This window comes from Aotus nancymaae, unplaced genomic scaffold (assembly GCF_030222135.1).
Source record: "Aotus nancymaae isolate 86718 unplaced genomic scaffold, 86718_ANA_hifiasm-v0.15.2.pri h1tg000039l, whole genome shotgun sequence".
Classification (NCBI taxonomy): Eukaryota; Metazoa; Chordata; class Mammalia; order Primates; family Aotidae; genus Aotus; species Aotus nancymaae.
In genome coordinates, this window is record NW_026988453.1 from 6,984,307 (window position 1) to 7,127,875 (window position 143,569).

The 143,569-nt window shown below is 41.2% G+C and overlaps 6 protein-coding genes, 2 non-coding genes and 2 pseudogenes across 10 annotated transcripts; 6 read left to right on the forward strand and 4 right to left on the reverse strand.

Moving 5' to 3' along the window:
• Positions 1 to 2,488: 2,488 nt before the first annotated feature.
• On the forward strand, positions 2,489 to 7,011 carry ZBED6 (zinc finger BED-type containing 6). The gene has a single exon (XM_012459401.3). It carries the CDS (start codon positions 3,399 to 3,401, stop codon positions 6,333 to 6,335), a length of 2,937 nt encoding a protein of 978 aa, XP_012314824.1. The 5' UTR covers positions 2,489 to 3,398; the 3' UTR covers positions 6,336 to 7,011.
• A 989-nt stretch (positions 7,012 to 8,000) lies between these two features.
• LOC135268217 (uncharacterized) lies at positions 8,001 to 8,099 on the forward strand. Its single transcript, XM_064360262.1, has one exon. The coding sequence runs from the start codon at positions 8,001 to 8,003 to the stop codon at positions 8,097 to 8,099; it is 99 nt and encodes a 32-aa protein (XP_064216332.1).
• A 9,438-nt stretch (positions 8,100 to 17,537) lies between these two features.
• ZC3H11A (zinc finger CCCH-type containing 11A) lies at positions 17,538 to 55,277 on the forward strand. Of its 2 annotated transcripts, XM_064360259.1 has the most exons (16): positions 17,538 to 17,627; positions 19,362 to 19,481; positions 27,383 to 27,506; positions 28,691 to 28,894; positions 29,020 to 29,136; positions 29,389 to 29,469; positions 30,612 to 30,722; positions 33,324 to 33,386; positions 38,319 to 38,417; positions 41,799 to 41,867; positions 47,065 to 47,568; positions 48,217 to 48,293; positions 50,375 to 50,687; positions 51,160 to 51,326; positions 51,703 to 51,770; positions 53,297 to 55,277. In XM_064360259.1, exons 1-16 carry the CDS (start codon positions 17,574 to 17,576, stop codon positions 53,553 to 53,555), a joined length of 2,430 nt encoding a protein of 809 aa, XP_064216329.1. In that variant the 5' UTR covers positions 17,538 to 17,573; the 3' UTR covers positions 53,556 to 55,277. The 2 variants fall into 2 exon arrangements, with proteins under 2 accessions (XP_064216329.1, XP_064216330.1); XM_064360260.1 differs by lacking the exon at positions 51,160 to 51,326 and having other exon boundaries at positions 53,297 to 53,383.
• Positions 27,195 to 27,301, forward strand: LOC135268241 (U6 spliceosomal RNA). The gene has a single exon (XR_010336516.1). It is a non-coding gene; the product is annotated as a U6 spliceosomal RNA (small nuclear RNA).
• On the forward strand, positions 32,216 to 32,348 carry LOC135268253 (small nucleolar RNA SNORA1). Its single transcript, XR_010336525.1, has one exon. It is a non-coding gene; the product is annotated as a small nucleolar RNA SNORA1 (small nucleolar RNA).
• LOC105722149 (small ribosomal subunit protein eS7-like) lies at positions 34,028 to 34,676 on the reverse strand. The gene has a single exon (XM_064360261.1). It carries the CDS (start codon positions 34,647 to 34,649, stop codon positions 34,065 to 34,067), a length of 585 nt encoding a protein of 194 aa, XP_064216331.1. The 5' UTR covers positions 34,650 to 34,676; the 3' UTR covers positions 34,028 to 34,064.
• Positions 35,757 to 38,144, reverse strand: LOC105722152 (large ribosomal subunit protein eL33-like; annotated as a pseudogene).
• On the reverse strand, positions 52,667 to 53,110 carry LOC105722151 (ubiquitin-like; annotated as a pseudogene).
• Positions 55,278 to 62,906: 7,629 nt separating the features above from the next.
• Positions 62,907 to 72,523, forward strand: SNRPE (small nuclear ribonucleoprotein polypeptide E). 2 transcript variants are annotated; one of them, XM_064360263.1, is made up of 5 exons: positions 62,907 to 63,016; positions 63,488 to 63,520; positions 64,977 to 65,039; positions 66,588 to 66,666; positions 72,301 to 72,523. In XM_064360263.1, the coding sequence occupies exons 1-5, from the start codon at positions 62,963 to 62,965 to the stop codon at positions 72,354 to 72,356; spliced, it is 285 nt and encodes a 94-aa protein (XP_064216333.1). In that variant the 5' UTR covers positions 62,907 to 62,962; the 3' UTR covers positions 72,357 to 72,523. The 2 variants fall into 2 exon arrangements, with proteins under 2 accessions (XP_064216333.1, XP_012314823.1); XM_012459400.2 differs by having other exon boundaries at positions 63,494 to 63,520.
• An 8,750-nt stretch (positions 72,524 to 81,273) lies between these two features.
• Positions 81,274 to 119,550, reverse strand: LOC135268206 (metallothionein-1L-like). The gene is made up of 3 exons (XM_064360201.1): positions 119,535 to 119,550; positions 119,033 to 119,146; positions 81,274 to 81,476 (listed from the first exon to the last, which is right to left on the reverse strand). Exons 1-3 carry the CDS (start codon positions 119,548 to 119,550, stop codon positions 81,274 to 81,276), a joined length of 333 nt encoding a protein of 110 aa, XP_064216271.1.
• Between the last annotated feature and the right edge of the window lie 24,019 nt (positions 119,551 to 143,569).

The following is a 143,569-nucleotide window of genomic DNA, read 5'->3' on the forward strand; positions in this document are numbered from 1 at the left end:
AGAGAGAGGCTCTGTCTCAAAAAAAAAAGAAAAAAAAGAAAACGAAAGGAAAAGAAGAAATTGGCTACGAGGAACTTGCTTATTAGTTCTGTTGACATGGTAATCACAGAGCATTGTCATAGAAGGCAGAAACTGGAGCTAAGATTCTAGAGCTAAGATTCTAAAACTTTGAAAGGAGATAAAAGCCCAGATAGGAGGAGACTCTGGACCCCTCTGCTCTGATAAATTTCGTCTTGCGCTGTGTGTTGCCTGGGACTCACACCACCAAGCTGGCAGCTGGAAGAAGAAGCACAAGAGGAAATACAAGGTGCCTGGAGTCCCACCTGCTTTATTAACAAGTGTTTCCTTTCTTAGTAGCAGAACTATATCCTTTACCCAAGTTAGGTAAAATGTTTGCCACCTAATTAGAGTTCTGCTGAGTCGCTACCCCAGGGAGACCTTGGGCTCCTATTACATGTGTAATATATTTAAGTATGTTTGCATTGTAAAAGCCAGAAAGAATATAAACTGAGTTAACGAGAGCTATTTCTCAGGAATGAGATTAATAGGGATTTTAACTTTCTATTCTACTTTATATATTCTGTGTTATTTAAGTTTCTAAAAAACCACTTCCATGTATTTTTTTGTTTTGTTTTGTTTTTTGAGACAGAGTCTCGCTTTGTCGCCAGGCTGGTGTGCAGTGGTGTGGTCTCGGCTCATTGCAACCTCCGCTTCCAGGGTTCAAGAGATTCTCCTGCCTCAGCCTCCCACGTAGCTGGGACTACAGGCTCAAGCCACCACGCCCAGCAAATTTTTGTATTTTTAGTAGAGATGGGGTTTCACCAGGTTGGCCAGCGTGGTCTCGATCTGTTGACCTTGTGATCCGCCCGCCTCGGCCTCCCAAAGTGCTGGGATTGCAGGAGTGGGCCACCACGCCCGGCCAAATGTATTACTTTTATAACCTGAGGGAAAAGGTAAAAACATTCCAAAGGGAAAGTGAGGGATAATGTTAATAATGACAGGGAGGAGACTGCTGATTGCGACCTCCAAGCAACCCTCCCGAATTTTGTCATGGGCATGAATTATTTTCCAATACACAAATTTACTTCAAGAAATCAAAGAAACGCCCCTAAAGCCCAATTTCACTTCTTCAAGTAAAAAACTACATTGCGTGCTTAGGAAAAGTAGAGTATTTCTAAATTAAATGTATACATGGTTTGGGAGATTTACTCATTAACCAAATGCTTTGGTAAGAATAAACTGGGCGCTTACTGAATAGTAGACTCGGCTCCGGCGGCCCTCCCGCTTATTACCGCATTTGATTTAAAAACAAAAACAAAACGTTGTGAAAGCCGGCTTCCAGGCATTCCCTGGAGGGGAAGGGACTCCCCTACCCAGCGCCTCCCCTCTCACGTGACCCTGTGACCCGGAGCAGCCATCTTAGGCATTGCCTCATAGAGGAACTACGTCTCCCAGAACCCTCGCGCCCTGCGTCGTGCTGGCACTTTTACCGGCCGGGCCTTAGGACGGAGCCTGTAGCCGGGCGCCATCTTTGACGCTGGCAGTGTTGGTTTTTTGCTGGTGCTGCTCTGCTGGGAGGACGACGGACGGCAGTGGCCAAGCAAGAAGAAAGACGTGGCAGCAAGCAGGAGTGAGGGATAGTGTCATCGGTTCGGTAAAGTTTCTGTTCTCTGGTAACTAGACCCGTTTTTTGATTCCCGGGTAGTTTGGGGCCGGGGAGGTGGGGGAGAGGGCGAGGGGAGTGGCAGCGGCCTCCCCTCGCCCCTCGGTCGAGGCCTATCCCGGGAAGTCAGAGCGGATCCTTCAGCCTCGCCGTAACAACCCCTCCCCCCACCTCCCGGCCGCGGCCCTCGCCGGGGCGGGCTGGGAGCCCCAGTCTCCCGCTCACTTTTCCCATCCTCCCCGCCTCCACCCCTCTTCACCCCACCCCCACGGCGCCTGCTCCTTTCCCAGCCAACCTTCCTCCCCTCCCCCACATCCGGTTTTGCTAATCTGGGGGAGCCCGGAGGAGCCCCCGAAAGCCGACAGTTCCCCCGAATCCCGGAGAGAGAACTGACACTAGATTGCTTTCTTCCGGGCAACAGTTTCTCTAGTTTAGAGGACCCTCACTGCCTAAATCAGACTGAGTGCCGGGCGCTGAATTTACCAACTCTCATTCCTCTCCAGGGTCCCACTACTTTGGAGCTTGTCTCAAACTCCACATACAGAAAGCCACCGACCTTATTCCGGTATCCTACACCCATTCCCCACCCTCATTACACTCCCACCCCCGGCCCTCAGCGTCGGAGTCAAGAGCAACAGGGACACTTCCGTTCTCCTTGTAGGATTGGTGAAACCGTAATGAAGAACACCCCCTAAACTCCCATAATCGGTGCGGATTCCTATGGGGAAGGCCTATATTGTTGACATCTTCGAGGCCTTGGTTCTGGACCTTGAGAAGGAGGCTGTGGAACTAGAGATAGCGATGCTTTTTAGGGTAAATGTATGTAGGTATTGGGGGAAGGGGAGGGATCACTCGAAAAGAAATGAAAGTGGTTTAAAGTTCATATTTCACTTTTTGCTGTCCATATAGCGTCCAACTTGTGAGTTACTTACGGGCTGTAAAAGCTTCTCCAGTCTAAAAATATCTGAAAACGAAACTTGGATTAACTCTTGATACAAACAGTGCTTTGAAAATGCAGCATTTAATTTTGTTTTAAAAGTTTATTCTCAAAGTATTTTTTTCCAGCCACTCACATTTTAAAACGTCGTATTACCTTTAGTTAGAACTGAAAGGGCTCAACTAGCATTTGCTGTGACCAGTATGCGGAGTCTGTGTTAGCTTTCCAGATTTGACTTTTTGGGTTGTATTGGCAAATCACAGTCTTAAATGATGAATGTTGAATGGTGCACTATGTTTTTGTTTAAATGAAATTTCCTGAAAATAGTTAATTTCAGAATTCAGGGAAATTTATGTCGCTATCATGAGGCATCATAAAAATATATATTTTAAAAGTTGAAAGCATTTCAAGCAGATACAGTTTTTGATGAAGCAGAAAGAACATGGATCTGAGATTTGGAAGACCTGGCTTCTAGCTGCTGCTAACCAACTCTGTGACTCTGGGAAAAGGGGACTCAGTTCACTTCTCTAACATGAGGACACTGGACTATTTGAATTCAGAACTTAGAAAATTGGAAGGAACTTTAAAACCCTCTAAGAAAGAGTTTGGGAATGTTCTCCATTGCTGTCACTTTTCTTCCAAAAATAACCTGGCTTGGAAGTTATTGGTCCAATGGGAATTTGATTCCCTGTAGAAATTGGAGAAAAGGTAATGCAAGTAGAGAAGAACAGCTGTGTTTCTGCTTGAGTAATAAATCCACTAACAGATTCTGGTACTAATTGTGGAGACATAAAGAGAATGAGTGTATGTACTTTAAGTGTACCAGTTTCCTCACTCTCTCCTGGCAGAAGATGCAGCACTTTTAGTGGTTCTGGGATTCTGGGATGTGTTCCTATTAATTCTAACACAGATGAAGATGTGGTAGAGGAAAAGATGGTAGCAGAAGGAGTGAATAAAGAGGCAAAACAGCCTGCTAAAAAGAAAAGAAAGAGGGGTTTGCGAATTAAGGGGAAAAGGCGTCGGAAAAAACTGATTCTTGCCAAAAAGTTTAGTAAGGATTTGGGATCTGGGAGGCCTGTTGCAGATGCCCCGGCTTTGTTAGCTTCCAATGACTCTGAGCAGGATGAAGAAAGTCTTTTTGAGAGCAACATAGAAAAACAGATCTATCTACCTAGTACTAGAGCCAAGACCTCCATCGTGTGGCACTTCTTTCATGTTGACCCCCAGTACACCTGGCGGGCTATTTGTAACCTCTGTGAGAAAAGTGTCAGCAGGGGTAAACCAGGTAGCCATCTTGGTACATCTACTCTTCAGCGACATCTGCAAGCAAGGCATTCACCTCATTGGACCAGGGCCAACAAGTTTGGAGTCACTAGTGGAGAGGAGGACTTTACCTTGGATGTGTCTTTATCTCCCTCTTCTGGAAGCAATGGAAGCTTTGAATATATTCCTACTGATCCATTAGATGATAATAGAATGGGTAAGAAACGTGATAAGTCAGCATCTGATGCCCTAAGGGCAGAAAGAGGGAGATTTCTCATCAAAAGTAACATTGTCAAGCATGCTTTAATTCCTGGAACTAGAGCCAAGACATCTGCAGTTTGGAATTTTTTTTATACTGATCCTCAGCACATCTCAAGAGCTGTGTGTAATATATGTAAAAGAAGTGTGAGCCGGGGTAGGCCAGGGTCCCACTTAGGGACTTCAACACTTCAACGACACCTGCAAGCCACACATCCTATCCATTGGGCTGTTGCCAACAAAGACAGTGGTGCTGTTGCAGATGGACTAGATGAAGCTGAGACCGAGAGAAGTGATCTCTTGAGTGATACCTTGCATGGAGAAAAGTCTACAGGCAGCCAAGATTTAACAGCTGAGGACCTTAGTGACTCTGATTCAGATGAACCTCCTTTGTTAGAGGTTGAAAATAGATCTGAAAGTCCTATTCCTGTTGCAGAGCAAGGCACTCTGATGCATGCGCAGGAGAGAGAAACAACATGTTGTGGAAATCCAGTCTCAAGTCAAATAAGTCAGGCAATTATCCAAATGATTGTGGAGGATATGCATCCTTACAACTACTTCTCAACCCCAGCCTTTCAGAGGTTCATGCAGATTGTGGCCCCTGATTATAGGTTGCCATCAGAGACTTACTTTTTCACTAAGGCTGTACCTCAGTTATATGATTGTGTCAGAGAAAAAATTTTCTTAACTTTAGAGAATGTTCAAAGCCAAAAGATCCATCTGACCGTTGACATATGGACCCATGACCCATCCACTGACTATTTTATTGTGACTGTACACTGGGTCTCTTTGGAAACTTCATCTTTTCTCAATAATGGCAGGATCCCCAATTTTAGAAAGTGGGCAGTGCTTTGTGTTACAGGTTTGGCTAAAGACTGTTTGATAACCAATATTTTACAAGAATTAAATGACCAGATTGGTCTGTGGCTTTCTCCAAATTTCCTTATCCCTAGCTTCATTGTTTCTGACAATTCCTCTAATGTGGTACATGCAGTCAAAGATGGTGGTTTTACTCATGTGCCATGTTTCCTGCACTGTTTAAATGTGGTCATTCAGGACTTTTTTTGTGAGCACAAAAGCATTGAGAATATGTTAGTGGCTGCTAGGAAAACCTGTCATCATTTTAGTCATTCGGTCAAGGCCCGTCAGATACTGCAAGAGTTTCAAAATGATCACCAACTTCCCTGGAAGAATTTGAAGCAGGATGAAACTGGCCATTGGATTTCTACCTTTTATATGTTAAAATGGCTCTTGGAGCATTGCTACTCAGTTCACCATAGTCTTGGTAGAGCCAGTGGAGTTGTGCTCACCTCCCTTCAGTGGACTCTAATGACTTACGTTTGTGATATTCTTAAGCCATTTGAGGAGGCTACCCAGAAAGTGAGTGTGAAGACCGCAGGATTGAATCAGGTGCTACCCCTAATCCATCATCTTCTCCTTTCCCTGCAGAAACTCAGAGAAGATTTTCAAGTCAGAGGTATTACTCAGGCCCTCAATCTGGTGGATAGTTTATCTCTGAAACTTGAAACGGATACCCTACTAAGTGCCATGCTTAAGTCCAAGCCCTGTATCTTGGCTACTTTATTAGATCCTTGCTTTAAAAACAGTTTGGAAGACTTTTTTCCTGAAGGTGCTGATTTAGAAACTTATAAGCAGATCCTTGCAGAAGAGGTTTGTAATTATATGGAATCTTCACCAGAGATCTGCCAAATTCCAACTTCAGAAGCTTCTTGTCCCTCAGTTACAGTAGGAGCTGATTCATTTACCTCATCTCTAAAAGAAGGCACCTCCAATTCAGTTTCCGTTGATAGCTCAGCTGTAGACAGTGTTGCCCTTGGAAGCAAAAGCTTAATGTTCCCTTCTGCTATAGCAGTTGTGGATGAGTACTTCAAAGAGAAGTATTCAGAGCTCTCAGAAGGTGATGACCCTTTAATTTACTGGCAGAGGAAGATAAGCATATGGCCAGCTTTGACCCAGGTTGCCATCCAGTATCTAAGTTGCCCCATGTGTAGTTGGCAGTCTGAATGTATCTTTACTAAAAATAGCCACTTTCATCCAAAACAGATCATGAGTCTGGACTTTGACAATATAGAACAGCTGATGTTTCTGAAAATGAACTTGAAAAATGTTAACTATGATTATTCTACGTTGGTTCTGAGCTGGGATCCTGAGAATGAAGTTGTTCAAAGCAATGAAAAAGAAATACTATCTTAATTTCTTTTTCTCCATTTAAAATAGGCAACTTTTTGCTGTGTTACTATATCTTAATAGCTATAGTTGTTAAATATAATCATTACTGTTCATAAACAAACACATCTGGGGAAACCTGAAATCACAAAAGGGCTGAAAATTCCTCAGAGGCAATATAATTTTGATAAAATGAAGATTAAATTTAAAGATTTCATAGCTATAATTCAATGTACTAGCACTTGAAAATTTTGCATATACCAATGAAAGATAAAAGATTTTTTAGTTTAAGAAAATATAGTGCAGCATTGAAAGGCCTTAGGCTTTCTGCCTGGTAGACTGAACTAGTAATTGGTTTTAAGTAAAATTTCCCCCACCATGGGAAATTGTATTGCTCAGAAATCAGTGAAATGAGAATAAAAGTACACTAAGCTGGCATTCCTCCTGCCCCTGTTTTTCTGTTTCCTTAAAAGCCCTGATGCTTAATTACAACTTGGCAAAAAGAAAACCCGTGAAATTGTTTTATATTTGGAAATTTCTAATTGCTCCTCATACTGGTCAGCTTTATAATTTCAAATTGTTGAGTGTGATAGTGTTACCCTTTATATTTAGAATTGGATCTTATATAAAAGGGAAATATTAGAAAACAATTAGGAAAATATACTTTTAGACTTTGAAATGCCTGTTTTAAACCTTTATAAAATAATATAAAAATAACAAAGATTATGTAGATACTTTAAAATAATTTATGGGTAAAAACATACTAAAACATTTGCAAGAATTGGAAAGGATTGAATGAGAATTGTAATGAAAGCCCTTTGAACATACTTGGAAAAATCCAGTAGACATTTCCCAAAGATCGTTTCTGTAATTTTAGGTAATCGATTTTAAAACATACTTAATGACCCATAATACCGTATCAACTATGCAGTTGTTTTGGCCATTGAATTCTCAATGAAAACTAGCAGTCAATATTTTTATGTGTTAGGAATCATTGGTGAGATGAGTTAATTGATCTCATTATCTTTAAAATCCCTTTCTACTCTGAAAGTATGTTTCTGTGATTGAGTAGGAGGCCAGAAAATGATGACTTTTAGTAAAAGTCTATTAAAAGTTTCAGACTGAATAACTAATGTAAGATCCCAATTTTTCCTTTTTTTCATTTTAGATTTGGGGATATTCCCTGCCCAAAAAATTCGTGGAAAATTGACTAGTATTAAGTGTGAGTAAAAGGTGTCCACTTTTTTTTAAGTTTTGATTTTAGTTTTGTCTTGGATAGTATTTGGCAAGATTTAGCCTAGAAATTATGTAGTATTTATTACATAAGAATCAAAATTGCTTTGTTACTGGGCTGGTTTCAGAGTTTAGAACTCATTTCTGTGTATCAAAATAGGATTTTTTTGTTTTTGTTTTTGATTTTTTTTTTTTTGAAATTCTTAAATGGTAAATATGCCATTGTGAAATGAAATCTCAACTCCAAAAGTTTACCCTTTTACTAACTGGAGTACATATATAATTATAAAGTCTTTAGCTGTAGCCATTAGTAGAAAAGAATTTGGACCTAGGCTGTATAAGCAAGCCTCTCCAGGGCGAATATTTAATGGCAAACCAGTGACACTGGTGTTGATATAAAATAAGAAATAAATTTTCCCTTAGATAAAGCTTTCTGTGTTTTGATAGTGCCAATTTAGAATGGCTATAATGCTGCTCTGCCTTCTACAGCTTGCTGCACCACTCTGTAGTTACTCTATTACCATACGCTTCTATCTTTTTTGGTTAAACACTCCCTGATGATGATGATGATGATATATATACATACATCCATAGTATACATATTGATAATATGTGTAAGGATTTACCTTCGTCTTTATTTTGTGGGCTGGGAAAAATTTAGTGTAACAATAACTTCATGATACTTTGGTATAAGATTAAGTTCTTTATTTTTATAATGAACCCAAATCTAAAGTCTTTTATAGTGTATTTTAAAAGGGGAAACTTATCCAAATGTTTTATTTCTACACATTTGTGTATATGTGTGTGTGTGTGTATAAGCCAGTTAGTATATATCTGTATGTATATTATATACATAAAACACTATATTTTTACATACAAGTATGCTTTTATTATACAGATAATAAAGATGGGGGAAGGTTTCTGTTTTTTTCTTAATAGGTGAAGAAATCTTGAAGACCAGAGATTGGATCTTACTGAATTTTGGTGGTTTTTTTTTTTTTTTTTTTAATTGTTCAGCTATGGAAGATGGATTTTCTTTTTTCATAATCCTTTGACTCTGAAGTTCATCTTTAAATGAACTGTTTTTTTGTTTTTTGTTTTTGAGAAGATAGCTAACCTTAGCTGTCTCCAATCTGACAAAGGTTATTTGAATGGACTTAATCTTCCAGTAGTTGGGAGATGTTTTAAAAACACATGCTGTGTTTGAATTGTGGCTGAGAGGTTTTCTTGGCAATGTGAGGAGGAAAATTTTTTCTGCCTCATTATTATTAATTCACGGATTGAGTGTTGGTTCGACCTACAGGAGTAATAAGATTGGAACTCAGTGAAGACACAGACGTTCCTGTTGAGAGCAACCAGCTAATGTAAGTGGGGAAACAGGCATGTTTCTTATGAAAGGAGTGAACATTATTGTCATTTAAGGGATAATTTTCATGGATCAGTAAGAAATTAAAAGGACATTGTCTAGACATTTTTGCTTTTGCAAAATTGTTTACAAACTTACAGTTTTGGGATGGAAACATATTTTTTCTTCCTTTCCTTTCCTTTCTTTTCTTTCCTCCCCTCCCCTCCCCTTCTTTCTTATCCCCCAGGCTGGAGTGCAATGGTGCAATCTTGGCTTACTGCAACCTCTTCCTCCTCAAGCAATTCTCCTGCCTCAGCCTCCCGAGTAGCTGGGATTACACGTGTGCGCCACCACGCCTGGCTAATTTTTGTATTATTAGTATAGAGTTTCACCCTGTTGACCAGGCTGGTCTGGAACTCCTGACCTAAGGTGATCCATCCGCCTCGGTCTCCCAAAGTGCTGGGATTACAGGCATGAGCCACTGTGCCTGGCCCATATTTTTTCTTTGTTTTGATAATATATGTACATTGTAAAAAAGGTGAAAACAATATAAGCAAACTTAAACCCTCCTGTAATTCCATCTCCTTGGAGAAAAGCACTGGATTATTTTGTTTTGTTTTGAAAACAGGGTCTTATGCTCCGTCACCCAGGCTGGAGTGCAGTGGCGTGATCGTAGCTCACTGCAACATCAAACTCCAGAGCTCAAGAGATTGTACTGCCGAAACCTCCTGAGTAGCTGGGACTACAGGCATACACCACTGTACCTAGCTACTTTTTAAAACTTTTTGTAGAGATGGGGTCTTCTTGTGTTGCCCAGGCTGGTCTCAAACTCCTGAGTTCAAGCAGTCTTCCTGCCTCCGCCAGCCAAAGCGTTGGGATTACAGGCATGAGCCACTACGCTTGGCCTCCCATTCCTTTTTAAATAACGATCCTAGATGATTTTATAATCAAGTTCCAGTAATAAACTCATTGGGATTTTGACTTGAATTATATTCGATATGTGCATTATTTTGGGGAGAAGTAACTTACTTAATCCTCTATTCCATTTATTCATCATCCAGGTCTTGTGTGCCTTAGTAGTTTCATAGTTTTCCGGTTTTATTTTTAATTTAATGTGGATCTTGCATACTTCTTCATTTTCTTCCTGCATGTATTTTGTGTGTGTGTGTGTGAATGGTACTCTGCCATCATCTGAATAATTGCTGCTGGCATGAAGGAAATTTACTACTTCTTGTAGATTTATTTCATATATATATATATATATATTTTTTTTTTTTTTTTAAGATGGGGTTTCACTATGTTGGTCAGGCTGGTCTTGAACTCCGGACCTCAGGTGATCTGCCCGCCTTGGCCTCCAAAGTGCTTGGATTACAGGCGTGAGCCACTATGCCCAGCCAGATTTTGTATTTTTATTATTTTCAATTTGTTTTAGTTGATTTTCTTTTTCCTTTTTTTTTTTTTTTTTTTTTTGAGATGGAGTTTCACTCTTGTTGCCCAGGCTGGAGTGCAGTGGCGCAGTCTCAGCTCACTGCAACCTTTGCCTCCCGGGTCTAAGTGATGCTCCTGTCTCAGCCTCCTGAATAGCTAGGATTACAGCTGTGTGCCACCGCGCCTGACTAATTTTGTTTTTTTAGTAGAGATGGAGTTTCATCGTATTGGTCAGGCTTGTCTCAAACTCCTGACCTCAGGTGATCCGCCTGCCTCAGCCTCCCAAAGTACTGGGATTACAGGCATGAGCCACTGTGCCTGACCTGTCTCATCTTTTTAAATATATGTTTGTAATTTGTGCCTTTTTTTCTTTTGAAAAAATTGAGTAAATGTCCTATTCATTGAATATCAAGAAATATTCGTTATTGATTATAAGATGTGGTATTGAGGAAATCACAGAATCAAAATATGATATAGTAGAGATTTTTTTTTTTTTTTTTTTTTGAGATGGAGTCTTGCTCTGTCACCCAGGCTGGAGTGCAGTGGCGTGATCTTGGCTCACCACAACCTCTGCCTCCCAGATTCAAGTGATTCTCCTGTCTCAGCCTCCTGAGTAGCTGGGATTGCAGGCATGTGCCACCACACCTAGCTAATTTTGTATTTTTAGTAGAGATGGGGTATCTCCATGTTGGTCAGGCTGGTGTTGATCTCCCGACCGTGAGCCACCCACCTCAGCCTCCCAAAGTGCTGGGATTACAGTCATGTGCCTACCTTCTTTTCTTCACTTTTTAACCATTTTTTCTTTTTTGAAATCTTTCTTTACCCCTTTTACGCTATTAAATATAATGAGTTTCCTAATGTTAACTCATTCCTAGTTCTAGAATAAACCTTTTTGATTATGTAGTGTTTCTTTTATTTGTTTATTTATTTATTTATTTTTTGAGATGGAGTCTCACTGTCACCCAGGCTGTAGTGCAGTGGTGTGGTCTCAGCTCACTGCAACCTCCACTTCCCAGGTTCAAGCGGTTCTCCTGCCTCACCCTCCCGGGTAGCTGGGGCTACAGGCACGTCCCGTCACACCCGGCTAATTTTTATATTTTGAGTAGGGACGTGATTTCACTATGTTGGCCAGGCTGATCTCAAACTCCTGACCTTGTAATACACTTGCCCTGGCCTCCCAAAGTGCTGGGATTACAGGCGTGAGCTATCACGCCTGACCTTTTTATTTATTTTTAATTTTTATTTAGAGATGGGGTCTCACTGTGTTGCCCAGGCTGCTCTCAAACTCCTTGCCTCAGTTAGTGATCCTGCCAAAGCTCTGGGATTACAAGCATGAGCTACCATACCTGACCATGTTACTATTTTAATATATAGCTGGTTCAATTCGCTAATGATTTTATTTAGGATTTTTTTTATCTGTATTGTAAATCAGGTGTCCAAAGTAGTTGTTTTAAGCATTTTTAAAATTTTTATTTTTTTATTTAGAGAGAGTGTCTTGCTCTGTTGCCCAGGCTGGAATACAGTGATGTGGTCAAAGCTCAGTGTAGCCTCAATTATTCCTGGGCTCAAGTCTTCCTCCAGCCTCATCCCCCTGAGTAGCTGGGATTACAAATGTGACTCACTATGCCTGGCTTTTGGTAAAAATATTATGACTGTTTTTTGAGTTTGTAATATATGTGGCACAAAGTTTTGTTTTAGACATAGAGTCACGCTCTGCCTCCCAGGCTGGAGTGCGATGTGATCATAGTACACTGCAATCTCAAACTCCTAGGCTCAAGTGATTCTTCCAGCACAACCTCCTGAGTAGCTAGGACCACAGATGCATGGACCATGCCCAGCTAATTTTTTTTTTAATCTTTTTTTAGGAGGGAGACATGGTCTCACTATGTTGTCCAGGCTTACTTACTTATTTATTTTTTTGAAAGTGGGTTTTGCTGTTGCCCAGATCACAGTGCAGTGGTGTAGTCACGGCTCACTGCAGCCTCAACCTCTTGGGCTCAAGCAATCCTTCTGCCTCAGCCTCCTACTCCTTTATTTCTTTACTGGAAATAAAGGCATGTGCCACCATACCCAGCTAATTATTTAAATTATTGTAGAGACGGGGGTCTCACTCTGTTACCCATGCTGGTCTCGAATTCCCGGGCTCAAGCAATCCTCCTGCCTCAGCCTGGCAAAGTGCTAGGATTACAGGTGGCTCACATGCCTGGCCTATTTTGTTCTTTTTCCACTTTTTTTTTTTTTTGAGACAGAGTTTTGCTCTTGTTGCCCAGGTGGGAGTACAATGGCATGATCTTGGCTCACTGCAGCCTTTGCCTCCCGAATTCTAGAGATTCTCCTGCCTCAGCCTTCTGAGTAGCTGGGATTACAAGCATGCGCCACCATGCCCAGCTAATTTTTTGTATTTTTAGTAGAGACAGGGTTTCTCCATATTGGTCAGACTGGTCTTGGACTCCTGACCTCAGGTGATTTGCCCACCTCGGCCTCCCAAAGTGCTGGGATTACGGGCGTAGCCACTGTGCCTGGCCTCTTTTTCTACTTTTATTGAGTGTTTTTTTGTAAATTCTTTTTCTGAAGTTAGACTACTTTGAATATTTTTCAAAAGTACAAGTATATAGGTGGTGTACTTTTTGAGAATTTTTGTGTCTAAAAACTTCTAAATTCTGAGCTATCCATGAAATGTAATTTGAAATTCTAAATCTAAGGTCATAATTTTTAAATTCTGGATGAATAGCATTTGTCTTTTGCCATTTAGAATTTCAGGTGAAAAGTCTAATAATGTCAGGTGTGATTTTCTTTCCTTTGTTGTCAGTCCTATTTTTCCTGGAAGTTTGTTTATTTTGTCTTTTCTATTGGTCTTCAAAAATGTCACCATGTCTGTATATAGTAGAGATGCCTTTAAAGAAAAGTTCTGCCTGGCATTTGATGAGCCCCTTTAAAGACTCGAGTCCATCAAATTTAGGGAAATGTTCTTATATTATTTCTTTCATAATCTCTACAAATTCCATTCCTTTTTAGAATTTCTATTTATAGAAATTGAGTTTTGTGGAATTACTTTCATTTCATATGCAATTTCCCTCATAGTGACATGTGTTGGCATTTTTGCTTTGGATTTTTGGAGATGTCCTGTCAGTGATAGCTTGTAATTCAGTTGTTATGTTTTTCATTGGTGTTTATTCTGCTCTTTGCTCTGCTGAAATCTGTTTTTGAGGGTAGGGGCTGGAAATTTGAGTTTTTTTCTTTTTTTTAAGATGGGATTTCACCATATTCGTCAGGCTGATCTTGAACTCCCAACCTCAGGTGATCCACCCGCCTTAGCCTCCAGAGTGCTTAGCTTACAGGCATGAGCCACCATGCCCAGCCTTTTTTTTTTTTTTTTTGAGATGGCGTTTTGCTTTTGTTCCCCAGGCTGGAGTGCAATGGCGCGATCTTGGCTCACTGCAACGTCTGTCTCCCGAGTTCAAGCAATTCTCCTGCCTCCGCCTCCTGAGTAGCTGGGACTACAGGCATGCACCACCACGTCCATCTAATTCCTTCTTAGTTTTTGAGCCGGTATTTGCTCTTGTTGCCCAGACTGGAGTGCAATGGCACGATCTTGGCTCACTGCAACCTCTGCTTCCTGGGTTCAAGCAATTCTCCTCTCCCTAGTAGCTAGGATTACAGGCACATGCCACCGTGCCAGCTACTTTTGTATTTTTAGTAGAGATGGGGTTTTACCATGTTGGTCAGGCTGGTCTTGAGCTCTTAACCTCAGCCTCGGCCTCCCAAAATGCTGGGATTACAGTCATGGGCCACCACACCCAGCCCAAGTTTTCTTATTTTTTAAGCTTTGTTTTCTTCCCATTCGTTTTTTCATAGTGGCATGTTATTTGTAGCAATGCTATATCCTTTAAAACTTGCTGAAAGCATGAAGATTTAAAAATAATGTCTCCTTTTTCCTACATTAACTTCTAGAATGTGGGTTGAGAAAGGTCCAATTATTTTTCTTGGCTTCATATTTTCAGTTATTTCTGTTGAAAAGTAACCAGATTGACCGGGTGCGGTGGCTCATACCTGTAATTCCAGCACTTTGGGAGGCTGAGACCAGTGGATCACTTGTGGTCAGGAGTTTGAGACCAAGCGGGCCAACATGGTGAAACTCTGTCCCTACTAAAAATACAAAAATTATTTTGAAGCCACTTCAAGTGCTAAAGGAGCAAAGAAAAAAGAAAAATTAAAAAAAGAAAAGAAAAGAAAAAAAAATTAGCCAGCGTGGTGCCAGGCGCCTGCAGTCCCAACTACTCGGGAGACTGAGGCAGGAGAATCGCTTGAACCTGGTAGGCAGAGGTTGCAGTGAGCCGAGATCATGCCACTGCACTCCAGCCTGGCTGACAGAACAAGACTCCATCTCAAAAAAAAAAAGGGTAAACTTTCCTCCAGTTACCAATAACGATCGTCATTTCTGACTGAGACCTCACCATAAGTACCTTAAGTACCTTTAAATGTTCGTATGACTTAGCAGCAGTTTCTTCCATTCTTCCAGGCCTTTTCTATCAAGCATGTCAAAGCTCTTCCAGCCTCCACCCATAACCCAATACCAAAACTACTTACATATTTTTAGAATTTTTTTGGTTTATGTTTTTGTTTTTGTTTTTACAGCAGCAGTCACTTTCTGGTATGAAACTGTAATGGCTGTATATTGTCACATTATATGAATATACCATTATTTTTATTATTTATTTATTTTTGAGACAGAGTCTTAACTGTCGCCCAGGCTGGAGTGCAGTGTGTGATCTCGGCTCACTCAGCAATTTCCATCTCCCGGGTTCAAGCAGTTTCCCTGCCTCAGCCTCCCGAGTAGCTGGGACTACAGATGTGTACCACCATACCTGGCTAATTTTTGTATTTTTGGTTGAGATGGGGTTTCGTTGTGTTTCCCAGGCTGGTCTTGAACTCCTGACCTCAAGTGATCCACCAGCCTCCACCTCCCAAAGTACTGAGATTACAGGTAAGCCACTGTGCCTGGCCATATATCATAATTTTTAAAAAATAATCGCCCTGGCTCAGTGGCTCGTACCTGTAATCCCAGCACTTTGGGAGGCCGAGGCAGGTGGGTCACCTGAGGTCAAGAGTTCAAGACTGGCCTGACCAAAATGGTGAAACTCTGTCTCTACTAAAAATACAAAAATTAATCGGGCATGGTGGCAGATGCCTGTAATCCAAGCTACTTGTTAGGCTGAGGCAGGAGAATTGCTTGAACCCAGGAGACAAACGTTACAGTGAGCCGAGATCACACCATTGCACTGCAGCCTGGGCGACAGAGCGAGATTCTATCTGAAAAAAAAAAAAAAAAAAAAAAAAAAGGTCTCCACTTTTTGAACATTTAGGTTTCTATATGTTATTTCATTATTTTTTTCCTTTTTTTTTTTTTGAGACAGAGTCTCTGTTGCCCAGGCTAGAGTGCAATGGCACAATCTCAGCTCACTGCAACCTCTGCCTCCTGGGTTCAAGTGATTTTTGTGCCTCAGCTCCCCCTTCTAGCTGGGATCAAAGGTGTGCCCTACCACGCCCAGCTAATTTTTCTGTTTTGTTTTTTTTTTTTAGAGATGGGGTTTTGCCATGTTGGCCAGGCTTGTCTTGAACTCCTGGACTCAAGTGATCTGCCTGCCTCAGCCTTCCAGAGTGCTGGGATTATAGGCATGAGCCACTGCACCCAGCCTATTTCATTAATAAAACAAGATTGTGATGACATTTCTTGTGCATTGTTACCTTTAATACTTTTATCTTATAATAAATTCTGGAAATGGAATTGTTTGTCGAAGGGTATGTAAACTTTAAAGACGTGGGTACATGTTTAGTGTCAGACTCTAAACTCCTAATCTAGTTTGCTAACATCAAGGTGACTTTTCATCATGGTATGCCATTCTTGCATTAGGAATTATTAGTGGGAGATATGATTGAATTTGACTTAATTTCAAGTTGTAGATCCCTGTTTCTGAAACCTGATCTTCTGGTGTATAAGTTTGTGGAAAGCCCTTCCATATTCTCTTATGTGCTCTTGTTATATGCTATTTCTTTTGTAGAAACTTGCTTGGACATTTTAGTGTGGGGACCAGGGTATGCCATGGACTAGGGGAGAAAATATTTGTTGTTGTTGTGGAATGACTATTTTATGGAAAACCCTGAAGACTTAGTTTGCTTCTTGTTTATAATTGGTGTACAGCTCTAGTCATCTTCATTAATGTAAGCTAGATCCATAGATATTTTCAGAAGTAATTGTTTCATCAGTTATTCTTATATCTAAACAGAGTTTTCTCACCTAGTTATGATTATATACTTTTGAAATAACAAAAATGCTTGTGAAAATATTTTCATTTCGTTGAAGCATTCTACTTTATCAGATTCTGTTAGCGAGCATCTTGTATTAATCTAAGTTCCATTAATAATCTAAAATGTATGTAGAGTCCTGAGACTCAAATTGGTAGGCAAATACACACACACACACACACACACACACACACACACACACACACAGATAGTGTAGATGAGGCTAGGCGAGATGGCTCACACCTGTTCCCAGCATTTTGGGAGGCCAAGGGAGGAGGATTGCTTGAGGCAGGAGTTCAAGACCAGACTGAACAACATAACAAGATCCTGTCTTTACAAAAAAATTTTTTTAAAAATTAGCTGGGCATAGTGGGATGTTCTTAAAGTCCTAACTACATGGAGGAGGCTGAGGTGAGAGAATCACTTGAGCCCAGGAGATCATTGTTGCAGTGAGTTGTGATCACATCATTGCACTCCAGCCTGGGCAGCAGAGTGAGACACTGTCTCTAAAAATAATTAAAAATAAAATGTAGATCTTTAGTTAACAATGCTTATTTAATTTACAATGCTGAAACCATGTAAAAAGCATCATAGAGAATGTAAAAGAAAGAAGGGCATGGCCTTTCTAGCCAAAATTTTACATTGTAGATGGGAAAGTATAGTATTCACAATCAGTGTGTTTGCAAGGCTCTGTATAAGCAAGTTTGTATTAATAAAATTTGATTTTAACAGTATGATCTCATTAGCCATGGTGATTTGAAGAAGGAAGAATTTACCTGAAATATTTTAATTCATTGTCTCCTCACTTTAGGATTACAGTTGAAAGACAATTTCTGTGATTGAGTTGTCATTTGGAAGATTAAACCCATTTCACAAGGACTTGGAGCCTGGTCTTTGCGTTGAGGAAGCAGTGGCTTGTTACCAAAAGCCACTTCTGATCTAAGACTCTACCCGGCATGTCTAATCAAGGAGAAGACTGCTATTTCTTTTTCTATTCTACATGTACCAAAGTAAGAATTGACATCTTTAAATCACTTCTTTCTACAACTTAACTTAATAGAATTGGATATTAAGTTGTTTTTATTATATATTTTGTTTTGCCCAAGTGTTTATTATTGGCTGTCAGTTTTTAAATAAAGAATAATGTATTTAGAAGAATTCATTATTTTTTTCTCTTCATTTTATATATAACTAATTTTTCCATGTTCTACAAAAGTGAAAAGATATGTGACATGTAGGCATCATTCAGTGCTCAGAATTCATCTGTGGAAAATGGGGGCACTTTGACGTATGCCTTACAAACTTTGATTTTATATACTTCATATTAAATGAGTGAGTGGATTGTATTGTACTTCCAGAAACTGTCATGGGTTGAATTTGACTTCTTTCTTTTCCCAGATTTCCTGCTGAGTACTACGAATATGGAGCCATCGTTCTAAATATGCTTCTGCAGTTTTTTTGCTTTATCTTTGTCCGAACTTCTGTTTTTCTGCTGGATTCTTTGGCAGCTCTATTTGCATATACCTACTGCTTTCTGTAACTTTATGACTAATTCTATAAATGTATATGTTGTTAGAAAAACTTGCTCTTCAGTCATCTTGATATTGTGGGTTTTTTTTTTTTTTTGAGACGATGTCTTGGTCTGTCACCCAGGCTGGAGTGCAGTGATGCGATCTTGGCTCACTGCAGCCTCCGCTTCTGGGTTCAAATGATTCTCCTGTCTCAACCTCCTGAATAGCTGAGATTACAGGCATGTGCCACCATGCCCAGCTAATTTTTGTATTTTCAGTAGAGACAGGGTTTTGCCATATTGATCAGGCTGGTCTCAAACTCCTAACCTCGTGATCTGCCCGCCTCGGCCTTCCAAAGTACTGAGATTACAGGTGGGAGCCACCATGCCTGGCAATATTCTGTTTTAAATGATGAGTTTTGAGCAAAGCAATGATAATTTTATCTTACCTATAGCAGTTTGCACAACAGTGTCATTTTATTTCAGATATTACCATTGCATAAAGTATGCAGTGAAGCACAGTATGTTAATTATATTTAAATTCTATTTACTTTTTGATTTTCCATCAAAAAAGCTGAAGTTACAGAAGTCAAGATGTCAGTTTTGAAGATGAACTGTAAAATATGTATTTTTTTGTTTTGTTTTGTTTTGTTTTCTGAGACAGAATCTCACTCTGTTGCCCAGGCTGGAATGCAGTGATGCAGTCTTGGCTCACTGCAACCTCTGCCTCCTGGGTTCAAGCAATTCTCCTGCCTCAGCCTTCCAAGTAGCTGGGACTACAGGTATATCACCACGCCCAGCCAATTTTTGTATTTTCAGTAAAGACGGGGTTTCCTCATGTTGGCCATGATGATCTCAATCTCCTGACCTCGTGATCTGCCTGCCTCAGCCTCCCAAAGTGCTCAGATCACAGGCGTGATCTACAGCCCCTGGCCTAAAATATATTTTTAAAGAATACCTAACACTCCTACTTGTCTTTTTCAACCCTTTCTCTCAGCTTGTGTCACTCATGTCAGATCAAATGAAGGATGCTGTCTAGAAATAGGTTATAGGAAATAATACATTCGTTGCTCTCAGTTTGTTCCTGTCATTCCATCTCCGTTGTTGTCTACCATACCTTTCTTTTCTTACTCATTTGTGCTTGTCTAAATTCCAGGAGTTCTTGTTATGGATATTTTACCTGGGATGTATTTCGATGCTACAGTTCTTTTCTGTGTTCTGTTTTTGTTTACAGGGTGACAGCTGCCCATTCCGTCACTGTGAAGCTGCATTAGGAAATGAAACTGTTTGCACGTTATGGCAAGAAGGGCGCTGTTTTCGACAGGTGTGCAGGTTTCGCCACATGGAGATTGATGTAAGTTTTTTATTTCTGTTATCATAATAAGTAGCTTAGGGTCATGGTGGACCAATAAAAAATATAGGTACAAAAGTGACTTTAAAAAAAATATATTAGGCCAGGCGTGGTGGCTCATGCCTGTAATCCCATCACTTTGGGAGGCCAAGGTAGGCAAATTATGAGGTCAGGAGTTCGAGACCAGCCTGACCAACATGGTGAAACCCCTTCTCTACTAAAAATACAAGAATTAGCCAGGCGTGGTCGTGTGTGCCTGTAATCCCAGCTACTCAGGAGGCTGAGGCAGGAGAATCGCTTGAACGTGGAGGTGGAGGTTGCATATATACAGCAGTGAGCTATAATCCCAGCCTCCCAAAGTGCTGGGATTACAGATGTGAGCCGCCGTGCCCGGCAAATGGTATTTTAGTTGTGTATGATCCTGTGGCACATAGTTTTAATTTTCTCTTTACTGGTCGTGTTAGCTTTGATCACTTGATTAAGATGGTATCTGCCAGATTCTCATTATAAAGGTTTTCTTTTTATAATTAATAAACATTTTGTGGAGAGGTACTTTTAGATCCTTTACTCCACTTTTCATCAAGCTCCAGCTTCTTCTTAGTTATTGATGTGAATTATTGCAAACTTGTGGTGATGTGGTTTGGCTCTGCACCCCACCCCAACCTCATCTCCATTGTAACCCCCACGTGTTAAGGGAGGGACCTGGTGGGACGTGAGCGGATCGTGGGAGCAGTTTCCCCCATGCTGTTCTTGTGATAGTGAATTCTCCCAAGATCTGATGGTTTAAAAGTGTGGCAGTCCCTTTGCTTGTGCTCTCCTGCTGCCGTGTAAGACTTGTTTGTGCCTTGCATCCTCTGATAGTAAGTTTCCTGAGGCCTCCCCAGCCATGCAGAACTGTGAGTTACTATAACCTTTTTTCTTTATAAATTATTCAGTCTCAGGTAGTTCTTCATAGCAGTGTGAAAATAGACTAATATATGTGGTTTTCTATTTTAATCAGTGTGTCATACTCTGTTACTATCATTACTGATTTTTTATGCTCAAGTTGACCCAGATTTGGCTAGTAGGAGCCTTTCAAGCTGATTTTTGTGTCCTTTTGATGTTTTACATCATTCTTTGAGCATCTCTGCTTTTTAGCCTGACAAGATTCTCCAGTCTCATCCAGTACCTTTCTTACTTCAGCCTTGGATTCAGCCATTGATCCAAGATACCCTGGTTTCTTTTAGTGAAGAATGGCATATAGAGGTTAAGATTTGGGTTGCTCCTGGAGTGTCATCATTTTCAGGTCCTCTCAGTGGAAGGAGCTAAGGAATATATAAATGTATACACTTACAGACATTTACATTATTATGTATTTAACAATAGATACATAGTGTTAGAAATTATGGGTTCATATAGATGCTTCCAGTTCATCAATACCACAGGACTTAGTCTAGACTTCTCCTTTTCCATACCTGTAACTCTTCTCCAGAAGTGAGAAACTTGGTTTCCATTTTCATAATAGTTTTATTTATTTAATCAATCTCCTAGTATAAAAACTAATATTGTGTCACAGACTCTTCCTTCCTCTCAGGCTCTGACATGACACACGAAGCTTCACCACAGGAACACCTTTCTCACCATGTTTCAGCTCTAGTACCCTGTGCTAAGCCTCCCTGCTTGCTTAACCATAGGAACCTCTTCCTCACCCTTCTTGGACTCCAGCATCCTACTTTTGACCCCCAACCCTATCCCTATAATGGATACTGTTTTCACATCCTTGGGCTGTGATACTTTGTGCTGGGCAGCCCTCCCACGTGAGATGCTGTCTTGATCCTGCTCATATACTCCAACTCTGTACCAGTTTTCCTTGGGAGTACCCTACCTTCCTCACCCCGCTTTGGCTTTGATGCCCATTCTAGGCTGACCCTACGTAAATTTATCTTCTTCATCCTACATTGGGATCTCTTATGCACAAAACATTGCTAACCCTTCTGAGGCTCAGCACTTGTCAGGGTACCCTCTCACGCACATGTCCTCTATCCTCCATGGGTTCCAACACCCTATGCCAGTTCTACACGGTCATGTGGTTGCCTTCCTCATCTCCGTCAGGCTCCAATTCCCTGCTCTGGGCCACCATGTCCTTTCCTCCTCCCATGTGAATGCCTGCCTCCCTCAACACCATCTAATGACTTTGGACTGAATTGTTAGGGCAAGACTAAATATGCAGTTCATATGCCTGGGGTCAGCTACTCCAATCTGGCTTCAGATTTCTTGTCTCTTAACTACATTCTAAGCTACCTATCTTGCAAATAGCAGCAAATATCAAATAAATTGATAAAAGAGTACTCTGCAACTTTTATGTTTTATGTTATAACATGAAAAATCATGTTATAACATTGTTAGTGGAGTGTATATTGGCAAAACTCCCATGAAAAGTATGTCAGTGTCTCCAGGAGCACCTCTTCATTTAGAGATTCTCTAGCATGTACTCAGAGTTGAGATGTATTACGGCAATAGAGTAAGGATTCACTGTCAGTTCATAAAATAAAAAGATACAGGAAGAGTCTGGAAGAATCCATGTGCCTGTTTTTTTATGCTCACTCCCTTTAGGGGTGACACAGAGCACACACTTCTCCCAGTGATGAAAATGCAACAGTGCATATATGGTGTTTCTGCCCAGGGAAGTCCATTAGAGTTTCAGCATTCAGGATTTTCATTGGTGCTGGCCATGTAGGCACCCTTTACCAAACATGTACCCAAATTCTAGACTCCTAGAAGGAAGGCAGATGTTCAACATTAACCATAGCGTTTGCACAAATAGTCTAGGCATACTGAGCCTTTTCCCTCCTCCACTTCTGATTAACTTACTGGGAGTGTTCTAAAAGCCAGTTCCCAGAGGCTAGCCAAGAGCAAGCCTTGCAAGCAGGTGTTTCTAAGCATAGTAGTCTCAGAGCTACTATGTTAGCTCTTTTTTGCACAGAGGCTTATTGGCTGTATTGCTTGAAAGAACTAAATGCTTATATTTTTTACACATATGTATTCACCTGCAAAATAAGATGCATGCAGAATTACTTATTGTAATTTGTAATAGTAAAATATTGGAAATAACCTGTCCTTCATTTAAAATAAAGTTTTAATACATTCATACAGTGTAGTGCTGGGCAGCTGTTAATAAAAATTTTAAAGGGGAAACTAATTTATTGATATGGAAATAATCAGGGTATATTGCCAAGTGAAAAATGTAAAGTGAAGAGCAAGGTGTGTTAAAAAAGGAGAGACAAGCTGGGCACAGTGGCTCACTTCTGTAATCCCAATACTTTGGGAGGCTGAGGCAGGTGGATCACCTGAGGTCAGGAGTTTGAGACCAACTGGCCAGCACAGTGAAACCCTGTCTCTACTAAAAATACAAAAATTAGCCAGGCATGGTGGGGCCCACCTGAAGTCCCAGCCACTTGGGAGGCTGAGGCAAGAGAATCACTTGAACCCTGGAGGCAGAGATGGCAGTAAGCTGAGATTGCACCACTGCACTCCAGCCTGGGTGACACAATGAGACTCCCATCTCAAAATTAAAAAAAAAAAGGAGAGGGAAAATAATTTGTATTTGTTTTTCACTTGCATATTAATTTTTATTATTATTATTATTGAGATGGAGTCTCACCCAGGCTGGAGTGCAGTGGATGCGATCTTGGCTTGCTGTAACCTCGGCCTGTTTCAAGCCATTCTCCTGCCTTGGCCTCCCAAGTAGCTGGGATTACAGGCGCCAGCCATCACGCCCGGCTAATTTTTGTATTTTTAGCAGAGATGAGGTTTCACCATGTGGGCCAGGCTTGTCTCGAACTGACCTCGTGATCTGTCCGCCTCGGCCTCCCAAAGTGCTGGGATTACAGGTGTGAGCCACCGTGCCTGGCCTGCATATGAATTTTTTAAATCTCTGAAAGTATAAAGATGAATTTCCTTTTTTTTTTTTTTGAGACAGAGTCTCGCTCTGTTGCCCAGGCTGGAGTGCAATGGCACGATCTCAGCTCACTGCAACCTCTGCCTCCTGGGTTCAAGCAATTCTCCCTCAGCCTCACAAGTAGTTGGGATTACAGGCGCCCGCCACTTCGCCCAGTTAATTTTTGTATTTTTAGTAGAGATGGGGTTTCGAACTTCTGATCTCAGTTGATCCACTCACCTCGGCCTCCCAAAGTGCCAGGATTACAGGTGTGAGCCACTGAGTCCAGCTAAAGATGAAACTTAACAACAGTAGCTGTGGGAAAGTGACAGGGATGAGAAGGAGTCTTATTACTGTGTACCCCTTCTGTTGCAGTTCATTTTCATTATTCATGGGTTCCATATTTGTGAATTTGCCTGCTTACTAAAATTTATAACCCCCAAATCAGTACCCGGTCATTCGCAGACATGTTCAGAGCAGCAAAAAATTTGAGTCGTCTTATGTGTCACGTTGATTCACAAATAGAGTCACATTTCCAGGCAGGGTAGAACAGAACTCTCTGCCTTCTTGTTTCACATCTGATACTGTAAGCAAGTATCCTTTTCATGGTCTGTTTATTGCTACGTTTTTTCCATTTTTGTGCTTTTGGTTGGTGGCGGTGCTGCTAAAATGGCTCCCGCATGTATTGCTGAAATACTTTAGAGTATTCCTGAGTAGAAGAAGGCTGTGATGTGTCTTATAGAGAAAAGAGATTGTTGGATAAGCCTTGTTCAGGTGTGAGTTGCAGTGTTGTTGGTCTTGAGTTTCATATTAACAAATTAACGATATCAGACACACCCAAAACCAAAGTTGTGTATTGATTAGTTGATGAAAATGTGACCAGAGGCTCACTGCAACCCAACTCTATTTCCCTTAGGGAAAATGGTTTAGTATTTACTAACTCAGTGTTCCCAGTGACTTTATAGAACATAACTACTGTAAACAATGAAAATCAGCTGTTTTATCTTTGGATCATGTGCTGTATTACTATTAAAAATGTCAAGACATAATTACGTAGGAGAAATATTACTGTGGAGGATTTTTTTTTTTTTTTTGAGACGGAGTCTTACTCTGTTGCCCAGGCTGGAGTGCAGTGGTGCAATCTTGGCTCACTGAAACCTCTGCCTTCTGGGTTCAGGTGATTCTCCTATCTCAGCCTCTTGGGTAACTGGGACTACAGGTGCCCGCCACTACAACCAGCTAATTTTTGTAATTTTTAGTAGAGATGGGGTTTTACCATATTGGTCAGGCTGGTCTTGAACTCCTGACCTCAGGTGATCCATGCACCTCAGCCTGCCAAAGTGCTGGGATTACAGGCATGAGCCACTGTGCTCGGCCTGCAGAGGATGTTACTTAGGAAAAATGTACAGAATTATATGGAATATGTTTCTTCTTAGTATGGATATAGTCAATTGTGATTTTTTTTTTTACAAGTAAAAAGAATTCATACCAAAATAAGTGATTCTCTTTGAGTAATAGCATAATTAGCATTTATTTCCATTTTCCAAGTTGTCTTCATTACACATATATCACTTTTCAATTAGAAACAAAATCCAGTAAATGTATTAAACAGATCAAATAAATTTCATGTGACTTCTATATATAGAAGATGCTATTACAGAAATCATTCAGCAATTTGAAAATTGCTTCCAGGAAAGATGTAGAAATTTAAGCAAAGGCGGGCTTAGCAACAAGGAAGATTAGCATTAGGTTCTGCCTTGAGAAAGGATGAATTGAATAATTGTTGTTATTCCTGTCTAAAAAACAGTGATAACTATTATATCTACCTTTTGGGTATGACACAGGACTAATAATTTCTGTGTAGTTCTTTGAAAGGTAACAATATTTGGCATTTGCTGTACTTTTGTTTTTACTTACTTAATTTATATATTTATCTTTGATGCTCCTTGTGGAGCAGGGCTACTCTATAGACAGTGTTCCCAGAGTAGCCTATACTTTTAAAAAATATTAATAGGTAATCATGCATATGACATAAACTTAGAACATACTTTTAACAAATTGTTTTTGCCAAATCACCTTTAGAGATGTGAAGCTAATTTTTATTTCTATGATGTGTTTGAGACTGATTGTTCCACATTCCTAAAAACAGTGTATAATTGAATTTTATCAGTCTCTCAATGTAGTAGATTTTGGCCTTTGATACATTTGATACATTTAAGCATCTTTTTGTAATGGTTATTGTTTGTTTTTCTCTTCTCCATGTTCTAAAATTTCTAAAGTAATGCTGGTGTTTTTTCCTGGAATTTTAAACCTTACGCTGTGTATTATGATTAGAGATTCGACATAATGAAGTTCATCAGAGGTTACTTTTCAGAAGTGCTTCTCATATATTTTCTCCCTTTTTTGAACTATTAAAATGCATACAGAGAAGTGCACAAATCATAATCTTACAACCTGAAGAATTTTCACAAAGTAAATATGCTTATTTGATCAGTACCTAGTTCAAGAAATAGAGTATTAGCAGTAATCTAACTTCCCCTTCATCCCCTCGTTAGTAACCACGTCCCCAAAGCTGATCACCATCCCAATTACTCTACCATGGAGAAGTTTCGACTGTTTTGATCTTTTCATAAACAGAATCACATGGTATGCACTCTTGTGTCTGGCTTCTTCATTCTACATCTGCGGCATTGAGTTTAGCAGTGATTTATTCCTTCTCATTACTAGATGACATTCTGTTGTATGAGTACTGTATGGTTTCTTTTCTTTTTCTTTTTTTTTTTTTTTCCTGTCACTTAGGCCTGAGTGCAGTGGCACAATCTTGGCGCACTGCAACCTCTGTCTCCTGGGTTCAGACGATTCTCATGACTCAGCCTCCCTAGTAGCTGGAATTACAGATGCCCGCCACCATACCTGGCTAATTTTTGTGTTTTTAGTAGAGACAGGGTTTCACCATGTTGGCCAGGCTGGTCTTGAACTCTTGACCTTAGGTGATCCACCCACCTCAGCCTCCCAAAGTGCTGGGATTACAGGCGTGAGCCACTGCACCCAGCACTTAGTTTCTTTATCTGTTCTAGTATTGATGTACATGTGGGTTTGCAAAGTTATAGAGCTATTGAAAATAATATTGTTGTGAATATTGCTTATACACATCTTTTGGAGAACTAATGTGTATGTTTTCTTGGACATATATCTTATGATGCAGCAGTTTATTCTAGATGCACAGGTATTCTTTTTTCCTCCCAATTTTCCTTTATAAGAGTGAGGTGACTTGGGAAGGATACGTCACATCCTCACTATGTTGTTATATGTGCCTTACTTTGAGAATTCATGAATGGGAAAAATTTTCTCAAAGCCTTGAACTCTCAACTTCAAGTGGTAACTGCGGTGTATTGAGTTTGGCCTATGTGCTTAGTGCTTTATATATATTATTTTTACATAATCTTCATAAGAAACCAATTATTCCCGTTTTATCACTAAGGAAAGTGAGGCTTAGAGGCATAAATTGTCCAAGGCCACCTGGCCAATAAGTAGCATAATAGGGATTCAAACCGTGTTATTTTTGATTTTATAAACTGCTATATCATCCTGCTTCTCTAAATTAACTGTAGACATTTTAGGGGTTCCGGGATGAGGGTAACAAAGGGAAGATAACACATAAACTACTCTACTGCTCCTTTCATCTCTCCATCATGCCTCCAGTTATGTTATTTTCAGCAACCTCTCTTCCTTCTAAAAATCATCTCACATGCCTCGGATTTTTGAACCCTGTGTGAACTTTGTCTAGAAAACAATTTACCTTGCTCGCTTCGGCAGCACATATACTAAAATTGGAACGATACAGAGAAGATTAGCATGGCCCCTGCGCAAGGATGACACGCAAATTCTTAAAGCGTTCCATATTTTATATATATAAAAAAAAGAAATTACCACATTAACAAATGTATCACTTTTTTATTTGAAAGTAATGTGTTTTTCCCTCTTACAGAAAAAACGCAGTGAAATTCCTTGTTATTGGGAAAATCAGCCAACAGGATGTCAAAAATTGAACTGCGCTTTTCATCACAATAGAGGACGATATGTTGATGGCCTTTTCCTACCTCCGAGCAAAAGTGAGATCAGTTTTTAATTTTAAAAGAACACTATCAAATAGATACTTCTTATGCACACTGTACAACAGTACTTTTTAGACATTGGCTTCTTTCAGTCTTGTGAGACAGCAGAATTATTTCCACTTTACAGATGAGTGAACTGAATCTTATTACGGCTAAATGATTTATTCATGACTGTAGAACCAGTATATCTTGGCATGCTATTTAAGTTACTATGCTTACTTCATTTCTCATGTTCTTATCAGACCCATAAACATTTTCAAAATAAATTTGATTTTCTAGGCCAAAGATTGGCAAAACTGGTCCTCTGCCTGTTTTGTAGAATAAAGTTTTATTGGAACGCAGCCTTGCCCGTTCATTTACATATTTTCTATTACCAGTTTTGTCTAGTGCTGTGGAACTGAGTATTTGAGACAGAAACCATATGGCCCACAAAGCCTAAAATATTAACTGTCTGGCTCTTTACAGAAAATATTTGCCAACCCTACTCTGTAGACTATAATCTAAAATAAAACTATAAAGCTAGTAGTTATTCCCAAAGTCCCTTTTAAAGTAATTTAAAGTGGAATTAGCCATTTAAAAGCCCCATTTGCTATGCGATTAAAATTTGATGGCTACATCTTTTCGCCTCAGTTTAAGGGAAAAAAGTAGACATATTTCTTTCTGGTTTGGTTCAAATAAGTGTGAGTGCTTTGTCTTATAAGCTACTTCTTTGCTGAGCAAAGAGCCTAGAATTGCACTATTAAAGGTTTAGAGTTTGCGAACAGGTACTATGTTTCTAGTCTTCTGTTTATTCTGTTGTGAGTGCCCGCTTTGTGTTTATATACAGTGGAGAGTTAATTAGCTAAATGCACATTTTTTTTCCCCCTCCCTGGGACTTTAGATCTTAAATGAGGAAATTAGGTTAAAAAACAGAAATGTGGCCAGGCTCAGTGGCTCATGCCTGTGATCCTAGCACTTTGGGAAGCAGAGGCGGGTGGATCACCTGAGGTCAGGAGTTTGAGACCAGCCTGATCAACATGGTGAAACCCTGTCTCTTAAATAAAAAAAATAAAAAAATAAAAAAAAAAGACATAAATGCTCATAGGGAAAATGCACCATACTTTTCATAGGTGGTCAGGAATTTTTGGTAAATTGGGGTTGTATCTTCTGTTTTTAATTTATGACTGATTTTGTGTGTTTAGCTGTGTTGCCCACTGTGCCTGAGTCACCAGAAGAGGAAGTGAAGGCTAACCAACTTTCAGTTCAGCAGAACAAATTGTCTGTACAGTCCAATCCTTCCCCTCAGCTGCGGAGTGTTATGAAAGTAGAAAGCTCGGAAAACGTTCCTAGCCCCACGCATCCACCAGTTGTAATTAATGCTGCAGATGATGATGAAGATGATGATGGTAAGTTCTGTCTGGCTCCTCCTTTAAGGCAAATAAATAGGGTCACATCGTGAATTGGACAGAATCAAGATTAAAGATGTAGGCTTATTTTTAATTGTGAATTTGCCTTAAATATTGACACATAGATCAGTTTTCTGAGGAAGGTGATGAAACCAAAACACCTACCCTGCAACCGACTCCTGAAGTTCACAATGGATTACGAGTGACTTCTGCCCGGAAACCTGCAGTCAATTTAAAGCAAGGTAAGAAAAGGCTATATTTGTGCCAAATCTTAAGCACTTTTGAATGTGTCCAAACTTTAAAAACTGCCTTGAAAATTTAGTTCACAATCATTGACCTCCCTCTTCTTTTTCCCATGCTACACACATACATACCTATACTTAGTTTCTGTTGATCATTTATTCAAAAAATAAATGCCTGCTACATACAGATAAAATACAAAGATGAAAATAAATGCTCTAGTTTCTCATATAATTTCTATTTGGATTTTTCAGGTGAATGTTTGAATTTTGGAATAAAAACTCTTGAGGAAATTAAGTCAAAGAAAATGAAGGAAAAATCTAAGAAGCAAGGTGGTAAGTCATCACAAGTTTTGCCATGAATAGTTGTATGTTGCTAGGGAAGAATACTAAAGACACCTCTAGAAGCAGCAGCCAAAATGAACAAATAAATTTTTATTTCCATGGCCTGTTTGAAGTAAAACACAGACTTATTTAAATTGTGGCTGTTTTTAATTCACTACAGCTATCTTTCAGTCCCTAACTCTTCAGAGCTGAGTACATAAAGAATGAAAGAACCTGTATATCTTGAACAATAAAGCTCTAAAGAACGTCATATAAGAACTATATTCATTCTGTGAGTTCTTAAGTGATAATAGAAATTATATTAAGCGAGGAAAAACTTCATTTTCTAGTAGAAGAGTTCTTCCTCAAGAGCTGCTAGGATTTTCTTTTGGAGCTTATCTCAGCCTGATTGATCTGTGTTTCCAACCCTAAACTTTTTTTTTTTTTTGAGATGGGAGTTTTGCTCTTGTTGTCCAGGCTGGAGTGCAATGGTGCCATCTTGGCTCACCACAACCTCCACCTTCCAGGTTCTAGTGGTTCTCCTGCCTCAGCCTCCTGAGTAGCTGAGATTACAGGCATGCGCCACATTTTGTATTTTTAGTAGAGACTTTCTCCATGTTGGTCAGGCTGGTCTGGAACTCCTGACCTCAGACGATTCTCCCACCTTGGCCTCCCAAAGTGCTGGGATTACAGGTATGAGCCAGCCTCCAATCCTAAAATTTATAATGTGAAGTATAGTATATATAGAGAGAAATGGTTCTAAAAACACTGTTTTAAGGCTTGCTTTATAGGAACCTTGGAGTTGTGTTTTTCAGGTGATTAAATTTAAATAGAATAGGTTGGATTGATACACCTGATGGCCAATATACCTCCGAAGTTAATTTTAGGATAATATTAGCTTTATTGGTAAACAAAAGCAGATTGGGTACCTAAGCCACTCAAAATAATTTTATATTATGTTTTCACATCATGCCCAAGGCTCCCTTCACCACTACTCTGTTTGACTGTAGACAAACAGATACAGAAAGGCTGATTGGCTTATAGTCATAATAGCAGTCTGTATTGGACTTCACTGGTTACAAAAACAAATTTTTTGACTTGTAGTAGCATTATTTTCCATAAATTATTTGCTTTTCTTGCCTTGCTTTATTTAGAGGGTTCTTCAGGAGTTTCCAGTCTTTTACTTCACCCTGAGCCCATTCCAGGTCCTGAAAAGGAAAATGTTAGGACTGTGGTGAGGACAGTAACTCTCTCCAGTAAACAAGGTAAGGTATAGGTAGGTCTTAAAATTGTCAAGCCTCTACTTTTATATAATAGGGAATGCAAAATTTTTGGGTATCTTTTACCTTTGATGAATTTTCAGGAAGTTGTTAGTATGTTAATAAGATATAAAGATGGGCCGGGCGCGGTGGCTCACGCCTGTAATCCCAGCAGTTTGGGAGGCCGAGGCGGGTGGATCATGAGGTCAACAGATCGAGACCATCCTGGTCAACATGGTGAAACCCCATCTCTACTAAAAATACAAAATATTAGCTGGACATGGTGGCGCACGCCTGTAATCCCAGCTACTCAGGAGGCTGAGGCAGGAGAATTGCCTGAACCCAGGAGGCGGAGGTTGCGGTGAGCCGAGATCGCGCCATTGCACTCCAGCCTGGGTAACAAGAGCGAAACTCTGTCTTAACAAAAAAAAAAAAAATAAAATAAAAAATAAGATATAAAGATGAAAGGTTGGTACATTCAGCTCTAATATTTAAAAGATTGAAATTCTTTTCCAAGCAGCCCTCACATTTATTTTTCCATTTACTGTTTATATCCACTCAATACATTTATTGGCTTCCCATGTGACTAAAGTGACTAAGGAACTGTTATAAAGTTTTTTCATTAAAAAAAATTTTTTTTTAGATGGAATCTTGCTCTGTCTCCCAGGCTGGAATGCAGTGGCGTGATCCCCTCTCACTGCAACCTCCACCTCCTGGGTTTAAGTGATTCTTCTGCTTCAACCTCCCCAGTAGCTGGGATTACAGGCACCCGCCACCAAGCCCAGCTAATTTTTGTATTTTTGATAAAGACAGGGTTTCACCGTGTTGGCCATGCTGGTCTCGAACTGCTGACCTTAAACGGTCCGCCTGCCTCTTTTACAGTGCTAGTATTACAGATGTTAGCCACCGCACCTGGCCTGTAATAAAGTATTTTCACTTTATTTTAAACCTAATAAGGAATTATAGATACAGATACATTTAAATGTGCAATTCAAACAACAAAGTTAGAAGAAAGAGAGCTCACTTCTTCCTGAGGTGACCTTTAAAGAAAGTTATATTGGAGAGTTAGCATTGGAGTAGAGTATGATTTCATTTAATACATTAAAGTGCATAAGCAAAATTATTGTTTCAGTTTTATAACCAATTGGTTATGAATACAATCTGTCTTCTACTTGACTACTATTAATAATTAGTACTATGCTAGGCTGGGTGCAGTGGCTCACATGTATAATCCCAGCACTTTGGGATGCCGAGGCGGGTGGATTGCTTGAGGCCAGGAGTTCAAGACCAGCCTGGCCAATATGGCGAAGCCCCATCTCTACCAAAAATAGAAAAATTAGCCAGGCATGGTGGTGTGCATCTGTAATCCCAGCTACTCAGGAGGCTGAGGCAGTGAAATTGTTTGAACCCAGGAGGCGGAGGTTGCAGGGAGCCGAGATTGCGCCACTTGCACTCAAGTCTGGGTGACAGTGCAAGACTCCATCTCAAAAAAAAAGAAAAGCCTCATTCTAGATGAGAATGGGCATTGTTGATCATGGTATCCAAAAATAGTTAATGTGGCTAAACTGAGACAGGTTATGCTTCCAGCACAGTATGCATATTGCAGTGGTGACAGTGAGACCTGTAATATTTTGCTATGCTTATGAGTAAAATAGACAGGAGAAAAATGTTGACTTTTCAGTATTAGAAATAATAACATTAAAATAATAATTAATTTTCAGCTCTTATCTCATAGGACCACTGTTTGTAGGCTATATATTGACTGAAACGTTGTAATATGGTACATGACTGAGTCTTAGGTCATGTGTCAAAAGATAATTGTACTTTGTACAATTCAGAAAAGAAAATTAGCCAGGGTGGTACTGTGCGCCTGTAATCCCAGCTACTCGGGAGGCTGAGACAGGAGAATTGCTTGAACCCAGGAGGCAGAGGTTGCAGTGAGCTGAGATGGAGCCACTCCACTCCAGCCTGGGTGACAGAGTGAGACTCTGTCTCAAAAAATAACAATAATGATAATTAGGCTGGCATGGTGGCTCACACCTGTAATCCCAGCACTTTGGGAGGCCAGGGCAGGCAGATCACCTGAGGTCGGGAGTTCCAGACCAGCCTGACCAACATGAATAAACCCCGTCTCTTCTAAAAATACAAAATTAGCTGGACGTGGTAATGCATGCTTGTAATTCAGCTACTCAGGAGGCTGAGGCAGGAGAATCACTTGAACCCGAGAGGGCAGAGGTTGCAGTGAGCCAAGATCGCACCATTGCGCTTCAGCCTGGGCAACAAGAGCGAAACTCCGTCTCAAAATAATAATAATAATAATAATAATAATAATAATAATAATAATTAGTAGTAGTAGTAGTACTATGCTGTTGCTTCTATTTGGGCTATATATTTGGCTGTTTATTATTAATAGATTTTGGGGTTTTTCTCTTTTTTTATATGATGGCCTTTCTTAAGAAAGATTTTCAAGAGATTTTAAGACCTGATTTTCAAGAGACTTTCTGGGTGGGTTCATGCTAATATCAGAACATACTTTGTACACATAAGTGGTTACTGAATACAGAAAAATTGATTAAGGATCGAGAAATTCTGCTTTTGCCATTGCAGGAGAAGAACCCTTGGTTAGATTGAGTCTTACTGAGAGACTGGGGAAACGAAAATTTTCAGCAGGTAAGAAAAGTTTTATGCATAGCTCTTCTTTTCTGGTTGTTTGTGCATTAACATGGTAGCGTCTCCAAACCGTCTTTATACAGATCTCATCATTATTATCAGTGCCTCTGTATTAGCTGAAAGCACTTAAAAATTTCCTCATGTTTTCATAAGTGCATTATACCTTTCATTGAAGTTACAGAGATTTACAATGTTACAGTTGAATTAGATTATGACCATGACCAACATTTTAGAAGGAACTAGATTTTAAAAATGGTAAAGAACACCTCTATTTCTCTGGACAAACTTAAATGTGAGTTTTTTAGAGGGGAAAAAAATGTTTGGTTAATATAATGTGTGTCTCTCAGAATATAGGAATCCCTAAGAAGAAAGAAGAAAATATAGGTATATGAAATTTGAGTCCCTGAGTCTATTGGTGCTGTTTTGTGTATTTATTTTGAGACAGAGTCTTGTTTTTTGTTCCCCAGGCTGGAGTGCAGTGGTGCAGTCTCAGCCCACTGCAGCCTCCACCTCCTGGGCTCAAGTGATCCTCCCGCCCCAGCCTCCCAAGTAGCTGGGACCATAGGCATACACCACCACACTTGGTTAATTCTTTTATATATATATATATATATATATATATATATAATATATATTTTTTTTTTTACTGTGAATATATTTTTTATTTAGTCATTCTGTTTACAATTGAAACTCTGGGAATTCAAAGTTAACATCCTTGCCCGTGAGCTTCTTATAGACACCAGAAAAAGTTTCAACCTTGTGTTCCACATTGTTCTGCTGTGCTTTGTCCAAATGAACCTTTATGAGCCGGCTGCCATCCAGTTTCACGCGGATTCTCTTGCCCACAATTTCACTTGGGAAGACCAGGTCCTCAAGGATTGCATCGTGCACAGCTGTCAGTGTACGGCTCCTGGGACGCTTTTGTTTATTTTTTGTACGGCTTTTTCGAGTTGGCTTAGGCAGAATTCTCCTCTGAGCGATAAAGACAACATGCTTCCCACTGAACTTTTTCTCCAATTTGCGTACTAGCCGGACTTGGATTTTCTGGAAAGATTTTAGTTGAGGAACGGGAACAAAGATTATGATAGCTTTCTGGCCACCACCAACTTCAATTTCCTTGGCTGCTGTAATATTCAGCTCCCTGAGCTGAGCCTTGAGGTCCGAGTTCATCTCCAGCTCCAGAAGAGCCTGGGAGATGCCGGACTCGAACTCGTCTGGCTTCTCGCCATTGGGCTTCACGATCTTGGCGCTCGAACTGAACATGGCTTTCTCCTTGGTGAGCGCTGACTTAGGAAATTCTTATATTTTTTATAGCGATGGGGTTTCACCACGTTGCCCAGGCTGGTCTCCAACTCCTGGGCTCACGTGGTCTGCTGGCCTTGACCTCCTAAAGTACTGCAATTCCAGGCATGAGCCACCATGCTCTTCTACTATTTTATTTTTAGGGAAGTACTTTACCATATCAGTAAATTGTTATATACCTACCCTAATGTGTCTGACTCCAAAAAATTATTATTTTTTGAAATGGAGTCTCACTCTGTCGCACATACTGGAGTGCGGTGGTGTGATCTCGGCTCACTGCAGCCTCCACCTCCTGAGTTCAAGCAGTTCTCCTGCCTCAGCCTCCCGAGTAGCTGGGAATACAGGTACCACCCCTGGCTAATTTTTGTATTTTTAGTAGAGATGGGGTTTCCGCCAGGTTGGCCAGGCTGGTCTCGAATTCCTGCCCTCAGGTGATCCACCCGCTTGGCCTCACAAAATGCTGAGGTTATAGGTGTGAGCCACTGTGCCTGGCCTCCAAAAAATTATTTTGAAAATTTTTTCTGACTACAGAGTTTTCTTCATACTGTTTTACATGTGCTGAACAGGAAATCTTATCTCTATTTTGTGTTTTCTTTAATGCAGTTCTCACTGCCCTATCTTCAGAACTGTTCTGAACTTAGTAACGTTTAAGTTTTCAGACAGTGAGAAAATGGGAATGTATTATTAAATCAAAAACTTTCAATGGTGACCAGGAATGAAATTAATATTTGTTGTGGTTTTGCTGTGTATCAAAGAGCATTATGTAAATTCTCATTTAATCCTTGGCAACCATGAGCAAACCATGTACCATGCTTGGCACTTGATATCAGTAAATATTTTCTACACTGAGCTCAAACTCAGGAAGGGTCAAATAACTTGCCCAAGGTTAGAGTCAAATGAATATGTTACACGTTACACAGGCATTTACAAAAAGAGCTTAGAAGAGACAGAAATGAGGCAGTCTTTAGAAATCTCTTCTAACTATAAATCAAGAAACAATATGAATTCTAGATTTTAAGAGCAGTATTTTTTTTCATTTATTTATTTTACAAGAGCACAGATCCACTTTTACTGACTTTTCATTAGTTTAAATCCTTGAGGAGTAGGGTACAGTGTCGCTCAGATTCTGTGTCCAGTAGTGTTGGCAGGAAGATTGCTTTGGAATTTGGCACAAACCACACCACTGTTTCCATGGGCCTGAGTTAGCTTTCCCCAGATTACTCTGGTTTTGTTTGGTTTGCCATCAGGAGTCACTGTGTTGTTCTTTGCTTTTTATACATAAGCACATCTCTTGCCCAAATAGAATTCAGTTTCATCTGGGGCATAAAGACCTTCAATTTTAAGAAAAGCTGTGTGCTCCCCTTTTTCCCGGAGACCCCACTTACAGCCAGCAAAAATGGCCTTGGACCACAGCCTTCCAGATACACTTCCTTTAAGAAGTCCTGTTTCCAGAAGGCCTCTGCAGGATTGAAGATGGTACGAAGAGCTAAGAGCAGTGTTTTATTATCTCAGCATGTGTTTAGAGTACAAACCAAACTAGGGTTCCAAAATAATAAGACTTTCAGCTTGAATAAAGCTGATCTAGAAATTTTAGGTAGAAAAAAATAATAATAAGCCAGGTATGGTGGTGTATGCCTGTAGTCCCAGCTACTCGGGCGGCTGAGGTTAGAGGACCACTTGAGTCTGGGAGTTTAAGGTCCAGTCTGTGCAACATAGCAAGACCCTGTCTCTAAAAATAATTAAAAGTTTTTTTTTTTTAAATTGCATTTTAGGTTTTGGGGTACATGTGAAAAACATGCAAGATTGTTGCATAGGTGCATACGTGGCAGTGTGATTTGCTGCCTTCCTCCCCTTCACCTATATGTGGCATTTCTCCCCATGCTATCTCTCCCCGACTCCCTCCCTTTTTTTTATTGCTAAAAGTTTTTAAAATATAGAATTGAGCTGTTTTAACATCAGCATACATATAAACTTTTGTGATTGTTTTATATTTAAATTATAAATGAGGGGAGAGAGACAATCATACTCTGTGTAGGGTCTTTTGAAGTTTTTAATGAGACCTTGCAAGAATGTAACTTCAGACAAGTAATCTAAAAAGCAGTTTTTAAAAACTGTTAAACAACTTGTATTGAACAGTATAATAAAGCTAGAAGGCTGGGCATGGTGGCTCATGCCTGTAATCCCAGCACTTTGGGAGGCCGAGTCGGGCTAATCACTTAAGGTCAGGAGTTGGAGACCAGCCTGGCCAACATGGTGAAACCCTGTCTCTACTAAAAATACAAAAATCAGCTGGGTGTGGTGGCGCGTGCCTATAGTCCCAGCTACTCCGGAAGCTGAGGCAGGAGAATCGCTTGAACCCGGGAGGCAGAGGTTGCAGTGAGCCGAGATCATGCCACTGCACTCCAGCCTGGGCGACAGAGCGAGACTCTGTCTCAAAAAAAAAAAAAAAAGAAAAAGAAAAACCTAGAATTAGGAAACTTGATTTAGGTCTTGGCTGTATCACTAACTTAACTAGCTCATGACTTGGGTAAGATACAGAATCTTTCAGAACCTTAGATTTCTTTTCTAGAATTGAAGATGTCACCCTGAGTCTTCATACTAAAAACTTAAAATTTTATAATTCTTAACCTGTCCTCCGTATCCCAGATGCATTTACTTAATTCAGCAGCTGACCAGTTAAGATATTTTGGGGGGCCTGGCATAGAGGCTCATGACTGTAATCCTAGCCCTTTAGAGGCTGAAGTGGGCAGATCATCTGAGCTCAGGAGTTCAAGAAACAGCTTGGGCAACATGGCAAAACCTTGTCTCTACTAAAAATACAAAAATTAACCAGGCATGGTGTGTGCCTGTAGTCCAGGTGCTTGGGAGGCTAAGGTGGGAGGATCACTTGAGCCCGGGAGGTGAAAGTTGCAGTGAGCCGAGATTGTGCCACTGTACTCCAGCCTGGGTGACGGAGCGAAATCTTGTCTCGGAAAAAAAAAAAAAAAAAAGATTCTTTTGTATATGAAGATTTTTCACATTTCTAATGCTGAACTTTAATCTCAACCAGGGTTTATAATCTTTCATTTGTAGGTTTAATCAGTTTTTTCATTTGGTAAATGTTTGTGCATTCTAATTTTTTTAATTTTTGTTTTTTTCTTACCTCTTTTTTTTTTTCTTGAGAATGAGGCCTCGCTATATCGCCCAGGCTGGAGTGTAGTATTAGGATCATAGCTCACTGTAGCCCTTCTACCTCCTGGGCTCAAGTGATCTTCCTGCTTTAGCCTCCTAAGTAGCTGGGACCACAGGGGTGTGCCATCATGCCTGGGTATTTTTTATTTTTTAGAGATAGGGTCTTGCTGTGTTGCCCAGTCTGGTCTCTAACTGCTGGCCTTAAGTGATCCTCCAGCCTTGACCTCCCAAAGTGCTGGGATTACAGGCCTGAGCCACTGCACCTCACCTTCCTTACTTCTTCATTCTAGCATATTTTTATGTCTCTAACATTGAGCTGTAAGGAAGCTGACGAACAAACACACCATATGTATGCAGAACACTTAATAGAATTGTGCTGTGTTGTCTGTTTTTGTTTGTATTTCTTGACCTTGCTGAAGATTGACTTGAAATCTTAAACTAAGTTCTCCCTCTTTATAGATGGTGACAGTGATCCTCCATTAAAGCGTAGCCTGGCACAGAGGCTAGGGAAGAAAGTTGAAGCTCCAGAAACTAACATTGACAAAACACCAAAGAAAGGTACCTGTGTACTTATATACTTTGTGTATGCCTTTGTGACACTTGTTTCTTCTAATGCCAACAGCTATGGTTTGTCCATCTTTTGTTCAGGTAAATAGATTATCTTGTATCTGTTGTATTATTCACTCAACAAACATCTAATCCTTGCTCTGCTAGATTCTGGATAGACACCATTGAAAAAAACATCATCACACTCCTCAGGAGCTTATATAGTTTAATGGCAAGTAGGAATACTTATAAATGTGATAAATTTTGTAACAGAGAAAAGTACACAGTGTTATGGGAGCACATAGGAGAGGCACCTATTGTTAATCATCTGTTAGGGGAGGGTTCACAGAAGAAGTTATTTTTTTTTTAATTTTTTTTATTTTTTTAAAGGCAGGGTTTCACCATGTTGGCCAGGATGGTCTCAATCTTCTGACCTCATGATCCGCCTGCCTCAGCCTCCCAAAGTGCTGGGATTACAGGCATGAGCCACCATGCCCGGCACAGAAGAAGTTATGTTGAAGTTTAGACTAAGACATGAGTTAGAAATTAGCCAGGTCAAGTTGGAAAGCAAGGGACTGTGTCTCAGGCAGAGAGAATAACTCCTGCAAAGGCACAGAGCTAAGTAAGAGTGGTATGCTCAAGGAACTGCATATGGCTAAAACGTAGAAATGGGCTGAAGAGCGTGGTAACTAGATCGTAATATAGAGTCTTTAAGCCATGAAGGTTTGGGCTTATTCTGAGATAGCAACAACCCATTGAAAAGTTATAAACAGGCTGTGTACAGTGGCTCACACCTGTAATCCCAGCACTTTGGGAGGCTGAGGTGGGTGGATCACAAGGTCAGGAGTTCAAGACCAGCCTGGCCAAGATGGTGAAAGCCCGTCTCTACTAAAAACTACAAAAATTAGCCGAGTGCGGTGGCAGTAGCTTATAATCCCAGCTACTCAGGAGACTGACACAGGATAATTGCTTGAACCCGGGTGGCAGAGGTTGCAGTGAGCTGAGATTTCACCACTGCACTCCAGCCTGGCAACAGAATGAGACATTGTCTGAAAAAAAAAAGATAGTTTATAAACAAGGATCAGAGGCTCAAATGTGCATTTTAGAACCATTACCTTGCCTGCAATATGGAGAAAGATTAGAAGGGGGCAAGGATGCTGGCCCGGAGATGAGTTAGCAGGCTGTTAAAGTAGATTAAGAGGAAGTAGTGGCATAGATTTGGTATTTTGGAAGTTGGGAAGTTGATTTGGAGATATGTGGACTAAATCAAGAGATGTATGGAAGTTAGGTTTTTTTTTTTAAGACAAGATTTCGCTTTTTAAGGGCAAGGTTGCCTAGGCTGGGTTCAAATTTCTGACTCAAGCCATCCTCCTCCTTCAGCCTCCCAAGTAGCTGGGACTATAGGAATGTACCGTTGGACTCCTCAGGGAATTAGAATTCTTTATAGTTGAAGGAGAGAAAGAAGTCAAGGTTGGATTTATTTTGTTTCTTCTTGTATGACTTGCAGTGAAACATTGGCATTAAATTATTAAAGAATAGGTGCTTTTTTCCCTTCTCATTTAACGTTCTTCGAAATAAGAAACTTCTTTTGATTTTTCCCATAGCCCAGTTGGCTTTGATGAGTAGATGTTTCTGTTTGGAGGTTTTCTTGCATTCTTAGAGGAAAAGTTACTCTTTCTTTGCCACATTCCTTTCCTCCTTGTGTATCATATTGAAGATTTTCATAACTAAGGACCATATTTTAAATTTATTTGGAGGAAAAAATCTTTTTTTTTTTTGAGACGGAGTTTTGCTGTCGTTACCCAGGCTGGAGTGCAATGGCGCGATCTCGGCTCACTGCAACCTCCGCCTCCTGGACTCAGGCAATTCTCCTGCCTCAGCCTCCTGGGTAGCTGGGATTACAGGCATGCGCCACCATGCCCAGCTAATTTTTTGTATTAGTAGAGACGGGGTTTCACCATGTTGACCAGGATGGTCTCGATCTCTTGACCTCGTGATCCACCCGCCTCGGCCTCTCAAAGTGCTGGGATTACAGGCTTGAGCCACCGCGCCTGGCCGGAAAAAATCTTTTGATGGCAATAAGGTTTTAGAAGGCTCTCCAGTAACAAAATTATTTACTTTAATTCAGTAGTTTCTGCTTTTCAGATATAAAGTAAGTTTTTCTTTGTTTCTTTTGGTATTTTTGTTTTTTATCTTTTTAAAAGAGATATAGAGACAGGGTTTCACCATGTTGGCCAGGCTGGTCTCAAACTCCTGACCTCAGGTGATCTGCCTGCCTCAGCCTCCCAAAGTGCTGGGATTACAGGCGTGAGCCACTGTGCCCGGCCCCAGGTATTTTTGTTTTTTGAGGCAGAGTCTCGCTCTGTCACCCAGACTGGAGTGCAGTAGAGCGATCTTGGCTCCTGCAACCTCTGCCTCTCAGGTTCAAGTGTTTCTCCTATCTCAGCCTCCAGAGTAGCTGGGATTACAGGCGTGCACCACCATACCAGGCGAATTTTTGTATTTTTAGTAGAGGTGGGGTTTCACCATGTTGGCCAGGGTGGTCTTGAACTCCTGACCTCAGGTGATCCACCCGCCTTGGCCTTTTAAAGTGCTGGGATTATAGGCGTGAGCCACAACCCCTGGCATGTTTTAAGCTTTCCAGAGTACTTTAGGGAATCTGTGATTGACATAAATCTGTTCTATGGAGAAGAAAAATTTAACTTTTTTTTTTTTTTTTTTTTTTTTGAGACAGAGTTTCACTCTTGTTACCCGGGCTGGAGTGCAATGGCGCAATCTCGACTCACCGCAACCTCCGCCTCCTGGGTTCAGGCAATTCTCCTGGCTCAGCCTCCTGAGTAGCTCGGATTACAGGCACACGCCACCATGCCCAGCTAATTTTTTGTATTTTTAGTAGAGATGGGGTTTCACCGTGTTGACCAGGATGGTCTCGATCTCTTGACCTCGTGATCCACCCACCTCGGCCTCCCAAAGTGCTGGGATTACAGGCGTGAGCCACCGTGCCCAGTCCAACATTTTTTTTTTTTTAAAGACAGAGTCTCGCTCTGTGGCCCAGGCTAGAGTGCAGTGGTATGATCTTGGCTCACTGCAACCTCTGCCTACCGGGTTCAAGCAGTTCTCCTGCCTCAGCCTCCCTAGTAGCTGGAATCCCAGCTACTAGGATTACAGGCACATGCCACCACACCCGCCTAATTTTTGTATTTTTAGTAGAGATGGGGTTTCACCATGTTGGCCAGACTGATCTCAAACTCCAAACCTCAAAGTGATCGGCCTGCCTCGGCCTCCCAAAGTTCTGGGATTACAGGTGTGAGCCACCATGCCCAGCAAACCTGTATTTAACCTGTGAAAAGTTTCTGTTCAACTTTTGATTTTTGAAAATCTTTCTTTTCACAGCTCAAGTTTCCAAGTCTCTGAAGGAGCGATTAGGCATGTCAGCCGGTCCAAATAATGAGGAGGCAACAGGTAAGGAAATCCTAAGACCAGATTCTGATTATTTTTTTCTTTGCTATAAGAGTCTTTGCTTTTTCTCAGATTTACCTGTTGCTTGTTAAGAGCTTTTGTTTTTTGTTCTTTTGTAGTTCTGTTTGTTTTTTAAGTAATTGATCAATTCATTTCAAACTCAACTGAGATCAATTCCTTTTTTGTGCTTAGAGATGGCAAAATGATTGTTGATCATAGCATTAATAGCTGGAAATTATTACTTATTTATTTATTATTTATTTTTGAGAGGGAGTTTTGCTCTTGTTGCCCAGGCTGGAATGCAGTGGCGTGTTCTTGGCCCACTGCAACTTCTGCCTCCTGGGTTCAAGCGATCCTCTTGCCTCAGCCTCCCAACTAACTGGGATTACAGGCATGTGCCACCACACCTGGCTAATTTTTGTATTTTTAATAGAGATGGGGGTTTCACCATATTGGTCAGGCTGATGTCAAACTCCTGACCTCAAGTGATCCGCCTGCCTTGGCCTCCCAAAGTTCTGGAAGTACAAGCATGAGCCACTGCGCCTGACCAAATAGTAGGAAATTAGAAACAACCTAAATATACAACGAAAAGGGTTTAGATAAAATTGTGGTAGTTATGTGCTAAAATAATTGCTGTCATGAAAAGTCAAATGCTGAACAACAATGATAGGAAAACTCAAATTGCATCGTTTCAAGTGAAGAAAGATAACAAAAGAGTACATACCACTTTTGACCTGATTTAGGGCAGCATAAGAATCTTTTTTTTTTTTAAATATATATATGTTATTGCACTTTAGGTTCTGGGGTACGTGTGAAGAAAATGCATGATTGTTGCATAGGTACATACATGGCAATGTGGTTTGCTGCATCCATCCCCATCACCTATATCTGGCATTTCTCCCCATGTTATCCCTCCCCAATTCCCTATCCCCCACAGTCCCTCCCCTAGTCCCCCACCACAGACCTCAGTGTGTGATGCTCCTCTCCCTGTGTCCATGTGTTCAAGAATCTTTTTTTTTTTTTTAAGTTTATTTTCTTATTATAGAAACTTTTTCTTAGGGAAAACATCCAGATATATATGAGATTAAATTATTCTAATTTTGTAAAGATATAAACATACGCTTTTAAAAATCCACAAAAATGCACCAGAATATAAGTATAATTGGCATTATCTGGGTTTTTGAGTTTTGTTTATATTCTTCTAGTGTTAAAATTTTTTAATTTTTAAAATAAGTATACGTATGTACAGTTTAAGGAATAATAAAATGAACATCCATGTATTCAACTTCTCATCTTTTTTTTTAATACCTTGCTGGATTCAGTTTGAGGCTTTTAAAAATGTAAAATTTTTACATCTATATTTGTGAATTATGTTAGCCTTCTTAGGTTAATTTTTAATCCCCCATCCTTATCTGATTTGGATGTTAAAGTTACATTAGCATCATAAAAAGGGAGTCCGATGTTGGACATTCTCACTCTGTTGTATACAACCTTATTCAGAGATTTCTAGGCTTTTATCTCTCTCTAGTACACTGCAGGTTCACTGTTACGGATCTAAACATGAATCATTTTTGTTCATTCTGCTAAATCAATATTTATGATAAATACGTAAATACTGATTCAGTGGGCCCTTTGAATCTAACGATTTGTCTTTTTTAGCTCTAGGAAACATTCATTTCTTTTGAGTATAACCTCTCCACATTTCTTTTTGTTTTCTCCTTGTGAAATTTGTACTAGACAGATGTCGGAACTTTGGAATATATGCCAGCATGTCTCTTTATACTTTCTGTTTCTTAGTTTTTGCCTAACCTTCTGTTAGCTTTGTTCAACTTTATTTTTTAGATAAGGAGTTGACAGATTTTTTCTGTAAAGAGTCAGATAGTAAATAACTTTGCAGTCCACAGTATGGCAACTCTGCTATTGTATCGTGAAAGCAGCCGTATGCATATGTATATAATATGTAAATGAATGACTGTGGTTGTGTTCCAGCAAAATTTCAATTACAAAATTAGGTGGTGGCTCAATTTGGCTTATAGGCTATATATAGTTTGCCTGCCTTTTTAGATGGCTGATGATGGCTTTTATTATTCAGTCCTTCACATGAATTTATTTTGGCACTTGTATTTTTATTTTTCAAGAACTTTCTTTGTTCTCTGAATTTTTTTCCTTTATTTTCAGCCTGATTTTAGGCTGCTCTGGGATTTCTTCTTTTTTTTTTTTGAGACTGAGCCTCAGTGGCATGATCTCAGCAGCTCTCTGCAACCTCTGTCTCCTGGGTTAAAGCAATTCTCCTGTCTCAGCCTCCCGAGTAACTGGGATTACAGGTGTTTGCAATCACGCCCAGCTAATTTTTGTATTTTTAGTAGAGATGGGGTTTTACCACGTTGACCAGGCTGGTCTCAAACTCCTGATCTCAGGTGATTAGCCTGCCTGGGCCCCCCGGTGTTGCTTTTGATACTACTTAACCCAAGTTTGGCATTTTCCTCTGACCCTATTTGGAGAACAGATCTCACACCTAAAGTTTTAACTATTCTTTTTCCATTTTTATGTAAATTCAGACATCTGATTTCTGTCTTCAAGGTGTATGCTCTGCCAGTGACATCCTTTTTTCTAATTGTTGGTGTGGATTTTATTTTTAATATTTTACCATTTCGGGCTGGGCGCAGTGCCTCACGCCTGTAATCCCAGCACTTTGGGAGGCCGAGGCGGGTGGATCACGAGGTCAAGAGATCGAGACCATCCTGGTCAACACGGTGAAACCCCATCTCTACTAAAAATACAAAAAATTAGCTGGACATGGTGGCGCGTGCCTGTAATCCCAGCTACTCAGGAGGCTGAGCCAGGAGAATTGCCTGAACCCAGGAGGCGGAGGTTGTGGTGAGCCGAGATCGCGCCATTGCACTCCAGCCTGGGTAGCAAGAGCAAAACTCCGTCTCAAAAAAATATATATATATTTTACCATTTCAGTGAGATTTTGATAGGGGAGGGAAACAGGGCCTCCATGTCACTTCATGTTATACTTTCTTGAAGTGGTAATTTTGGATGTTTGCCACCTTGGATTGAAAGAATCTGTATTTTTTTTTTTTTTTTTGAGACAAAATCTTGCTCTTTTGCCCAGGCTGCAATGGTGCGATCTTGGCTCACTGCAACCTCCACCTCCTAGGTTCAAGCGATTCTCCTGCCTCACCTGGGATTACAGGTGCCCGCCACCATGCCTGGCTAATTTTTATATTTTTGGTAGAGATGGGGTTTCACCATGTTGGCCAGGATGGTCTCAAACTCCCACCCTCAGGCAATCCGCCCACCTCAGCCTCCCAAAGTGCTGGGATTACAGGCGTAAGCCACTGCGCCCAGTAGGTATTTGCAATTTTTATTAAAGAGCTTGAAGAAATATTCAATAAGTGAGTACTTTCTTTGTAATATTGCAGGTAATTCAATTTAGTCATTGTTCTCATGAAGTTTTTAGTGTGGCTGAAGATAGAGGCAATTACAGTACTGAGTATTGAGGGCTGTGATCCAAAAAAGTAATGATGTATTCAGGGCTGTGATCCAAAAATTAATGATGTATTCAGGGCTGTGATCCAAAAAATTAAATCAGGTTCTAAGCTGAACTCAGTTGAAACTAGCCAGGCCCAGGGTGGTGGCTCACGCCTGTAATCCCAGGACTTTGGGAGGCCAAGGCAGGCAAATCTCTTGAGGCCAGGAGTTTGAGACCAGCCTGGCCAATATGGCAAAACTCTGTCTCTACAAAAAATGCAAAAATTAGCCAGTTGTGGTGGTGGGCACCTGTAGGCACAGCTACTCAGGAGGCTGAAGCAGAGAATCACTTGAACCTGGGAGGTGGAGGTTGCAGTGAGTCAGGATGACCACTGTACACTCCAGCCTGGGTGACAGAGCAAGACTGTGTCTCAGAAAAAGGGAAAAAAAAGCCAGGTAGCAAGAGAAAAGAGATCAGCAGTGAATATTCCAAGTAGAGGGATAGCGTGCTCAAGAGTTCAGAAAGTAAGACAGAACATGGTATATTATTTAAGATTTCAGACTAGGTATGGTGGCTCACACCTATAATTCCAGCACTTTGGGAGGCCGGGGCAGAAGGATCACTTCAAGCCAGGAGTTGAGAGACCAGTCTGGGCCACATAGCAAGACCTTGTCTCTACCAAAAAAAAAAAAAAAAAAAAAGATTTATATTTTTTGGGGTGTGGGGGATTTCATTAAAAGCTGTTTTTCAGTGATTACATATATACGTGTATGATCTCCAAATTATCGTTTATTTCATGGCACTATCTCTTTTATCTTTCTTAGCCCTTCAGTAATGAGATTGGTTCTATCTGAAGTGTGACATTTACTCTTCAGTTTAGACAGATACAGAATGATGTTATCATTGAAAACAGCTCTTCAGTGGCATGCCAATTTCTGTGCCTTTTGCATTTTTCTTCTGCTTTGTCAGCTGTTTTACCTTCTTTTTATCCTTTAAGTATCTTTAATAACACTTCCTTGTAGACAAGGATAGGTGTTTCTGCTGTGTCCTTTTATAGCATTATACTTCCCTATCAAAGCAGTTATCATTACTATACTCTGCGATAGCTTGTTTAATTTATCTGTTAGACTGTAAACTGCTTGTGGACAGAGATTGTATTTTTGCTTACCATTGTATCTCTAGCACAGTGGTTATCACATTTATAGCCATAAGTGAATGGAAGAATTTATTGCTATTTCTGTTAAGATTTATAATGACAAATTTATCCAACTATAGTAAATGGCTTTCAGTTTCTGAATAGAAATACAAATCAGTTTTTGCCTGCAAAAGGTTTTCCTTGAGGACCACTGCCTGAAACTTGTAGTAATCTAAAATTGAAGTAGAAACAGTTAGCTGGGTTTGGTGGTGGGTACCTGTAGTCTCAGCTACTTGGGAGGCTCAGGTGAGAGAATCACTTGAACCCTGGGAAGCGGAGATTTCAGTGAGCTGAGATTGTACCACTGCACTTCATTCACCCTGGGTGACAGAGTGAGACTCTGCCCTCTGCCTCAAAAAAAAAAAAAGAAAAAGAAAAAGAAATGAATGTTACCCTTTTGATCCTTTTAATTGCCTGCTTGAATGATAGCTCTCTATTGGACCGTCTTGATCCAAGACTAGAGAGATCATAAGTCAGTAAGAGATGAACTTCAAATATAATGAGATGTTTTTCTCTTACGAAAACAGAGAAAGTTAATAAAGTTGGTGAGATCCATGTGAAGACATTAGAAGAAATTCTTCTTGAAAGAGCCAGTCAGAAACGTGGAGAACTGCAAACTAAACTCAAGACAGAAGGACCTTCAAAAACTGATGATTCTACTTCATGTACAAGAAACTCCTCCACTATCCGTATCAAAACCTTCTCTGAGGTCCTGGCTGAAAAAAAACATCGGCAGCAGGAAGCAGAGAGACAAAAAAGCAAAAAGGATGCAACTTGCATCAAGCTCAAGACTGATAGTGAAATCAAAAAAACAGTAGTTTTCCCACCCATTGTTGCCAGCAAAGGACAATCAGAGGAGCCTGCAGGTAAAACAAAGTCTATGCAGGAGGTGCACATCAAGACGCTGGAGGAAATTAAACTGGAGAAGGCACTGAGGGTGCAGCAGAGCTCTGAGGGCAGCACCAGCTCCCCGTCTCAACATGAGACCACTCCAGGGGCAAGGCGGCTGCTGCGAATCACCAAAAACACAGGTAACAAGAGAACTTGGTCTCTAGTACCACGTCTCCAAATAATATTCCAGAGGAGTGTTCCATGGGGTCTTCGTAGGAGTTCTTGGACAACTTTTCTTTACTCAGATAACATTGAAAACACTGAATTAAATGAAGCTTTTCAGCAGCACTATGTAGACCTTTGCTATTTTGTTTTATTTTATTTTTGAGATAGAGTCTCACTCTTGTCACCCAGGCTAGAGTGCAGTGGCGTGATCTTGGCTCACTGTAGCCTCCACCTCCTGGGTTCAAGCAATTCTCCTGCCTCAGCCTCCCAAGTAGCTGGGACTACAGGCATGCACCACCACACCCGGCAAATTTTTGTATTTTTAGCAGAGATGGAATTTCATTCACCATGTTGGCCAGACTGGTCTTAAGCTCCTGATCTCTAGTGATCTGCTTGATTTGGTCTCCCAAAGTGCTGGGATTACAGGCGTGAGCCACCACAACTGGCCAAATCTTTGTTATTTTAATGTGTATTTTGAGACTTAATTAGCACAAGTGGGTTTTATCTATAATTTTATTTGTCCTGTCTTACTACTTTCATTAAATAAAGTTTTGTTTAACATCTCTCTCATGAAGTTGTAGCTTAAATAAAATAACCTAATGATGTCTTTAATGTGAATACAGGGATAAAAGAAGAGAAGAAATTTCAGGAAGGAAATGAAGTTGATTCTCATAGCAGTATTAGAACAGAAGTTAAAGAGGTAAATTTGTTTAAGATCATTGTATGGTTTTGTTCATGGCAAATGAAGGCTAGATAATTGGTAGTTTTTTACCTTACAGTAAATCAGTAAATTTCTAAATACTTCACTGATATATTAGGTAAACAGTCTTTCTTTTTACTTATAATTTCTTTTTCTTTTTTGAGACAAAGTCTCACTCAGTCACCAGGCTGGAGTGCAGTGGCACTATCTCGGCTCACTGCAACCTCCACCTCCCCGGTTCCAGTGATTCTCCTGCCTCAGCCTCCCAAGTAGCTGGACTACAGGTGCGCACCACCACGCCCAGCTAGTTTTTGTATTTTTAGTAGAGATAGGGTTTCACCATATTGGCCAGGATGGTCTCTATCTCTTGACCTTGTGATCCGCCCACCTTGGCCTTCCGAAGTGCTGGGATTACAGGTGTGAGCCACTGCGCCCAGCCTACTTATAATTTCTTATGAGAATTTCCTATAGTTCTGTGTATATCAGTATTCACTGCCCTTTTAAAGTTTTTTGTTTAATTGGCCATTAATTTTTTTTTTTGAGACGGAGATTTGCTCTTGTTGCCCAGGCTGGAGTGCAATGTCACAATCTCAGCTCACCACAACCTCTACCTCCCGGGTTCAAGTGATTCTCCTTTCTCAGCCTCCCGAGTAGCTAGGATTACAGGCACGCACCACCACGCTTGGCTAATTTTTTTGTATTTTTAGTAGAGACGGGGTTTTACCACATTGGTCAGGTTGGTCTCGAACTCCCGACCTCAGGTGATCTGCCTGCCTCAGCCTCCCACAGTGCTGGGATTACAGGTGTGAGCCACTGTGCCCAGTCTAATTGGCCATTAATATTTTTTAAACTGAGTTTTTCCTAATGCTATCCATCATGCAAAAGTTGGAAATTTTATTTTAAAAAAAAAATGAACAAACCCTAAAAATGTACAACTCAGATGTAACCATCATTATCTTTTTCATGGATTGCTTTGAGCTTTTTCAGTCTTTCTCTGTTGCCCAGGCTGGAGTACAGTGGCACAATATCAGTTCACTGCAACCTTTGCCTCCTAGCTTCAAACTATTCTTATGCCTCAGCCTCCCACGTAGCTGGGATCACAGGCATGCACCACCACACCTGGCTAATTTTTGTATTTTTTCAGTAGAGAGAGGGTTTTGCCATGTTGTTCAGAGTGGTCTCAAACTTCTGGCCTCAAGTGATCCACCTGCCTTGGCCTCCCAAAGTGCTGGGATTACACGTGTGAGCCACCGCACCTGGCCTTCTTCAACCTTTTTGTTCATATATGCATGCATGTGAACTTGTTTAATGTTAAACCCATGTTTAGAACATAATTGAGAACTCTACAGTATATCATCTTACAGCCTGCTTTAACTTTACCGTGTTAATAATTCTTCAAGAAGTTTGTTTTGACTGGGCATGGTGTCTCACACCTGTAATCACAGCACTTTGGGAGGCTGAGGCCAGTGGATCACGAGGTCAGGAGTTCAAGACCAGGCTGACCAATATGGTGAAACTCCATCTCTACTAAAAATACAAAAATTAGCCAGATGTGGTGGTGTGCGTGTGTAGTCCCAGCTACTCAGGAGGCTGAGGCAGGAAAATCGCTTGAACCCAGGAGGCGGAGGTTGCAGTGAGCCAAGATCATGCCACTGCACTTCAGCCTGGGCAATAGAGTGAGAATCCATTTCAAAAAAAAAAAAGAAGTTTGTTTTTACTGGCCATATGATTCTCCATTATATAAATAGAGTCTTTTTCTGGACATTTAGATTTTGTTTTACACAATTATAAATAAAATATCTTTGTATGTAAATCTTTGTGCAAGTATTTGATTATTTAGGAATCATTAGTATTTGACTTAGAGTCATGGTTGTCTAGTCCGTAGAATCTGGGTTTTTTATTATTCCACACATCTCTAATCTTTCCTCTTTAATGTTATTGTCTAGCATCAAATAAAGAGCTTTTCTGTCAGTTTCTAAGTCATGGCAGACTCTGCTTAACTTAGATGTAGTCTGGTGCTTACATCATGCAGGTTATTAGAAGTACCATATTTTAATTCTGTCATTTAAATTTATCTATAGCCTTCAGGTGAGACCGGAGTTGACATTAATAAAATTCAAATCAAGAGATGTGAGACCATGAGAGAGAAACACATACAAAAACAGCAGGAGAGGGAAAAATCCGTCTTGACACCTCTTTGGGGAGATGTAGCCTCTTGCAATACCCAAGTGGCGGAGAAACCAGTGCTCACTGCTGTGCCAGGAGTCACACGGCACCTGACCAAGCGGCTTCCCACAAAATCATCCCAGAAGGTAGAGGTAGAAGCCTCAGGGATTGGAGAGTCAGCATTGAATTTGAAATACACAGCACAGACCTTGGACAAAAGGGGTAAAGGTAAGTATTTGCTGTACTGTATATCGCTGCAGCTTATCAGAATTACCAAATTCAAACCAATGGTTGCCAGGAAGTTAACTGGCAACAATTGGGTTGAATTTTATTTGCCTTATGTCCACAAGTAGATAGTAATATTTCTGATATTATTATACAAAGGCAAAACTAGATGAGTTCCTTTCTCAGAATTTTAAATTGCTGTTTAAAAAGCTTCATGTAAAACTTTGTGTTGCATCTTTCCTCTGGTATTGAAGAAAAACAAGGAATAAAGGAATGGTAACAAATTTAAGAGGCATTCTATCTACATGGTGACCACCGTGGTGACCACAGATTGCCTTAGGATCATTTTCAGTCTCTTTTTTAATAAATTATTTGTGGTATTTCAAGTACTGAAGGAGTTTTTGTATTTTATTCTAAATTATTCTCCATGTAAAAGAGAGTTTAGCTGTTAATCGGGTATTTTCTGCCCTTGTAGCTAAACCCAAAGTGAATGTGAAGCCATCTGTGGTTAAAGTTGTGTCATCCCCCAAATTGGCTCCAAAACGTAAGGCAGTGGAGATGCACCCTGCTGTCATTGCTGCTGTTAAGCCACTGAGCTCTAGCAGTGTCCTACAGGAAATCCCAGCCAAAAAAGCAGCTGTGGTAAGAAGTATATTCACTTCCATGGTGCTTTATTCTATGTGGTAGAAAAGCAGGAAAGACTAACTCTCTACTAACTCTCTATACCTGTGTATATCACTTCCTGGCATTTCCTAGCATTTTAGTAGTTTGGGTTATTACTGTATTTTACACTTAAAGTTGGATGTTCGTAAAGTGGCAGGACAGGATTTTTTGAAAGCCAAGTTTTAGGTGGCAAGATGTTTTGCTTATTTATACACTCAACCTAAGATTATTGATTCTTAGATTCTCAGGCTTAAAGAAGGATAGCCTTGATTCTAAGAGGGCAGCAAAAGAAAATGAATATGCTGAAATGAAAAAGCCTGACTCTCGCTGAGTTACCTGACTCTTCCTTTTGTAGGCTGTTGTCCCACTCATCTCTGAGGACAAATCAGCCACTGTGCCTGAAGCAGAAAATCCTAGAGACAGGTAATACTTTTTAATTCTTTTTAAACAAACTCCAGGCCCCTGTTACAGTTTAGGCTCTCTAGAGAATAACACTGACAAATAACTTTAAACAGTTTAGCAACATCTAAATAAATCTGCTGCACTTAAAATTAATTGCAAAAAAGTATGAAAATACAGGGTTGCTGTTCTTGTTGCCACTGTTTACATTTTGCCTATATTACCTAAAAGATGTTTTTTGTTTGAGACAGGATCTCACTGTGTCACCCAGACCGGAGTGCAGTGACGCAATCTCGGCTCACTGCAACCTCCTCCTCCTGGGTTCACGTGATTCTCCTGCCTCAGCCTCCCAAGTAGCTGGGATTACAGGTGCCTGCCATGAGGCCCTGCTAATTTTTATATTTTTAGTAGTGACAGGGTTTTGCCACGTTGTCCAGGGTGGTCTCAAACTCCTGATCTCAAGTGATCTGCCTTCCTCAGCCTCCCAAAGTGCTGGGATTACAGGCATTAGCTACCATGCCCAGCCCCTAAAAGATTTAACACCTACTTTGAGTTATAAAAATGCTTGGTGCTGGCCTGGCAAGGTGGCTAATGCCTGTAGTCCTAACACTTTGGGAGACTGAGGCTGGAGAATCGCTTGAGCTCAGGAGTTCAGGACCAGCCTGGACAACATAGTGAGATCTTCCCTCTAATAGAAATCCAAAAAGTTAGCCTGGCATGGTGACACACCTGTAGACCCGGCTACTTGGGAGGTTGAGGCGGAACGATCACTTGAGCCCAGGAGGTCAAGGCTGCGGTGAGCCATGATTGTACCACAGCACTCTAGCCTGGGTAACAAAGGGAGACCCTGCCTCAAAAAAAAAAATGCTTGGTCCCAAATCAGTAAAATAACTATTTATATGTTTAACAAAAGGGATACTTTATTGAGGCTCCAGGGCCATGGGTCCTGGGCAGGAGGCTGCCCTTTGAGGAAGGCAGAGGCTTATTTGACCTTCTTGGGGGTGTAGGTTGTTGGTGTGGCCACACTTCTTGCAGCAGTTGACAGCACGGGGGTACAGGTGATCATAGCACTTTTGGCAGATCATCTTGTCACAGTTAAATTTCTGGGCGAGCTGGTGGAGGGAAGGCTCAATAATGCCACCTCCCAGGTGCAGCACCAGGTGCAGGGTGGACTGTTTCTGGATGTTTTAGTCTGAGAGAGTGCGGCCATTCTCCAGCTGTTTGCTAGCACATATCAGATACTGCTGGTCAGGTGGAATACCCTCCTTGTCTTGAACTTTGGCTTTGACATTCTCAACGATGTCACTGGGCTTGACCTCAAGGGTGATAGTCTTGCCTGTGAGGGTCTTCACAAAGATCTGCATCTGCATCTGCCGCACGACTGCTGCCACCAACCAACTCAGCTGCCTTGCTGAAGAAAAAGGGCAAGAATTCTTTATGTATGTTCTTAGAAACAATTTTTTGCTCACTCTTTGTGTCCATGAGACTAGGTGATTCTGCCAACTATTGAAAAAAGGGCAGTTTTCTAATAATCTGTTTTTTTCTTACAGTCTTGTGCGGCCTCCAACCCAGTCCTCTTCAGATCCCTCACCCCCGGAGGTGTCTGGCCCTTCCTCATCGCAAATGAGCATGAAAACTCGCCGACTCAGCTCTGCCTCAACAGGAAAGCCCCCACTCTCTGTGGAGGATGATTTTGAGAAACTAATATGGGAGATTTCAGGAGGCAAATTGGAAGCCGAGATTGACCTGGATCCTGGGAAGGATGAAGATGACCTTCTGCTTGAGCTGTCAGAAATGATTGATAGCTGAAGGTGGTAGTGAGGACAATTAAAAAAAAAAAAATCACCAAAAAACTGGACTTAGTTTCATCTATTATAACATTTACCTGAGATGATCATTTATTTAGTCTAGAATTTGCCCCAAATCAGAAGTATACCTCTGAATTATCTGTATGTGTCCTGGATTCCTTGGGGTCAGATTTTTAAAGTTACTTTATAAACATTTTGTCAGTTTGATGCCATTGTCTATCATCTTTTGAGAAAAAAGTTCTGTCATACCCTTCTCTCCACAAAAAAGAGACTGAGAGGGAGATCCACGTGAAAGGGTACAAGCGAATTTAGTGACTCCTTGAGGTGTTCGTCAGTTTCGGCTTTTTTCTCCTTTGTTGTATTCTTTATGTATTGTCTTGATATACTTAATATTACCTGAGTTTGAAATGGATGAAGACAGCTGCTACCATTAAGGACCAAATTTTATGCTACCACTAAACAAAAATACCCACTCAGTCTGTGTGAAATTGTATGTCTTTTTAAAGGTATTAGAGATTCAGCTAAGCTTTAAAGAGGGCTGAGCAGCTCAGGAAGCCTGTAATCTGGGCATAACTCTTTGGGCCTGATTTTGATGCTTCTGCTGCTCTGTTAGCCTCTGAAGAGCAATATCTAACTTATTATTACTGTAATTTTTTAAAAGGCTTTAAAGTGCCTCAGGGGTCCCCTGAAACTAATTTTCTATTTCTGGGATTCCCTGGATTCATTATATGAGATGGTGACATGATTAGAGGAATTCTTTTTTAGTATTCCTTGTCCCTTCTTAGTACTTGCCTCCTTACTGGCATTGAATTAACACAGGGACAAAATTTGGTTAATTTTTTATTTCTAACTCTCCCAACAAACTGTTGCCCAGTATTTATTTGGTGGCCTTTGACCACCTGAGGGAAAAGACGAGCTTATTCAAGCTGCCAATATTTATCTGTGGGCTGTAGCAGTACACTGAATTGTACTGTGCCAGGGACATTGAGATGCTCTGGGGGTGTATTGTATACCTGCCAGTTTTCTTCATTTCTGAATTGAGTTTTCTTTTCTTGATGTTGGTTTCCTTCTTATCACCTCAAGGTTTAGATTTGTGAAGGAATAAGCATGATGGGAATAATAGTCTTGAAAGGAGATATGTTGTATATAATCAGAAGGAGGAGGAAGGAAGGACTTGTCCGTTTTGATATTTTGCTCTAGGTGGCCAGTTTTGTTTCTCAGAGGGAAATCTGACCCACCTGTCATGTTGGCTCCTAAGGAACTGCTGTTGTAAGCGGCTCATCAAGAGTTGAACTTCATGTAGCCTTGTTGGGAATATGGAAAAGGAAGAAAGCCACAGGACTGCCCATTCAGTCTTGGGAAGATCTGGATGATTCTGCACAGCAAAAAAGACTTGAAATTCATGTATAGACACACCTCTGCCAATCTATCTTCAGCTGACTGAAAGTTGTATGATAGCCCTTCTCCAAAGCAGGAGTAGAATGTTCAGGTTTCACCACAGATTTTCTACTTATTTCATTTTTGGAATCAGCTTACAGATTCCAGGTCCCTTTTGTATATATTCTTTATTCTTTTGCTTTTTAAAAAAAAAAAATTTTGTTTCGTATTTAAAGCACTTGTATTAGTCAGTGTTTCGTGTTCCGCATTATTTGAACCATTTGCCCTTACAGAAAGAGAAATACTTGTTTGTGTTTTAAATAAAACTGATGTAGGAAAGTCTTGATGTTGTGAGCTAAGTCATTGTACATCATCATATCAGCCTAGGATGCACCTGAGACCCCAATCTGAGTGCCGTTGGCCTTTCATGTCAGTGCCCCAATTGCAGTTATTTGGCTTAGAAACCTTTCACCTGGACATACTGCCAAATTTACAAGTGTGCTCAGTTTTAGCTGCGTATGCTTTAGGGAAGAATTCATATTGTTACATGTGAGGATTTTTTTCTGACATATGCTTATCCTTAGTGTTGTAACTCAGGCAATGCCATTAATTTTTTCAAAGGAGGGAGGGTTTAAAAGTGATTTTAGAGAGTCTCTCTGGGCCTACTGTGGCTCAAGAGGCTGATAAAAAATAAATGAATAAACGTGATCTTTAGAGTCAACGATTTAGAATTTTCAAGCATGGAGATGCAGCAGATAAGAAATTTAATTTACGGAAGTCCAGGTTTCTTAATATGTGTGTGAATTTTAAAAATTGTTGTGGGAATACATATCTTTGTTAGCTACCAAAGAACATAGATTTTTCCTATTAGTCTAAAAGTTATCCCAACAAGTTGAGTCAACTTTTCACAAAAAGCCAAAGACTATAGTTTTGAGTGATAGTTTTTCATTTTAACAGTAAGAAAAAGGCCCAAATGTTCCAGTTTGGTTATAGCCAGAAATATGAAGATAGTTTTATGTTTTATATATATAGATAGGTAGGTAGGTAGGTAGATAGATAGATAGATAGATATTTTTTGAGATGCAGTCTTGCTCTGTCGCCCAGGCTGGAGTGCAATGGCACAATCTCGGCTCACTGCAACCTCTGCCTCCAAGGTTCAAACAATTCTCCTGTCTCTACCTCCTGAGTAGCTGGGACTACAGGCATCTGCCACCACACCCAGCTAATATTTGTATTTTTAGTAGAGATGAGGTTTCACCATATTGGTCAGGCTGATCTTGAACTCCTGACCTCAGAAGATCCACCTGCCTTGGCCTTCCAAAGTGCTGGGATTACAGGCATGAGCCACTGCACTTGGCCATATATTTTATCTCAAGATGAATAATTCCTAAAGTTCTGGCCTTAACCCTAAATCTCAGTGGTTCCTCTTATAAAGGCAGAACATAGTGTGTTTTCATCTTGATCAGTATTTGAAAGATAAGACTAATGTTCAATAATTGCATTTGCAAGAACGAAGCTTGATTTATTAGTATATTGATCCAGAGTTCCATGATCCTTTTCTAAAATGATGGCTTTGTTTTGCCAGAATAATTCTGCGGGCTGTTTTTTTGTTCGTTTTTTGTTTGAGAGAGTCTTACTCTTGCCCAGGCTGGAATGCAGTGAATGGCATGATCTCGACTCACTGCAGCCTCCGCCTCCCAGTTTCAAGTGATTATTTTACCTAAGCATCTGCAGTAGTTGGGATTACAGGGGTGCACCACCAAATCTGGCTAATTTATATATATATATATATATATATATAAAATTTTTTTTTATTGAGATGGTCTCACTCTGTTGCCCAGGCTGGAGTGCAGTGATGCAATCAATCTCGGCTCACTGCAACCTCCGCCTCCCGGGTTCAAGCGATTCTCCCACCTCAGCCTCCCAAGTAGGTGGGATTACAGGTGCCTGCCACCATGCCCGGCTCATTTTTTGTATTTTTAGTAGAGACAAGGTTTCACCATGTTGGCCAGGCTGGTCTTGAACTCCTGACCTCAGGTGATCCTCCCCACCTTGACCTCCCAAAGTGCTGGGATTACAAGCGTGAGCCACTGCACCTGGCCTAATTTTTTGTATTTTTAGTAGACAGGATTTCACCATGTTGGCCAGGCTGGTCTAGAACCCATTAACCTCAAACGATCCGCCTGCCTTGGTCCCCCAAAGTGCTGGGATTACAGGTGTGAGCCATCATGCTCAGCCAACAAGTCTGCACTTCTGTAAAGTATCTGATTGCTTTGAATTTGGCTGTAGCAACAGGAAATACCTGGTCTCCAGTTGTAACTGCTTAGTAGGTAACACTTTTAAATTAGCTAACATTTATTGAGTACTTATTGTGTACCTTTAATTCACAGACTCATTTTGACACTAAATTCTGCAGTACATTAAAGATGACTACTTTATCCCCCCACTGTAGTTTCAAGGTCAGTATGTTTATATATTATGCGCCATGGGGCTTGATTAGTAGATCTTTTCAAGAGTTTTTTTTTTTTAATCTGATGTTATGAAGCTGCTCAGTAAATCTTTGAAAATTCCTACAGTCCAGACATTTAACTGTATTTGTAAATCTCCAAACTGCAATTTATTTTGGATTTGCAAAATGATATTAAGGGGCTTGAGCACAATGAAAACCCTTGACTATTCTCTTAACATTGTACAATAAAATGTGCAAAAAAACCCCGTAATGACTCTAAATAAGAACAGCAATCCAGAATTTAATTTTACATTAAAAGTAATTTTGGCTGGGCACAGCGGCTCACACCTGTAAACCCAGCACTTTGGAAAGCTGAGGTGGGTGGATCACCTACCAGCCTGGCCAACATGGCAAAACCCCATCTTTACTAAAAATGCAAAGAATTAGCCAGGCATGGCAGCATGCACCTGTAATCCCAGCTACTTGGGAGGCTGAGGCAGGAGAATCATGTGAACCTGGCAGGTGGAAGTTGCAGTGAGCTGAGATGCCGAGATCACACTACTGCATTCCAGCTTGATCAACAGAGCAAGACTCCATCTCAAAAAATAATAATAATAATTTTGGATTCATATTTACGAAAGTCTGTTACTAAAGTATTTTTTGTATTTTGTACCAAAAGATTTAGAGTTGGTTGGATTTTACTGCTAAAATGTTGCAGAGTCTGAATCTATGGCATGGTAAAGAATCATCACAGCTATTCAGTAAGTTGTGAAGCTTCTGGTTGGGAAGAAAGAAACTTCAAGCTGAGAGGAAGAATGTTCTGAAATATTTGGGATGTTTGGCAGACTCCTTTCTCAGGGGTATGTTTATTTGGGGCAGTGATTCTCAAGCCCAGTTTGCAGATACCTTAGGGGTGTCATGAGTTTTACGAGAACATTATGAGTAGTTGCAATAACAAAAGGAAACAAATGTTTCATCTTACTTTCCCCTATCAGTGTCTCAGGTATTCTTCACGAGACACTTTAGGCATGTAAAAGTGAATCCACTTCCATACAATATCATTAATAAAACACATGACATTCTGAACCCTGCCTTTTTTATTAAAGAAAATATCAAATGTATTTAGAATAAAGTATAATAAACTCCATGTAGTCACCCATCTTCAACAATTACAAATTCATGGCAAATCCTATTTCATCTTGACCATACCAACTATCCATCACCCACTATTCTGACCTTGGCCGGGCCGACGGTGAGGCAAGCAAGGTACTTGGGCACAATTTAAGGAGGCACTCACTTTGAAGGATTGTACTTGAACCTGTGTTTGTGATTCCTAAAATGCTAAATTCTTAGGCTTACCTCATCTGAGGTCTGGCCCTGCTGGCTCCACTGAGTTATTCTGAAGTGAATCTCAAGCATATTACAACTTGCTTTTTTCTCATAATGTATATTCAATATCATTTCATATCGGGACACAAAGACCTTTAATCTTCTTAACATTTGCATAGAATTACACCCTATGAAGATGGAGTAATTTACAATAGCTAGTCCCTACTGATAGACATTTAGGTTGCTTCCCATCTTGGTGTTTTAAACACTGCTGTAATGATTACATTATACCACACATGTAAGTTTATATGGAGGATAAGTACCTAGAAAAAGAGCTTCATGGCCGGGCGTGGTGGCTCATGCCTGTAATCCAAGCACTTTGGAGGCCAAGGCGGGTGGATCACCTGAGGTCGGGAGTTCAAGACCAGCCTGACCAACATGGTGAAACCCCGTCTTAAAAATAAAATAAATAAATAAATAAAATAATTTAAAAAAAGAAAAAGAAAGAAAAAAAAGAAATAGAGCTTCATAATTTACCACTATTTTTTCATCATTGCCAGTCTAATAAGGGACATAGTACTTCAGTATAGTTTGGATTGCCTTTCTCTTTTTTCTTTTATGACAGACATTCTGAATGTAGCCTTTCTCTTACGAGTGAAGCTGGGCGTTTAAAGACCATTCCTCTTTCCTTTGTTACAAACTGATTGTTCACATCATCCATCACCAATTTTAATTTTCGGTCTTTTTTTTTTTGAGATGGTGTTCACTCTGTCGCCCAGGCTGGAGTGCAGTGGTATGATCTCCACTCACTGCAACCTCCGCCTCCCAGGTTCAAGCAATTCTCCTGCCTCAGCCCCTCAAGTAGCTGGGATTATAGGTGCCTGCCACCACGCCCGGCTAGTTTTTGTATTTTTAGTAGAGACGGGGTTTTGCCATGTTGGCCAGGCTGGTCTCAAACTCCTGACCTCAGATGATCTGCCCACCTTGGCCTCCCAAAGTTCTGGGATTACAGGCGTGAGCCACCACGCCCGTCTAGGCTTGGCTTTTAAAAGTGCTAGTAGCTTCAAGCTTGGTTTCCTAGACCCTTAATCCCCCATATAAGAAAGCATACTACCCTCCTAGAGAGACCATGTGGTGAGGGCTGAGGCTACATAGAGATAGTAACCTAGCTGAGGCTAGTCCTCCAAAGATAAACACTAAAGCATTAGATATGTCTTGTGGAGCAGAAGAATCACTCAGCTGAGAACCGGCCCAAATTCCTGACCCATGAAGTCACGAATTAAAATGGTTGTTGTTTTAAGCTACTAAGTTTTGGAATATGTCTTACACATCAGTAGAGAACCAGAATAGCATTCTTTTTTAGGAACTCTTTACATAAAAATTAGTCATTTTTCGGATGAATGCAAAGATATTTTTCCCAGATCCTTTGACTTTTATTATTTTCACTTGTCATGCAAAATTTTATCATTTTTATGTAGTTTCATTTATCATTCTTTTTTTCCCTAAAAACCAGCTAGTGCATACAATTCAGGAAAAGATACAATTTTTAAGAACAAGAGAGATGAAATATCTAGGGTTAAACTTAAGAAATCACAAGGCCTCTATGAAGAAAACCAAAAATTTAGGAAAAAGTCAAAGGAAAGTTTGAACAAGTAAAAAGACATCACGTACTTGGATTTAAAAAAGTAATCCAGGCCAGGTGCAGCTAATGCCTGTAATCCTAGCACTTTGGTAAGCTGAGGCAGGAGGATCACTTGAGGCTGGGAGTTCAAGACCAGCCTGGCCAACATGGCAAAACCTTGTCTCTACTAAAAATACAAAAAACTAGCCAGGCGTGGTGGTGCACACCTGTGGTCCTAGCTATTCAGAAGGCTGAGGTGGGAGAATCGCTTGAGCCCTAGTGGGGAGGTTGCAGTGAGCCAAGATTGGACCACTGCACACTGCACGTCAGCCTGGGCCACAGTAGGAGATCTTGTCTTAAAAAAAGGGGGCGGGATAAATAAACATGCTGTCTTGAAGTCAGACAACATGACACTCTACTGGGTTTGGGAGGGGGAACTTTTTTTTTAAGACTGTGTCTGTGTTTCCCAGGCTGGAGTGCAGTGGCTATTTATAGGTGCCATTACAGCTCATTGTACTCTTGAACTGCTGGGCTCAAGCAGTCCTACCACCTCAGCCTCCCCTAGTACTTGGGACTACAGGCCATGCCACCAAGCCTAACTAGGGAATTTTTTTTTTTTTTTTTGATAGGGTCTGGTTCTGTTGCTCAGGCTGGAGTGCAGTGGCGTGATCTCTGCTCACTGCAACCTCTACCTCCTGGGTTTAAGCGATTCTCCTGCCATAGCCCCCAGAGTAGCTGGGACTACAGGTGGGCACCACTATGCTTGGCTAATTTTAAAATTTTTTTTTTTTAGAGTCAAGGTCTCATCATATTGCTCAGGCTGGTCTTGAACTCCTGGGCTCAAGCAAGCCTCCTGATTGCCTCTCAAAATGCTGGGGTTACAGGCATGAGCCAGCACACCCAGCTGAAATTTTTTAAAGGAAATAGTTAACCCAAGCATTTGCTAGCTTTGTGTAGTTTATTTATTTTTATTTATTTATTTTTGGGAGGGAGTATCACTCTGTTGCCCAGGCTGGAGTGCCACCTCGGCTCACTGCAACCTCTGCCTCCCGGGTTCAAGGGATCCTCCTGTCTCAGCCTCCCGAGTAGCTGGGATTACATTCGCATATGCTACCACACCCGGCTAAGTTTTGTATTTTTAGTAGAGATGGGGTTTCACCATGTTGGCCAGGCTGGTCTTGAACTCCTGACCTCAGGTGATCCACCTGCCTCAGCCTCCCAAAATGCTGGGATTACAGGCGTGAGCCACCGCCCCCGGCTGCTTTGTGTAGTTTAAAAATCACTTTCAACTCAACCCCTTTTTGAGGTTGTTATTACTATTATCTCCATTAAACAGAAGACCTCAGAAAAGCTAATTTTTATTCTGCCATTTGCCCCAATCCGTGTTCCCTTAGGCAAGTCCTTTCAAAACTCCGAACTTAAGTTTCTTCCTCCATAAAATGGGTATGCCAACTAAATGAAATCTCTGCCAGGCCACAAGCCATGACATAATGGGAAGGAGGTGGGCTCTGGGGTCACACACACCTACCAATTCCAGCTCCTCCACTTAGTAGCTGTGTTACCCAGGGAAGGACATGTTCTGACACTGGCTGACGCCTGTGTGCACACATAGACAATTCTTTTGTTGAATCTTGAAGCCCCTGAGGAAAGTACATCTTAATCTTCGTTTTGGAAACTAAGCCAAGACACAGGGAGGCTGAGTAATTTATCCTTGGTCACACAACTCTAAAAGAGCTGGATTTACGCCCAGCATGTGGATTTCAGCGTCTTCATGGTAAATCGCCACCCTCAGTTGCCACCTGAACACCTCTCCACGAAGTGGCTGAGAATTGAATCCGTAACTGGAGTGAACCAGGCGTCTGGCTTTGGAATCCAGACCGCCCCTGGCCGACTGCCAGAAGCGGAAGTCCTGACGTTTGGGCTCCTTGCTGCCCTACGTTTTCACCACAACACTGCTATCAAGCCTAAACTCCAGCAAAACAGGCTTCAGGAAAGGCACGAAATTAACTCATTTTACACACAGAGATACACAGCGGGACGATTTTGGCTCTTTAAGTTAACTCAGAAAATGGAGACACGGGCCAGGCGCGGTGGCTCACGCCGGTTAATACTAGCACTATGGGAGGCCGAGGCGGGCGGATCACGAGGTCAGCAGATCTCCACTAAAAGCACAAAAATTAGCAGGGCATGGTGGCGGGCACGCCTGTAGTCCCAGCTACTTGGGAGGCTGAGGCAGGAGAAACGCTTGAACCCGGGAGTCGGAGGTTGCACGCGCCACTGCTCCAGCCTGGGCGACAGAGCGAGACTCTCAAAAAAAAAAAAAAAAGGAAAGAAAGAAAATGGAGACAAGACAGCACTCCTCCCGCCACGGCCATCCTACAACCGAAGGCGCCTCCTCCCGCCTCCCTCCAGGTGGCGCTGTAGGACCGGCTCATCTTCCACAGCGCAGAAGCCTCAGTTTAGCCTCCCTCGGAGGCTATGCAGTGGAGAAAAGCGACTTCTTGGCTAGTGAGGCATTTCCCAAGAGCCGCCCAGATCGCCACGTGACCTTACGCACTTCCGCTTCCGGTTCTTTATTCCGGAAGTTGCTTTCAGAGGCGGCGTGCGGGTGTGCTCTTTGTGAAATTTCACCATGGCGTACCGTGGCCAGGGCCAGAAAGTGCAGAAGGTTATGGTGCAGCCCATCGTATCCTACGCAGGATGTCAGAACTAGGAGGTTCGGGCCAGAATAGGGGGTGCTAAGGCGCAGACTGAGAGCAGGCCTCGGGGAGCGGGCTACGGACCCACATCCCATGAGCCCCCGGGGCGATCAAGACGGGAAGAAAGCGCGGGTAGTTGAAGAACCGTGATGGTGGGGAGGGGGTCTTGGGTGGACCCCTGCAGTGGGGAATGCAGGAATGGAGGCGGCGAAAGGAGTGAAGACAACTTGAAGTAGGTGCTGAATGAAAACGGGAGTTAATGGTTTCGGGAAACTCCAGGGGAATGAGAGTGGGAGGGATGTTCAAGACCCCTAATGAGTGCCCAGCTGGGCACTTTTTCTTTACGTAAGCACCAGACTTCGCATTCAGTAAAAAAAGGTGAGACCGGAGCACAGTCGTCCAGTTGTTTCAGGAAACAGAGTCTATGCTGCTTTTGTATTTTTTCCTTAATCACTATGGTACAGAACCTCATCTTCAGATACTTACAAAATGTACGTAAGTTGCTTATTAATTGTTTCGTAACTGGTTTTTAAATAAGAGGTGAATTGATTTAGTTTTTTGTGTTAACCCGAGTGATCGCTGTGTTCTAGAGTTTAAAAACAGATGGAACTGGAGATTGGAGAGTAATTGAGGGGAAAGAGTACAGAGAAAGCCCTAATGTGATGAAGTGGTGTTATCCATGCCACTTCCCAGCATGCAAAGAATTGTATCATTACTTTGCAAGATCAAAAGTCCTTTTTATTTCCAAAAAGTATTATTAGCAGACTTGACCATGGTATTTGGGCATCAGTACTTTTGTTAGTAGTGATTATGGCTAGAACATTGGAACCTCTCTCCTTTAGGCTGAAACATTGGAAGAAAAACCCAACTTAAACCATGTCAAGAGATGTGTTTAGTACCTGTGGGAAAACTAAAAGACACGAATAAAGGAAGAGAGAAGGGGTAGAGAGGAGTTTAGTGGCAGCTGCTTTCATTTCTGGGAATTTTTAGCAACTTAAATTTTATAGTGTGACAACACAACCGAAAAACATTAATTTCAAGTGATTATAATTTTTAACCGCCTGAATTGAGGGCTCCTATCCTGGTTGTTAGGTGTGTGATATAGGAAAGCTTTGTTTTGGAGCTGGATTTTGCTGCAGGAGATAAGCCCTTGGTCATTAGAAATTACTGCTTTGTGCTATACTGTCAAAAACTTTCACTAAATATATTGAGACCAGAAGCAGTAGGAAATACTGAGTCCCAAGATCACAGGAAAATTATTAGCTTGTACAGTTCCAATATAGCACTTATTAAATGAAAATTTTCTTTGAGGTAATTATTCTTGGTGACTAATTCTTAGATGTGTGCTAATTAAAACTCTTGACTTAACATTCATTACAGTTTTTTTAGGAGCCATATTTCTCTGTTGTTTTACCATAATGGTTAGGTTTTGTTTACTTTAAAGTTTTGTTTTTTTTTTTTTTTTTTTGGAGACAAGATCTTGCTTAATGTTGTGCAGGCTTGTCTTGAACATCTGGCCTCAAACAAATTATTCCGATTTGGCATCCCAAAGTACTGGAATTACAGGTGAGAATCAAGGCACCTGGCCTGTTTTTCTTTTCTTTTTTTTCTTCTTGAGACAGAGTCTCGCTCTGTCACCAGGCTGGAGTGTGCAGTGGCGCAATCTCACCTCAGTGCAACCTCCACCTCCCAGGTTCAAGCAATTCTCCTGCCTCAGCCTCCTGAGTAGCTGGGACTACAGGCGCATGTCAACATGCCTCGCTAATTTTTTTTTTTTGTATTTTTAGAAGAGATGGGGTTTCGCCATGTTGACCAGGATGGTCTCAATCTCTTGACCTTGTGATCCACCTGCCTCAGCCTTCCAAAGCGCTGAGATTACAGGCGTGAGCCATCATGCCTGGCCCTATTTTTCTTTTTTTAACGTTTCCATTTTTATGATTATTTCAGAGATCGCGGATTCAGGTGTGGCTCTATGAGCAAGTGAATATGCGGATAGAAGGCTGTATCATTGTGAGTATACAGGCAATTGCATCTCATAGCTGTTTGGTGATAGAAAAAGACTTCATAGAAAGTAATTTAATTTTGGGTAATTTTAAAAAGACAGGGAAAATTAACTTTTAATTCATTTTCTTTCCTCTGTCTATGTTGAGAAGAGATTTTGTATTTATTTTTTGAGAGAGGGTCTTGTTCTGTTGCTCAGGCTGGAGTGCAGTAGTACAATCATGGCTCATTGAGGCCTCGACCTCCTGGGCTCAGGCAGTCCTCCTGCCTCAGCCTCCCAAGTAGCTAGGACCACAAGTGTGCACCATCACAGACCACTAAATTTTAATTTTTTTTATAGAGATGAGTTCTCACTGTGTTGCCCAGGCTGGTCTCAAACTCCTAGGCTCAAGTGATTCTCCAGCCTCAGCCTCTCAAAGTCTTGGGATTACAGGCATGAGCTACAATGCCTGGCTGAAAACTAACGTTTAAAAATTATTTGAAAAAAAAAAAAATTATTTGAGCAACAATGTTAGTATGGAGAGAGGGGACAAAAGAAATGAAATTAGGGAGGGTGGGGACTAAAGGAATTATTTGTTGTGGGTTTGGTGGTGCCTGAATAGAGCTCAGTGAGATTAGTTAAATAAGGCTTCTGGGATAGCAGGATACCCTAAGTAATGTTTGTTTTTTTTTTTTTTTTTTTTGGAGACAGAGTCTTGTTCTGTTGTCAGACTAGAGCGCAGTGGCACAATCTTGGCTCACTGCAACCTCCACCTCCTGGGTTCAGGCAGTTCTGCCTCAGCCTCCCAAGTAGGTGGCACTATAGGTGCACGCCACCACACCCAGCTAATTTTTTTTCTATTTTTAGTAGAGACGGGGTTTTACCATGTTGGCCTGGATGTTCTTCATCTCGTGACCTTGTGATCCACCCTCCTCGGCCTCCCAAAGTGCTGGTATTACTGGCGTGAACCACTGCCCTTGGCCTTTTTTTAAGTTGAGGTCTTGCTCTGTCACCCAGGTGCTGTCATAGCTCACTGCAATCTTGAACTCCTTGGCTCAAGTGATTCTTACACCTCAGCCTCTAGTAGGTGGGACTGTAGGCATACACCACCATGTCCAGCTAATTTTAATTCAATTTGTCACACACAGTGACTCACACATGTAATCCTAGCACTTTGGGAGGCCAAGCGCTATGAATCATTTTAGCTCAGGAGTTCGAGACCAGTCTGGGCAACATGGTGAAACCTTGTCTCTACCAAAAATACAAAAAGTAGCCAGCCATGGTGGTGTGCCCTGTAATCCCAGCTACTTGGGGAGCTAAGGCAGGAGAATCGCTTGAACCCAGGAGGTTGAAGCTGTAGTGAGCTGAGGTCACACCACTGCACTCCAGCCTGGGAGACAAAGTGAGATCCTTTCTCAAAAAAAAAAAAAGAAAAAGAAAGGCTTTGGGTGGACGGTGGGGTGGGGCTTCAGATGAGTGAATTTTTGAAGTTAGTTGGATTTTTGTATCAGGATGGGTATTCTCATTTAAAATGGATGTGATTTTCTTTGAAAACAATAGTTTGCTTATTTTTCTAGGGTTTTGATGAGTATATGAACCTTGTATTAGATGATGCCGAAGAGATTCATTCTAAAACAAAGTCAAGAAAACAACTGGGTAAGGATATAAGTGGTCTTACAGAATTCTAGAAATGTTTTATTCACTTGCAAAATTCAGCAACCTGCAATTCAGTTCCTGTTTAAACTTAGTTTGCATTTGAGAAGTTATTATTCAGAGTAGTAGAACACAAAAATCATCCGCTACCACTCACTCCTCACCACGCTCCATTTTGACTTCTCCACCCAGAGAGCTCTCACCACGGAAACCAAAGACTAGTATTAAATCTAATGGTCGGTACTAATCCTTACGTTATTAAACTCTCAACAGCATTTGGCACTGTTGGCCTCTCCCTCCTTAAAGTGCTTTGTTCCCTTGTCTGAGTTGGGTAAAAACCCAAGTAGATTTTTCTGTTTCGTCAGTTGACAGTAATCAATACAGAAGACTTCTGTTACCAGATGTGTGGGCATGTTTCCCCACACACCAAGCAAGCCGTTAGTTCAGCAGTGGATGTCAGCTTGGAGTCCTCAAGTTCAGTTCAGTTCTAACACTGTCTACCTGCAGATAGCGTCAGTTCCCGGAGGCTGAGGGCTCAATCCCCAAGATTCCCTTCCCTGCCCCTCAACCCTCCACCAGATGCCAGTTGTCAGCTCCAGATTGTTTTACCTGTGCTTCCTACTGAGTGGCTAGAAATTGGGTCCCATGACCCCTCCTTTGGTGTGACTAATTTGCTAGAGCAGCTCACGGAACTCGTGGAAATACTTACATTTACTGGCTTATGATAAAGGATATTCCAGTGAATACAGATGAAGAGATGCGTAGGACAAGGCATATAGGAAGGAATGCAAAGCTTTTCTGCCCTCTTCAAGCTCACCGCCCTCCGGGAACCTCCACATGTTAAGCTATCAGAATCCCATTGTTTTCAGGTTTTTTTTTTTTTTGGAGATGAGGTCTCGCTCTGTCGCCCAGGCTGGAAAGCAATGGCGCGGTCTTGGCTCACTGCAACCTCTGCCTCCTGGGTTCAAGCAATTCTCTTGCCTCAGTCACCCAAGTAGCTGGGATTACAGGCACCCGCCACCATGCCTGGCTAATTTTTGTATTTTTAGTAGAGATGAGGTTCCACCATGTTGGCCAGGCTGGTCTCAAACTCCTGATCTTGTGATCCACCCCCTTAGCCTCCCAAAGTGTTGGGATTACAGGCACGAGCCACCGCAACTGGCCTGTTTTCAGTTTTTATGTAAGCTTCATTACATAGGCATGACTGATTAAACTGTTGACCACTGGTGATCAGTTTAACCTTCAGCTTCTCCTCCTCCTCGGGTTGGAGGGTGGGGCTGAAAGTCCGACCTCACTAATCATGCCTTGGTTCTTTCAGTGACCAACTCCCATCCTGGAACTAGGAGGTGCTGGCCATCAGTCAGTCATTAGCATACAAAAAGGCGACACCTAGAGATTCTAAGGATTTTAGGAGTTGTATGGGATTGAAGACCATATATATATTTTTGGAGACGGAGTTTCGCTCTTGTTACCCAGGCTGGAGTGCAATGGTGCGATCTCGGCTCACTGCAACCTCCGCCTCCTGGGTTCAGGCAATTCTCCTGCCTCAGCCTCTTGAGTAGCTGGGATTACAGGCACACGCCACCATGCCCAGCTAATTTTTTGTATTTTTAGTAGAGACGGGATTTCACCATGTTGACCAGGATGGTCTCGATCTCTTGACCTCATGATCCACCCGCCTCGGCCTCCCAAAGTGCTGGGATTACAGGCGTGAGCCACCACGCCCAGCCCCAAATATGTATTTTGTAGTATCACACCTTGGCTTTATGATATTATACTTGGGTTTTTATTTTTCATTTCCGGCTATTTTCAGACTTGCATATTCATTCTTTGGGACGCAGTCACTAAATGAGTTGCTCCAGGCTTGGTTCTAGGCCTTCCTGTCATTCAGTATGGTCTACCTAGACACTGGAGTACAGCCTCAATTACCATCTATATGTTGACTCCCAAATTTGTTTGTAGCCAAGACTTCGCTGAACCTATTCACCATTTCTACTTGAATGTTTTCAAAGGCTTCTCAAAGTCAGTGTATCAGAAAGCAAACTCAATTCCAACGCACACAATGTAGAGCTATTGTAGTATTTCCTGCCTTATTGAAAGGCACCAGTTTTCATTCAGCTTACTAATTGATTTCTTTGCAGCTACCTCTAGTTTTCTGGTTTCAGTCATCTTTAAAAACACCAGTCTGACCATGTCATCCCTTTGCTTGAAATTCTTCAATGACTTCCTGTTGCTCTTAGAATAAAAAAAAAATCTAATGATTCTGCATATCTAGTGATCTTCATGATCTAGTCTTCTCTCCCTCTGCTCATCTCGTGTCACTGTGCCTCACTTTCTGAGCTCTAGCAACACTTGTCTTATTTCAGTTCTTTGAATCTGCACATTTGCCCATTAATCTTTGTATATGATACTCCTTGTGTCTTTAGAGGTCAGATCAAATATCACTTCCTTTAAGACAACGATCCCCAACTATTTTGGCACCAGAGACCGGTTTCATGGAAGATAATTTTTCTATGGACTGGGCTATGGGGGGTGGTTTTTGGATGGTTCAAGCACATTATATTTATTGTGAACTTTATTTCCATAATTATTACATTGTAACATATAATAATTATGCAACTCACCATAATACAGAATCACTGGTAGCCCTGAGCTTGTTTTCCCACAAGTAGATGGTCCCATCTGGGGGCCATGGGGAACAGTGACAGATCATGAGGCATTAGGCTCTCATAAGGAGTCCTAGATCCCCTCTTATGGCCAGTTCACAATAGGGCTTGTGCTCCTATAAGGATCTAAGGCCTCTGCTGACGTGGCAGGAGGCAGAGCTCAGGCGGGAATGCTAGTGATGGGGAGTGGTTGTAAATTCAGATGAAGCTGCTAGCCAGCTGCTCACCTCTTGCTCTGTGGCCCAGTTTCTAACAGGGACCAGGACCAGTACTTATCTGTGTCCCAGTAGTCAGGAAGCCCTGCTCTAAAAAGTTCAGAGTTTAATTTGGTTTTGCCGGGGATAGGGGAAGGCAGGATTATGTGCTCCCTGAGTTTGTAGTAAAACATTTATTAGTGGGTTTATTTTATTCATGTCTCTCCTATTAACGGATGCTTCATCATAAGTGCATGAATCATGTCTTCTTGGTCCCTAGTATACTCAGTACTCAACTCAGTGCCTGGCACATAATAGAAATAGAAACTCAAAAAATTTTGAACAATGAAGGGTATTTCTTTTTTTTTTTTGGAGACGGAGTCTTGTCTTGCTCTGTCGCCCATGGTGCTATCTCAGCTCACTGCAACCTCCGCCTCCCAGGTTCAAGTGATTTTCAGCCTCCCGAGTAGCTGGGATTACAGGCACACACCACATCTGGCTAATTTTTTGTATTTTGGTAGAGATAGGCTTTCACTGTGTTGCCCAGGCTGGTCTCAAGCTCCTGAGCTCCGGCAATCTGCTTGCCTCAGCCTCCCAAATGTTGGGATTACATGTGTGAGCCACTGCGCCTGTCAATGAATGGTATTTCTTTTTTTGTTTTGTTTTTTTGAATGGTATTTCTTAACCCAGTTAATGAATGGTCCTAGAATTCATGGTTTCATTAAGACACACTGAATCATTTCTGTTAACATCCCATTCACTTGAGGTTTATTTAGGCATTTTGTCTTTATTTGTTAAATGCTCACTAATACTTTTATCAGTGGTGGGTTTCAGATGTCTCTTTCAGACCCTCAGGATTCTCTTGAACCTACACTAGATACATGGAAAGTAGATTCTCAGAAGCAGTATGGTGTTTTGCTAGCTTCTTCTTGCTTAGACTATTTTTATGAAAGCCTGGGTTTTTTAGATATATTTTTATTTTTTTAGAGACGAGACTTGCTCTGTTGCCCAGGCTGGAGTGCTGTGGCGTGATCTCGGCTCACTGTAACCTCTGCCTCCTAGGTTCAAGCGATTCTCCTGCCTCAGCCTCCCAAGTAGCTGGGATTACAGGTGCATACCACCACATCTGGCTAATTTTTTATGTATCAGTAGAGATGGCACCTGACCAGGTTTTTTTTTAGATTTAAAGATATCTTGCCAGGAAGTCAAGCTTAGCCTTATTGAGATCATATTATTTATAAATTATTGACCAAGTGTTGAATTTCCATGGTAGTATTCATCCTGTGGAATAGAATATTATTGCAGCTAGGCACGGTGGCTCACGCCTATAATCCCTGCACTTTGGGAGGCTGAGGCGGGTAGATCATGAAGTCAGGAGTTCGAGACCACCCTGGCCAATGTGATGAAACCCTGTCACTACTTAAGAATACAAAAAAATTAGCTGGGCGTGGTGGTATGTGCCTGTAGTCCCAGCTGCTCAGGAGGCTGAGGCAGGAGGATTGCTTGAACCTGGGAGGCAGAGGTTGCAGTGAGCTGAGATCGTGCCACTGCACTCCAGCCTGGGCGACAGAGCAAGACTCCATCTTAAAAAAAAAAAGAATATTATTAATACCTATAGAAGCCTGGGAAAGTAAAACAGTTTAATTACTGTTGATTAACATGTCTCAAAACTCTTCTGCCAGTGAACACCAGTGTTTCTGAAGATGTTCTAGATTTCTCAGAAGAAAAAAGTATTGTCTTAAATAACCTTAGGAATTTTTGAGTAAAATTTAAACAGATTTGTCTATTTCAGAGTGGAGTCTTTTCTTTTTTTTTTTTTTTTTTGAGGCTGAGTTTCACTCTTGTTGCCCAGGATGGAGTGCAGTGGCGTGATCTTGGCTCACTGCGACCTCCACCTCCCTGAAACTTCCGCCTCTTGGGTTCAAGCGATTCTTCTGCTTCTGTCTCAGCCTCCCGAGTAGCTGGGATTACAGTCATGTGCCACCATGCCCAGCTAATTTTGTATTTTTAGTAGAGATGGGGTTTCTCCATATTGGTCAAACTGTTCTTGAACTCCTGACCTCAGGTGATCCACCTGCCTCAGCCTCCCAAAGTGCTGGGATTATAGGTGTGAGCCACCATGCCTGGCTGAGTGGAGTCTTTTATATACTAACAGCTTTAAGAATGGAGTTACAATATGCTGTATTTCCTCAATTTGACATACAATTCATTTCCAAACTTTTACAGACTTGGCATTGGGAAATGTTGGATGAAGCCTATTAAGTTGACTTAGTCTGTAGAAATGGTACTTGCCATGAAATATTATGTACCTTTGTTAGGTTGTTGTTGAAAAGGTGAATGTACTCTAATGGAGCCAGAAAGCCTTTCACTACATGAACACTTGAAAATGTTCACTTTTTTTTTTTTTTTTCCCAAGAGAGAGTCTTGCTCTGTCACCCAGGCTGGAGTGCAGTGGTGCAATCTCGGCTCACTGCAACCTCTGCCCCCCTGGGTTTAAGCAAGTCTCCTGCCTCAGCTCCTGGAGTAGCTGGGATTATAGGCACATGCCACCACGCCCAGCTACTTTTTGTATTTTTAGTAGAGACGGGGTTTCACCATGTTGGCCATACTGGTCTTGGACTCCTGATCTGGTGATTGGGATTACAGGTGTGAGCCCATGGTGCCCAGCCACGTTCACATATTTTCTGTAAGAAAGCATTTTCAAAATATTGTTCAAAAACTGGATACAAAATCTGAGTCTGTGGCTATTAATAGCTTTTTGTTCTTTTTGTTTGCAGGTCGGATCATGCTAAAAGGAGATAATATTACTCTGCTGCAAAGTGTCTCCAACTAGAAATGATCAGTGAAGTGAGAAATTGTTGAGAAGGATACATTTTGTTTTTAGATGTCCTTTGTCCGGTGTGAACATTTATTCATATTGTTTTGATTACCCTTATGTTATTACAAGATGTCAGTAAATGCTATGGGATTGTTTGTATTAAAACATTTACATTGCTTCTGTTCGGTGGTGGAAGCTTTTTACACAGTAACACCATTTGTTGTTGGTATTTACTTTAGTTTTCTGAAGGGTGGCAGTTGCCTTGAGCAGTTGGTATTCTCAGATCTTGGACCTGTAGATTTTGAGGCAGATTAGGAATTCTGCCTGACTGGTAAGCTTCCAGTATTGGGAGGTGGAGACAGGGAGGGTTCACAAAAATAAATAAGGGTTATTGCACTAACAGGTGTCTTCAGCACTTCTCGTTCTGGATGCTGGAATACCAGAGTTTCTAACCTAAATAGGTTGGGTACATTATTTAATGGTGTCGGTATTTGCCGAACACACTCATTGAGTCACTGTGAGGTCTTTGTGAATATTATCACTCAGATCAGAATGTGAGAAGTATTTGGGTATAGGCAAAGAATGAAGTGCCTTTCAAATACATTAAAAATTAGTTAAGAATTTACAGGGAAGAGACTGACATTGGTCATCTGAACAGGACCACAAGCACTGCCAATAGGTAAATTGTTAGGCAAAATAATGGGATGTTGGAGAAACACACCTGCCTCTTAACTCTCTTAAGAATTTCGGTTGTTTCCCCAGTGATTGCTAGTTGAATTCTTAATGTGGACAGGTTTCCCTTCCCCCAATATCGCACGTGGTTCTAGTTAGAGTTGTTAGATGGTTATTGAGCATCTGCTGTTAGCTAGACACAGTGTTGAATCAATACAGTGAACATACTGGTAAACAGGTAGTTGTAATGCTTTATCCTAAGTGCTATTGAAATTGGATTTTGAAAGATGAATAAGAATAAGGCCTACTTTAAGTTCTGCTAAAGGCAGTGTTACCAAGGATGGGTGAGGAAGGACCAAGAAGTCTGGCTCCTGCTTTTCTACATACCTGTGAAGGAGACTTTAAACTGAATAAAAAATCCTTTCTGAGATAGAGATTGGTAGGTGAATGAAGACGTCTATCCAGCTTTGAATCGTGCATTCGATCTGTAGTCCTCCTATGTGAACTCATGCTCTTTTGGTTATATTTTGAAATAATGGCTGCATTAGCTCTTTTAACATTTGAGTTTGAAATTCACTAAACTGACTACAGCATGCAAAGAAAACACTGGGCAGCAGAGGGAGTTCCAGCCCTGAGACTGCTTCAATCTTGCGGGTGAAAAGATTGAAGCTTTTTCAGAGCAAAGACCTCCCTGCAGCTTTCTTGGCACCAGAATAGCTGGGAAGAAGGATAAAAGCCCAGAGGAGTATAATCCCCAAGAAAACCTGCTGGCTGCCTTTTCCATTTCCCTGTGTGGCCTTTCTGACCTGGCTGCCCTGTGGAAGCAGAGCTGTCCCTGCTGTGGCTTATTCTGAATGGATCAAGACATGGAACGTTCTATTTTTGACAGAGCAAATGATGATAGTGAGAATTAAGGTACAGTGAACTCTTACAATTGAGCTCTGTATTTAGAAATCTCTGCTTGCTTTCCTGCTCTACTGGAGCCTGTGGTGTTTGCTTTTTAAGTTGCGCTTTTCCACAATCTAGATTGTTTCTTCCAACCAGAACTTACGGGACGGGAGGCGTTGCTCTCTGCCTCATTAAGGTTACTAAAACATCCTGCTGGGAAGCTGCTCTTGTTGGCAGCCCTTGGTTATGTCAGCTTTTCTGGAATGGCTGTTGGTTGCTGAGGGGGTCTTCTTAGACACCCCTAATCCTCATAGCACTCTTGAAGAGGGGGTTGGAGGAGTAGAGAATCAGGCTCTGAAAGAAAAGTGCTGATGTGGGCCTGGCGTTCAGTTAGTAGCAGGTAGGGAGAAGGAAAAGTTTGAAAATCGTAGGATATTGTGCTTTGGGGTACCAGCTCTTGTCATACCACACTTGTCAACAATTTCCAGATTAGAGAGTGTATCTCTAATTTGGATTAAGGCATTATGGGCCAGGAAGTTTTATGGTGGGGTAAGCCTAATAGCATCTCAGGTTAACTGGATGACACAGGCATTTTCCTTAACTAAACCATCTACTCATGCATGCTTTTGTGAGGAAATGCTTGTTAAAACTTTAGTGTTGAGACAGGCTTGTGCTGTTGCCCAGGCTGGAGTGGAGTGGTGCAATCACAATTCACTGCAACCTTGACCTGGGCTCAAGCGATTCTCCCACTTCAGCCCCCAAAGTGGGTGGGACCACAGGCACACACCTCCAAGCCTGGCTTTTTTTTTTTTTTTTTTATAATGGCAGAGCTAGTTGAGGCTTTATTTGGGAAAATAACAAATTGTTTTGTAGCTGGAGTCATGGGCCAGAGGGGTACCCCAGACAATGAACTCCCCCGAGTGGGCTGAGGGCTAGGACTGAGCCTCACTCATGTGAGGCTGTGCGCACTCCTGTTCCCTATGCTTCCCTGTACAGTGGCCTCTTCCACAGGCTCTGGGGCATCCACAGGAAGGGGTGGGCTGGCAGGGGCTGCTATGCCAATTTACTTGGGCAGGACATCAGAGGACTGAGACACCAGCTTCCCATCTCAGGTCTCTATTTCCTTCATAACCACAGCCTTGGAGGAACCTTGGAGGAGCTGGTGTGGCTGAAGGAGCCAGAGCCAAAGCTGGAGCCTAGCCATAGCTGAGGCCAGGGCTTGTGTCATCCCACCTGGCTAATTTTTTTTGTATATTTATTAGAGACAGGGTTTCACCATGTTAGCCAGGCTGGTCTTGGAACTCCTGGCCTCAAGTGATCCACCGCCTCAGCCTCCCAAGTGCTGGGATTAAAGGTGTGAGCCACCATATCCAGCTTCTTTAGTTTTAAGGCTGAGTAATACTCCATTGTATCCACGTTTCACATTTTGTTTATTCATCCACTGATGCATCCTCTGGGTTGCTTCCATCTTAGCCTATAATGAATAATACTGCCATGACCATGAGTATACAAATGTCTCTTTGAGAACATGCTTTCAGTTCTTTTGGATATATACCTAGAACTAGAATTGCTAGATCATGTGGTAATTTTGTTTTTAAATTTTTGAGGAAACACCCTGCTATTTTCATAGCAGCTTCACCTTTTCACATTTTCACAAGCAGTGGATAAGGGTTCCAGTTTCTCACGTCCTTGCCAACACTTGCCTGGTTGTTTTGATAGCCACCATTCTGATGGGTAGGTACCATTGTGGTTTTGATTTGTATTTCCCGAACAATTACTGATATTAAGTATCTTTTCATGTGTTTATTGGCTATTCAGATGGAGAAGTGTCTGTTGAAATCCTTTGCCCATTTCTAAACAGATTATTTAGTTTCTATCGTTGAGTTGTAGGAGTTCTTTGTATATTCGGGTATCAACCTCTATCAGATGTGATGTTTCCTCCCGTTCCATAGACTGCCTTTTTCCCTCCATTATTGTGTCCTTTGATGCAAAGGAGTTTTTAACTTTGATGTTCATTTTGTCTATTTTTACCTTTTATTGCCTGTATTTTTGGTGTCTTAGGTATTTTTTACTTTGGAGAGGGTTTCTTTTTTCTTTTTTTCCTCTTTTTACAGTTGAGTATCCCAAATCCAATATCTGACATGCTCCAAAATCTAAAGTTTTTTGAGAGCCGACATGACACTCAAAGGAAATGCTCATTGGAAAATTTTGGGTTTTGGATTTTAGATTTGGGATGATTAATGGGTAAGTATAAGGCAAATATTTCAAAATTTGAAAAAAACCTAAAATCTGAAACACTTCTGGTTCCAAACATTTTGGATAAAAGATACTAACCCTGTATTTTTTATTTATTTTAATTTATTTAAAAAAATTTTATTTTGAGACAGAGTTTCTCCCTTGATGCCAGGCTGGAGTGCAATGGTGTGATTTCAGCTTACTGCAACCTCTGCCTCCCAGGTTCAAGTGATTCTCCTGCCTCAGCCTCCTGAGTAGCTGGGATTACAGGCATGCACCATCACGCCCAGCTAATTTTTTGTATTTTTAGTAGAGAGGGGTTTCTCCATGTTGGTCAGGCTGGTCTTGAACTCCTGATCTCAGGTGATCCACCCGCCTTGACCTCCCAAAGTGCTGGGATTATAGGCGTGAGCCACTGTGCCTGGCCTTTATTTTTTTTTTTATTATATGTAGAGTTTATAACAGTACTTTTTTTTTTTTTTGAGATGGAGCCTTGCTCTGTTGCCCAGGCTGGAGTGCAGTGGCACAACCTCAGCTCACTGCAACCTCCACTCCCTGGGTTCAAGCAATTCTCCTGCCTCAGCCTCCCGAGTAGCTGGGATTACAGGTGTGAGCCACCATGCCTGGCAAAAAAACCCTATTCTTTAGTGATTATTAAACCAGTGAATTAATCAACACTGGAACTGCCCTAAAAACAAACTTGTTATGTGAGATAATAAATATTCCTTTTTTTTTTTTTTTTTTTTTTTTTTTTTTTGAGACGGAGTTTCGCTGTTGTTACCCAGGCTGGAGTGCAATGGTGCGATCTCGGCTCACCGCAACCTCCGCCTCCTGGGTTCAGGCAATTCTCCGGCCTCAGCCTCCTGAGTAGCTGGGATTACAGGCACGCGCCACCATGCCCAGCTAATTTTTTTGTATTAGTAGAGACAGGGTTTCACCATGTTGACCAGGATGGTCTCGATCTCTTGACCTCGTGATCCACCCGCCTCAGCCTCCCAAAGTGCTGGGATTACAGGCGTGAGCGATAATAAATATTCCTATTGCTTAAACCAGCTTGGGTTGAGTCGTGTTACTTACAGACTAATGCATTATAACTTTTACAGTATCAGACCAGGGGTCCCTGTCTTCAGTACGTTTTAATCTTAGAAGGGGATCCTATGTCCAATGAAGAATCATTAAATGCTAAATTGTTGAAAAAGTTGGCAGTTGAAGTGATAATCTTGGACTATATGGGGTAATACAAATGAAGAAGTGATGCGACTGATTTTACTCAGCAAACCAGTAAATACTACTCCCTCCTCTAATTAAGAAAATAATTCCTGGGAAAGATGATCTGAATCTTCATTTCATGTCCATAGAAACTGCTGTCTCTGGAGTGCTAAGAGATTAGCCGTGTCCCCAGGGGCGTCCTGAGATACAGGTGTTTTGCTGGGCAGGGAAATTGTAGAGGGGAACTGGAAAGAATGAACAAATGAATACCTCTTCCTGATGGACTGATTGCTAAAGCAGATATGGTGGACAGTAGGAATGGGGGGGAAGGAGTATTTTCTTTAGAGAAGCAGACTTCTTTAGATCCTGAACTTGATAGGGGACTCTGTTTTTGAGGATGTATTTTAGTTTTCACCATTGTTGGCTTTTTTTTTTTTTTTTGAGACACTTTAACTCCTGACCTTGTGATCCGCCCATCTCGGCCTCCCAGAGTGCTGGGATTACAGGTGTGAGCCACCATGCCTGGCCTCATCGTTGGCTTTTATTAGATATCATTATGTGCTAGGAACACTGAAGAATATAAAATTCAGTCTCTGACTTTGGAGATTTGGTGGCACAGTACAATATAGAGGGAAGGATGACACTGAGACATTTAAACCTAGTCCAACACACCTGGGTTCAAATCCCAACTTTATAATTACCCATACCTCTCAACCTCAGTTTCATAGGGCTGTTGGAATAACTTAATGAGATAATACATATAAAGTACCTTATCAGGCCCCAAAAATCCTTGGAAAGTATTTGTTACAAATGAAAATGATTTATAGTTTTAAAAATTATCTAGGAATATATGTGGGGAAAAGGTAAACTCCAGCTTCTGTTCCATATAGAGCAAGACAAGAAATTGCAATTTTGAGGATGAGTTGTGTTTATTTAGTCAAGTTTATTGAGGTATAACTTATAGGTACCAAAACTTATGCTTTTTACATGTATACTTTGATGATTTCTGACAAATGTATATAGTCATGTAACCATTATCACAGTCAAAATATATAATATTTCTATGATCTCGAATGTTGCCCTAGGGCCCTTTACAGTCAATCTGTCTCACCCAGAGCTCCTAGTAACCACTGATCTAATTTCCGACTCTGTAGTTTGTGTCTAGCTTCCTTCATACAATGCCTTTTTTTTTTTTTTTTCTAAGACAGTCTTGCTCTGTTGCCCAGGCTGGAGTGCTGGCGTGCAGTGTTGTAATCTTAGCTCACTGCAACCTTCGCCTCCTAGGTTCAAGCAATTATCTTGCCTCAGCCTCCCAAGTAGCTGAAATAACAGGCATGCGCCACCACATCAGGCTGATTTTTGTACTTTTAGTAGTGATGGGGTTTCACCATGTTGGCCAGGCTGGTCTTGAAATCCTGACCTCAAGTGATACGCCTGCCTCAGCCTTCCAAAGTGCTGGGATTACAGGCATGACCCACTGTGCCTGGCCCATACAATGCTTTTGAGGTTTATTAATGTCTTGCATGTATCAATAGTTTGTTCCATTTAATTGCTGATTAATATTTCTTTGTATGGATGTACTTTTGTTGATTAAGTTTTTTTTTTTTTTTTTTTTTTTTTTGAGACAGAGTCTTGGTCTGTCACCCAGGCTGGAGTACAGTTGTGTGATCTCAGCTCACTGCAACCTCCGCCTACCCAGTTCAAGCAATTCTCCTGCCTCAGTCTCCCGAGTAGCTGGACTACAGTCACATGCTACCATGCCCAGCTAATTTTTTTGTATTTTTATTAGAGATGGGATTTCACCATGTTAGCCAGGATGGTCTTGATCTGCTGACTGTGATCTGCCCACCTCAGCCTCCCCAAGTGCTGAGATTACAGGTGTGAGCCACTGCGCCTGGCTGATTAAGTATTATTAATTGACATTAGGCCAGCGCTGTGGCTCACACCTGTAATCCTAAGCACTCTGAGAGGCTGAGGTGGGTGTATCAGATGAGGTCAGGAGTTGGAAACCAGTCTGGCCAACATGGTGAATCTCTGTCTCTACTAAAAACACACACACACACAAAAAAAAGCTGGGCATGGTGGTGGGCACCTGTAATCCCAACTACTTGGGAGGGTGAGGCAGGAGAATTGCTTGAACCCAGGGTTGCAGTGAGCCAAGATCAGGCCACTGCACTCCAGCCTGGGCAACAGAGCGAGACTCTGTCTCAAAAAGAAAAATAGTTGACATTAAGGATGTTTACAGTTTAGGGCAATTTTGTGCAAACTAAAATATGTGTGTAGACCTTTTTGTGAACGTTTTAACTTTTTTGGATGAATATCTAGGAGTGTGATGGCTAGGTCAAATGGTGAGTTGTTTTATGAGAGGTTCTCAGACTGTTTTGAAAGTGGTGGCACCGTTTTGCATGCCCACTAGCAATGTTTAAGAGCTCTAGTTGCTCTGCATCCTCGTCAACACTTGGCATTGTCAGATTTATTGTTTGCTTTTGTGTTTTTTCTCCATGCTAACAGTTGTATAGCAGTATCTCATTGTTTTAATTATCATTTTCCTGTGACAAATGATTTTGTGTGTCTTTTCATGTGCCTATTTGACATCACGTATCTTTTTATTTTTTTGAGACTGAGTCTTACTCTTGTTGCCCAGGCTGGAGAGCAGTGGCTTGATCTCAGCTCACTGCAACCTCCACCTCCTGAGTTCAAGTGATTCTCTTGCCTCAGCCTCCTGAGTAGCTGGGATTACAGGTGCCTGCTACCATGCCCTGCAAATTTTTGTACTTTTAGTAGAGACGGGGTTTCGTCATGTTGGCAGGCTGGTCTCGAACTCCTCCTGACCTCAGGTGATCCACCTGCCTTAGCTTCCCAAAGTGCTGGGATTACAGACGTGAGCCACCACACCCTGCCAGGTCTCTTATGTCCTTACTAATTTTTCATGTACTTTTTTTCTCTCTTACTGAACAAAGTGATTTTTATCATAGTGTAAAATTTGGGTCTGGTCTGAAAATCTCTGTCTTTTAATTTAGATTATTTACCTTTAATGTGATTATTGATAGTCAGTTTCAATACACCATGTGGTGGAGACAGTTCACCATAAGTCTCTTGTATTTCTATAGGTCTTGCAAGCAAGGAACTGACTACTCTTTGTTCCAGACTATCTTTTCAAGGATATTTATCTAGCAAACAGCCTTGGAAGATACAGTGTCTCCCTTTAGAGCATGGGGCAGACATCGCATAAAAAATTTGGTTCCTCGGCTGCGCGTGGTGGCTCACGTCTGTAATCCCAGCACTTAGGGAGGCCAAGATGGGTGGATCACAAGGTCAGGAGTTTGAGACCAATATGGTGAAACCCCGTCTCTACTAAAAATACAAATATTAGCTGGGCGTGGTGGTGGGCACCTGTAGTCCCAGCTACTCGGGAGGCTGAGGCAAGAGAATCACTCGAACCCAGGAGGCATAGGTTGCAGTGAGCCAAGATTGCGCCACTGCACTCCAGCCTGGGAGATAGAGCGAGACTCTGTCTTAAAAAAAAATTGGTTTCCTCAAATTCGGGGTTTTTCTGCTTATAATACAACCCATTGCATATCAGGATTATTCGGCCTGTGAGAATTAGGATTTGGGAACTGGTATGAACATGCTGATACACTGGATATTGCCCTTGATAAGAATAATAAACTGTCCTCTGACTCATATGTCACGTGGCTTCTACCAGCATCAATGACACTGTGGGGGGCGGGGCTTGCTTAGCTTGCAAGTAGGGTAAAACTAAATATACTTCACAGCTCTTTTTTTTTTCAAGTCAAAATTGTTTTATTGTCATTCACATATTTAATAGAAAAGGAAATGTAACAAATGGCTTGGGGTTGTATTTTTTTGAAAAATCCAGGTTTGTACAGTTGGCCTGTTCACATCTGGGAGCAGAGCTGTTCCCACATCAGGCGCAGCAGCTGCACTTCTCCGATGCCCTTTTGCAGATACAGCCCTGGGCACACTTGGCATAGCCCATAGGGCAGCAGGAACAGCAGCTCTTCTTGCAGGAGGTGCATTTGCACTGCTTGCACTTGGAGGAGCTGGCACATATGCAGGAGTCACCAGTGGCACAGGAGCAGTTGGGGTGCGTTTCAAGCCACGGTGAGGCTGGAGATCCAGGAGAGAAGTTGAGAGACTGTGAGGCACTTGGAAGGCGTACTTCACAGTTCGTTATGTCATCTTCCTTGTTTTTTGTTTGTCCTATCCCCACCTCTTCTTTTCCCCAAAATTTCTGCTTTCCTTTGGATTTTTTTTTTTTTTTTTTTGAGACGGAGTTTCACTCTTGTTACCCAGGCTGGAGCGCAATGGCGCGATCTCGGCTCACCGCAACCTCCGCCTCCTGGGTTCAGGCAATTCTGCCTCAGCCTCCTGAGTAGCTGGGATTACAGGCACACGCCACCGTGACCAGCTAATTTTTTGTATCTTTAGTAGAGACAAGGTTTCACCATGTTGACCAGGATGGTCTCGATCTCTTGACCTCGTGATCCACCCACCTCGGCCTCCCAAAGTGCTGGGATTACAGGCGTGAGCCACCGCGCCCGGCCTGGATTATTTTTATGATTTCATTTTATTTCTACTGTTAGCTTATTAGCTATACTCCATTTTTTAAAAGACTTTTACTTGACTGCCTAGGGATTACAGTATACATCTTTCTTGCTGCAGTTCACTTTCAGTAGTTTCTTTTTTTTTTTTTTTTTTTTTTTGATGGGGTTTTGCTTTTGTCACCCAGGCTGGAGTGCAGTGGCACAATCTTTGCTCACTCCAACCTCTGCCTCCCAGGTTCAAGTGATTCTTCTGCCTCAGCCTCCCGAGTAGCTGGGTTCACCACCACACCCAGCTAATTTTTGTATTTTTGGTAGAGATGGGGTTTCACCATGTTGGCCAGGCCAGTCTTGAACTGCTGACCTCAGGTGATCCGCCGCTCAGCTTCCCAAAGTGTTGGGATTACAGGCGTGAGCCACCGCACCCAGCCTACTTCCAGTAGTATTTTAACACTCCACGTATGCTATGAGAACCTTATGCCTCCAATTCCTCCCTTCATTGTGCATTTTTGTCGTTTGTTTGTTTTAAGAGATAGGGTCTTGCTCTGTCTCCTAGACTGTAGTGCAATGGCACAATCATAGCTCACTGCGGCTTTGAACTCCTGACTCAAAGTGATCCTCCTGCCTCTGCCTCCCGAACTATTGAGATTACAGGCATGAGCCACTGTGTCCAGCCCTCTCTGTGCTCTTTTCGTCATACTTCTAGTTATCAGTACCATAATACATTGTTACTATCTTTGCTGTAGGCAGTTATTGAGATTCACATTGTGTACCTGAATATTGGGTTGGGAAGTCTGTCTTAGATTTTCTGTCTTATGAATTTTTTAAATTTTAACACAATTTTGGACTAGAAATAATTTTTTGAGTCATTCTTTTTGAAGAGGTGTATTTTTATTTATTTATTTATTTTTTGCCAAGTGGATCTTTTCTTGGCTTCTAGTTGAGATCTTTCCATACATAACTTTCCCACCCCCTCTTGAGGAAACCTGAAGGCTGATTCCATTTAGTGTAGGATCCTTCTAAAGTCTTGGCTGGAGTTCAGTTTCAGGGAATTAGCAACAGGAAAGGCTGGAGGGAAGGTCAGTGAGGGCATTTCATTTTCTTCTCTTATTGTTAATTTCCTTAAGATTCCTAAAGAAAAGAAAAAGCACTTTCTACTCCAATCTTTCTACCTTGTTTTAATGCTAGGGTGTTCCTTTTTTTCCCCATTCCATTGTTAAGACAGGACATCAGGGTTTTAAAAAATATATCACCCATAATCATGCTTTCTATAATAGTCATTTCCTGCTGCCCTCTAAGCTTTGTTCATAGTATTCCACTGAGTTGACACATCATAATTTATGATTCATTTCCTTGTGTAGTTCAGGTTTTTCGTTATTATAAATTATACCACAGTAAACATCTTTGTGCATCTTTTATACCTCGTGAAGTATATTTCTATGAGCAGGTATCTACATTTTATAACAGCATTTTTATAGTTATTACATATTATAAATAAGATTTAGAAAAAGAAAGACATTGGGAATGTATATACCCTAGAGGAAAAGATCTTGGGACTTTGCCTAGAGAAGAATAGATAGATTGAATTGATTATACACTTGGTGGAGATAGGTTATTGAAAGAAAAATGTCAAAAATTTGGCTATGAATTTCAACTATGCTTTTTTCAGAGATTAGTATTTGAGGTTTAAATACCTCTTAACTGTTTTTTAAAATCAGTATGTTGAGTTCATTCCTGAGTTGAAATTTTGACATACTTCTTCCTGTTGTGAAATCTGTTTACAAAGATTTAGGCAGTGTTTGTGTGTGTGTACGTGTGTGTGTTGTATAGGGATAGAGCACAATCATCATGGAAATGAGATACTCTGTAGCTCTTCATAAAAGACCTATGCCTATGTTGTTTAATACGGTTGTCACTAACCATATGTGGCTATTGAGTACTTGAAATGTGGCTACTAAGTAAGAAGTAAGGCTAAGGAATGTACTTTTTGGTTTAGAAAACTTTAGTATCTCAAATGAATATACGGTGAGTATAAAACACACATTGGATTTCACGCTGGGCACAGTGGCTCATGCCTGTAATCCTAGCATTTTGGTGGGCTGAGGCAAATGGACCACCTAAGGTTAGGAGTTCGAGACCAGCCTGGCCAACATGGCGAAACCACATCACTACTAAAAATACAAAAAATTAGCCGGGCGAGGTGACAGGCACCTGCAGTCCCAGCTACTTGGGAGGCTGAGACAGAAGAATCGCTTAAGCCTGAGAGGCAGAAGTTGCAGTGAGCTGAGATCATGCCACTGCACACCAGCCTGGGTAACAGAGTGAGACTCTGTCTCAAAAAAAAAAAAAAAAGATTTAAAAGACTAAGTACAAAGAAAACAACTAAAATATCAATAATTTTTTACGGCCGGGCGCTGTGGCTCACCCCTGTATTCCAGCACTTTGAGAGGCCAAGGTGTGCAGATTACCTGAGGTCAGGAGTTTGAGACCAGCCTGGCCAACATGATGAAACCCTGTCTGTACTAAAAATACAAAAATTAGCCAAGCTTGGTGGCACATTCCTGTAGTCTCAGATTCTCAGGAGGCTGAGTTGGGAGAATTGCTTGAACCTGGGAGGTGGAGGTTGCAGTAAGCCACGATCACACCACTGCACTCCAGCCTGAGTGACAGAGCCAGAGACTCTCAGTCTCAGGGGAAAAAACAAACAAACAAACAAACAAACAAAAATATACACACACACACACACACACACACACATATATATACATACACACATATATATATAAAATTTTATATATATAAAATTTTTTATGTTGATGACATTGGAATAGTGATATTTTAGATATAATGAATTATATAAAATTAATTCCACCAGTTACTTTTTTTTGATGTTGCTTTTTTTTTTTGGGACAGAGTCTGGCTCTGTCAACCAGGCTGGAGTGCAGTGGCTTGATTTTGGCTTACTGCAACTTCTGCCTCCCAGGCTCAAGCCATTCTCCCACCTCAGCCTCCTGAGTAGCTGGGACTACAGGCACACACTGCCATGCCTGGCTAATTTTTGTATTTTTTGTAGATGTGGGGTCTCACTTTGTTGCCTAGTCTTGTGTCAAACTGCTGATCTCAAGTGATCTGCTGCTCGCCTCGGCCTTCCATAGTGCTGGGATTAGGGGAGTGAGCCACTGAGCCTGGCAGATGTGGATTTTAGGGAATTTAAAATTACATATGTGGCTTGCATTGTATTTCTATTGGATAATACTGGCTTACATTGTATGTGACATAAGTGAAGAAAACCACTGTTTTCACAGCTTCAGAATGTTGTGGCTGGGCATGATAGCTCATGCCTATAATCCTGGCACTTTGGGAGGCCAAAGTGGGAGGATCACTAAAGCTCAGGAGTTTGAGACCATTCTAGGCAACAAGGCAAAACTTTGTCTCTATAAAAAAACACAAAAATTAGCCAGGCATCGTGGCACATGCCTGTAGTCCCAGCTACTAGGGAGACTGAGACAGGAGGATTGGTCGAGCCTGGGAAGTTGAGGGTGCAGTGAGCTGTGATTGCATCACTGCACTTCACCTTGGGTGACAAAGTGAAACCCTGTCTCAAAATAATAAATAAATAAATAAAATGTTGCAAACATGGACAACTCACTGTCTAAAGAAAGATCCGAGTTACTGAGACTACAGAGTTTAATGTTTAGGTTGTAGGAAGGGGAGCAAGAAGCGCCAATGCAGGCCAACTGGTTATAGGTTATAGGTAAAGGGTGGGCATTGTCAGAGTTTACTGCTTAAAAGCAACTAGTGTTCCATTTAAAGCATGGGCTGACTACACAGTTTTGTTTTGTTTTTTTTTTTTTTTTTTTTTTTGAGACGGAGTTTCGCTCATTACCCAGGCTGGAGTGCAATGGCGCGATCTCGGCTCACCGCAACCTCCGCCTCCTGGGTTCAGGCAATTCTCCTGCCTCAGCCTCCTGAGTAGCTGGGATTACAGGCACGCGCCACCATGCCCAGCTAATTTTTTGAATTAGTAGAGACGGGGTTTCACCATGTTGACCAGGATGGTCTCGATCTCTTGACCTCGTGATCCACCCGCCTCGGCCTCCCAAAGTGCTGGGATTACAGGCTTGAGCCACCGCGCCCGGCCTGACTACACAGTTTTTACTGCATAACCATGCTTTCTACGTTCAGTGTGTAATACAAGAAGTATTAATTTTTTAAAAAAAGGTAAATATGAGGTCAGTCATGGTGGCACATGCCTATAATTCCATCACTTTGGAAGGCTGAGGTGGGTGGATTGAGCCCAGGAGTTCAAGACTAGCCTGGGCAATATGGCGAAACCCTGTCTCAACAAAAAATACAAAAATCTGCTGGACGTGGTGGCGCATGCCTTTAGTCCCAGCTACTCGGGAAGCTGAGAGGGGAGGATCACTTGAGCCTGGAAGGTCAAGGCTGCAGTGAGCCAAGATTGTACCACTGCACTCCAGCATGGGCAACAGAGTGAGACCCTGTCTCAAAAAAAATTTAAAAAGACAAAAAGGTAAACATGATGGTTAAGGTACAATAAAAAGACAAAATTAATAAGCAAAGTGATTAAACACTAAAATGAAAAGAACAGAAGGGTAGAATTAACAGAAAGCCAACTCAATAAAATTCAAAAGAAAAAGAAAAAACAAGAATTCTAAGTGTCAGATCCATGAGCCCTTCATACCAGATTCAGGAGCCAATGAATCTACCTGAAATTACATTAAAAATAAGAGGGAAGCCAGGTGCAGTGGCTCATGCCTGTAATCCCAGCACTTTGGGAGGCTAAGGTGGGCGGATCTGAGGTCAGGAGTTTGAGACCAGCTAACACAGTGAACCCCTTCTCTACTAAAAATACAAAAAATTAGCTGGGCGTGTTCGTGGGTGCCTATAATCCCTCCTGAGTGGGAGGCTGAGGCAGGAGAATTGCTTGAACCTGGGAGGCAGAGGTTGCAGTGAGCCGAGATCATGTCATTGCACTCCAGCCTGGGCAACAAGAGCGAAACTCCATCTCAAAAAAAAAAAAAAAAGAAAAAGGAGACCGGTATCAAATTTCTGAAAATGCAAACTCTAGTGTCTGATATGAAAAACACACTTGTTAGAATCAACAGCAGATCAGACAGTGTGGAACAAAAGATGAGTAAACTTGAACACATAGCACAGAAGTTATTAAAAATTAAACACAAAGGAAAAAGGCTGAAGAAAATGAACAGAGTATCAGTAAACTATGGGAGAATCTCTAGTGGTCTAATGTGTGTATAATTGGAGTCTCCAAAGGAGGGAGAAAGGATTTGAAAAAACAATGGATAAAAATTTTTCAAATTTGATGAAAACTGTAAGCCCTCCACAGATCTAACAGACCCCAAGCACAAGGAAGACAAGGAAAACAATATGACAACACATAACACTTGAAAAATTGTTCAAACCAGAAATTGAGAGAAAACATTAAAGGAAGTAGGAACTAGACATGTTACAGATAGAAAAACCGAAGGATGACAGCATATTTCTCATCAGATACAATGCAGATGTGAAAACAATGGAGTTACATCTTTAAATTGAAAGAAAATAAAAAACAACTCAAATTCTATATCCAGCCAAAATATCTTTTGAAAACAAAGGTGAAATAAAGACTATTTCAGAAATACAAAATCTGAAAGAATTCATCACCTGTAGACTTATACTATAAGAAGTATTAAATCCTTCAGGGACAAGGAAAAAGATACCAGATAAAACTCTGGGTCTACAAAAGGAAGAACAAAAAGCTTTTTTTTTTTTTCTCCAGTAAAACAGTTGCCGCTTAAAAGAAAAAGTACTACAATTAATCATGGGATTTATAGATTTATAATATATATATAGAAGTAAAATGCATGACCACCATAGAATAAGGCCAAGATGGGGAAAGTGAAATCTTACTGCTGTAAGATATTTTCTTTCTTTCTATTTTTTTTTTTAGAGATGGGGTCTGACCATGTTGCCTAGGCTGGTCTCAAGCTCCTGGCCTCAAGCAAACCTCCCACATTAGCCTCTCAAAGTGCTGAAATTTCAGGCATGATACCACACCCGACATGCTATAAGATTTTCACCTTGTACATGATAAATCCCAAAGTAATCGCAAGAGAAATAGAAAAGCTAATAAGTCAACAAAGAAGATTTAATGGAGTCATTAAAAATTCTCAATCTAGGCTGGGTGTGGTGGCTCATACCTGTAATCCCAGCACTTTGGGAGTCTAAGGGGATGGATCATTTGAGGTCAGGAGTTTGAGACCAGCCAAGCCAACATGCTGAAACCTTCTCTCTACTAAAAATACAAAAAATAGCTGGATATGATGGCACACACCTGTAATCCCAGCTATTTGGGAGTCTGAGGCAGGAGAATTGCTTGAACCAGGAGACGGAGGTTGCAGTGAGCCAAGATTGTGCTGCTGCACTCCAGCCTGGCAACAGAGTGATACTCTGTCTCCAAAACACACGCACACACACACACACACACACCTCTCAGGAAACAGGCAAAAGAACTGGGACAAACAAGACAATAGCAAGATGGTACTATTTTTTTTTGAAACAGAGTCTCACTCTATCACCTGGGCTGGAGTGCAGTGGTGCTATCGTGGCTCACTGCAACTTCTGCCACCCAGGTTCAAGCAATTCTCCTGCCTCAGCCTCTCAAGTAGCTGGGATTACAGGATCTTGCCATTGCACCTAGCTAATTTTTGTATTTTTAGTAGAGACGCATCATCTTGGTCAGGCTGGTCTTGAACTCCTGACCTCATGATCCACCCACCTTGGCCTCCCAAAGTTCTGGGATTACAGGTATGAGCCACCAGGCCTGGCCTCGCAACATGGTACATTTAAAACCGACCTCATCAATAGTTATATTAAGAATTGTCCAAACACCCCAATTAGCATCACAGTGGGTAAAAAGACCCTACCACATGCTGCTTACAAGACAACCACTTTAAATATAACGACAGATAGGTTAAATGTAAAAGGATATTAAAAGATATGCCTGTAATAAAAAGAAATCTGATGAAACTATATTAGTATCAGACAAAGTAGATATCAGAACATAGCATATTGCCAGGGAAAAGGGGATACATTTCATGGTGATCAAAGGGTCAATTCAATAAGAAGTCATAACAGTTCTACGTGTTTATTTGCCTAAATGATGGCTTCAAAATACATAAAGCAAAACTTGATGGAACTGTGAGGAAAAGCAATTTTTACAATTACAGTCGGATTTTAGCACCTCTCAATAATCGATAAGTAGAAAAGTAATAAGATTGTCCAAGACTTGAACCACATTATCAACCACCTGATGTAACTGATGTTTACAGAGTACCTAGCAGCAAAAATAAGTTACATTAAAAATGCTTCTCAGAGAATTTGATAAAAATTTTAAAAATTAAAAATAAAATTGTACAGTACTCAGCAGCAGCAGAATCTTTTTTCATGTGCACAGGGGATTTTATCAAGATAGGCTAAGTTCTGGGCAACAAGTATCAATGCATTTAAAAGGATTAAAAATCATTCAAAGTGTGATCTCAATAAAATTAAGTTAGAAATAAATGACCAGTCTCTGGGAAATTAACAAATACTGGGAAACTAAATATCCTTTTATACAGTCCATGTATTAACAAAGAAACCAAAAGGGAAGTTGGGACTCATTTTGAGCTGAATGAAAAATGAAAGCACAACATATCAAAATTTGTAGGATATAGCTAAAGCATGAGTCAGAGCAAAATTTATGGCATAAATACATGCATTTGAAAAGAAGGGGCCAGGTGTGGTGGCTCATGCCTGTAATCCCTGAACTTTGGGAGGCCAAGGCGGGTGGATCACCTGAGGTTAAGAGTCTGAGACAGCCTGCCAACATGATGAAACCCTGTCTCTACTAAAAATACAAAAAAATTAGCTGGGCATGGTGGCAGGCACCTGTAATCCCAGCTACTTGGGAGGCTGAGGCATGAGAATTATTTGAACCCAGGAGGCAGGGGTTACACTTCAGCCTGGGTGACAAGAGTGAAACTGTGTCTAAAAAAAAAAAAAAAGAAGAGAAGGAAGATCTTAAATCAGTGACCTCACCTTCTACCTTAAGAAACTGGAAAATAAAGAGCAAATAAAGAGTAAGAAGAAAAAAGGAAATAATAAAAGATGAGGGTGGAAATCAATTAGGCATAAAACAAAGGCAATAGAGAAACTCAGTAGAAATGAAAGAGCTTTTTTTAAATTAGAAGATCAATGAAATTGATAAACATCTAGCAGGATAGATCAGGAAAAGATAGAGGTGACACAAATTACTAATACCAGGAATGAGGGAAGTGACATAACTACAGATATTACATACAGTAAGAGGGCAATAAGGGGATATTCTGAGCAATTTTATGCCAATAAATTAGACAATTTAGAAGAAATACCTTGAAAGACAAACTTACCAAAATTCACTCAAGAGGAAATAATTAACTTCAATAGCTATATAACTCAGATAATTTGGATTTGCAGCTAGAAACCCCACAAAGACAACACCAGGACCCGATAGCTTTATTATCATATTCTACCATACATTTAAGGAAGAAAAGCAAATACAAATTCCCCACAAAGTCTTCCAGAAAGTTAAAGAAAACAGAACATTCCCCAACTCACTCTAAGCCAATCAATGCAACTTTGCACATTAACAGCATATAAAAGAAAACAACTCCTATGATCTCAACACTTACAAAACGTAAGTAAACTCTCAGCAAATTATGGTTAGTTACCTATGAAAAACCTACCTCGAGATCATGTTTAATGTGGAAAGATTTAATGCCTCCCCTGTACAATCAGGGAGAAGGCAATGATGTCTGCTCTCACCTATTCAGTATTATATTGAGTTATTTAACTAGTGCAATGACTCAAACAAGAAAAAGAAGCCAAGATAAGTAATAGGAAGTGGATTTACCCTTTTGACTGAAACAGCTGGAAAACTAGACTAAATATATGAAACAGTGGTTTTCAAGATGTTAGATATTAGGCTACTGAGTACAGCAATCCCTGATGAATGAGAAAGAAATAGAGCTCTATAATTGGCCCAGCTTACTGCCTGAAAACAGTTGCTAGGATGAAGGGAGTGGGAACCTAGCTGTAATCTAAACATCTCCCTGCTTTGAAGAGATGTAACTGGGTTACTGGGAGGCCATGGCAATGAGTTCTCAGGGTAGAGTACCAAATAGGAGAGATGCATATAGAGGCAGGACTCAAAATCAGCTCAGCACATTCTTCTAAAGAACAAAATTTAAGGCAGGGTGCAGTGGCTCACGCCTGTAATCCCAGCACTTTGGGATACCAAGGTGGGCTGATCAACTGAGGTCAAGAGTTCAAGACCAGCCTGGCCAACATGGTGAAACCCCCATCTCTACTAAAAACACGAAAATTAGCCAAATGCAGTAGCACACGCCAGTAGTCCCAGCTACTTGGGACACTGAGGCAGGAGAATCGCTTGAACCTGGGAGACGGAGGTTGCAGTGATCACACCATTCATTGCACTCCAGCCTGGGTGATAGAGTGAGACTCCATCTTAAGAAAAAAACAAACAAAAAAAAAAAAGAAGAAAAGAAAAGAGTTTAAAACTTAGAAATAAGCAAAAGAAAGTATAGCCTGTCTTTTCAATGTCTTCCTAGAGCACTGTTTAACAGCCCCATCCAAGGATTGTTGACTTATTTCGGAGAATGTATTTGACTTTACTATTTACCATCTGTTACAGCCCAAATCTGTGAAGTTAAATGTTAACTTTTAGATTTCTGTCCAGTGGAAAAGATAACCCCAAAGGTTATAGTTTTATTGCCTTGGAACTAATTTACCAGTTTTGTATCTAACCTAGCAATCTTAATCCAGCATTCTTTTTAAAAATGACATGTCTATAAATACAGACTTCCTCCAATACTCTTGGAACCACTTTTATTATTTTTGTGGTTCTGTCATTAATAAGTTAATGTATTTTTGACATGGGTTCATTCTATCATTTGTGTAAAAGACATCTTTTCAACTTTTTGAATATTATACGTCGATTGTTATGGAAGTTCCACTGAGAGGCCCACGTGGACACTTACCCGAGACAAGTAAGGAATTTTGCCCTTGAAGGGCACCGTATGGAATATTTAAGCTCAGGCACGCCATTTTATTGATCCCTGGAGTGAAGCCCAGGTGGAAATATAACTTTAGTCTCCATCTCTTTCCTTATTCCCACCCTGGGTTGTTATTTTTGTTTTGGTCCTTGGCTTAATATGGTTCTATTTCTGATTTGCACCCAGTTTGCAAGCTGTTCTCAATTGGTAATAGCAACAACTGGGGATCTGAGTTTATGGTCTGCACATTTGGTTATGGATGTCAACATGATAGGAGTTTATACACTCCGTCAGCTAAGAGATGATAGAATGTGGTTTGTGACACTTTTTTCTTTATGTGAAACTTTGCCTATTTGCTAGTTCAAGTCAAATAAGAGAACGTTTTGTGCACACTGGACAGGAAAATCTATTTGAGATCAGAACTGTTGAGATTTTGTGTTCTATGTTTACTTTGACCCGTGATGGAAGTTATAGAACCGAAGCTGGAAACTCTGTGGGTCTGTGAGTCTGCGTGAAAAATTTCTTCACCTCTCATTGTGTGATTTGTCATATTTTCCTATCTCTAAGTATGTTAATTATACTCTTCACTGACACAGTACAAAGTTATCACACTTGATAATTCCTTTTTATCTCGTCACTTCTGATGCCATTAAGAAGATTATGTGTATGAGTATTATGTGGCTATATACATATACGTTTGTGTTTGTGTATATGGCTAACATTTTCAGTGGGAGGCGTTACGATCGCCAGGGCACCTGGCATTGTTTATCTGAAATCCAGATTTCAGATAAACAATGAATAATTTTTGAACATAAGTATGTCTAAAATTCAATTTAACTGGTTGTCCTGTATTTTTTCGAATCCTTTAGTTGTAATGAGATATACATAACATAAAATGTAGTGTCTTAACCATTTTTATGGATACAGTTCAGCAGTATTAAATACATTTATAATGTGCATCTTCACAGTTCTTTTCATTTTGTAAAACTGAAACCCTGTACCCATTAAACAACTTCCCATTCTTCTCTCCCCTCCACCCTCTGGCAAACGCCATTCTACTTTCCATCTGTATGATTTTGACCACTCTGCCTCAAATAAGTAGAATCATACAGCATTTGTCTTTCTGTGACTGACTTACTTCACTTAGGATAATGTCCTCAGGGTTCATTTATATTGTAGCGTGTCAGAATTTCCTTCTTTTTAAGGCTGTGCAATATTTCACTCTATGTATATACCATATTTTGTTTATCCATTCATCTGTCAGTGGACATTTGGGGTTGCTTCTATGTTTTAGATAGTATGAATAAAGCAGCTGTGAGCATGGGTGTGCAGATATCTCTTTGAGACCTGCTTTCAATTATTTTGAATACACACCAAGTGGAATTGCTAGGGTAATTTTATTTTTAATTTTTTTGAGAAACCACCATAGTATTTTTTATAGTGGCTGCAGCATTTTACATAGCGACTGTGGCTGATTTCCATTTGTATCTTTTCTCTGTAAGAAACAGTAACCAGGAGCATAATACCTTTCAGTGAGCTCTGTAAGTCTTGCAAATTATCTAAGAAGATAGTTTTTGTACCCCCTAAATTTGTTATTTGTGTCAGAAGTGAGGATAGTCTTGTGGGCACTGTTTCCTCAAACTTTGTAGTTTGGGCTGGGCAAGGTGACTCACACCTGTAATCCTAGCACTTTGGGAGGCCGAGGCGGGCGGATCATCTGAGGTCAGGAGTTTGAAACCAGCCTGGCCAACACAGCAAAACCTCGTCTCTACTAACAATACAAAAATTCGCTGGGTGAGGTAGTGAGCACCTGTAATCCCAGCTACTCAGGAGGCTGAGGCAGGAGAATAGCTTGAACCTGGGAGGCGGAGTTTGCAGTGAACCAAGATTGTGCCATTGCACTTCAGCCTGGGCGACAGAGCGAGATTCCATCTCACACACAAACACAAAAAACAAAAAACAAAAAAAAAACTTTGTAGTTTGGTTAACTCAAGGTAGAATGTATCTGTACTTTCTATTTTTATTTTTCTGCCCCAATATGATGTACAAAAATATATCTACTACAGCACACCACTAGATATACGAAATGTAGCTAGTTTTAATGTGAAGGTTGTTGAATTTTATTATCATGCATTTTCAAACTTCTGTTGAAATGATTAATAAGTTTACCTTATCTGATGTTGTGGTTTTTGTTTTTATATTCATCTGTCATCAGGAATGGAGCCAGGCTTTGTAGGACCTGAAGCTCATGTAATTTGGGGGCTCTTTTTGTTAAAAAAAATAAAAGAGGTGGGGCGCAGTGGCTCACGCCTGTAATCCCAGCACTTTGGGAGGCCGAGGCGGGTGGATCACCTGAGGTCAGGAGTTCGAAACCAGCCTGACCAACAAGGTGAAACCCTATCTTTTTTTTTTTTTTTTAAAAAGTGAAAGTATAAATTTATAAAATTGTAGGTACAAAATTGTGCACAGAAGTAAGTTTTCATTTAGAATAAAAAAAAGAAATCATAACAAATTAAAAAATTTTTTAAATCAAGAACACAAATTAAAAAGTCCAGAAAAACAACGTAATATTAATCACCTGAATCACCTCTGTGATATTTTTCTTCCTGCAGTTCTGATTGCTTCATCAAATGACAATATTTTGTAGTATTTTTCTTTTTATTTTTTTTCAGACAGGGTTTCACTCTGTCTCCCAGGCTAGAGTGCAATGGCACCATCACGGCTCAGTGCAGCCTTGACCTCCTGGGCTCAAGTGATCCTCCCCCCTCAACCTTCCAAGTAGCTGGAACTACAGGCACACACACCAGCAAGCCTGGCTAATTTTTGTATTTTTTGTAGAGGCGGGGTCTTGCCATGTTGCCCAGACTGGTCTTGAATATCTGAGCTCAAGTGATCCACCCATGTTGGCCTCCCAAAGTGCTGGGATTACAGATGTGAGTCATTGTGCCTGGTCAAGATTTTGTAGCATTTTCTATTAAATGAATAGAAAGATAAATCAGTCTTTTCTCTCTTACTGTTGTTAGAAGTTTATTTTCATTACTGATTGTTTAGAAAAGTTTCTGGTAATATCATGTAATTTCTTAAGATTGTTGTCAAATTTGGTAAAACCTCTACCAAGTTTCTTTCATATGTAAACTTTAAAATTTCAGGATGTTCCAATTTTCTTGTGCAATGACTAATCCCAAATATACTTTGCATTAATAACATTCACCAATTTGTCATAGATGTCTTATTTTAGTATTTTGTTATCATTATAGTTAGCTAAATGATAAACCTAAATCCATTTCCAATATATGATTCATTTATCTTCATTTATTGGATTTTTTTTTTTTTTTTTTTGAGACAGAGTGTCACTTTGTTGCCCAGGCTGGAGTGCAGTGGCACACTCACAGCTCACCACAGCTTTCACCTCCCAGATAAAGGTGCTGGCAGATTCAGTTTCTGGTGAGGCGCTCTTCCTGCCTTGCAGACTGCTGCCGTCCCTGTGTCCTCACACGGCTTCTCTGTGTTCATGAAGAGAAAGAGATTTCTACTGTCTTTTCCTCTTGTAAGGACACCAGTCCTATTGGATTTGGGCCCCACTCTTATGGTCTCATTTAACCTTAAAAGCCCTATCTCCAAATATAGTCACATTGGTTAGGGCTTCCATATATAAATTTCAGTGGTGGCGGGGGAGAGGAGCAGAGAGAGGTGGCGTGCCGGGAAACACAGTTCAGTCCATAACAGTAAGCATTTTAAGCTTAGCATATTACACACTAAACAGAATCATGGTTCTGTTCCTATAAAAGACTGTTGGTGCCTGGCCCATCCTCCTGCCTCAGACTCCCAAAGTGCTGGGATTACTGGTGTCAGCCACCGCACCCAGCCTCCTCCTGCCTCAGACTCCCAAGTGCTGGGATTACTGGTGTGAGCCACCGCACCCAGCCTTCTCCTGCCTCAGACTCCCAAGTGCTGGGATTACTGGTGTGAGCCACCGCACCCAACCTCCTGCTGCTTCTTGCTCAGGGTGCTTTGTTTCCTGGTGGTTTTGTAATTTTTTTTTGTTTTTTTTTTCTTTTTTTATTGCATTTTAGGTTTTGGGGTACATGTGGAAAACATGCAAGATTGTTGCATGCGTGCATACGTGACAGTGTGATTTGCTGCCTTCCTCCCCTTCACCTATATGTGGCATTTCTCCCCATGCTATCTCTCCCCAACTCCCCACCCCCCGCTGTCCCCCCCACTCCCCCCAACAGACCCCAGTGTATAGTGCTCCCCTCCCTGTGTCCATGTGTTCCCATTTTTCAACACCCGTCTATGAGTGAGAACATGCGATGTTTGATTTTGTGTTCTTGTGTCCGTTTGCTGAGAATGATGGTTTCCAGGTTCATCTGTGTCCCTACAAAGGACACGAACTCATCGTTTTTGATGGCTGCATAATATTCCATGGTGTATATGTGCCACATTTTTCCTGTCCAGTCTATCATCGATGGGCATTTACTTCGTTGCTCTACCGACTTTTTAAAAAACATTTTCTTTAGAAACGCTTTGAGGCCTGGGATAGATGAATTCCTCCAGAGATATGCTTCTTTTGAGCATCTGAGGGCATCAATCATTGTATTAGGACTATTTTAATCCTAATTATTGGTTTATGACTTTTTTCTTTTAGGTTATGTGTGTTTCTGCTACAAACCTGCGTTAGGACTGGCTTGTGATTACAGATTCTTGGAGGAGACTCAGCACCAAATTTTGAGATGAGCAATTTTTGTTGTAGTCCTCTGGTGGTGATAATTGTGATGGAGAAATGGAGGATTTCTAATTTGCCTTACATTGAGGGAATAACACTTTGGGACCCAGCTTTATAGGGGGAAGAGGGAATCTCCTTTTAGAGTCCCTATTTTAGGTGGGCCTGGGCTTTGATTTCCCACTCATATGCTTTTCCAGTTTTGGTAGAGATCCTCTATATTTCACTTCATTCTTACTTAAATTTACTATATTTCATTGTCTGAAACATAAATTTTTCACATTTTAACGTCTTTGAAATCAGTATGTATCTTAAACTGTCTACAATCACTGTCAGCCAGTCAGGCATTAAATAAATGTCATTGTTTATGCATGTATGAATATCAAAATTGCAGCATCAAAAATTGCAGAATGAATGTCAGTGGCTTGGAAGAAAATCTTGAGACTAATAGTGGAGCATTCTTATAACTCTGAGGCATCAAATGTTAGTGGAGAGAAGCTATCACAGTGAATCAGACTTTTCAGTAACACTCCTAAAACATGAGTCAGAAGTACTTATGTTAGTGCTACATAATTGCAAAGTCAAGCTTAAGAGCCCAGTATCAATGTTTTTTCATTATTTTAAGGATTGTTTTTTGAAATAATACATTACTAATGTTTTTAATGGCACAGAGAATTGTGTGGAAGAGTTGGATTAAATGTGAGATAGTTTTAAACATACCTTAAGCAATTTTTTCACTTGCATTTTACTTTTTATATATGCTCAAGAGTAATATATTATTAAAAATAAGCTGAGTCAGCCTGGTGTGGTGGCTCACATCTATAATCCCAGCACTTTGAGAGGCTGAGGTAGGAGGATCACTTGAGCCCAAGAGTTCAAGACCAGCTTGGGCAACATAGCAAAACCCTGTCACTACTAAAAGTAAAAAAAAAAAATTAGTTGATGGTAGTGGCGCATGCCTGTAGTCCCATCTACTTGGGAGGCTGAGGCTGGAGGATCACTTGAACCCAGGAGGTCCAGGCTGCAGTGAGCTGTGATCACATCACTGCACTCCAGCCTGGCTGACAGAGTGAGACCCTGTCTCAAAAAAATAAAATTATAAAAATAAGCTGGGTGCAGTAGCATGTGTCTGTAGTCTGAGCTACTCAGGAGGCAGAGGCCGGAGGATTGCTTGAGGTTAGGACTTCAAGTCTTGGGCAACATAGCAAGATCTTGTCTTTAAATAAATAAATAAATAAAAAAGAAGGGAAAAACAGGCAATTAGCCTACAAGATCTTCCGCAAGTATAAAATCAAAGTTCTAAGAAAGCGTTATGTCAGTTTGATAGCATTTTTTTTCTTTCTTAGTAGTAAATAAAGTAATGGCATATCTTTCAACCAATGGTGACTTAGAATATATGTATAATATATTAAGTAATCTTTACTTTCTCGTCAGCTTCTGAATGCATTTAAGACATTTTAAAATTCAGTCATTTTAGTTGATTTTACCAGATGGTTCAGTCCTCCAGCACCTAGTCTATTATACTAAACAAATTAAGTTTTATAGTACGTTTATAATCAGAAAACATAATATTTCCAAAAAAGCGTTTGGTTTAGAAGTGGTCTTTCAGGAGGAAAGAGTAAGAACTACGGTTAAAAAAAACGTTTTTTTTCCTTTGGGGATAGGAACATTTTTAGCATGTTTGCATATTACTTGTGTGTTAATGTTTCTAATATTTTGTGTATCTCTTCTCTCTTCTTAATTAGATTTTCTGGAGGCCTGTATATTTCTCTTTTTTTTGGAGACAGAGTCTTGCTCTATCCTCCAGGCTGGAGTACAGTGGCATGATCTCCGCTCACTGCAAGCTGTGCCTCCTGGGTTGAAGCGATTTTCCTGCCTTAGCCTCCTGAGTAGCTGGGATTACAGGCACCTGCCACCATGCCCAGCTTATTTTTGTGTTTTTAGTATAAACAGGGTATTACTATGTTGGCCAGGCTGGTCTTGAACTCCTGACCTCAGGTGATCCACCCGCCTCAGCCTCCCAGAGAGCTGGGATTACAGGTGTGAGCCACCGCACCCGACCATCATATATTTCATAATGTTTTCATGACCAAATTGTTCTTATTTTCCAATTAATTCTGTTTCAGTCTTAATTATTCTCATTCTTCAACTTGCTTTTGGTGATTTCATTGTTGTTGCTTCATTATTTATTATTTTTATTTTTAGAGACAGTCTTGCTCTGTCGCCCAGGCTGTGCAGTAACACAATCATAGCAGTTCCCCCACCTCAGCCTCTTGAGTAGCTAGGACTACAGGTGCATGTCACTGTGGTTGGCTAACTTTTATTTTTATTTTTGTAGAGATGGAGTTTGCCCAGGCTGGTCTTAAACTCCTGGCCTCAAGTGATCCTCCTGCCTTGGCCTCCCAAAGCACTGAGATTATGGGCATGAGCCACCATGCCTAACCTGCTGTTGTTTCTTTTTGAGAGAGGGACTCACTCTGTTGCCCCGGCTACAGTGTAGTGGTGCGAACACGGCTTACTGCAGCCTCGACCTCCTGGGCTCAAGTGATCCTCTCTCCTCAGTCTTCTGAGTAGCTGGACCACAGGCATGTGGCATCACTCCTGGCTAATATATTTTTGTAGTTTTTGTACGGACGAAGTCTCACTGTGTTGCCCAGGCTGGTCTCAAACTTCTGGGCTCAAGTGATCCTCCGCCTTGGCCTCCCAAAGTGCTGGGATTACAGGTATGAGCCACCATGCCCAGCCTGTCGTTTTTTATATAATACTTTTTCTCTCTCAAAAAGTAATATACTGTTTAAAACTTTGTATTTTCTTTCAAATACAGCTTTGAGTTCATCACAAAGATTTAGATAAGTTGATATTTTAATTATTTTTAGATGGCTAATACTTCCTAACATTTGCCATACACTTTTTTTTTTTTTTTTTTTGAGACGGAGTCTCAGTCTGTTGCCCAGGCTGGAATGCAATGGCACGATCTCAGTTCACTGCAACCCTCCGCCTCCCGGGTTCAAGTGATTCTTTTGCCTCAGCCTCCCGAGTAGCTGAGATTACAGACACCGCCTAATTTTTTTTTTTTTTTAAGACAGAGTCTTGCTCTGTCACCAGGTGCCAGGCTGGAGTGCAGTGAAGTGGAGTGATGCAATCTTGGCTCACTGCAACTGCAACCTCCCCTTCCCAGGTTCAAGCAATTCTCCTGCCTCAGTCTCCTGAGTAACTGGGACTACAGGTGCACGCCACCACGCCCAGCTAATTTTTGTATTTTAGTAGAGATGGGGTTTCACCATGTTGGCCAGGATGGTCTCGATTTCTTGACCTCGTGATCCGCCCGCCTCGGCCTCCCAAAGTGCTGGGATTGCAGGCGTGAGCCACCGCGCCCGGCCCTGTCCGGCACTTTCATGTAGGCTACCAAGCACTCGCTTTTTGTACTTTCCCTTTCCTTTTTCTTTTTTGTCCAAGTTCTCATCTGTGGCGTACTTGTTTATTTTACAGGGTATTGAAGACTATTCCTAAGAAAACATTTATGCCGTTAATGTTTAATTGCGTTTGTTCATTTTTTTTTTAGTGTTTTATTTTGTTTGTTTGATTGTTTGTTTAAAATAGAGAAGGGGTCTTGCTTTGCTGCCCAGGCTTGTCTCAAACTCCTGGCTTTAAGTGATCCTCTGCCTCGGCATCCCGAAGCGCTAGGATTACAGGCATGAACCACTGCACCTGGCCTAATGTTTAATTGTGGATGGAAAATACAGCCAACAAAATGTTTTCCTTTATTGTCTTTAATGAGATTTTTCTCTATAACCTGACATGCTTGATTTCTATATATGAGTGTATATAGCCATTATTTATAGAATACAAAATCTGAAATAATGTTTCATGCTGTGAATTATACTGTTTCAGTCCTTCCAGCCTCTATACATACTATCTACTTAATCTATCATTGATATTAGATAATGAAAATCTCCTACTGTAATTGTATTTTATATAATGTTCTCATTATAAGCCTACCCCGCTACATTATATATTTAGCTGCTACAATGGTTCATATCAATTCCTTATTTTAATATTTTCATCACTGACTATCCTTTATCAAATGCAAGAACTTCACCTGCTTCAGTGCCTTTTTTTTTCTTTTTCAGCAAAAAGGTCTCTCTCTGTTGTCCAGGCTGGAATGCACTGGCACCATCATAGCTCACTGCAGCCTCAAACTCCTGGGCTCAAGTGATCCTCCGACCTCAGCCTCCTGAGTGATGGGGACTACCAGCACAGGTTGTCACATCTGGCTAATTTTTAAATTTTTTATAGGGACAGAGCCTTGTTGTGTTACCCAAGCTGGTCTGAAACTCCTGGGTTCAAGCGATCCTCCTGTCTCAACCTCCCAAAGTGCTGGGATTACAGATGTGAGCTACCATGCCTGGCCTTTAGTGCTTTTTTGCCTGAAGTTCTAGTTTATCTGACCCTAATATTGCTAACCCTGCTTTTCTTTTATATAATGATAGCTTATCTTCTCATTCTCTTATGTTTATCCTTTCTAAACCATTTGGCTTTTAAGTATCTATATATTAGTAGTATATTATTTAATTAATTTATTTATTTAGATAGAGTCTCACTGGAGTGCAGTGGCAGCCTCCCAAGTATCTGGGACTACAGGTGCATACCACCATACCTGGATAATTTTTTGTATTTTTAGTAGAGGCAAGGTTTCACCATGTTGGCCAGGCAGTTCTTGAACTCCTGACCTCAAGTGATCTGCCCGCCTTGGCCTCCTAAAATGCTGGGGTTACAGACATGAGCCACCATGCCTGGCCTACTTGATTTATTTTTATTTATCTATTTATTTATTTTCAGTGCTGAAACTGAGATATAAACAATTCTGGGTTTTGATTTTTTTTTTTTTAGACAAAGTCTTGCTTGTTGCCCAGGCTGGAGTACAGTGGCTTAATCTCAGTTCACTGCAACCTCCATCTCCCGGGTTCAAGCTATTCTCAGGCCTCAGCTTCCCCAAGTAGCTGAGATTACAGGTATCTGCCACCACACCTGGCTAATTTTTTTTTTTTTTGTAAAGATGGAGTTTCACCATGTTGGCCAGACTGGTCTCGAATACCTGACCTCAAGCGATCCACCCACCTCAGCTTCCCTAAGTGCTGGAATTACAGATGTGAGCCACTATGCCCAGCCTAATTTTTAAATAATTTATACCCCATCCAGGAGTGGTGGGTCATGCCTATAATCCCAGCACTTTGGGAGGTGGAGGCTGGAAAATAGCTTGAGCCCAGGAGTTGGAGACCAGCTTGGGCGACAGGGAAAACCCTGCCTCTACAAAAAATACAAAAATTAGCCAAGTATGGTGGTGCACCCCTGTGCTCTCAGCTACGTGGGAGGCTGAGACGGGAGAATCATCTGTACCTGGGAAGTTGAGGCTGCAGTGAGCTAAGACTCTGTCTAAAAAAAAAAAAAAATGGCATCCCTTTGCTTCTTAGTAGCAAGATTTAGACTATTTAGAGTAATTTTAACTGTTAAATTTGGTTTATCTTAGTTTCTAGTTTATGCTTTCTCTTTATTATTCTTCTTCAGTCTGCCTTTCCTATGAATTTGACTTTGTTATCGTTTAAATCAGTTTGGAAGGGAAACAGCAGCGTAAACAGCAAACATTTATTATCTCACCCAGTTACTGGAAGTCAGGAATCCAGAAGTGGTGTAACTGGGTGGTTCTGGCATAATGTCCTTCCTGAGGTCGCAGTCAAGATGTTGCCTGGTGCTTTAGTCTTCCGCAGATTTGACAGGGGCTGGAAAGTGTGCTTCCAGCCCCACTCACATGAATGTTGTCAAAGGCCCTTGGTGTCTGTTGTCTGCAAGTCTCATTCCTTGCAAAGCAGACCTCTGCACAGTACTGCTATGGCATGGCAGGTGGCTTACCCAAGGGCAAATGATCTAAGAGGGAGGGAGAGAACAAGATAGAAACCACAACATCTTTAATAACCCGATTTCCCAAATGACGCCCTATCACTTTTGCTGTATTCTGTTGGTCATAGAGAACAACCCCAACATAACTTGGGAAGAGACAACACGAGGATGTCAATACCAGGAGGTAGGAATCATAGGGAGCTATCTTGAAGGCTGGCTACCTCAAACATTCTACTTTTATTCTACTGGTGAATATATATATATATAGAGAGAGACAGAGTTTTATTCTTGTTGCCCAAGCTGGGGTGCAATGGTGCGATCTTGGCTCACTGCAACCTCGCCTCCCGGGTTCAAGCGATTCTCCTGCCTCAGCCTCCCGAGTAGCTGGGGTTACAGGCATGCACCACCACACTTGACTCATTTTGTATTTTTAGTAGAGTTGGGGTTTCTTCATGTTGGTCAGGCTGGTCTCAAACTCCCAACCTCAGGTGATCCGCCAGCCTCAGCCTCCCTAAGTTCTAGATTACAGGTGTGACCTACCACGCCCAGCCTACTGGTGAATATTTTAAGTTCACAGACATCCTTGACCTTATATTTGCCTACTTATAGCTGCCTAATAAAAAGTAACTTTAGGCCGGGTGCAGTGGCTCACACCTGTAATCCCAGCACTTTGGGAGGCCAAGGTGGTTGGATCACCTGAGGTCAGGTGTTTGAGACCAGCCTGACCAACATGGAGAAACCTCATCTCTACCACAAATACAAAATTAGCTGGGCATGGTGGTGCATGCCTGTAGTCCCAACTACTTGAGAGCCTGAGGCAAGAGAATCGCTTGAACCCAAGAGGTGGAGGTTGAGGTGAGCTGAGATGGCGCCATTGCACTCCAGCCTGGGCAACAGGAGTGAAATTCCATCTAAAAATAAATAAATAAATAAATAAAAATTTAAAAACTTTGCTCATCATATTATAAGGTAAGCAACTTAGTGTATTTTGGCTTATTTTATAACTTTCTTATTCTTTATTAATTTACTTAGAAGTTTTATAGTTTCCAAAATCAATCTCTCTTCTATACCTTTTTCTAATATTATATTAATGAAGAAGACTTACCAACAACTATAGTTAATATCACAGCATCAATCAGGGCGTTACCAGAGAAAAAGAACCAGTAGGAGACACAGTTGACCCTTGAACAACATGGGTGTGAACTGCGTGGGTCCACTTACACATAGATTTTTTTCAATAAATATATTGAAACACTTTTTGGAGATTTGAGACAATTTGAATAAACTTACCTAGAAAAACCATGTAGTCAAGCAATATTGAAAAAAGTTAAGAAAGTGGTATGTCATGAATGCATACTATCTCTGTAGTCTGTTTCATCATTTACTGTCATAAACTATACACGAATCTATATAAAGAGTTAAAATTTATCAAAACTGACAAACATTTATAAACTGAATACGGTAACTTTTACAATCGTGAGGAATGTAAACAAAGGTAAAGAGTCATTATTAAACTATAACTACATAAAATTAACTGTAGTACGTACCATGCTGCTCTAATAATGTTTTACCTGCCTCCTGCTGCTGTTGTGGTGAGCTCAAGTGTTGTGAGTATCTGTTTAAACCACCGCATGGCTCTAATCATCTCTGCGTGAACAGTTCATCTCTCTAGTAAATTGAACATCACAATAAAAAGTGATCTCTTGCAGTTCCAGTGTATTTTCATCATGTTTAATGCAACAACATAAACCCTAAATAACATCATGTGTCCCATACCCAGTGCCACTAGTGACTCGAAGTGCTTCCAAGAAGCAGGAAAAACTCCTGACATCACAAGGAAAAGCCGAATTGCTTGATGCTTACCACAGATTGAGGGCTGCAGCTGCAGTTGCCTAGCATTACCAGATAAATGAATCCAGCACAAGGACCATTGTAAAAAAGAAATGGAAATTCACAAAGCCATGGCTCCATTATGCCAGCAGATACAAAAACTGTGCGCTCTTTGTGAAATACTTTTTTGTCTGGCTTTGAAAATGTACCTTTTTTTTGGGGGGGGAGTCTCGTTTTGTCACCCAGGCTAGAGAGCAGTGGTGTGATCTCGGTTCATTGCAACCTCTGCCTCCTGGGTTCAAATGATTCTCCTGCCTCAGCCTCCCAGATAGCTGGGGCTATAGGTATGTGCCACTACGCCTGGCTAATCTTTTTGTATTTTTAGTAGAGAGGGGGTTTCACCACGTTGGCCATGCTGGTCTCAAACTCCTGATCTGTTGAGCCACATGCCAAGGTCTCCCGAAGAACTGAGATTACAGGATTACAGGTGTGAGCCGTGGTGCCTGGCCAAAAATAGACCTTTTATGTGGGTACAGGATTGCTGTAAAGGTATTTCTATAGACTCTAATATGATTTGAGAAAAAGTGAAGTCATTACATGGCGACTTAAAGCAAAAGGAAGGAGAAGGATCTAAAGCTGGAAAATTTAATGCCAGCAAAGGATGGTTTGATGATTTTGTTTGTTTGTATGTTTGGGTTGATAATTTTAGAAAGAGGTTGGGCTTAAAAAATGTCAGATGACAGGAGAAATAACTTCTGCCAACCAAGAAGCAGTAGATGAGTTCCCAGATGACACTGAGAAAATCATTAAGGAGAAAGGATATCTGCCTGAACAGGGTTTTTTTGTTTGTTTGTTTTTTGAGTGGGGACAGAGTCTCACTCTGTTGCCCAGGCTGGAGTGCAGTGGTGCAATCTCAGCTCATTGCAACCTCCCCCTCCTGGGTCCAAGCGATTCTTCTGCTTCAGCCTCCCAAGTAGCTGGGACTATAGGTGCATGCCACCATGCTTGGCTAATTTTTTTTTTTGTATTTTACATGTTATGTGTATTTTTACATTTTTTGTATTTTTGTATTTCACCATGTTAGCCAGGATGGTCTTGATCTCCTGGTGGTGTGCTCTGCCCGCCTCGGCCTCCCAAAGTGCTGGGATTACAGGCATGAGCCACCTCACCTGGCCCTGAACAGGTTTTTAATGCAGACATATATGTCCTATTCTGGAAGAAAAAATTGCCAAGAAAGACATTTATTAGTAAGGAAGAGAAGTGAGCACCAGGATTTAAGACAGGAAGGGATAGTCTAAGTACTGTTTTGTGCAAATGCAATCAGGTTTATGATCAGAACTGCCCTTATTTATAAAGCTACTAACCCTCAAGCCTTGAATGGAAAAAATAAACACAAGCTGTTAGTCTTTTGGTTGCGCAAGAATAAGGCCTGGACAATGAGAATCCTTTTTCTGGATTGATTTCATCAATGCTTTGTACCTGTCTTACCTTACCAGTGAGGAACTGCCTTTTCAATTTCTTTTGATGTTAGACAATGCCCCTGGCCACCCAGAACCCCATGAATTCAACACTGAAGGTGTCAACGTGGTCTACCTGCTCCCAAACACAATGTCGCTAGTTTAAGCCTTTAGATCAGGGATCAAAAGGACCTGCAAGGCTCATGAACACAGTCCTCTATGGAAATGATTGCCAATGCTATGGAAGAAAACCTTGATGGAGAGAACATCACACAAGTCTGGAAGGATTACACCACTGAAGATGCCATCATTGTTTTAGGAAAAACTGTGAAAGCCATCAACGCCTGGAACAATAATTCCTGCTAGAGAAAACTGTCCGGATGCTGTGCATGACTTCACCGGATTTATGACAGAGTCAATCGAGGAAATCATGAACGAGATTCTGGATATGACACACACAAAAATGTGGGGGTGAAGGGTTTCAAGATTTGAATCTTAGAGAAATTCAAGAGCTAATTGACACCACGATATAGGAATTAACAAACGACGACTTGATGGAGAGGAGTCTGAACCAGTGCCAGATAGTGCTAGAAAACAGGCATGATACAATGTGGCGGAAGAGCTCTGATTACTCAAGACTGTTTTTGACTTCCTTTACGATGTGAACCTTTCTATGATATGGCACTGAAACGAAAGCAAATGGTGGAAGAAGGATTGGTACCATATAGAAACAATTTTAAAGAAATGAAAAAGCAAAAAGACCAGCAATTTTGATGTGTTTCTTTCGTGTTGTTTTTTTTTTCCTAGATGGAGTCTTGCTCTGTTGCCCAGCCTGGAGTGCAGTGGTGCCATCTTGGCTCACTGCAACCTCCGCCTCCCAACTTCAAGCGATTCTCCTGACTCAGCCTCCTGTGTAGCTGTGAACTCAAGTGATCCACCCACTTTGGCCCTCCAAAGTGTTGGGATCACAGGCGTGAGCCATCATGCTTGGCCTATACCTTTTAAATTGTGTGGCTTGAGTAAGGTCATATGACTAAAACAGGATCAAGTTAGGATCAAAACTCAAATTTTTGGAAAGCAGGACATTTTCTTAAAAATAAACACCTATAGTCCCCACCCCTATAGTTGTGTGCCATCACGCCTGGCTAATTTTTGTATTTTTAGTAGAGACGGGGTTTCGTCATGTTGGCCAGGCTGGTCTCCAACTCCTGAACTCAAGTGATCCACCCACTTTGGCCCTCCAAAGTGCTGGGATCACAGGCGTGAGCCATCATGCTTGGCCTATACCTTTTAAATTGTGTGGCTTGAGTAGGGTCATATGACTAAAACAGGATCAAGTTAGGATCAAAACTCAAATTTTTGGAAAGCAGGACATTTTCTTAAAAATAAACACCTATAGTCCCCACCCCTATAGTTGTGTGCCATCACGCCTGGTTAATTTTTGTATTTTTAGTAGAGACGGGGTTTCGTCATGTTGGCCAGGCTGGTCTCCAACTCCTGAACTCAAGTGATCCACCCACTTTGGCCCTCCAAAGTGCTGGGATCACAGGCGTGAGCCATCATGCTTGGCCTATACCTTTTAAATTGTGTGGCTTGAATAGGGTCATATGACTAAAACAGGATCAAGTTAGGATCAAAACTCAAATTTTTGGAAAGCAGGACATTTTCTTCTCTGCTCTACCATGTGTCTCCACTGTAGAAAAGAAACAGCAGCAAAATCATGGTATTGAATAAGAAGTGGGCTTATTCAGAGATGGAAATTGCTTTCTCTCCTTTTTGCCTGCCTGCCTGCCTCCCTGGCTTACTTTCTCCCTTCCTTATTTCTCTCCTGCCTCCCTTCCATCCTTTCTTACACGTCAAAAATAAACTGTTTCAGGCAAACAGAAAACTACAGTGACTAATTTAAAAACAATGTATCCACCACTCAGCTCATCAAATCTTACTTAACATTTGGTCATATTTACTTCAGAAGTTTTGTTTATTTTTAAGAAGTTAAACATTACATATGTAGTTGCATCCGTTTGTACCCTTCTGATAAAATCTTTTTCTTAGGCTGGGTGCAGTGGCTCATGCCTATAATCTCAGCACTTTGGGAGGCTGAGGCGAGCGGATCATGAGGTCAGGAGATGGAGACCATCCTGGCCAACATGGTGAAACACCGTCTCTACTAAGAAAATACAACAATTAGTTGGACCTGGTGGTGCTCACCTGTAGTCTCAGCTACTCAGGAGGCTGAGGCAGGAGAATTGTTTGAACTTGGAAGGCAGAGGTTGCGGTGAGTCGAGATCATGCCACTGCACTTCAGCCTGGTGACAGAGCGAGACTTCGTCTCAAAAAAAAAACCTTTTCTTTCTCCGCCATCATGTCCATTATCTTAGTATATATTATATTCTTGCATGGTTTAATATATTTGTTATATGCTAGAATATATGCTTGTGTTCTGCCTGTTTCTAAAGTTTATTTAAATGGAGTTATATTATAAATATTATTCTGAAAATGGCTTTTCTATTCAAGATTATTTTTTAATTTTTATCTCTATTGGTATATGTAATTCTAGCATATTCATCTTAACTACTGACTATTTTTCATTGAATAAATATGCTTGAATTTATATTCATCTAACATTTAGATTATTTCTAATTTTAATTATTACCACAATGCTGCAAAGAATATTTGTGTACATTTCTCATTGTACATACGTACAATTGTTCTCCAGAATATTTATACTTAATAGTAGAATAGTTGGTTCATATGTTATGTGCATCTTTAACTTTATCAGTTATTGCTAAATCACTCCCCAAAGTCGTTTTACCAGTTTACTTTCTTTTTTTTTTTTGAGATGGAGTCTTGCTCTGTTGCCAGGCTGGAGTGCAGTGGTGTGATCTCTGCTCACTGCAACTTCTGTCTCCTGGGTTCAAGCAATTCCCTTGCCTCAGCCTCCTGAGTAGCTGGGACCACAGGCATGCGCCACCATGCCTGGCTAATTTTTTGTATTTTAGTAGAGATGGGGTTTCACCATGGCTGGGATGGTCTTGATCTCTTCAACTCGTGATCTGCCCACCTCTGCCTCTCAAAGTGCTGGGATTACAGGTGTGAGCCACCACGCTCAGCCCACTTTTTTTTTTTTTTGGAGATGGTGCCTCTGTTGCCCAGGCTGGAGTGCAGTGGTGGGATCCCAGCTCACTGCAACTTCTACCTCCCAGGTTCAAGGGATTCTCCTGCCTCAGCCTCCCAAGTAGCTGGGATTACAGGCGTGTGACACCACTCCCGGCTAATTTTTTTGTATTTTTAGTAGAGATGGAGTTTCACCATGTTGGTCAGGCTGGTCTTGAACTCCTGCTCTTGTGATCCGCCTGCCTCAGCTTCCCAAAGTGCTGGGATTACAGACATGAGCTACTACGCCTGGCCTGCCAGTTTACTTTCTACTAGCAGTGTCTAAGTTCCCAGTTCTTCATTGCTCACCAATATTTAGTTTTATAAGAGTTAAACATGATTTTCAGGCCAGGCACAGTGGCTCATACCTGTAGTTCCAGCACTTTGGGAGGCTGAGGTGGGAGGATTGCTTGAGGCTACGAGTTCAAGACCAGCCTGGACAACATAGTGAGACCTAGTTGCTAAAAAAAAATTTTAAAGTTTACCAAGTGTGATGGCATGCACCTGAAGTCCCAGTTACTGGGGAGGCTGAAGAAGGAGGATCGCTTAAGTCCATAGGTTTGAGGCTGCAGTGAGCTATGATTATGCCACCACATTCCAGCCTCAGTGACAGAGTGATATCCTGTGACTAACAACAAAAAACAAAAAAAATATGATTTTTAGGCTGGGTACGAAGGCTCAAACCTATAATCCCAGCGTTTTGGGAGGCCATAGCTCAGATCACCTGAGTTCAGGAGTTTTGAGACCAGCCTGGCCAACATAGCAAAACCCCATCTCTACTAAAAATACAAAAATTAGCCGGGCATGGTTGCTGACATCTGTAATCCCAGCTACATGGGAGGCTGAGGTAGGAGAATCACTTGAACCTGGGAGGCAGAGGTTGTAGTGAGCCGAGATTGTGCCATTGCACTCCAACCTGGACAACAGTGCAAGACTCTGTCTCAAAATAAATAAATAAAAATAAACACTGCACAATTAGGCTATACTAAATGTACTTTAAAATGTTCTTTCTTCGATAATAAATTAACCTTAACTTACCATAACTTTTTTATTTTATAAACTTAGTATTTCTTTTTCTGAGACAGGGTTCCACTTCATCCCCAAGCTGGAGTGCAGCGGTGCTATCTCAGGTCACTGTAGCCTCCCGGGTTCATGTGATCCTCTCACCTCAGCCTCCCGAGTAGCTGGGACTATAGACATGCACCACCATGCTGGCTAATTTTCGTATTTTTTTTGTAGAGACAGGGTTTCGTCATGTTGCCCTGGCTGGTCTTGAACTCCTCAACTCAAGCGATCTGCCCACCTCAGCCTCCCGAAGTGCTGGGATTATAGGCATGAACCACCACACCCAACTTGAAAATTTTCTTTCTTTTTTTTTTTTTTTCCCTTGAGACAGAGTTTCGCTCTTGTTACCCAGGCTGGAGTGCAATGGCGCGATCTCGGCTCACCGCAACCTCCGCCTCCTGGGTTCAGGCAATTCTCCTGCCTCAGCCTCTTGAGTAGCTGGGATTACAGGCACGCGCCACCGTGCCCAGCTAATTTTTTGTATTTTTTTTTAGTAGAGACAGGGTTTCACCGTGTTGACCAGGATGGTCTCGATCTCTTGACCTCGTGATCCACCCACCTCGGCCTCCCAAAGTGCTGGGATTACAAGCGTTTAAGCCACCGCGCCCGGCTTTTTTTTTTTTTTTTTTTTACTTTTTGATTCTTTCATATTAACACGTCACTTAAAACACAAATACATTATACACCTATATGAAAAAATTTTTTATATCTTTATTATATATGCTTTTTTTTCTATTTAAATGTTTTCTTTTTAAACATTTTTGTTAATAACTAAGACACAAGCACGCACATTGGTCTAGGCCTACATAGGGCCAGGGTCATTCATAGCACTGTCTTCCCTTCCACATCTTGTCCCACTGGAAGATCCCCAGTTGCCACGATATGCCTGGAGCCATCACCTCCAATGATACCAATGCCGCCTTCTGGACTTCCTCAGGAAGGACCTGCCTAAGACTCTTTTACAGTTAACTTTAAAAATATATGTATAAATAGAAGGGGTACATTCTAAAATAACAATACAAAGTATAGTATAGTATATACATAAACCAGTAACATATTCATTTATCATTATCAAGTATTTTTTTGCGTTGAAAAGTATTATATATTCTCACTTATAGGTGAGAGCTAAACAGTGGGTATACACAGATATACACAATGGAATAATAGATACTGGAGACTCCACAAGGTAGAAAATGGAGGGGGTGAGGGATAAAATCCTACCTATTGGACACAATGAATACTGTGAGTGATGGGTACATTAAAAGCCCAGATTTAGGGCTGGGCGTGGTGGCTCACGCCTATAATCTCAGCACTTTGGGAGGCCAAGGCGGGTGGATCACAAGGTCAAGAGATCGAGACCATCCTGGTCAACAAGATGAAACCCCGTCTCTACTAAAAATACAAAAATTAGCTGCAGGGTGGTGCGTGCCTGTAGTCCCAGTTACTCGGGAGGCTGAGGCAGGAGAATTGCTTGAACCCAGGAGGCGGAGGTTGCGGTGAGCTGAGATCGCGCCATTGCACTCCAGCCTGGGTAACATGAGCGAAACTCCGTCTCAAAAAAAAAAAAAAGCCCAGATTTACCACTATACAATATATCTATGTAAAACAACTGCACATGTACCTCTAAATCTTTAAAAATAAAATATATTACATACAGTATATAATTGTATATGCTATACTTTTATATGACTGGCAGCACAATAGATTCATTTATCCCAGCATCACCACAGACATATGAGTAATGCATCGTGCTATGACAATGTCTACGATGTCACGAGGGCTCCCATGTCACTAGGCAACAAGAATGTTTCAGCTCCATTCTCATCTTACAGAACCACCGTGGTATATGTGATCTGTCATTACCAAAATGTCATTATATGACTGTATATAGTTTGGAAAAATCATTCTTCTATTGTTGCTTTGAAATATGGCATTTTGTCCGGGCACGATGGCTCACGCCTCTAATCCTAGCACTTTGGGAGGACGAGGCTGGTGGATCACTTGAGGTCAGGAGTTTGAGACCCACCTGGCCAACATAGGGAAACCCCATCTCTAGTAAAAATACAAAAATTAGCTGGGCATGGTGGTGCGCACCCAGCTACTTGGGAGGCTGAGGCAGGACAATCGTTTGAATCTGGGAGGGGAAGGTTACAGTAAGCGGAGATTGTGCCACTGCACTCCAGCCTGGGTGACAGAGCGACACTCTGTCTCAAAAAAAAAAAAAAAAAAAGAAAAGAAAAGAAAGAAAATACAGCATTTTAAAAAATTATAAAATTGTAAAATTATCTAAGGGAAAAGAGGGGTAATATATTAAAAAACTGAGACCCAGAGTGCTAAGTGACTTTGCCCAAAGTCAATAAATGAGAAGTTTGATTCCCAGTCTCTTACATGACGTCTATCAGATAGCTTCTTAGCATGTTAAGTTGCAAGAAACAGAAATCAGCTGTGGCAGATTTAGACAGAAATGAAATGTATTTGGTGAATACATCTACTTAATATGTATTCGCAGAGCGCTCACTATGTACAATGTACTCTTTTAGGCACTGGGGATACGGCGGAAAACAAATGGACGAAGTCCCTACTCTCATGGAGCTTACATCCTGGCGGCGGAGACAGACGAACAAATGCATTCATATATACATTTGAATTAAAAAAATAAGGAGGAATGGTTCAGATGTTAGCAAAGAAAAATAGAGGGGAACTGGCAGGAGAGAGGAGTGCAATTTTAGATAGGTGGTCAAGGAAGCCTGTTTGTTGAAGCAGCAGTTAAGCAGAGACCCGATGGGAGTGAGGAATCTTGGAGAAGAGCATTCGAGGCAGAGGGAATGACAAGTCCGAAAGTCCAGCATCAGGAGTGCGCTTGGCATTTTGAGGACCTGAAGAGAGACTGGTGCAGCAGGGTGGGGTGGGCAAGTAAAGGAGTGAGAGGAGACGAGATGAGAAAGGTGGAGAGAGGCCGATCACGGAGATCTTGACGAGCATTTTGCAGTTTATTTTGCGTAATGAGAAGCTGTGGGGTGACTTCGAGCAGAGCAGTGACACGATCTCGCTTATGATTGTAAAAGATAACGGACTCCACCTGTGCGGAGAGGTCTGTATGGGAGCAAAAATGAAAGCAGAGAAACCAGTTGAGGCTGTTTCACGGGCCACAAAAGTGAAAACAGACAAACGGGATTACAACAACCCGGAAAGCTCCTGCAGAGCCAAGGACACGATCAACCGAGTGAAGAGACGACCTGTGGAATGGGAGAAAACATCTGCAAACCACACATCTAATAAGGGGTTAGTATCCAAAACACATGAGGAATCCAAACAATTCAATAGCAAGAAAACAAATAACCCGATTACAACATGGGCAAGGGATCTGCAGAGCCATTTCTCAAACCAAGACACGCAATGGCCAACAGGTGTGTGATGACCAATGGGTATGTGAAAACTTAATGTCACCAATCATCAGGGAAAAGCGAATTAAAACGAAGGAGCTATCAGCTTCCACCTCTTAGAACGGCTATTAATCGAAAAGTGAAAAGATAAGTGTTAGCAGGACGTGAAGAAAAGGAAACCCTTGCACACTCTTAGGGTGTATGTAAATTAGTACAGCCATTATGGAAAACAGTATGGCGGTTCCTCAAAAATTTAAAGCTGGAATTACCGTATGATCCAGCAGTCTCACTACTGGGTATATATCCAAAGAAAATAAAATTAGTCTGTTGAAGAGATATCTGCACTCCCATGTTCACTGCATCATCTACTCACAGTAGCAAAGATATGGACTCACCCTGAATGTCCATTAATGGAAATAAATAAAATTATTAATGAAATAAATAAATAAATAAAATTATCCTGTTTCTTGCAACTTAACATGCTAATAAATTAAAAAGAAGAAAATTCTGTCATTTGCAACAGCATGGATGAACCTGGAAGACATCCATTATTTGCTCTGATTGCTGAAGCAATCAAATGTACTTGAAATCAAAGGGCTGGAGGATATTATGTTAAGTAAAATAAGCTACACACAAAAAGACAAATAGTGGCCAGGCACCGTGGCTCATGCCTGTAATCTAGCACTTTGGGAGTTCGGGGCAGGCGAATTGCTAGAGATCGAGAGTTCAAGACCAGCCTGACCAACGTGGTGAAACCCCATCTGTACTGAAAATACAAAAGTTAGCTGGGCACAGTGGCTCGCGCCTCTAATTCCAGCTACTCGGGAGGCTGAGGCAGGAGAACCGCTTGAATGCAGGAGGTGGAGGTTGCAGCGAGCCGAGATCACGCCCTTGCACTGCAGCCTGGGCGACAGAGCAAGGTTCCGTCTAAAAAAAAATAGTGTATAATCTCACTTATAAGTGGAATCTTAAAAAGTGAATTCATAGAAGCAGAAAGTAGTATGGTGATTACCAGAGTCTGGGTGTTAGGAGTGGAGATACTCATCAAAGGATACAAATTTTCAGTTAGAAGGAATACGTTCAAGAGATTGTTGTAAAACATGGTGACTATAATTAATGTGTTGGACCGGGTGCGGTGGCTCACACCTCTAATCCCAGCACTTTGGGAGGCCGTGGCAGGCAGATCACCTGAGGTCAGGAGTTCAAGACCAGCCTGGCCAATGTGGTGAAACCCTGTCTCTACTAAAAATACAAAAATTAGCTGGATGTGGTGGCACGTGCCTGTAATCCCAGTTACTTGGGAGGCTGAGGCAGGAGAATCAATTGAACCCAGGAGGAGGAGGTTGCAGTGAGCCAAGATTGTGCCACTGCACTCCAGCCTAGGGCGACGAGTGAAACTCCATCTCAAAACACACACACACACACACACACACAAAAAAAAAAAAAAAAAAAGTGTTGTGTTCTTCAAAATCACAAAGACAGTAGATTTTAAGCCTTCTCACTACAAAAAAACAAAAATGTGAGGTCAAGCATATGCTATTCAGCTCGATTTAGCCATTACACAGTATATACATATTTCAAAACATTATGTTGTACATAATAAATATATGATTTTTGTCAACAAAAAAATTTTGATGAACTAATTTTCTTTTTTTAAAGGAGTCTATTGCAGTAATTCAGGTGAGAGATAATGGTGACTTGGGCCACGGAATGCTAGTGGAGGAAATGGGCCACTTCCAGAATTTCCTACTGGATTACATATAAGGTTATGGAGGAAACTCAAAGAGGTCTCCCAAGTTTGTGCCTGAAGCAACCAAGAGGAGTTGGAAATTCACAGATTACCTGGAGACACAAGCTCTGCAAATGGACATAAATCAAGGGGAGGAAGACTAAGACTACACTTTCAGGGATCACAAATAAAGGGGAGGGAGAGAGCGAGACACGACCACTGCCAAGGTCACTCCATAGTCTCACAAAGCCTTTCTTGCTGCAGGCACCAGACACCGAATGCCATCCCTGGCATGAAGCCTGAATGTTACTGTTGTTGGAATAAAGAGTTTTCCTGCTTCTTTCTTTGCATCACTATTTCCTCAGGCAACACCTCGGGTGGACATGTCCAGTTGGTCAAGCCAAGGTCACATGCCTTCTCCTTTGTGGCAATAGGTGCTGGGGCGGTGAGTGTCGGGTCCTTCTATAGTGGGACATTGGCCCTGCTTTTTACTAAAGCTCAAAGGGTAGGGGATTCTCCAAATATAAGGAGCGGGCTCAAATGAAGGGCAGCCACAGAAACAAGAAATACACACCACGCTATGTTAGAGCAGTCACCATGGAAATGTGTTAGACTGCGCGTGCAGGAAGGTATTGCTGCTCTCTTGAAGAAATTTTTAAAAACAATCTGAGAGAGTTTCTTTCATGACTGTGAAAGCATGTCAAACTCTTCAACAGGAAGATGAACGGTTGCATTATCACTCCATAGCACTGAGTATCAGTAACAAACTTCCTTTTGCTTTGCCCGCTTCTCTTACCACAGCCCTGCTAGGCTGGGATTCTTACAAAAGTGAGGCTTGCTTTCAAGGCACTCAGTCCCCTATCTCTGTATTACTTATCCTTCCTAATCATTGCAGAGGAAGTGAGTCTAACAACCTCTGATGACTGCTGGAGGAATCAAATGTACTTGAAATCAAAGGGCTGCACCAATGTCAGGCATTACTGTGCAGTGGTTAAAAAAGTTTTCTGGGGCTGAGTGCAGTGGCTCATGCCTGTATTCCCAGCACTTTGGGAGGCCGAGGTGGGAGGATCACTTGAGCCTAGGAGGATCAGCTTCGGCAACATCTCTACATAAAACCCCATCTCTACATAAAATTTAAAACTTAGTTGGGTGTGGTGGTGAGTGCCTGTAGTCCCAGCTACTTTAGGAGGCTGAGGTGGGAGGATTGCTTGAGCCTGGGAGGTGGAGGCTGCAGTGAGCTGAGATCATACAACTACATTCCAGCCTGGGTGACAGAGTGAGACCCTGTCTCCAAAAAAAAGGATTTGAAACCTATTACCTCTGTGTTGCCTGGGAAATTTCTGCTGTTATAGAATATATGGAAGCCAAAGGTTCATTGTTCCTTGCCCCAAGAATGTTTTTTTATTTGTATTTGTATTCGTATGTTTTTGAGACAGAGTTTTGCTCTTGTTGCCCAGGCTGTATGTAGTGCACTGGCCCCGTCTCAGCTCACTGCAACCTCTGCCTCTCGGGTTCAAGTAATTCTTCTGTCTCAGTAGCTAGGATTACAGGTGCACGCCACCATGCCCAGCTAATTTTTGTATTTTTAGTAGAGACAGGGTTTCATCACATTGGTCAGGCTGGTCTCGAACTTCTGACCTCAGGTGACCCACCCGCCTCGGCCTCCCAAAGTGCTGGGATTACAGGCATGAGCCAGCGCGCCTGACCAAGAATGTTATAACTCTGTGGATTATGCTAAGCAACAAGAAGAAAAAAGAGTGTTAACAGCCTTAATGATAGAACCAAGGTGGCAACCTTTTCAGTCCCCATCACTTTAAACATCATCTGAGCTCTGGATTTGTTACATTGGTGAAAACTGATTGCCACCGAAGTTCAGGTTCTAATTTATGCTCCCATTGTTGTAGAGGGAGCCTCCCAGGTCCGCCCAGGGATGCTTGTTCTTTCTGCATCTGGTTAACCCAGGTATTGCTTTCTGTTTTCCCCTACTTGGTCCCAAAGCCTCCTCCTCCTTCACAGTCTAAGGGGAAAGCTGATTGGTTAGAAAATTTCCCCTTACTGCCTTGGTCTCTCCTGGCATAGGAGCCATTCCATGGTTTGTGGTTGAGTTGACTAGGAGACGGTCCTCTGGGTGACTGCCTTTGTTTAGGATACATGAACTTAAAGCCCATGAATCGCCTCTACAGGCTTTTCCTAACTTAGCTTCTGTGGGTGGGGTTGGGAAATCTCCCCAGGCTTTCATAGTACTTCCTGCCTCTGGGAAAGAATCTCCCAGGTTTGGCCCCAACTAGAAGGATAAAATTAACAGGGCATCTGAGCCCTAGTGCGAGAACTGGAGCAAAGTAAGAGTTCATGGTAGGTAGGCAGGAGGGCTTAGGCATTGCCTGTTCACCATGAGGAAACCAGGAGAGGAGAGTGTTATGGGTGTGTGAGGGTAGTGGGTAGGGTTACAAAATGCAGTGTCTATATTTTGGCGTTGAATGTGAAAAACATTGTTGAACTAGGAAATAATAATAAATAACCTGGCGCGGTGGCTCATGCCTGTAATCCCAGCACTTTGTGAGGCCAAGGGGGGCAGATCACGAAGTCAGGAGTTTTGAGACCAGCCTGGACAACATGGTGAAACCATGTCTCTACTAAAAACACAAAAATTAGCCAGGAATGGTGGCGTATGCCTGTAATCCCAGCTACTCGGGAGGCAGCAGAATCGCTTGAACTTGGGAGGCAGAGGTTTCAATGAGCTGAGATCACACCATTGCATTCCAGCCTGGGTGACAGAGAGAGACTGTGTCAAAAATAAAAATAAAAAAATAATAAATATAAATATATGTGAAATGACTTCTAATTCGTGAATCCTTGGTTTGGGACCCTTGTAGTTCTGAGCATATGAAAGGGGGAAAAGAGATAAGTAGGTCTTTTACCTTATTGGACTTGTTTTTTCTCAATGTAGTCTTGCTATGTTGCCTAGGCTGGTCTTGAACTCCTGGTCTCAAAGAGATCTTCTGGCCTTGACCTCCTAGAACGCTGGGATTACAGCCATGAGCCACTGTGTCTGGCTGCCTTACTGCCTTTAAAAATATATCCCCAAAAAACATTTTGGCAGGGAATGGGTGGCTTTCAGTTTCCAAACTTCTTGGTGATGCATGGAATCCAGTTTCTTTTCCTTAGAGACAGGAAGGGAATTGCTAGAGGGGGAACCTGAAAGCTGGGAATATTTTTTAACTACACCTTTGTTTTCCCAGCTATGTAGTGTGCTTATTATTTTAAAAATCATGTATTGCTAGATTCTACCATACAAGCTCAAAGCCAGTGCCTTTCTATGATATTAAAATTTAAGATAGGTATACTTATGAAGATCCAGCCTCCAGTGACAAAAAACCAAAACACTACGATAGTGGAGTAAGAGTAGGGTGTTCTCATTGAAAAAATAAGTAAATCTTAGAGTTCAGAACAAAAGAAAACTTAGGGGAAAAAAAGATGAATTTCAGTGTCCAGGTGAAGTGTTCAGCTGGAAGGTTTCCTAAAGGAAAGAGCATTATAGGATCTATTAGAATAAAATTCTTTATACCCTAGTGTATAGCTTGTTGGGGAAGAGATCCTTTTGATGGGGGAAAGTCAAGAGCTTTTATGGCCCTAGAGGGGTGAGCAAAGACAGTTAATGGAGCAGTTTTCTTCCACTTCTGCAATTCATAGCATCACCAGATTTCCGGGGTGCAGGTGGGCTAGCTAGCAAGATGCTGACTGCCGGAGCTGGTTGCTGCTGTGTGCCTCATACCTGAGTCTTCGCAACCTTGATGGTTAATTGTCACATTACCAATCTGCAGCTGAGAGGGCCCTTGCAGATCTGAGAAACGAGATAGCATCAATGCTGGTTTCTGCAGAACACAGCCTGGCGGTCAGGCAGGAGGGGGAGGCACTCAGAGGGGGCTGCTGCAGGAAGTATGCCCACCTGGGCAGGTAGCGTCTTGTGTCCCCATACCCATCAGAACCTACATCTTTTTGTAGAACAGGAAGTACGAGATTGTCACCAGCTACTCAAACTGCAAACCACGCCATAGCTAAAAGTGTGACCTCAATTATCCTGGATCAAGAAAATAAAAGGTGGCCAACCCTAAACTCTGTGCAGAACAAGGGGAAAAGTCCTTGGGACCTGAGTCATGTCTGGGGCTAATCTGTAGGAATCTTTTCTGGACACTCTCCTTTAACTTGAATGCCTTTCCACTCATTAAACAATTTATTTATGAACCCTATAGTAAGAATGAATAAGAAACATTTACCAGATACCAGCGACATGTCCAATATTATGCTAGAACTTACGGGGGAATACAAAGAAAATTATGAAACCTTTACTTTTATAAGTTATACTTTCCAAAATACTTTCATATTCTTGCAAGATTTTATCCTTGTAACCTCTGCTTATCCTTTCCAGGACGTCTTCGTCCACTAACTTTACCTTGTTATTTATGTATTTTTTTTTTTTGGTAGAGATGGGGTTTCGCCATGTTGCTCCTCATGACTAATGAAGCTAATCATCTTCTCTTGTGCTTATTTGCTGTCTGTTTACCTTTTCTGGTGAAATGTCTCTTTAAGTTTTTTGCCCATTTTCTTGATTGGGTTGTTTGTTATTTTGTTATTGAGTTTTGAGAATTGTTTATGTATTTGGGATACAACTTCTTTGTCAGATATGTAGGTATTTTTAGATAAAAACCTCAACCTCGCTTAAATGATAAAAATTTACTGGTTCACAATATAGTGAGACCCAGAGGTGTAATGGGTAGACTCTGGGATTGGTGAGGTTCAGATTTTTGTTTTTGTTTTTTTTTTTTTGAGACAGAGTGCCACTGCACTCCAGCCTGGGCAAGAGAGTGAGACCCTGTCTCAAGGAAAAAAAGGGGACCAAGTGTGGTGGCTCACACCTGTAATCCCAGCACTTTGGGAGGCCAAGGTGGGCAAATTGCTTAGGTTCAGGAGTCCAAAACCAGCCTGAGTAACATGGCAAAACCCTGTCTCTACAAAAAATACAAAAATATTTTAGCCGGGCATGGTGGCATGTGCCTGTAGTCCCAGGTACTCAAGAGGCTGAGGTGGGAGGATTGCTTCAACCCCAGAGTTTGAGGCTATGGTGAGTCAAGACTGTGCCACTGCACTCCAGCCTGGGCAACAGAGTGAGACCCTGTCTCAAGAAAAAAAAAAGGGGGTTGGGCGTGGTGTCTCAAATCTGTAATCCCAGCACTTTGGGAAGCCAAGGAAAGCGGATCATAAGGTCAGGAGTTTCAGACCAGCCTGGCCAATATGGTAAAACCCCGTCGCTACTAAAAATATCAAAATTAGTGGGACCTGGTGGTGGGTGCCTGTAGTTCCAGCTACTCGGGAGGTGGAGTTTACAGTGAGTCGAGATTGTGCCACTGTACTCCAGCCTGGATGACAGAGTGAGACTGTCTCAAAAAAAAAAAAAAAAAAAAAGAAGGGAAAGGGATGGAAGGGAGGGGAGGAGGAGAGGGGAAAGGAAGGAAGGAAGAAAGGAACATTTTAAACAACGAAAGAAAGAAAGAAAGAAAAGAAAAAATATTTTACAACAACCCCAGAAACCTCCCTAACATCTCACTGGCGTGAATTGGGTCAGATGACTATAGTGAAGCAATCTCCATGGCTAGAGGAATGTCACCTGCTGACTGGGTTAAACCATGGGGTAGGGACAAATATACTTTAAGGCTGCCCAACATCTTTTTTATTACTTTTCCTTTGAAGTTGTTTTCTGCTTACAACAGAAGTCAGATGTCCACTGTCTCCGTCTGTGTCCAGACGGATTCTCCTGTATAACTACAGCACGTGCATGAAAGCAAGCTTGCCAGAGGCTTCTGTGTGAGATTTTGATTAGGAAGACAGCAGGGTGAGAAAGCTGGATCAATTTTTCTTACCAGGATGGCAGCAGAGGTCGTCATTTATTTGTTAAGTAGATTGAGCCCTGTTCAAGCCATCCCACATAAAATTCAGTCGGCATGGCCCCTGACACACATTACTACAAAGCTAGGATCTCTATAGTTTCTTCTATTTCTACCCCACTTATTTCAAACTCTGTGGTGTGTGAGGGTTGGAATGACCTTATTTCTAAAAGATGTGCCTGGTAGAAGTTCTGAGAGCGGTGTCTAGAAGACCTAGGCCAGTTGGAGGATGCCCACGGGTGCAAGGGGCTTCCACAGCTCTCCTTTCAAGTATTTTGCATAGAATTTACAGTTGTGCGTAGGAAAGTTCTATGTCAAATGATATAGTGGAAGAACACTGGGGGAAGGGAGATGTTACTTTATTAATTTTAAATAAAACAATGTGGTTGGAGGGCAGAGAGTTGAGGCAAGGGTATGGTTAAGCAAGAGGGGCAGGCAGGGAACAGGACATGTTAGGAGTTTTGTTTTTTTTTGAGATGGAGTTTCGCTCTTGTTGCCGAGGCTGGAGTGCAATGGTGCGATCTCGGCTCACTGCAACCTCTGCCTCCTGGGTTCAAGCGATTCCCCTGCCTCAGCCTCCTGAGTAGCTAGGACTACAGGCACCACGTCAGGCTAATTTTTTGTATTTTTAGCAGAGATGGGGCTTCACCATGTTGGCTAAGCTGGTCTTGAATTCCTGACCTCAAGCAATCCTCCTGCCTCAGTCTCCCAAAGTGCTGGGATTACAGGTGCGAGTCACTGCGCCCGGCCATTTTAAAATATTTTATAGAAAGAGAATCTCGCCATCTTACCCAGGTTAGTCTCGAACTCCTAGGCTCAAGTAATCTTGTCACCTAGGCCTCCCAAAGTGTTAGGATTACAGACATGAACCACTACATCTGGCCTCACGGACCTCATCCAAGTTTCTGAGTTGAGCACCTGAATGTGAGTACTGTGTTTACTGCAGTGGGGAGCCCTGGAGGCAGAGGATTTGAGGAAAGATGATACTGACTTTGAGGTGCCTTTAAGATATCCTATCAGTGAGGCAGTTGGATATATGGATCTAGGAGCTCAGGAGATACAGAGTCACAGGCAAATTGTTAACATGGAAAGGCATAGGGTGGGAGTTTCCTGGGGCCTTACCCTGGCTTGGTTCAAATATGCTGTATGAGAGTGCATAGCAAATTTTTCTTTGTAATAGGCAGACCCCTTCTTGGCTATAAGAGACAGAAATGGCTTCATTAGCTTGGGTCGAGGAAGAATTGATGAACCAAATCACAGGAAGGGCAGAAATGCAACTGGCCTCAAGGAACAATTGGAAAGACTTTCTACAGCTCTTGTCTTTTCTTCTCTTTTCCTCATGTACCATTAAAGCTTCCTGGCTTCTGAGGCCAGGTGCGGTGGCTCACGCCTGTAATCCCAACACTTTGGGAGGCCAAGGCAGATGGATCATGAGGTCAGGAGATCAAGACCATCCTGGCTAACACAGTGAAACTCCATCTCTACTATAAAAAAATACAAAAAATTAGCTGGATGTGATGGCATACTCCTGTAGTCTCAGTGGGTTGAACAAGACAGGGGTTCATTTTTCTCATGTAAATGCCTAAACATAAATATGGTACTGAAAATGTATTTAACAGGACTGCTATGGGTCACACCAGGAGTGGATCCAGATTTTGTGGGCTGAATACAATTTTTGGAACCCTCTTTAAGGAAAATGGTACAAAGTTTCCAGTATAAAATTGGTACAAAAGTAAATACTTGCTAAAGATGAGAAAAGAAATCACAACAAATTACTGGAGCTTTGGAGATTCAGGTCCCTTTCTTCTGAGATCTCTTTAGCCGATTTACCGGACACACTTCCTAAACACATTATTTTCCTCTCCATCTTGAACATTCCACAACTTTCAGTGATTGAGGGCTCTGAAGCTTCTTAGCTTCATGGTACACCTGCCTTTGTGCTGCATAAAAATTCTATGACTACATAAAGAGAGGACAGATAGACAAGTGGCTATTAATCTCTTTCACTGTCTCATTATGCATAACCCCAGAGAATATTCTTAGGATTTGTAGGTAGGGGTTTCAGAAGAAATATGTTGGTTTAATATGGAGAGAAACCTTTAAATGCAGTCAATAGCTATAATGGACTGTATTAAAATACGTTGAATTCTTTGGCCGTGGAGGAGACTAGACTGATAACAGTTGATGAAGCTGTCTTAATGAAGACTTGAGCAACAGATCGGGCAGGGCTTATTTAGATAGATGAACTCCGAGGTAATAGAGTGAAATGTAAAGAAGCTGGACTTCTAAGTAGGAAAGATCTGGGTTGTAATCCCCACTCTACATCTAGCTGGAAGGATGACATTGGGCAAGAGGTTTCACTTCTCTGAACTTCAACTTTCTCATCTGGAAAAAGGGGATAACAAGACAATGCAGGTTTCTGTACAGATTAAATGTGGATGAATTTTAAACATCCAGGCACATAATAATACGAGTTATTTCCCTCTTTCCAGATCCTTTGCAGTACTGAGATTCTATGATTCTATGTGGGATCTGAGATATGTCTTGAAATCTAAATAGGACTTAAGTGAGCACACAGGGAGAAAGGATTCTAAACAGAGGACTTTGATTTTAAGATGATATATTTCTAGATTTTGTCTAACATCCCCTCTTCTCTTCCAGCAACAGTCAAGTAATTAGGAGACAATTTATAAATCACAAAACAATCCTCTTATCACCCAGCTTCTCATTGTGTGGCCATATAATCCATATCTTGAATGGCAGAAGTAAGTCTTCAAGTAACTTCTTTTCAAAGGGCAGTAGGGCGGGGCACGGTAGCTCACGCCTGTAATCCCAGCATTTGGGAGGCCAAGGCGGGCAGATCGCCTGAGCTCAGGAGTTTGAGACCACCCTGGGCAACATGGTGAAACCACGTCTCTACTAAAATACAAAAAATTAGCCGGGTGTGGTGGTGTGTACCTGTAGTCCCAGCTACTCAGGAGGCTGAGGCACGAGAATCACTTGAGCCTTGGAGGTTGCAGTGAGCCAAGATCAAACCACTGCACTCCAGTTTGGGCTACAGAGTAAGAATCCATCTCAAAAAATATATATATAATAAAATAAAAGGGCAATAGGTATTCCATTTACTGAGCTCTTGCATACCTGAGAATATGCAAGAATATCTGTTGCCTTCACTCAGGCATATTCGTTTGGTCAAATATAAAATACTTTTTTGTATATCCATTTTATGTCTGGCTTAATAGAAGAGAGATGAATTCTCATATGTTTCTCATTCAATCTGTTATAATACGTTATCTTGGTTGAAATATATGAAGAAAATTTGGCTTCACACAGATATATACTTGGGAAAGGGAGAAATAGTCTGTTATTCTTTTCAGATAATTCTGGATATTCTTTGATACTATGTCAAAATTCAGCAAGTGGTAGTTTCCTAAAGTTTAGTTGCAGTGTGGACTCTGAAACCGTATCAGTGACTCTTTCATACTCTCTTCAGTTAGAAGCCATCAGTCTGTCTTTCACATTGAATGGATCTTTTACCCTAATTTTGTAACATCATGCATTTGGTTATTTGGAAAATAATAGTTCGCTGAGTCATGCATGTCTTCCAAATGTCAACACATTTCATTAGACAATATTAAAAAAGTCACATTCATTTGCATTGCCACTAATCTCATCAGAAAAGTCTTTAAGCATCAGAGAACTGAGCTCGAAGGTGGCAGATATGACTTGCCCAATATTTTACTTTTCACTTGAAATCTGACATTTTTTCATTGGCAATTGTTTCCTTTGAAGTAACAGGCTCACTTTGTTCATTCTCAAGTAAAAATGATGATACATGAAAACAGCAGCTAGGTCAGCCTGCAACTCAATCGCACACACGCTTTTCCTTGAGACAGTCACCATGCTCCACTAGGTAGCAGAAGGGCATTATGTATACTTCCCATTTGTCACACAGAATATTAAAAAGATGCGTCCTTAAGATTCAGGACAACAAAAAATTAGTGTTTTTCGTTTAATACAGTCACACATTAAAGTATTATTGATTTATATTTGGTATGGAGGGACAGTCAGAAGCCAGAATGAGGGAGAATTCTTTAGGCTGGGCTGTGCAGCACATTGCTGATCACCTGGACAACCAAAGATGCCCCCACAAATTTCCAGAACACTCTGTAACAGGCAGAACCAACCTTTCTGAGAAAAAGATTTCTAACGCTATGTTTTTGTCCCCTCCAAAAATTCATGTTGAAACTTAATCCCCCAATGCAACAGTGTTGGGAGGTGGGGTCCTTTGGTAGGTGTTGGGTAGAGGCTTTTAGGAGATGTTTTAATTAAATTAGCAGAAAAATAAGAAACGGTGATCTCAATGAATTTCATTAAAAGTTTGCTTTATAAATATTTTGTATTATCGCCTTAAAAATTTTTGGAGTACAATCATGTGAAATAGATTAATGCCATCATAAAAAGCCTTGTTGGAAGGAGTTTATTCCCTTTTTGCCCTTCTACCTTCTGCCAAAGGAGGGCACAGCATTCCTACCCTCCAGAGGATTTGGTGCTCAAGATGCCATCTTGGAAGCAGAGAGCAGCCCTCACCAGATGCCAGCACCTTGATCTTGGACTTCCCAGCCTCCAGAACTATGAGAAATAAATTTCTCTTCTTTCTAAATTAAAAAAAAAAAAATTAGTGTTTTTTATTGTTTCATCAAGGACACTCTTTTTTCTTCCTGTAAGGGGGTGGTGATGAAGAATATAGTAATTACTAGTACAGTTGGTACCATGGTATTGATTTCTACTAAACTGTAAACAGTTTTATCCAGCATTGTTTTTGTATCAACAGTGCAAATATATACACAGTGAAAATGGCCAATAACATCTTAACATTATTACAAAAATAACTTTGACCTTGCAGACTCTCTGAAAAGATTTCAAAGACCCTACAGGGTTCACGGACTACCCTTTGAGGACATCTGTTTTAGGACATGTCTTTTGCTGATATATGGCTCATTTATATAAATTTTCCCTTAAAATTCCCTATCTATTGTTCCTTGATTTCTTATAGTTAGTATTACATAAAAGATTAAAATTAAACATAATTTGTTTTCTTTATAGCTAAACTGTTTAGGTACTTATGCCATTTTTCTTTATTTTTTGTAATTAACAATTTTTTCTCAGAGTATATCTATATGGGCCTGACAGTTCTTCAATGTGATGATCACCTTTGGTCTTGCTATTTTTATCCAGCTCTAAAAACTTTCAATTTTGACTTTTTTTTTGAGACAGGGTCTCACTCTGTCACCCAGGCCGGAGTTCAGTGGTGCGATCTTGGCTCACTGCAACCTCTGCCTCTCTGGGTCAAGCAATTCTCCCCCCACAACCTCCTGAGTAGCTGGGATTACAGGTGCATGCCACCACTCCTGATTAATTTTTGTAATTTTAGTAAGACAGGATTTCATTATGTTGGCCAGGCTGGTCTTGAACCCCTGGCCTTAAGTGATCCACCTACTTTGGCCTCCCAAAGTGATGGGATTATAGGCATGAGCCACCATGCTGAGCCTTAATTTTGACTTTTTCCCCCATTTTTCCTCCCTCTCTTAGGAACAGCTGTAACTGTTGAGTTATTAATGAATTTGTTTTGTCTGCTATTGCTACCATCTTCATTCCTTCTAATTTTTTCCCAGTTTACAAGATTTCCTCATTTGCCTTCTCCCTCATTCATTGATGGCATTTTCTACGATGTCTGTTCTCTGCTTCACTGTCTTTGCATTTTTTGGTAGTAATGGCTATTTTGATTTCCTTGCAGTTCTCCCATCTCGTACCTAACTCACTTTTCATTTCTCTTGTGCTGTTTGTACTTCATTCTGTTGTCCTTTTATCTCTCTTATTCCCTCTTTGTGACTTTTTACTCCCTGTTTGTGGAGGACATGACCTCTTACATCCTAGTGATTATCAAACCCAGTAAAAGATACAGATTTTCCTTGACTCGATCACTGCTAATTTTTGGACTACCTGAGCACCTTGTCGGAGCTCCAGCTCTTTGACAAGTTGTGTGCATAGCTTCCAACCCTACTCTCTAGGTCTGTTACATATTCTCCTACAGTAGTTTTGACACATTAAGATGGGATCTTCTAACTTCCAATGCACTGGTTTTCTGAACCAATGGGGTTCCGGGGAACGCAGCTTTCTGTTACTTGGTGAATGGGGGAGAGCTTCATTAGCATAACTTTCCTGGCTTCTCTCTACTCCCCGACTCTTAACTTCCTGGGGAGAGGAGTAAGGGTTACCCGAGTGGTGAGTTTAAGAAAATGGGCCTAGGAACTTAATCTCTTCCTTTAGGAAGCTGGTTTGCCTGCAGAAAGCAGAATCTTCTCATTGTTATTGTCCGTGACCTAAGATATGCGGAGGCAAGCATTGCCTCTATAGTAAGGAGGCTTGCATTTTGGACGTGTAACCTCAAAAATCCCAACACCGGAAATGTTGGGCTATGAACCCTGGTAAATAAATAGGGGGTTAAATTTTGGATGGCGAAATATACACATAAAGGGCAATTGGGTTACGTGAGGTGTGTGGCTTTGAGCTTTAGACTTCAGAGTATATTTAATATGTTTTGACTTTGGCATCCTAAAGAAGTTATATTAAGTCGAGTGGGTTTTTACTGTTTTGTAGATAACTTTTAACTTCTCAGGAGCCTTTAAGTCTTAAGCCACCTCATATTTTGACCTTGGCAGGCAGCTGTAGTTTATGTGAGGACATTGCAGCTCATTCTTTTACAAAAAGGCAAACCTGCACACACTGGGCCTTAGCGAGGATGTGGTCCCTAGTAAAACGGTACACCCTTCAACAAGCCTCTTCATAGGTCCCAGGTAGCTCTGTAGCGCACATCGTGGTTATATGCTGAACCTTAATCTATGACACTGGTCTTACGTCACATGTGTGAGCTTCTTGGAAACTTCAGCAGACACTGGTGGATATATAGGACTTAGCGACCAGGCAGAGCTAAGGCAAGAATTCAAATTCCGGGGGAAATCAAACAACTATTTCAATATGTAGTCCTTCTAGGAACTGGTGGGCAAAAAAAATGTTTACTGCTGTTAAAATCAAAGTCAGTTGAATCCATGTGAGCTACAACATTTTAAATTATTACTGCCACAAGGAGGCTTCTGTTTTATGGTAATGTTGTTTATCTTGATCTATGTACTGGTTACTTGGACACTTTCACTTTGTGAAAATGTGTTGAGCTGTGCACTCAATTTGTATACTTGTCCATTTGAATGTTTTACTTCTAAAAATGTTTGTATAAAAAGCAATTAGTACCAAGCCTATGTAAATAGCACTAGATTGCCTCACCAAAACCCATTTTATATTTTAATTAAGGCTGGGCACAATGGCTCAAGCCTGTAATCCCAGCACTTTGGGAGGCTGACATGGGTGGATCACTTGAGCACAGGAGTTCGAGGCCAGCCTGGGCAACATAGCAAGACTCTGTATCTCTAAATAAAAAAAAGAAAGAAAAAATTAACATAACCTGTGGTCCCAGCTACTCAGGTAAGGTAGAAGGATTGCTTGAGCCTGGGAGGTTGAGGCTATGGTGAGCAGTAATGGCCCCATGTCACTCCAGCCTGGGAGACCGAGTGAGACCCCTGTCTCAAAACAACAACAACGAAGGAAAAAAACCCAAAATTTAAAAATTAATTTTAAAAGTATATTTTAACTAAATGTCTTATTGGGTATGGGGGCTCACACCTGTAATCCTAGCACTTTGGGAGGCTGAGGTAACTAGATTGTTTGAGGGCAGGAAGGAGTTCCAGACCAGCCTGGCTGAACTGGTAAAACACCATCTCTACTAAAAACACAAAAAGTAGTTGGGCATGGTGGTGGACACCTGTAATCCCAGCTACTCAGAAGGCTGAGGCAGGAGAATCGCTTGAACCTGGGAGGTAGAGGTTGCAGTGAGCCAAGATCGCGCCACCGCACTCCAGCCTGGGTGACAGAACGAGACTCCATCTAAAAAAAATTTTATTTCTCAACAACTACAAATGAGATACTCAGGCAAATATAACCTAATGCATTGTTCATTTCATCTAAGTTTACTGACATAAAGTTCTTCATAATTGTTTCCTATACTTTAAAATTCTATGCCCCCTTTCCACTTGTTGTTCTTTATATGTAAACTTATTTATGAAGCATTTATTTATTATCAAGCTTATACATTTGCCTATTTTAATGCTTGTTTTGTCATTATAGACCCCTCTATGATGTCATTTCTTCTGTATTTCATCAATTTCTATTTTTCTTTTATTATTTCCTTTGTTATATTTACTTTTAATTTATTCTGGTTTTTAAGATTGTCTCTTTCTTTTCTCACTTGCTGTTAAATTGTGATATGTCTCTGTTGGATTTATTTTTATTTAACCTCTGAATTTTGTTAGGCTTTCTGGATATGAGGATTGGTATCTCTCAACAATCCTGGAAGATTCTCAGCCATTTTGTCTTCAAATGTTGCTTCATCTTTGTTCTTAATCTTTTCTCCTTCTGGAGCTCCACTGAGGTATGTTAGACTTTTTAATTCTGTCTTCCATGTCTCTTAACATTTCATTCACATTTTCCGTCTTTGACTCCATAGACTGAATTCTAATAAATTCTTCTTTTTTTTTTTTTAACCCAAATCAAAAATGCTCAATATCTAATAAATTCTTTGGCTCTGTTCTTTAGTATACTGGTTCTTTTTTCAGCTGTGTCTAATCTGCTCGCTAGTCCACTGATGCATTTAAAATTATATATTTTTCATTTCTAGAAGTTCTACTTTGTTCTTTTAAAAATCTGCTTGGTTGTTCTCTATAGTTTCTTATTTCCTGCTCATAGTTTCTTTTTTTTTTTCTTTTTTTTTTTTGAGATGGAGTCTCGCTTTGTCACCCAGGCTAGAGTGCAATGGCATGATCTCAGCTCACTGCAACCTCTGCCTCCTGGGTTTAAGCAATTCTCCTGGATTAGCCTCCCAAGTAGCTGGGATTACAGGCGCCCACCACCATGCTTGGGTAATTTTTGTATTGTTAGTAGAGAGGGGGTTTCACCATGTTCATCAGGCTGGTCTCGAACTCCTGACCTCAGGTGAACCACCCAGCCTTGACCTCCCAAAGTACTGGGATTACAGGCCTGAGCCCCTCTGCCCAGCCCTCATAGTTTCTTTTTCTGCTTTTATCTCCTGAAAACATTAAACATATTCATTTTAGATTCTGTGACTGGGAAATCTGGCATAAGGAGTCCTTGCATTTCTGCTTCTCCTGTCTGTTGGTTCATTGGGTCTGACTCATGGTGTCTTGCCTTTAGGAATTTTGTCATTTTTTTTTTCTTTTTTTTTTTTGGAAATGGAGTCTCTGTCACCTAGGCTAGAATGCAATGGCGCCATCTCAGCTCACTGTAACCTCCTCCAGGTTCAAGCTATTCTCCTGACTCAGCCTCCTGAACAGCTGGGATTACAGGCACCTGCCACCACGCCCAACTAATTTTTTTATTTTTAGTAGAGACGGGGTTTTGTCATGTTGGTCAGGCTGGTCTCGAACTCCTGACCTCAGGTGATCCGCCCACCTTGGCCTCCTAAAGTGCTGGGATTACAGGCATGAGCCACCACACTTGGCTGGTATTTTGTGATTCTTAATGTAAACTATTATTTTCCTTGAAATTTATCCTTAGTAATTCTTTGAGGCCCGGGTTGAAAATAAGCTCTTCATAAGACATTTTTTATTTGGTTCTAACAGTTGTTAAATGTCCACTTGAAATTTTTCCGACCATGCAGGCAGCATAAATTCAGACCAAAAACCTTCATGAGGTCTGGTATATTAGTTATTTATTACATAACAAATTACATAAAACTTAGTAGCTTAAAACAACCTTGGTTATCTTTACATAATCTATGTAGAATATGGGAGGAGCTTAGCTGGGTGCTTCTCGCTCAGGGTCTCACCTGAGGTTACATTAAAGATGTCATTTGGGACTGCACTCATCTGTTTTTTTGTTTTGTTTTGTTTTTTGAGATAGAGTCTCGCTCTGTCACCAGGCTGGAATGCACTGGTACGATCTTGGCTCACTGCAACCTCCACCTCAAGAGATCCTCCTGCCTCAGCCTCCTGAGTAGCTGGGACTGCAGGCGAGTGCCACTACTCCCAGCTAATTTTTTGTATTTTTAGTAGATATAAGGTTTCACCATGTTGGCCAGGATGGTCTCGATCTCTTGACCTCGTGATCTGCCCACCTTGGCCTCCCGAAGTCCTGGGATTACAGGCATGAGCCACCTCTCCCAGCCAGGAGTGCAGTCATCTAAAGGCTTAACTGGGGCTGGAGGGTACACTTTCAAGGGACCTCAGTCACAGGCCTGACAAGGTAATGCTGGTTGTTAGGAAAAAGCCTCTGTTCCTTGTCTGTCTACAGGCCAACTTGAATGTCTTCATGACATGGCAGCTGATTTTCCTCAGAGTGAGTGTTCCAACAGAGTAAAATCTAGAAGTCTCAATATTTTATATGACCTAGCCCTTGGAAATCACACATATTGATTTCTGCAATATCTTTAGCTACACAGATCAGCCCTATTCAATGTACAAGGTAATTGTATGCAAGAAGTGAATGCCAGGAGGCAGAGGTCACTGAGACCATCTTAGATCCTGGGTAACACAGATGGCTTATTGTTGTCAATTACTCATGGAGGTTTTCTCCTCATTCTGTCTAGTACTAGGTCAACTCAGTTGTCACCTGACTTTTTTACAATAGGGTTTGGTTTTTCTTTACTTTTACACTAAAGGCATATTCATTTGGATCCTAACTGTAAGTAGCTGTCTCCCATTAAATCCTCCACTGGGGCCAGGCGCAGTAGCTCACGCCTGTAATCCCAGCACTTTGGGAGGCCAAGGCAGGTGGATCACCTGAGCTCAGGATTTTTAGACCAGCCAGATCAACATGGTGAAACCCCGTATCTACTAAAAATACAAAAAATTAGCTGGGTGTGGTGGCATGCACCTGTAATCCCAGCTACCCGGGAGGTTGAAGCGCGAGAATTGCTTGAACCCGGGAGGTGGAGGTTGCAGTGAGCCGAGATCATGCCATTGCACTCCAGCCTGGGCAACAAGAGTGAAACTCAAGTTTCAAAAAAAAAAAAAAAAAAATTCTCCACTGGAGAAGGTCACTAGGCCTATTTCCTGAAACACTGTAATCCATGTAGCCATCAGCATGGAAATCGACCTCAGAGTTGTTTAGACAACCTCAGAGTGGATATAAGAGCATTTAACTTCACAACTAAGTTGTAGCTAAAAAAAGAAAAAAAAAAGAGCCTTTAACTTCCAGAACCCCTGCTTACAACTCATGGTGGGAATTTGGAGATTTATGCTGGCCCATTAATACATTTTAAAATGCTATTTTTATTGGAAAAAGTGTTTACTGAGAATTTGAATTGTTTTATTTATTATTTTATTTTATTTTTTGAGACAAGGTCTTGATCTGTCACCCAGGCTGGAGTGCAATGGCACCATCTTGGCTCACTGCAACTTCTGCCTCCCAGGCTCAAGTGATTCTCCCACCTCGGCCTCCCAAGTAGCTGGGACTACAGGCGCACCACCACCACACCGGGCTAATTTTTGTATTTTTTGTAGAGACGGGGTTTTAGCATGTTGCCCATGCTAGTCTTGAACTCCTCGGCTCAAGTGATCCTCCTGCCTTAGCCTCGCAAAGGGTTGGGACTACAGTCATGAGTCACCACGCCCGGTCAGAATTTTAATTGCTTTAATCAGATTTGTTCAAATAAATTATCCAGCATATGACAGAAATAGAATTCAATTAAAATGTTTCCCTTGGGGTGGGGAGAGGGGGGGAAAAAAGAAAACCAAATGTTTCCCTTGAATGTGCACAATTTGCACTCTTATAGGATCTGCACTATTATTACAGTAGTTCTAACTTTTAGAAGAGAATTCTTACCCCTTTACCTCCAATCTGGCGTCTGCTATACTATAAACATTTAAGACTGTTAATGTTCCTCTTGGTACTATTTCAGGAACTTCTTACAAATTTTAGAATATAAGTATTTTATTATTACATTCAGTTCTAAATATATTATAATTCCCCATTATGTTTCTTTCTTTGGCTCAGGAATTTTTAAAAAATACGTTTTATAAATAATTTTGGACACTTAATTTTTGGTTAGTTGATACATTCATAGTATTGAACGGTGAAAACTGTAAGCTGGTATCCAGTGAAAAGTTACACTGTTACCAGTGATCCCATCCGCATGGTTTCATACATTCCCCCAATAAAGTGCTCATTGTTAATTTTTTTGTGTATATTTCCAGATAATTTATATATACATAGAAATAGAAATATATACTTCCCCCCTTTACATAAATGGTGCCATATGTTAAACAATATTCAGTACTTTGAATTATTTACTTCAACTGTATATCTTGGAACTCTTTCCATGAGTTCATAAAGAGACTTGTGTTTATGTTTTCCAAATATCTGCATTTGAAAATTATCTTTTTGTTACTGATTTCTACTTTTATCTCATTAGGATCAGGAATGTGGGCCACACTATAGTAATGTTTCGGTATTTTTTATTCTTGCTTTCTGGCTTAGTATGTGCAGGGATGATTATTGCTGAAATATCCTCATTGAACTCATTTGTTTAATTTGTGGATCTTGGAGAATGATTGCAGGTTATAAAATTTATCAGGTAAGCACTCCTACTATAGTTATTCTTCCAGATGTGGTATTTCTTTCTCTCTAACATTACGTAATATAATCCAAAGAAATTTTGATGGTCCTGACATCTTGTGATCATCATAGTAGTCTAAATATAGGCTGGGAGTGGTAGCTCATGCCTGTCATCCCAGCACTTTGGGAGGCTGAAGTGGGAGGATCACTGAGCAGGAGTTCAAGACCAGCTTGAGCACAGGAGTTTGAGACTAGACAGGACAACATAGGAATACGTCGTCTCTACAAAAAATTAAAATTAAAAAATTAGCCAGGCATGGCAGCCTCTGCCTGTGGTCCCAGCTACTTGGGCAGCTGAGGTCAGCGGATCACCTGAACCTAGACGGTCCATGCTGCAGTGAGCCATGATGGCACCACTGCGCTCCAGCCTGGGTGACAGAATGATACCTTGTCTCTAAAAAATAAATCAGCAAAACAAATCAATAGGTATAGTATGCTGTTTGCACCTATTCAGCTAGAAGTACCAAGTACTTAAATGCTTTTAGAGACTTTCACTTCTGAACATGGAAGTATAACAAGGAAGTATAAAAGTATAACATTTACCCTCCTACCTTCAACAACTAAAAACACAGACAAAAGACAAGAAACAATAGTTTTTCTGAAATGGAAAACAGGCCATGAAAAGTATTGGTCCCTTTGAGTGAAAAATGGCTCACCTAGCCTCCCAGCCAGAATGTGTTTTCTAGACCTCTGCACAATGAGGAGGAGCCTACATGGAGCTCAGGGTCTCCTTGAGTTGAGAAGTTACAGCTGAGAATGTGAAGAGGTGAAGGCATCTAGAATTCACAGGGCCAACTGTTGAAGAGGAGAGAGCTGCAGAGACCTACAAAGGGTTTCCTTTTAGTCTTCAGCTGAGTAATAATTAGCACATGGGTGTGAAAAAACTGACAGGGACCAAAGAAAGAACCACTGGACAGAATGGAGCAGAATAATTATCAGAAATTACACAAGGTTGAGAACAGTCCATATTCCCCAATAATCAAAGTGGAGCAACTTTACAATACACAGGACTGGGGTGGAGTACTAAGAAGGACTGTCTCAGTAGTAAAGTCAATTTGGCTGCTCTAATTTCACTGAAAAAAGCTAAAAACTGGCCGGGCATGGTGCCTCACACCTGTAAACACAGCACTTTGGGAGGCCGAGATTGGAGGATTATTTGAGTTTAGGAGTTCAAGACCAGCCTTGGCAATATAGCGAGACCCCATCTCATTAAAACAAAAATGAAAACTAAAAACCCTGAAAAGCGATCATTGAAATGACCAACATGTTTACAAATAATAGCATCCCAGAATGAATACAACAATACTTTAAAACTACAAAAAAAATTCAGCACCCACGAATATAAAATTCAGTTTGTCATTTAATAAAAAATTATGAAGCTATGCAAATAAGCAGAAAAATGCAGCTCATAAGGAGGAGAAAAATAAGTCCATAGAAATAGACCCAGAAATGACACAAATGATTGGCATAAAATAGCTATGATAGGCCAGGTGTGGTGGCTCACATCTGTAATCCCAATGCCTGAGAAAGCTGAGGCTGAAGAATTGCTTAAGGCCAGGAGTTCAAGACCAGTCTGGGCAACATAGCAAGACCCCATCTTCCCTAAAATTTTTCAAAATTAGCCAGGCATGGTGGCATGGACCTGTAATCTTAGCTGCTTAGCTAAGCAGGAGGATCACGCGAGCCCAGGAGTTCAAGGCTGCAGTGAGTTATGATTACATCACTGCACTCAAGTCTACAACAGAGCAAGACTCTGTCTCTAAAATAATAGAATAAAATAACTATCATAAATATATTCCATGTATGTTTTCAAGAAGGAATTAAGAGCATGCTGAAAGACATGGAAGATTTTTCTTTTAAAATCCATACAGAACATATAGCAATACACTGGATGGGATTTGTAGTATTAGTCTACTAGGATTGGCATAACATAATACTCTGGACTAGGTGGCTTAAACAAAATAAGTTTTTATTTATTTATTTATTTATTTACTTGAGACAAGGTCTTGCTCTGTGTTCCAGGCTAGAGTGCAGAGGTGCAATCATTGCTCATGACAGCCTCGACTTCTTGGGCTCCAGCGATCCTCCCATCTTAGTCTCCTGAGTAGCTGGGACCACAGGCATGTACCATCATGACTGGCTAATTTTTGTATTTTTGGTAGAGATGGGGTTTCGCTATATTGCCCAAGCTGCTCTTGAACTCCTGAGCTCAAGCAATCCACCCAACTCAGCCTCCCAAAAGTGTTGAGATTACAGGAATAACCCACTATGCCTGGCCAGAAGTTTAATTTCTCACAGTTTTAGATGTTGGAAGTCCAAGATCAAGGTGCCACGGTTGGTTTATCGTGAGGCTTCTATCCTGGGCTTGGTGACAGCCAACTTCTTGCTGTGTCCTTACATGGTTGTCAATCTCTGTGCACACCTGCAAAGGTGTCTCCTCCTCTTCTCATAAGGACACCAGTTCTATTTGATTAGGATGTGCCCTTATGACTTCATGCAACCTTCATAGCCTCTATAAAGATCCTTTCTCCAAATACGGTCATATGGGGAGTTAGAGCTTCAACATACAGACTTTGGGAGCCACAATTCAGTCTATAGCAGGATTTATAGCAGATTAGACACTACAGAAAAAAATGATTGTAGAACTTGAAGGCATGGGAACTATAAAAGATAAAACATGCAGAAGGAAATAGATCACAGAAAAAGGTAAACAGAACATTGGAGAGATGTGTGAAAACTTCAAGTGGCCTATTATGCATATAACTGGAGTGCCAGAAAAAGTGAGGGGAAGGCAGAAAAAATTTGAAAGACTAATAGACAAAAATTTTCTAAATAGGCCTGGAATGGTGGCTAATGCCTGTAATCCCAGCACTTTGGAAGGCTGAGGCAGGCAGATCACTTGAGACCAAAAGTTCGAGACTAGCCTGGCCAACATGGCAAAACCTGTCTCTACTAAAAATACAGAAAGTTAGCCAGGCATGGTGGCAGGCACCTGTAGTCCCAGCTACTTGGGAGGCTGAGGCAGGAGAATCTCTTGAATCTGGGAGGTGGAGGCTGCAATGAGCTGAGATCACACCACTGCACTTCAGCCTGGGTGACAGAGCAAGACTCTGTCTCAAACAAAACATTCTAAATTGATGAAAATTATAAATCCATGGATCTAAGAAGGCCAATGAACCCCAAGTAACAGCAATAAAAGTAGTATGCCATATTCAAATTGCTTAGAACTACTTATAAGAAGAAAAATTTTAAATTTTAAATTTTAAATCAGCCAAAGGAAAAAAGACAACTTATGTACAGAATATTAAAAATGGCAAAAGATTTTTGCTGGAAGTAATGTGAGCCTAGAAGAGAGTGAAACAATATACTTATAGTACTAGAAGACAATTGCTAACCTAGAATTCTATACCCAGAGAAAAAAATTTCAAAACCAAAGGACACAGTTTTTCATCATATAAAAGCTGGAAGAATTTAACCAGCACACTTGAACCATAACAGTGTTGAGGACCAGGCGCGGTGGCTCACGCCTATAATCCCAGCACTTTGGGAGGTTGAGGCGGGTGGATCACGAGGTCAAGAGATCGAGACCATCCTGGTCAACATGGTGAAACCCCGTCTCTACTAAAAATACAAAAAATTAGCTGGGCATGGTGGCGCGTGCCTGTAATCCCAGCTACTCAGGAGGCTGAGGCAGGAGAATTGCCTGAACCCAGGAGGCGGAGGTTGCGGTGAGTCGAGATCGCGCCATTGCACTCCAGCCTGGGTAACAAGAGCGAAACTCCGTCTCAAAAAAAAAACAAAAAACAAAAAAAACAGTGTTGAAGGAGGGTGGGCAGCGGGCAGTGCAGAGTGCGAGGTTCTTTTGTTTGGATGAAGGGAGGCCCTTGGTTGGGACCTGCATAAAGCTGATGATTCTGAAGATAAGGGAAAGGAGAGTCAGAAAAGCCATGAAGCTTTGCCTGGGGTTTGGAGCCAGAGCAGATTATTGGAGCTACAGAATCCAGTGGAGAGCTCATGTTCCCAATGAAACAAACAACTCTGATGAGGCTGACCTGGTCCCTGCCGAGGAAGCCAACGTCAAGTGCCCGCAGGTTGCCAAATCCTTCTATGAGGAAAGGCGTCCCTACCCCAAGGAGGATGACAACAAAAAAGATGACAAGAATATTGACCCTCCTGAGTACCAGCCCCTGTCACATCTGACTGTGGGTCTCAAGTGGAAAGGGAAGGAGTTCTACTTACCTTGACACCATAGACGCAGGTGGAGACGGTGTCCTTCGAAGAGCCAGTATCGTTTCTGTGCCCTGCAGCGGCCCAAGTGCTTGAAAGCCACTCCCAGCTGTATAGTTTGCACACCCATCCCAGTGAGGGGCGAAGAGGCGTAAGTGTTTCAAGGCAACCTTTTCTGCGTTTTGCTGAGAAAAGCAAAGGGCCTTCTGTGAAGGACAAAACTTGCAGAATTGGGTGTGTGGGAGAGCAAAAAACAACAACAACAACAACAACAACAACAAAACACTGTAGGTCTTCAAAGAGCATCTCCCCAACCCACAGCCTCCTTCCTAATAGTGTTAACTGCATTTTTACAGCATAACATGTGTGTAGTTTTTGGCTATTACCGGTGTATTATTTGGGGGAGGGAGGGATGGGGGAGGAGGAAGGGAGATGAGCAGCATCATTTTGATTAAAATTTGGGGCCTGATGGGGAAATGGTGAAGCAATGGAAAGAACAGACAACTAATGATTTGCTTCTATGTCAAGAATATTTTACCTTTGAAGGAAATGTCATTGGTGTCATAAATAAGGACTGTGAGAGGCTGTTTAAAAGCGTGAATGTCTGAAACCTATAAGCCAAGGTGTTGCCTGCCTTAACCTAATGCTATTCCCCACAAAGGATAAGTCAGTTGCCAAGTTACCAAAGTAGCTGTTTTTGGAGATGGAAGTTGACTGAGGAGGGAAGGTCTTTTATTGAAGAGTATACAGTATGAGCAGATCATCCTGTCTCAGAGGTGCTAATTCCTGAAATTAGACAGAAGACCTTTTTCTTTCCAATAATGGAGTTATAAATATCACCTTGTTCAAGCCACTGGCTGAGGTGTCGGGGAAGGGGAAGAGGGCAGTAGAAGAGATAGGACAGTAGGGAAAGACAAGGACCCATATTCTTAGCAGGGAGTATTCTCAGAGCTGGTCTCTTTTTTGAGCTTTGAACTCTGAAACCATTGGTGGCAGTGTTCACTCACTGACAGCACAAGTTTCATTGAATTGATTCGAGATTTGAGTGATTTCAAAAGTCTTGGTCTCAGGAGAAGATTGAACTTTCATACTGGGCAGTGGTTCACTTTAAAACACAAGTAAACAAAACTATTTTCTAAGAAATCCTAAGAAGTAACTGATACCCAAAGTGCTCTGTCTTAAGTCATGAGATCTATCAGTTCTTGATATTGTCTAGACTTGCATCTAGAGCTACATTGTAAAATCTTTTTAGGCATGTGTTAGATTTCTGTGAAAACTTTATTTAAATGTAAACTTCATACCACACTGTCAGTTTTTGTCTTAATAAAACTACAGATTTATTAAAAGAAAAAAAAGAGAATGTGGGCCCGGGCATGGTGGCTCAGGCCTGTAATCCCAGCACTTTGGGAGCCCCAGGCGGGCAGATCACGAGGTCAAGAGATCGAGACCATCCTCGTCAACATGGTGAAACCCCATCTCTACTAAAAAAATACAAAAATTAGCTGGGTGTGGTGGCACGCGCCTGTAGTCCCAGCTACTCGGAAGGCTGAGGCAGGAGAATTGCCTGAACCCAGGAGGCGGAGGTTGCAGTGAGCCGAGATCATGCCACTGCACTCCAGCCTGGTGCCTGGGGACAGAGCAAGACTCTGTCTCTAAAAAAAAAGAGAATGTGAAAGAGGCTGGGCATGGTGGCTCACACCTGTAATCTCAGCACTTTGAGAGGCTGAGGTAGGCGGATGGCTTGGGGCCAGGAATTCAAGACTGGCCTGGGGAACACGGTGAAACCTCATCTCTACATAAAATACAAAAATTATCCAGGCAAGGCATGGTGATGCACATGTGTAGTCTCAGCTACATTGGGGGCCGAGGCAGGAGGATAATCTGAGCCCAGGAAGTCAAGGCTGAAGTGAGCTATGATCACACCACTGCACTCCAGCCTGGGTGACAGAGTGAGACCATGTCTCAAAAAAAAAAAAAAAAAAAAAAAAAAAAAAAAAATTGAATAAAACCACCAGGTGGAAGGAATATATTATGAGATGAAAATCTGAATTTATCCCTAAAACATAAAGAGCACCAGAGATGGTAAATATGTGGGTGAATATAAAAGAACTTTAAAAATTATTTTTACAATTTTTAAAAAAGGTAACTGAGCATTAAAATAAAAATAACAAAATGAAATGTGGAGCTTATGACATGTGTAGACATTACATGACAGCAATAGGACAAAAGCCAAGAAAGGAGAAACAGAAGACGCTGCCATGTGTTCTTACACGATTTGTGGAATAGTATAATTTTACTTCAAAGTAGACAGTGATAAGTAGAAGGTGTATACTAAAGACCATAAAGCAGTGACTAAAGACAAAATAAACCTCCCCCAAAAGGAGAAAACTCAAAGTAGTAGAGCTTATAAGACAATAAAAAGATAAAATGGAAGCATAAAAAAATAATCCAAAAGGAGGCAAAAAAAAAAAAAAAGAGAGAACACAGAATAGATAGAACAAATGGAAAGAAAATACAGTGAGTAGTTTTATATTCTACAATATTAATAGACACTTTCAAATTAAATCTTCTAAAGAGAATAAATAAGTCAGCTCGGCATGGTGGCTCAGGCCTGTAAATAGCAGTTTGGGCCGGGTGCGGTGGCTCACGCCTATAATCTCAGCACTTTGGAAGGCCGAGACGGGTGGATCACGAGGCCAAGAGATCGAGACCATCCTGGTCAACAAGGTGAAACCCCGTCTCTACTAAAAAATACAAAAATTAGCTGGGCATAGTGGCGCACGCCTGTAGTCCCAGCTACTCGGGAGGCTGAGGCAGGAGAATTGCCTGAACCCAGGAGGCGGAGGTTGCGGTGAGCCGAGATCGCGCCATTGCACTCCAGCCTGGGTAATAAATAAATAAGTCAAATTAAATCCTCTAAACCTGATTAAAAAGCAGAGATTATCAAATTGGATAAAAATGGAAGATCTAATTACATACTACCTGCAAGACTCACTTTATTTATTCATTTATTTTACCAGCATCAACAGGGAAGAAAAAAATTCATTTTACAATAAAGACACAATCAATGCTATGTGTGAAAACTTGAAAAAAAATTAATAAAATAAAGGCACAAATGGAATAAAAGTAAAGGAATTTAAAATAATACAACATACTAACAAGAAAGAAATGAAAGCTGGAGATCTTTCCAACCTTCAGAGTGGTAGAATATGGACTTCCAAAAATTTGCTACTCAATAAAAGCAGTAAGACCTCCAAAATCCGTCAAAATTAAATTTTTTAGACTCTAGAAATTAAACACAAGCTTGCAGCAATGTGAACAGTGTTTAGTCAAGAAAAATGGCTGAATCTTGGTAAGAACAAAGAGATTTGGGTTTTTAAGTTTTCCTAATTCTAACCCCTCTTCAAAGTTGCATTAAAAACCAATAGCCATGCTGTTACAAAAGCTGTGAAAAGCAGCAGACTAGCATCTACTGGAGGGGGAAGAATGGATTTGGAGCTTCAGAAAAGCCTCAGTCCCAGAGGACTGTCAATATTTGACTTGTCTGGTAGCTCAATGAACAGTTCCGTTCTTAGAACTTGTCTCTCTTGGTCTGAATCAGAACTCACTCTTTGTGAACAGAGTCACACTCCATGTGACATTTGTTGAAGACAATCATTGGCAGTGGTTTAATATCAAAACTGCTAGCTGGGCGTGGTGGCTCATGCCTGTAATCCCAGCACTTTGGGAGGCCGAGGCGGGTGGATCACGAGGTCAAGAGATCGAGACCATCCTGGTCAACATGGTGAAACCCCGTCTCTACTAAAAATTACCTGGGCATGGTGGCGCGTGCCGGTAATCCCAGCTACTCAGGAGGCTGAGGCAGGAGAATTGCCTGAACCCAGGAGGCGGAGGTTGCGGTGAGCCGAGATCACTCCATTGCACTCCAGCCTGGGTAACAAGAGCGAAACTTCATCTCAAAAAAAAAAAAACAAAAAAAAAACTGCTAGAGGTGTTGGTAACAGTTAGAGATAACAAGAAGCTGATGAAAAACTGAAAGGAAAAAACTGAAGAATAAGACGTCCATTGGGAGATTTGGAAAACTCTGATGTAGTCCTAGGAATCTGTAAGGCCATGAACGTGATGTGTGCATGCCCAGAAAAGACCTGAGAAGGCCTCAATGTCTTATCTCTGGCTGACCCCAAGGCTCTTCCTAAGCAAGAAATGAAGGCTAAAGAGAGATGTAAACTGCTGAGAGAGAATTGAAACTATACCACAATGCATAGTGAACCAACAAAATTTGGAAGACTTACCCTTTTAAGATAGTTGAGAAAACCTCTGTTCAATCATTAACTGGCCATTAGACTGAACGAAGACTCTACATTACGAAGAATATAGACTCTACAGAATTAGTCCAGGAAAGTCACTAAACAAAACAATAGCAACAACTAGCAACAATATCAAACCCTGCTCCAGGGATCTATTATACAACATGGTGACTGTGGTTAATAACGATACGCTGTTTTCTTGAAAATTGCTGAGAATATATTTTAAGTGTTCGTACTGTGCAAAAAAAATCAATATGTGAGGTAATGCATATGTGAATGAGCTCAATTTAGCCATTCCACAGTGTATACATATTTCTAAATGTTTTATACACAATAAATATATAATTTTTGCCAATTTTTTAAAAAGTAATTTAAAAAGAAACAAATAGAAGTTCTGAAGTTGAAAAGTAAAATAACTGAAATGAAACATCACTAGATAGACTTAACAGCCGATTTCAGCAGGCATATGAAAGAATCCAAGAACTTAGCCAGGCACAGTGGCACACACCTCTAGTCTCCAGTACTTGGCAGGCTTTAGCAGGAGCATCACTTGAGCCAAGGAGTTTTAGTCCAGCCTGGACCACATAGCAAGACTCTAGTGCTCTAAAACAAACAAAAATGAGCCAAATAAAGAATCTGAGAACTTGAAGACAGAATAATTGAGATTACTCATTCTGAGGAACTGAAGGAAAACAAGAGCCTCAGAGACGTATGGAAACCACAAAGTGTGTCAACATACACATAATGGAAGTCTCAGAAGGAAAAGACAGAAAAAATGGTCAGAAAGAGTATTCAAACAAATAATGGCCAAAAACCTTTCAAATCTGAAAGAAACAAAACAACAACAAACAAAAGTCAGCACGTCCAAGAAAATAAACTCCCAGTAGGATGAACTCAAAGGGATGCATACCTTGACATGTCATATAAAAACTGTTAAAAGAGACTGAGCATGTTGTCTCACACCTATAATCTTAGCACGTTGGGAGACCAAGGCAAAAGGAACACTTGAGGCCAGTAGTTTGAGATCAGCCTGGTCAGCATAGCAAGACCCTCAACTCTACAAAAAAAAAAAAAAAAAAAAAAAAATTAGCT

Coding starts and splice junctions, on each gene's coding strand:
- ZBED6 (XM_012459401.3), top strand. CDS start 3,399: ATGAGTGTATGTACTTTAAGTGTACCAGTTTCCTCACTCTCTCCTGGC.
- LOC135268217 (XM_064360262.1), top strand. CDS start 8,001: ATGGCTATAATGCTGCTCTGCCTTCTACAGCTTGCTGCACCACTCTGT.
- ZC3H11A (XM_064360259.1), top strand. CDS start 17,574: ATGTCTAATCAAGGAGAAGACTGCTATTTCTTTTTCTATTCTACATGT. Junction 38,418..41,798: donor TGACAAAACACCAAAGAAAG/GTACCTGTGTAC, acceptor TTCTTTTCACAG/CTCAAGTTTCCAAGTCTCTG. Junction 47,569..48,216: donor GCGAATCACCAAAAACACAG/GTAACAAGAGAA, acceptor ATGTGAATACAG/GGATAAAAGAAGAGAAGAAA.
- LOC105722149 (XM_064360261.1), bottom strand. CDS start 34,649: ATGTTCAGTTCGAGCGCCAAGATCGTGAAGCCCAATGGCGAGAAGCCA.
- SNRPE (XM_064360263.1), top strand. CDS start 62,963: ATGGCGTACCGTGGCCAGGGCCAGAAAGTGCAGAAGGTTATGGTGCAG. Junction 63,017..63,487: donor AGGTTATGGTGCAGCCCATC/GTATCCTACGCA, acceptor TTAATCACTATG/GTACAGAACCTCATCTTCAG. Junction 66,667..72,300: donor AAAGTCAAGAAAACAACTGG/GTAAGGATATAA, acceptor TTTTGTTTGCAG/GTCGGATCATGCTAAAAGGA.
- LOC135268206 (XM_064360201.1), bottom strand. Junction 81,477..119,032: donor TCAAGGTTGCGAAGACTCAG/GTATGAGGCACA, acceptor CTGGATCTCCAG/CCTCACCGTGGCTTGAAACG.